The sequence below is a fragment of the Anguilla anguilla genome, chromosome 4, assembly GCF_013347855.1.
Source record: "Anguilla anguilla isolate fAngAng1 chromosome 4, fAngAng1.pri, whole genome shotgun sequence".
Classification (NCBI taxonomy): Eukaryota; Metazoa; Chordata; class Actinopteri; order Anguilliformes; family Anguillidae; genus Anguilla; species Anguilla anguilla.
The window spans coordinates 42469620-42613798 of NC_049204.1; the positions used below are offsets into that span (position 1 = coordinate 42469620).

Consider the following 144179-nt stretch of genomic DNA (forward strand, 5'->3'; position numbering starts at 1 on the left):
TTTAATAAAAGGAATACATTTGCCGTCATGCGATGCATATGGATGGCCATGCGTGAGTTTTGGTAAAGCAAATATAAGCGTAAGAAAACGTTAGTGTAAAAAAGGAAATTATCTGCCTGAGGGCGAGGCGGGATTCAATCCTTCAACCAGTTTACCAGTCTGTGACTTTGTTAGTGCAGCACCATAACATAGCTATGCAATGTGTGAAATATCATTAGCAAACCTGTCCGTGGTTTTAAAGAAGAACACAGGCCAGTAAGCACAGAAGTTGAATCCATATGGCTTTGCAATATTGTAGCCGGTTAATAACTGAACGCGCAGACGGTACGTCATAATGCAGTGTATACGTTCGGTGAACGGCGGGTAGATATGGTGCAAAAGCAATAATTGAGAAGTAGTAGACAATTACTAGTGAGGGTAAAAGCAGGTTAAAGAAACGTGTTCCTAGCTGGGCTTGAACCTAGGACCCCATGTTCCCAAGAGTGTAACCTTGCCCCCTCCCCCCCCCCACCATTATTTCAGCTATAAGATCAGTAGTTTCATTTTTCCTACTTGACTTCATTATTGGTTTTCACGTCCCGTTCGTTGGCTTGTCCGTACATAATAACACTTCTAAGTGAGAATATTGCAGGTAAATGGGACATGTGTATATGTGCACGTTTGTGTCTCAATACATCAGCTATTATTAACATGGCCCTGCAATCATATTAGGGTTTAGTTTACAATATGTTTCATTTCCCCCTCACTATATTATTGCTGGTATCATCATCATTATTGGTATTGCCCCCTTTACATGTGTCTTGTGTAACACGTCACGGTCTAGACATACATTTTTTAAATTATTATTACTTATTACACTATTGCTGTCAAGGCAATAAGTAATGCCATCTCTAATTGTTCATTGTCAGTACTGTCATTCAGCCATCTTAACAAACGCTTTCCTATCTATATGTTTCTATACTTACCATTATTATTATTATTATTATTATTATTATTATTATTATTAGTCAGTTTAACTATTAAATATACAATAGGACACAGTACAAATATTGCTGCCTCCACCTTCAGACAATACAGAATTGGTGTAATGCAATTCATATTAACTACCCCTCCCACCCTATCCCCTGAATTGACAGCACACAAAAAAGGGAGATCAGTGGAAAATCATGTTGAGAATTTGATAATACTGGGAGATAGAGCTACACAAGGTTGTGTATCAAAATAGCAAAACATAAGGTCAAGGGCATAAAGAACCTACCATTTATACAGCATCATGATGTACAGTTCCCATGAAAATATAAACCCTCCCCAAATTTTACTGTCCAGGTCTCTGTTTTAGAGTTAATGTTATTTCATTATAGCGAGAATTCTTTGGTCATCAACTTTATAGGTCCACCTTGGCCTACCAGGCCCTTTATGATTACTGAGCTCACCAGTGCTCTCGTTCTTAATGATGTTCCAAGCGTTGACTTTGGTAAGCTTAAGGTTTGGCCTTTGTCTCTGACTGTTTTTTTCATATATCCCAGCCTCATAATGGCTTCCTTCCATTGGCATACCTTATAATTGTACTGAAGAAGCAATTGAACACACCTGACTAATCAGAAACACATGTGAAACCATTTGTCCTGAACATTATGGCACCCTGAAAATATGTATGTACATCCCCAATTCTAAAAAAGTCGAGACGGTAAATGAAATGCAAATAAAACAGAAAGCAGTAATTTTTAAATTTGCTTTGACTTGAAAAATATTGCCCAAATTTAATAAGCGTTATTAAAAGAAATGGTGATGTTACACAGTGGTAAACACTCGACTGTCCCAACTTTTTTGGAGCGTGTTGCAGTCAACAGATTTGAAATGAGTGTATATTTTCAAAAAACAATTAAATTCACAAGGTAAAACATCAAATAATGTGCTGTTGTAGTGTTTTAAATATAGTACAGGGTAAATAAAATTTACAATATTTAACATTATCACTCCCTTTTGTTTTTATTAGCATTTTCCATACTGTCTCAGCTTTTTTAGAATTGGGGTTGTATGTATGTGTAGAGAGTGCTGTTATTTCTAGAGGGTGAAATCAAAATGTATTAAAATAACCTTTCATAAGAGCTGAGAGCTGATAGCTGCACTTTAACCACATGCGAATTGTTTGATTACAAATCTAAAATTATGAAGTACAGAACCAAGTAAAGAAAATACAGCTTTGTCCCTAACGTTATGGAGCTCACTGTATATAAAAATATAATTTCTGCTTCAGAAGTGGCCCATGAAGTACTTGGCAAAAGCAGACCAATGCCAGTACTTCTCTTAACACCCAAGCTCCGAGGAGCTTCAGGAGACCCAGCAGCCGTGGCAGCATGTGACTGCAGGGAGTCTGACTGCATGTGTGCCAGTTGTTACCTTGCAGCCTTGGTAAATCCACCTGCTCCAGTCCCAGCCCCAATCCCATTTCATGCTTGTGCATATCAACCCTGCTAATACTGTTACGAACAAAAATACAAATATAGCTTTACATCTGTACTTGGCTGTTGTTGTGCTTATATATTTATTAAAAATTGTAATATGTAATGTTGTAATCCTATTTGTACTGTTGCAATAATTGATCTGATGTAAATACTTTGATAACTTTATGTGTATTGATTTGGCAGAAAAGATTTCCTGATCCTCTCCATAATAAAATGGAGGTGGAGAACAAATATCATGTTAATATCAAACCTAAAAAAGAAGAAGCGATATCTGAGACACTTCTGTGAAAAACAAATCAATTTTAAACGATTATTTATTTGCCCATGGGTGGATTCGAACCTTTGTTCTTATGTAAGCGTGTTACACCTATACACGGCTGGCGCCCGCGGGCCACAGGCAGACTAGCTGTTTAAACTGGAAATGTTTCAGAGTAAAAAGGTATGGGTATTTTGCGTGTGTATGCAAGTTTTTGATTGGGTCGTGTAGATGAAGATTTGGTTGATGTCGGTGAAATGTCCAATGGGAAGACATGTTGTTAGTGGGATAGGCGGCAGGAAAAATAAGAATGAGAAGAGGAAGAAGAAGAAGAAGAAGAAGAAGAAGAGGAAAGAGAAGAAGGAGGAGAAAACGCAAAACCCCCCTTAGTTTGGGGCTTTATTGTGTGGACATGTGAAGTTGTTTATGAAATCTGTCTGTTGAAATGGGGTCAGAATGTACAGAATTTAATGTTTTTAAGGGCTGAGTGTCTGTGGCTGTTGTGGTTATTTCTGTGGGGAACCCTGAAAAGTGCCAAACTCTCAGTGCTGTATAGGTATGGGGCATGCCCCCGCCAAGGCGTAACTTGGCGGGATGGCATACCTGCCATCCCAATGTCTATGGAAGGAACCTTTTAGTTCCTTGAAAAGTAGTTCCTGGGACTAAAAGTTCCGGGTACTTTGGGTGGAAACGCGGCTTAAGTAATCCGACAGCGTCTCTTAGCACAAAATTGGCCGTAAGTCATCAATATTTTATACAATCTTCATGATATTCAGTAGATATGTTGGGTGAAGGTATATGATCACGAGGACAAAACCATTTTAAAATCGCTCTATAGGGGGCGCAATAGTGCCAATGCTGGGACCCCTCCCAATGCCGCTTGTGGCTTTAATTTAAATTGTTCCTATCAGTTTGTTCGTAGGAAGCAAGCGGATTTCATGAGTGCCCTAAACTGTTTGTATTGTGTGCATAAATGAAAAGAAAAAAAAAACACGGTTGTAAAGCTTGTTTTGCGTGTTTGTGCTTTTATTATTCCATTCATTCATCTTTTGATTTTGAAATAATGAAATTATTTGACTAAATAAAAAGTCAACTCAGTGTTATAATTGTTCAAATATTATATTTATATAAATATTATGCATTTATTTATATAATAGTATACGAAGATTACAATAGGGTTCAACATTAAAACACATCACTTGCGTAATCCTGATCTGATGAAAAACACGTTTTCGACGTACAAAAATGCCAAGTTACTCACACATACAAAGCACTATCATTAATTCAAATTAATTCAAATATATACCTTCCATTAAAAGTATTGATATCGTAACGCTGTGGCTAGGAATGTTGACTGTGGGACTGAGGGTGGGTAAGAAAATGTGTTGTTGTTGGGGGTTTATGAGGGAGATGTCGCTGCAAGGGTAGTGGGAGGGTCACTTTTGAGATTCAGTTTCGTATCATAAACCGGAAAGACGTAAGCCCTCGCAGCACCTTGACTACTGTGTGACGAATGAAAAAGGCTACGTACATTAGACGTGCGAAATATATTTTCTAATTGTGGACTTGTTTAAAGGTTGTGGGCTTTTATTGTTGTACAATAACAGTTTTTGTATGATTTTACAAACAAACGTAAGAACCTGGAAGTGTTTATTTTGTTTATATGTTATCGCTTTGCCTGTTTGTACCCCATAAAGATTATGGACTCTTCCGGTTGTTCAAAGTGGAAAGCGGGAGGAAGTTAAGTTGTTCGGAATGAGAGCATTGTACTGCTATATCGTAGGTCAACAATTTTATATGCATTTGATAACATATACGATTCATTTTGACATCATCAAACAATTGTCGTAGTATCGCTGTTATGCAGAGGTGAGTCGATTCGCAAAACGAGATCAGACAGTTTAATTAACGTCGTTAAGCTTTGCTTTGTTAAGATTGCTTACCAACTACCTAGTTAGCTCTCTCCTTCCGATTCGATTATATAGCTGAACTAGATCTATAGTTACGGATGCATATCATAAATATAGGCTACAACAAGCATTGACGTGAGCCTGCTAGTTGGTAAGACAATGGAATTGCTACTGAATAGCATTAGCCAGTTTGTTAGCGATGTGCGTTCAACCAGCTACATCACTGGTAATGTTCACCTCTTGCATTTTGTAGGATGGACGCAACTACGTGTCTGAAGTCACTGTTGCTGGCCATCAGTCAGTACAGAAACAGCAGATCGGCGACCAATGCTTCACAGCTCAAGACACAGATCGACGTGAGGCGGAGATTTTTTTTAACTTATTGGAGATGGCCTGTCAATTTTATTTTCGCGTTAACGTGTTACTCGTAGACTACTTTACCTGGCTGTCTGTATGACCGCGTATATCGTAGTATTTTTTTTTTTAGCTAACTTACATGCTTGGTTGCCCGCTATGTTGCCCTCCAACCGTCTGTCAGCCAGATTTAGTTTTTATTCATCAAATAAACATGTTGCAGCAGAGGGACAACATGTTTCGGTCTGATAGGTAACTTAAGTGTCATTATTTACACGTCCTCACTGCACATTATATACGGATAATGTAAACTTCAAGGTGAACCAATGTCGGCCCTCTTACTAAATGTAACGCACTGACAGGTCATTATCTCACCAAAGTGTGGCTGAGCTTGTTAAGAGTGACTATCCTTACCTTTGCTGCTGTATGGTATTGTGGCTATAGCACACATTATATACGTCTGCGTCTGATTTTGAAAACCTACGGTAGAGAATTGACACTTCATTTTTTTGTGTACTAAATTAAGCACTTTGATGGTTTCTGGTCTTAATGTAAGCATACGTTGCATGTTTTGTTCATTTATATTGTAATTTTTTTATCTGTTGTTTTGTTATTTATTTATGAGTTTTGTATTGTTTGTTGAATTGTGGTTTGACAGCCCCAATGTTTCTTTCTTGTGCAGCTCTCAGACTGGGTTTGTCTTGTGTCCTGTGCTGGTTGTGTAGGACTTGTCTGGTGTGAAGTGTGGCAGGTTGCTGGTGTCTGGCCAGGTTCTGCCCAGTGAGTGCCTGAGTGGATTGGTGGAGCTGGTGGGGGACCCCAACACCTGCCCTGCCCTCACTGGAACCATCATCTCTCTGCTGGCCCAGCTTGGTATTAGCCTGGCTGTCTGGCTGTCTGTCAGTCAGTCTCCATGTTTTTCCTGGCTGTCTCTTGTGTTTGTATGTCTGCTCTCTCTGTATGTACCGGTCTTCTGCATCCTGAGTGTTTTTGCCTTATTTACTCTCATAATTTGTCTGTCATTAGTGTCTGAGTCAAAGTGTGTATGTGTATATATAAAATGTGTATCTCATGTATCTTGATTCTTTCTCAACTTCACCAGTGTCTTGATGGCGTTCTAGAGTAGCTTCTTACCTTTCCATCATGTTTTACTATTGTAATTAAAACATTTTTTTTGAAGCAGCTGCTGACAATGAGAGGAGAGAAGCCCTCCACAGCAGATATAACCTCACTGGCACTTTGGCCTCTGTTATCCACTGCAACAGTGCCACCCCCAGGGAGCCTGTTGTACTGCAGGTAACACGCACAGGAAAAGCCCCGACTCATATAATGCCACACAAGCACTTTTTTTGACACATCGCTCTCTCATTTGGTCATATTATTTATTTATAAATCCCAGATTTTATGACCATGTTTCTGTAGTTGCTCGAAAGTTTGAGGGCGGCAGTGTAGTATAATGGGTATGGTACAGGTCGTGTGACCAGATGGTCACAGATTTGATTCCCGGGTAGGACGCTGCCAGGTAGGACGCTACGAGGTACTTAACCTGCATTGGTTCAGTATATATCCAGCTGTATAAATACATGCAATGTAAATGCTATGTAAAAAAAAGTTGTGTAAGTCACTCTGGATAAGAGCGTTGGATAAGAATGTCTGCTAAGTGACTGTAATGTATTGTTTGACTGCTACGTTCACACAGGTGCTAGAAATACTTGAATTTTTTAAATGGCATATTCAGGGTCCTGAAGGCACTTGCATTTTGAATAAAATGCTTGAAAATGCTTGGATTTCTTTGCTTTCAATTGTAGTATGATCACAACTTGGCAATCTGTTGAAACAGTTTAAATATTTCAACCATTAATAGCCATGAGGTGCTAAAAGATTCATGATTATTATCTTTAAAAACGCCTGAAAAGTCCTTGAATTTTACTTCTGAAAAGGTGTGGAAATTCTGATATTGTTGCACCCCTCCCCCTCAGTGTCTCTCTCCATCTCAGTGCCTGCAGGTCTTACAGAAGCTCACCTACAGCATGAGGATACCCCACTGTACCCCTTACATGGATGAGCTCATAGCCTTCCTCATACAGCATGTGTAAGCATATCTCATTTCCCGTCTTCAGCCTCTCTTCTAGAAAAACTGCCTCTTACCTGCAGCCCTGCCTCTCTTTGAGACCCGACTCCCACACCCAGCTCCTCCAGCTCCATCTCTCTCAGATGCCCTGCCTTCTACCTTCTGCACCTCCTGTCTGAGAAACACTGACTCTTGCCTACCACTCATCCTCTTTTAGAAACCCTGTCTTCCGCCTGCATCCTCTCTCCCCCTTCCTTCATTGAGCTAATTTAAGCCTTTCTCTGTCCCTTTGGTCTTTCAGCCAGTCTCCCAATGAAGACATCACAATGCCCTGCCTGGGTGTGCTGGCAAACCTGTGTCGGAGTAATCTGTTTGTGCAGACCCACGTCAAGTCTTTGGTGAGAGATATACTGGGCCAGTAGTACTGCTGGTTTTCTTCTCTACCTGGTAGTTAATTGAGTGGTTTTTGCCACTGATGACCAGAGATTTAATTCACCTGGTGTCCCGGGCTTAAATCCTGCTCTAGACCATGCTGCTGCTGTGTCAGTGGAGGCTACGGTGGGTTACAAGTATAGTTGAGGCCAAAAGTTTACATACACCTAGGCTAACGACATTCAAACTCAGTTTTTCACAACTCCACACGTTTCATGTTACCATACAGTTCTTGTGCCAAGTCAATTAGGGTATCTACTTTATTTCCATGTGAGGTCATTTCAAAATAATATCTCAGACAGATTTATTTCAGTTTTTATGTACTATATCAGATTTTCAGTGGGTAAAAAGTTTACATCCACTTTTTTAGTGTTTGGTAGCATTGCTTTTTAATTACTTAACTTGAATCAAAAGCTTGGGGTAGCCTTCCACAAGCTTCTCACAATACTTTTCCGGAATTTTTGCCCATTCCTCCTAACAGAACTGGTATAACTCAGTCAGGTTTCCTGCTGGAAGATGCGGTTGTGACCAAGTTTTAACTTTCTAGCTGATATCTTGAGGTGTTGCTTCAGTATTTCTAGATCCTCTTTCCTCATGATGCCATCTATTTTCTGACGTGCACCAGTCCCTTTTCCAGCAAAACACCCCCACAACATGATGCTGCCACTCCCATGCTTCACAGTTGGAATGGTGTTCTACGTATTAAAAGCCTCACCCTTTTCCCTTCATTCATAGTGCTGATCATGATTAAACAGTTCAATTTTTGTTCATAATTCATCTGACCAGAGAACACTCCTCCAAAAAGCTAGATCTTCATCCTGGTGATCACCTTCAAACCTCATTCTGGCTTTTTTATGCCGGTCTTGGAATAGGAGCTTCTTCCTTGCGCGACAGCCTTTCAGGCCATGGCAATGTAGGATTCTCTTAATGGTGGATATAGATACTTTGGTACCTGATGCCTCCAACCTTTTCACCAATTCCTTTGTTATCTTGGGGTTCAGTTGAATCTTTCGGACCAAAGTTCATTCAGCCCTGGGAGTTAATTTGTGCCTCCTTCCTGAACAATGCAATGTCTGTGTGGTCCCAAGACTTTTATATTTGCATACAATTGTTTGTACAGATGCTTGTGGTACCTTCAGTTGTTTGGAAATTGCTCCTAAGGAGGAACCGAAGTTGTGGAGGTCCACAAATTTTTTTCTGATGTAGTTTGTTCGATTTCAACGTTAAGTTAACTGAATGTTTTGCTTCGCTTCTTCTCGATTTTGCCATGAAACAAAATCGAAGATGAAAAAATTTGGAAACCGTACTACTATGTGGACTTGCGTTAAAAAAAATAGGTCTTTGTTTCTAACGTTAGACATTTAAAATGAAATAACTAATCGAAAAATGAAGGGTGACACATCCATTAGAAGGACAGTATCAGTCATGAGAAGCATGGACGTCTGTTTACAATGAGTCTAATGTGGAGTTTGATGTTGAATGGGCTTATATTGGATGGGGGGGGGGGGGGGTTTGCTCACACGGGTATCACATATCTAAATATTGAAGCAAGGAACCTAAAAACTGTCTGGGTGCACACTAAAGCCCAGGTAGGTGTGAAAATGACCCCAGAAGTGTTAGAAAGTGAAATTCCCCTTTAACTCCCAATTAACTCCTAATTATGACAGCTGGCCAATCAGAAGCTTCAAAAAAGTCATTACATCAATTTCTGGAATCTTCCAGACTGTTTAAAGAGACAGTCAACTTGGTGTATGTAAACTTTTGACCCACTGGAATTCTGACATAGTGAAGTAAAGCTGAAATAAATCTGTCTCTGATCGATTGTTTTAAAATGACCTCTGATGTGAACAAAGTAGATGCCCTAATTGCCTTCCAAAAGAAATGTATGGTAACATGAAATGTGCGTAGTTGTGAAAAACTGAGTTTGAATATCTTTAGTCTAGGTGCATGTAAACTTTTGGCCTCAACTGTATGAAGGCTGTGTATGTGTATTTGTCGTTTATGGCAGGTGTAGGCAATTTTTTGGCCTAGTAGACCAGTTCTCTTTTAGCAGGGCTGTACAGTGTGACTGATTTCCTTGCATTTTTAACACATACTCTTTGTGAATGTGTAAATACAATCACGCTTGTCCGCCAACAGTAAATTTGCAGGTGTTGTGGAAAATCACCATTGTTTGTAACTTAGTTTTATAATATAGGCCTATATTTGCACACTTCTTGACTGGACTACCTATCAGAGCCTTATTCCATTTGATATTAGTCCACAATGTTGAAAAACTTATGCAGTGAATTGTGTGTGCTTGAATGCTGGTCTGACCACTGTGCAGCCACCGCAGGACCAGGGATATCTGTAATTTAAAAAAGTTTCCTTAAGATCCCAAATTGATAAAAATATGGGAGAACCTATGCAAGTCTGTGAAGTTAATGTCAATGACAACATTTACTGTCATTTATTGTTTGGTTTAAAATATAATTTAAAAAGTAAGTTGAATTTTAATGGTTTCAGCTAGTTTTAGCTGACTCTGTTTCTCATTAAATGCTGTAAGCTACTTCAATTTTGAGCCCCATGGGCTCTGAGCTGTAACAAGTTACTTTTGCACAGAATTTAAAATTCAAAATTTCAGAATTCATAGGAAGCGCAACAAAGCACTAGGATACCAAACTGTTTCAGTGTTCTGTCACCTGGCAGGAGTCTCCTATGTTAAGGATGTAGTGTCATGTTACAGATTTCTACAGGAACCTCATAAACTTACTGATTTAATTATGATCTTGTCTGGGATTCTGCTTTCTCTTGTAGAGCCATGTTAAAGCTTTCTACAGGACGCTCATTAACTTTCTGGCTCATAGCAGCCTGACAGTGGTGGTGTTTGCGCTGTCCATATTGGCCAGCCTCACCCTGAATGAAGGAGTTGGGGAAAAGGTAAGACCAGCATGCCACAATACATCACTCCCCCATTCACAGCCTTACTGCCATCAGGAATAATAAAATTGGCAAAGGAATCACATGTAATCACTTTTGGTGGAACTCCACCAGTCACAGTGTGCATTGCTAATAAACTGAAAGATGCCAGTTGTGTTTGGTTGATGCTGCCTGGGAATACTTTCTGGATCCCCTATGGTATTGAGGGAGTATGATCAAAAAGTTTACACTAGTTATGCTGGATGTTGTTCTAGTTGTTAATTTGTTTTGTGATTGGTTGAGTACTCCATACGGGTTTATACGTAAAAAGGGGTAGCACGTTGTTTGTATTCCTATTTTATTATCTCTGATTGTCTTACAGCTTAGTGGAGCGATTTCATTAACCCAACAATGTGTGGACCTACAATGACTTTCCATTCATTGATTTGCATGGAAAAATTATATTGTGCTCTCCACAGGAAAGCTCACAGATTGGTTCAAAATATAGGGTGTCATTGATAGTATATGGTGGCCCCTCCCATTTTTGATTTCATTAAACCTCACTCTCCCATCATTGACTTTTCCTTTAATGTTGAGTTACTCAGACTTAAAATCAGCATAAAAAAATATCTTAAATCAATGTGAGAACATGACAACTCAGCATGTTGTTCAACAACTGATACGATGTTGATAACAAGCATGTATGTGTACACTCACCAGCCACTTCATTCGGTGACAGGAGTGGCACCCGGTGTGGTCTTCTGCTGCTGTAGCCCATCTGCTTCAAGGTTTGACGTGGTGTGCGTTCAGAGATGCTCTTCTGCATACCTCGGTTGTAACAAGTGGTTATTGGAGTTACTGTTGCCTTTCTATCAGCTCAAACCAGTCTGGCCATTCTCCTCTGACCTCTGCCAACAACAAGGCATTTTCGCCCAGAGAATTGCCACTCACTGGATATTTTCTCTTTTTCGGACCATTCTCTGTAAACCCTAGAGGTGGTTGTGCGTGAAAATCCCAGTAGATCAGCAGTTTCTGAAATACTCAAACCAGCCTGTCTGGCACCAACAACCATGCCACGTTCAAAGTCACTTAAATCACCTTTCTTCCCCATTCTGATGATTGGTTTGAACTTCAGCAGATCGTCTTGACCATGTTTACATGCCTAATTGCATTGAGTTGCTGCCACGTGATTGGCTGATTAGATATTTGCGTTAACGGGTACAGTTTGCAGTTGAACCTAATGACCTAATGAAGTGGCCGGTGAGTGTATATGAACTTACAGTTTGCACTACACCACTAATTTCTTGTTACCATACTTTTACTGTGTTAAGTCAATTCGGGTATCTACTTTATTCCCATACGGCGTAATTTCAAAATAATAGCTAATTATTTCAGCTTTTATGTACTATATCTGATTTTCAGTGGGTCCAAAGTTTACATGCGCTGTTAGTATTTAGTGGCATTGCCTTTTAATTGCTTAACTTGAATCAAACACTTGGGGTAGCCTTCCCCAATAATTTGGCAGAATCTTTGCCCATTCCTCCTGACAGATCTGGTGTAACTCGGTCAGGTTTGTGGGCCTCCTTGCTCGGACGTGCTTTTTCAGTTCAGTCGACAAATTTTCTATGGGATTCAGGTCAGGGCTTTGTGATGGCCACTCCAATACTTTCACTTTGTTGTCTTTAAGCCATTTTGTTACAACTTTGGAGGTATTCTTAGGATCATTGTCCTGCTGGAAGACCCAGTTGTGACCAAGTTTTAGCATTCTAGCTGATGTCTTGAGCTGTTGCTTGAGTATTTCTAGATAATCCTCCTTCCTCATAATGCCATCTATTTTCTGGAGTGCACCGGTCCCTTTTCCAGGAAAACACCCCCACAACATTATGCTGCCACCTCCATTCTTCACAGTTTGGATGCTGTTCTTCGGATTAAAAGCCTCACCCTTTTTCCTCCATAGATAGCGCTGATCATTAGCCAAACCGTTCAATTTTTGTTTCATCTGGCCAGAGAACACTCCTCCAAAAGGCTAGGTTTTTGTCCTGGTGATCACCTGCAAACTTCATTTTGGCCTTTTTATGCTGGTTGTGAAGTGGGGGCTTCTTCTTTGCACAACAGCCTTTCAGGCCATGGTGATGTATGATTCTCTTAATGGTGGATGTAGATACTTTGGTACCTGATGCCTCCAACTCCTTCACCAGTTCCTTTGTTGTTGTCTTGGGGTTCAGTTGAACCTTTCTGACCAAAGTTCATTCAGCCCTGGCAGTTAATTTGTGCATCCTTCCTGAATGAATGTCGGTGTGGTCCCAAGATTTTTATATTTGCATACAATTGTTTGTACAGATGCTTGTGGTACCTTCAGTTGTTTGGAAATTGCTCCTAAGGAGGAACCAGACTTTTCTTTCCTGAGTTGCTTGGATTTTCCTATGGTATCAAGGGCAAAAAGGCAGTGGCTCTAAAGGTAGGCCCTTAAATACAGCCACAGGTGCCAATTAACTCCTAATTATGATAATTGGCCAATCATAAGCTTCTAAAAATTCATTACATCAATTTCTGAAATCTTCCAGACTGTTTAAAGAGACAGTCAACTTGGTGCATGTAAACTTTTGACCCACTGGAATTCTGACATAGTGAATTAAAGCTGAAATAAATATGTCTCTAATCAATTCTTTTAAAATTACCTCTGATGTGAAATAGATGCCCTAATTGACTTGCCAAAAGAAATGTATGGTAACATGAAATGTGCGTAGTTGTGAAAAACTGAGTTTGAATATCTTTGAACTAGGTGTATGTAGACTTTTGGCCTCAACTGCATATACCTATGTGCGATTTATGGAAAATCTACTTGCACCCTGGATACGTGTAAATGCAGTGTGCTGTATGGGGCTAAATAGTCAACAGTGTATGACGAAAAGAGTGCAGTGAACAGTTTTGTGTTGAATAGTGAGCAGTGTAGTGAGGGGCTGAATAGCATTCAGTTTTGCAGTGGGTGTCTCAATTGGAGATCTGTTTCTTCAGCTGTTTCATGCAAAGAACATACACCAGACCTTCCAGCTCATATTCAACATCATTGTCAATGGTGATGGAACTTTGACCTGCAAGTATGCTGTGGATCTCCTAGTGGATCTGCTGAAGAATCCCAAGATCGCAGATTACCTCACCAGGTGAGACCTGCACGCATGACACACACCTCACTGCGCATAACCCAAGCACACCTTACCCCTGTGAGGTTAACACCATAATGATGGTATTTGAGGTTGCCACACAGCATCGACTTTGCTAACTGGTTTGGTGCTCTGTAGAGTGATTGGAATTGGCTGTACCGATGATATAGATACAGTATCAGTGCATCTGCACAAACTTTGCAGACTGTGATGCCCTGTAACAAGATTAATGTGCCTCAGAGTTGGTGGTCAATGCTGTTAGCCAATTGTCACAAACTGTGGCATGAAAGCTTCAGTGGTGTGTGTTTTTTCTGCAGGTACGAACACTTCTCGCTCTGTCTGTCCCAGGTGCTTGGCCTGCTGCAGGGCAAGGACCCAGACTCTGCCGCCATGGTAAGCTGCTCATGATACATGCTGGGAAGGGTTTTCAGAGTTGTAATGCAGTACATTGTGTGGGTTATTATTACTATCTATCAATATAAGTGAAGTTATTACATCAGTGGGACATTCTGCCCTCATTAAAATTTTTTTGCTTTATTCAGACGGGTAAAAAGCAGAGAGGGTAATGGATAGAGAAGGGCCAGTAGCTATGAACGTGCCATGCTGGTGATCAAACCCCTGCCTGCGGGAAGAATCGTGTATGGCCAAGATTCAGCACCGCATGTATCACCAGTACATCAGGTTTCTGTGTTCAGGAAGATTGGTCCCTCTAATCAACGAGTCTGTCTTTATTTTCGTATAGTACCATTTTAAACAAAATTGTCACACAGCATTTCACAGACTTGACCAATTTTCTTGACTGGCCAGCTTGAAATTATAAATTGCTGTCTACTTGATACTGCCAACTTCTTTTATGCTCTCAATGGGATAGTTCACTTTCCGGGATTTTAATATTATTTCAGTTTTTGTGTGCAATGGAGGATATTTTAGACGTTTACAAATGTTTGTGACAACCTTCCAGCTTTACAACGCCTGGTATTGGGAATTCAGGGGTTTGAGGGGCAATGCAAGAAAATGCACTTTGAGTCAATCTAAATCAGTTTAAACAGCCAGGTTTTGTCCCCAGATGTGTGTGTACTACCTGATATTTCTCTTAAGATAAAATGTTCTTTTTTTTATTTTTATTTTTTATTTTCTTTGGAACAATTTCCTTGGCACACGCAACCTGACACTGTTACACTCAGGAAAATTGGTGCACCCCTTGAGAACTGAGAAGGAAGGAAGGAAGAAGTACTGGCACATTTTAAAAACAAATTCTTGTGCTTCTAACATAACGTAACGTAAGACGAGAACAGGCCATTCAGCCCAACACTGCTCGTCTATTCCTACCACTAAACTGTACTTAATGCTTAGTTTACCTGAAAGCTAGATAGTATCTAACACTGTATCAAGCCAGGCCTTGAATACCCCCAGTGTTTCTGCCTCCACTACATGTCCAGGCAAGCTGTTCCACACATTGACCACTCTCTGTGTGAAAAAATATTTCCTAATGTCTGTGAAATTTACCCTTTGCCAGTTTCCATTTACTCCCCCTCGTTCTGCTAACCGAACTCAACTTGAATAATTTACTGTAGTTCACTTTGTTAATCCCTTTAATAAATTTAAAAGTCTCAATCATATCACCCCTAAGTCTCCTTTTACTAAGCTTGAAAAGTCCAAGCATCTCAAGCTTTTCCTCATAACACTTATCTTTTGTACATCGGAATGGTTGCCCGTCTTTGGACCTTTTCCAGCGCCTCTCTCTTTCTTGTGGTACGGTCCCCAGAACTGCACACAATACTCTAAGTGTGGTTTGACAGGGTATTGTATAGGGTGAGTATGATCTCCTTAGATTTATACTCAATACTCCTAGCTATGTATCCCAGCATCCTGTTGGCTTTTTTTTACTGCTACAGCACATTGACCAGACCCTGATAGACTTTGATCAACTATTACTCCCAAGTCTTTTTCTACATGTGCACGTTCTAATTTAGTACCACCCATAAAGTAATCCTGCCCTATGTTTTTATTCCCCACATGTAGAACTTTACATTTAGTTATATTGAATTTCATTTGCCAGGTTTCTGCCCACTTCTGAATTCTGTTTAAATCTTCTTGGATTACTTTAGTAGATTCCAAACTGTTGGCTAAACCTCCCAGTTTTGTATCATCTGCAAATTTAACCTCTTAAGGCACAAGCCAAATTTTGCCAATCCTTGCCCATTTAGGGGGTACCCTATTTAAAGCTTTATAACTCCAGACGTGAACACCACAGAGACTTGAAAAATGGCTTAAATGAAGCAAGACATTTGTACAATTTACAATACTAACACAGATTAGTTTATATTCATAATTTTGGAAGAAATAAAGTGCCACAAATGCAATTGTTTTGACAAAAAATCCTAAATAAATTAGCACTTTTTAAGTTTGCAATGAAATACTGCGAGATTGAATATATGCAGGAGGTTAAACTATACATGTGCTAGGTCAAAAACTTCTTGACCACAAGTTCATAAAATCTAAGGGTGGATATGTAGAACTACTATAGATGTATGAAGCAAAAACTAAGCAGTGTACCCAGCATCTCCAAATCTATCCAAAATGTCTAAATTATGCATTGCTGTAAATCATAACATATCCATGTATTTCACTACAAATCAACTGTTTTGACTCAAGAAAATCACTGTTGCATAATTTTCAAATGGGAATTACAAGCTTTCAGTCAGTACAGTGGTCTAAAATAGCTAGGTGTCCAGAAACATATCCAAAATCTCTCCAAAATTGAATAAAATGCTTTTTGTCCATTATAAAGCATATAAATGAGCCCCTTATGAGGGTTTAAGATGAAACATTGCTATCAGATTAAAAAAATAATGCAAAAACATTGTCACACAATGCGGTACAGTACCTAAATGTGTAATAATTAACTCGTGTGTATTTCTATACTCTGTACTCTCGTATGTTTTCTTGTATGGGGATGAGACAACATGAAAACAATTTTTACCTGTCCACCACGTTTTGGCAATGTTCCAGCTCTGACGTCATCACTGTTGCATGCTTCACAAAAACTATTACACTTCCGTCTAACGCTTACATTACAGTGTGAAATATTTACATTATATAACACCACTAACCTATTTAAAGATACTCAATTTCAAAAATAACGTATATAACCGAAATATTTTGAACGGTAATACTTACATAGCAATGATGAAATCTCCTCTATGTTCAGTAGATAGAGACAGAGACAGTATCAATGATATTGTTCTATTCGCTTCTGTTTTGCTCCAGAAAACGATGTCAGCTAGGTCTATCAGCAAACGTATGGCTTAGCTATGTTCAGAAGTCCTCAATAATAATAGTATTTTCCAAGAAATTACGAAATATCCTTGAACACGTTTCGTTAGGTGCATCGTATTTGTCTGCTAACAGGGTGAATGCGTAAGTGAATATGATGCTAAGAATATTTTCTGTTACGCTGACCTATAAAACGCTATTCCAAAAGCAGAATTAGACATGTTATACATCGTTAGAAAGCTTATACTCTCGCCTACTGAATAAATGAATTGTCAATCAAGTCAGACTGTACTAAAAAGGGCGACGACGCCGTAAACAACAGGTGTGGTGTTACGCACAGCTATTTTGGAAGATACCCAGGCGTCACAGATGCGCCTATATTTCCCATTGTCCAAGACGATATATGACCACGCAGTCTCAAAAGGGACATCTCTACACGTAAAACCAACGGTAAGCTTTTATATTTATTCAATATTTAGTCCCAGATATTGACTGTAGAATGACATGGTATCCTTTTTAAAAACCTTTTCTCGTTTATTTCGTTATTCAGTGAGCAGCGTTTTCACTGCTGTATGAAACTCCGTTTTCGGCATAGTTGTCATGTATCGTCTACTAATGAAACTGAAACAACGCATTTCTGTTTTCATCTCACACGTTGGTTGCAGTAGCACCGAATGTTTGACTTTAGTAATCTAGGCACGCGGGCGTGCCCACCACTAGGGGCTGTGCGCTAAGAGGTTAACTAGTGTACTTTCAATGTTCGTGTCACGGTCATTTATGTAAATGAGGAAGAGCAGTGAACCCAGCACAGATCCCTGTGGAACTCCACTTCCCACAATACCTGCTCAGATAATATCCCTCCTACTACTACCCCTTGTGTTCTATCCTGTAACCACTTCTGAACCCACTCTGAAATGCCTCCTGTAATTCCTACTGTCCTCATTTTGATAATGAGTTTGTCATGTGGTACCTTAGCAAATGCTTTTTGGAAATCTAAGTATATAATATCATAAGCCCTGCTCCCTTCCAGACACTTGGCAGCTTCCTCAAAGAATGTCAAAAGGTTTGTCAGGCATGACCTTCCCTTGCAAAAACCATGTTGGCTATAATTGTGGAAAGAATATATAATATATAAAATTAATGTTCCTTGTTAAAGTCTGTGGAAGCATAATATTGTTCTCCAAACTGTTTTTGAGTTCTTTAGGCCATAATGAATGTGCAGAGTTGTGAAAAACTGACCCTGAATGGCCTTATACCAGCCATTGGAAAACTTGCTAGTCATCAGAATTTTTTTTTAAGAATGTAAAACATCCTTTGTGGTATTTATCTGTGTATGCTAATCATGTACTTGCACAAAAGTTGAAATCGTACTAAAGAACCTCAGAAAGTGAACTATCATTTTAAGACAATTCTCGGTGAACCTAGGGCTCCATTATTATTATTATTATTAGGTGTGTTCCTTTTAAACGTGTAACCACTAAAAGTTAAGATACCTGCTAAACCCAAAGGAAAATCTTTATAATGATTAAATGAGAAGAAAATATAGGATGTATTAAAATGTGCCGTTGCGAGACATTTTCCATCAGTGTTTTAATCCTGTTAAACGTGTTTTGAACAAAGGAACGAACAAACAAACATGATATTGATATTGGCCTAATGGTCTATACCATTACTCTTGCACATTAAGCATAATGTTGTTCGTACTACTGCCATTAACATTTTAGGAATATTGTATAGCCTAAACTTCCCTTTTCATGTATATTCCTTGCATACAGTAAGAAGTCCAAAGTCAACTTTCTGCAGAGCCTTTATTGCTTTTCCTGTACCTTTGCCCTGTGCTCATTTGTGGCCCTGAATCTATGCTCAGGGTCTGATCCTGTTTGCTGTGCCACTGCAGGTTTTGGAGCTGCTGGTGGCTCTGTGCTCAGTGCCAGGCCTGCGCAGGCAGCTGTGCCAGACGGTGTTGCGTGCCCAAGGCCCCCGTCTGCAGGCTTTGGCCAAGAAGGAGGGGCGGGGGCAGTGGGTGGAGCCAGACCCCGGGCTGGCATTGCTGCAGTGGGCCAGCCTGCCCTTGGATGGACCCGAGGCCTGCTACCTGCAGGCTCTGTCGCTGTTTGCAGAGCTGTTTGAGGTGCGTCATCAGGCTGGAGAGCACGTTTCATAGGACACCCTTGTGTATTCGACTGTACTTGCTCTCCACTTCATTCTTCACTCCTCCCTTTTTCACCCCCCAGGAGGTGACTGTCTCTGTCCCATCTGGGTCAGCTCAAGCCTTCCTGGATCTCCTGCTGCCGGTGCTGCTTGGCCTGCTTCAGGGTCCGAGCATACCACTCAGTGAACTGCAGCTGAAGAAACATTGTGTTAGGGCTGCCCGTGTGATGGACCTGCTGCTTGATATCCTACCTTTGGTTTAGGGCCATCTGTATTAGACTGAGATGATGGTATCTTAGTGTTGCTCTAGCATTACCTGTGTGCAAGTTAATTCTGCATTAGCGTTACACAGGGGCATTAGATAGGGGCGACATTGCTCAGGAGGTAAATGCGGTTGTCTGGCAGGCAGAGAGTTGCTGGTTCGATCCCCCGCCCTGGGCATGTCAAAGTGTCCCTGAGCAAGACACCTAACCCCTAATTGCTCCCAACGAGCTGATAACTTACATGGCAGCCTTTCACCGTTGGTGAGTGAGTGTATATGTGAATGGGTAAATGAGAGGCATCAATTGTAAAGCGCTTTGGATAAAAGTGCAATATAAAATGCAGTCCATATTACCTGTGTGCAAGTTGGTGCTGCATTAGCATTACCTGTGCAAGTTAGTGCCTCACTAGCATTACCTGTGTGCAAGTTAATTCTGCATTAGCATTGCCTGTGTGCAAGTTAGTGCCTCTCTAGCATTACCTGTGTGCAAGTTAGTGCCTCTCTAGCATTACATGTATTCAAGTTAGTGCCTCTCTAGCATTACATGTATTCAAGTTAGTGCCTCTCTAGCATTACCTGTGCAAGTTAGTGCCTCTCTAGCATTACCTGTGTGCAAGTTAATGCCTCTCTAGCATTACCTGTGCAAGTTAATGCCTCACTAGCATTACCTGTGTGCAAGTTAGTGCAGCATTAGCATTACCTGTGCAAGTTAGTGCCTCTCTAGCATTACCTGTGTGCAAGTTAGTGCCTCTCTAGCATTACCTGTGTGCAAGTTAGTGCTTCTCTAGCATTACCTGTGTGCAAGTTAGTGCCTCTCTAGCATTACATGTATTCAAGTTAGTGCCTCTCTAGCATTACATGTATTCAAGTTAGTGCCTCTCTAGCATTACCTGTGCAAGTTAGTGCCTCTCTAGCATTACATGTATTCAAGTTAGTGCCTCTCTAGCATTACATGTATTCAAGTTAGTGCCTCTCTAGCATTACATGTATGCAAGCTAGTGCCTCTCTAGCATTACCTGTGCAAGTTAGTGCCTCTCTAGCATTACCTGTGCAAGTGAGTGCCTTTCTAACATTACCTGTGTACAGATTAGTGCCTCTCTAGCATCTGCTGTGTCTAAGTTAGTGCTGCGCTCGTATTAGCTGTGTGCAACTTTGAAATAAACATGGTGGTGTGTATGGTCCTTGATGTGCTAACTGCTCAGCTCAGATGATGCGATGAAGATGCAGGTGTCCCAGCAGCTCAGTTCCCAGCTCTGCGTGTTGCAGGTGGAACTCCTGCTCTCCAGCAGCCATATGGACATGGGCTTCAGCTGCCCAGCCACCAGCTCTGACCTCAGGTGAGACTCGGGGTGAGGGAGAGGGCAGAGATGGTACTCTTCATGAGAAAAGAATTGAGATACTGGAAATGCTGGTGAGATGGAAATGAATGTAAGGCAGAAATCCATGTGAGACATCAGAGAGAGGTACTCCAGGTGAGATAGACCTGAGACAGGTATTCCTGGTGTGAGACACATGCGACAGGTATTCCAGGTGAGCTACACCCGAGACAGGTATTCACAGGTGAGCTACACCCGAGACAGGTATTCCAGGTGAGCTACACCTGAGACAGGTATTCACAGGTGAGCTACACCCGAGACAGGTATTCCCAGGTGAGCTACACCCGAGACAGTTATTCACAGGTGAGCTACACCCGAGACAGGTATTCCCAGGTGAGCTACACTCGAGTCAGTTATTCCAGGTGAGCTACACCCGAGACAGGTATTCCCAGTTGAGCTACACCCGAAACAGGTATTCCCAGGTTAGCTATACCCGGGACAGGTATTCCAGGTGAGCTACACCTGAGACAGGTATTCCAGGTGAGATGCACATAAAATACATGCCCTCTAGGTGAGATGCATATGGGAGACAGGTACTGCAGGTAAGACACAGGCAGCTGAGAGTTGGGAACATTCGTTATGTTTATGTCACACATGATGTAAGAATTTTATTTTCCCAGAAAATTGCCACCCTGCAACTTTGCTAGCAAAATTGAACTTACAGGTGCCACTTGCATTGGCCTAATAGCATCATTGAGTTTACAGTAGGGCTGTCACTTTTTCCCCAAAATGACATTCGAATGAATTCCAATTAAGATGGAATTCGTTCTAATAAATTCAAATCTTTATGTAATCTGATACTCTAGCGGAACGGATGCGAATAATACCCTAAATGAACATGCCTTGGCTCCCTCTCCTTTTGCAATCTCATCCCATTTCACAATCGCAAACAAACATTCATTAACAATTTATTTATTCAGTAGGTGAGAGTATAAGCTATCTAACAATGTATAACATGTCTAATTTTGCTTTTGGAATAGCGTTTTATATCTCAGCATAACCAAAAGTTTTCTCATCATCGCATTCACTTACGCATTCACTCTATGGTAGCAGTGAAAGGCACTGCACGTGACGAAACGTTGTAAACGATTTTTCGTAAATTCTTGGAAAATACTATTATTATTGAGGACTTGTGAGCATAGCTAAGCCATATGTTTGCTGATGGACTTACTGACATCATTTGACATCTGGATGAGAAACACCTACAGGTTGTTGGACAGAAAAACAAGTCTGTCAACTTGATCTGAATGTAGTGCGGCTCGCTTTTTATTTACAATATTGCCGGCAGACAACACTTTTTCGGATCGCACAGTTCCAGGCACGTGCATGTATTTGTGAGAGAGCGAGCAGTGAGAGCCGAGCGTATCGGACGCAAAATACTTCTTCTGAGAACATCGCTTCTGAGGTGCGCTGATGTTGTAATTGTTCTCATGGACTCGCTCGGCTAGCTCTGAGTAGGCTCGCTAGATTCCGCCATCTTGAATGAATGAAACATCCGCCGTTGGTTGTGCATGGCAGCGGAATGCCACTTTTCAGAAGACAAGGCTCATTACATCAATCCACGACATGAGAAAAAATAGAACCAGGCAGTTACATTAATTGCATTCCCCAATTTAGAATTTGAATGCATTATTACAGTTCAAACTTTTCATATTTCACCAGATTCGAACAAGAATTAGAATTTTGAATAAAAAGTGACAGCGCTAGGTTACAGGCTTCCTGATTTGCAGTATTCAGTGTTATCACAGGTAAAATCATAGCTGTTAATTACTATGACCCAAAGCCAGGTGGGTGCAGAGGTGATCCTGAAAGTACTGCAGCTGATGAGCCGGTTAAAACAGCTGGTCCGGGACATGGAGACCAGCTTCTACAGGATTTTGCAGGTATGGCTCGTTTTAACCGCAAGGTGATGGTTTATGTCAGGATCCATAGGCAGCCAGTGTAGAGTTTTTAAGTTTATGGTCTGAAACTGAACAGCTAGCACCCTTCTTCATAGTCATTGCTCCGATGTTTACGTTAAAGAGTGGGTAGTCCCCACTTGTGCAGGGGTGGGGATATTAAATTAGTAGGTAAAAGGATGGTTGGTTGACTCAAGCAAAGTCAGTTTTCTATGTTGAAAACCTCGTTGTTTAGCTTTGGTAATTTCAAGAGAGAAATTGCTTAAAATCTCTGCTATACCTAAAATCTCTCATCAAATAAATTCCCAAATCTCACGATATTACAGTACCACAGCTGAGTCTACAACCCTTGAAAAACATTGAAATGTGTGAATTTCTTGATATGTCCACTTAAAAACAAACGTCCAAAACATATGGGTTTGTTAAACCTGAACATGTTTGTTGGTTTCCATGGCTTGATATAGAAAGCTTTTGAGTTTAATATGAAAAGCTTTTGAGTTTTTATGCTGAATTACTGTTGGAACCCTGCCATGGCTCAATGGCTGGTCAAATTTGGGGTTCAGTGGCTTTTTTTTAATTGGCTGGGCCTTCTCTCTCACCCCTCCAGGACCAGCGGATGGTGACACCCCTGTCCCTGGCCCTGGCATCAGACCACAGGGAACATGTGCAAACTGCACTGCGGATCCTACTGGAAGCTGCACCCCTCCCTGATTTCCCTGCCGTCATGTAACTGTCCCTGCCGCCATGGAATGCTCTCCCGCTGCCCCGTCTCTCCTCCTTGCTTAATTTTCCTCTGTCATTTCCCCCTGTCATTGGATAAATGTGGTTCCATTTTAGCACATTCCCCTCCCTTGCTCTCTTTGGATCCAAATTCAGCCAGTCTCTGCTCTTGCACCCTCCCCAAATTTCCCTTGCAGTGGTGTTAAAAGGTATTTTCCCTCTTCCCGATTTCCTCTATTATTGCCTATTTTTCACACTGTATGGTTGCAGATTTTTAGACATAATATAATATTAGACCAAAGTAAGGGAACCAAAGTAAACACAAAGCACATTCTTAAAATTGTTTCATTTATTTAATGATAAAAGTTATCAAACACCCATGTGAAAAAATAATTGCCCCCTCAAACGTAACAAGTGGTTGCACCACCTATAGCAGCGATAACTGCAAACCAACACTTCCTGTAGTTTGATGTCAGTCTTTCACATTGCTGTGGAGTAATTTTAGCCCACTCTTTGCAGAACTGCTTTAATTTGTAGATTTTTGAGCATACTTGTTTCAGGTCCTGCCACAGAATCTCTGTTGGGTTCAATTCAGGACTTTGACTAGGCCACTCCAAAACTTTAATTTAGTTTTTTCATCCAGTGAGATGTGAACTTGCTTTTGTGTTTTGGATCATTGTCTTGTTGCATAACCCAATTATGCTTCAGCTTTGGTTCCTAGACTGATAACCGGACATTCTCCTTAAATATTTTCTGGTACAGAACTGAATTCATGGCTCCTACAATAATGGAAAGTCGTTCAGCTCCCGAGACAGCAAAGCATCCCTGCACCATCGGACTACCACCACAATGTTTTGCTGTTGGTCGTACTGTGAAATGCTGTATTTGCTTTATGCTTGACAAAAAGTTCCGCTTTTGACTCATTTGTCCATAGAACATTATCCCAAATGGCTTGGAAATCATCCAGGGGCTTTTTTGCAAATATGAGAGGAGAACTGATGTTTTTCTTTTTTTAGCAGTGGTTTACTCCTTGATACTCTCGCATGAATCCCATTTTTGCCTTGTCTCTTTCTTACTGTAAAGTCATGAACACTGGCCTTAGCATAGGCTAGAGAGGCTTTGATGTTTTTTGAATGTTCTTCTGGCAGGTTTTTTGACTTCCTGGACGAGTGGTCGTTGTGCCCTTGGAGAAATTGGCCCCTCCTGGGAAGATTCAACACTGTTCCGAGTGTTCTCCATTTGGAGTTAATGGCTCTTACTGTAGTTTGGTGGACTCCCTGAGCCTTAAAAATGGCTTTGCAAACCTTTCCAGGCTGACATATTTCAACAGCTTTCTTCTCATCTATTTTGGAATTTCCTTTGATTGTGGCATAGTGTGCTTATAGAAACGTTGTGGTGACTTCTTTAATCTGATGGTACGGTTCAATATGAGTAGCTTTAGATTCAAAAGGGCTGGCTGCAATCAAGCCTGACCATGTTCAATTAGCTGAATCTAATTATCATTTTGGTTAATTGGTTGATTGAGAAGCTAAAGCTGGAAGTATACTCCGTACGAAGAAAGAACATCAGGATTGAGAACCACCGGCGAACATGTCCACGAGCATTGTTGTCGGTATACTCAGTGAGAACACAGCACCGTTTAAAGTCACTCCAAGCCGCTGGGGCGCGAATAATTACGAGGCAGCTATTAACCGGGGCTGGAATCTCGCCCAGACCTCCGTCTTGCGGCTACGCCATGGATGTATAAAGAGAAGGGCTACGCGAGATCACAACACAAAACAAAAAGTTTAAAGTGTTTAAAGTGGCTTTAGTTTATCTAGCTATGCTAAAGAAGAAAAAAAGGCGAAGGAGATGGTACGTTCGCCCTCAAATCAGAGTAGGACGGAGAATGGAGAGTTTTGTCTGTACATTCGGCAAATGCGGAGTTTAGACGAGGGGGTCCACTTTCTCTTATTTCCGAATGTGTGCTAGCGGTTTTGATAACTTGCTGAAACAGGTAGCACCATTCATCAAACATGCGGGAACTCACAGAATTCCCATCTCTACAGAAGAGAGATTGGCATTGACTCTCCGTACATTAGCATGTGAAGTCTGCCCTCTGAACTCTCAACCGTGACGTAACCAACCATGTGATATTTGGACCAATAGCTGAGAGGGGGAGGTCAGAGAACAAGGAAGACATTTTCTAAAAGTTCTCCCTGGAGGCTGTCGCACACTGCACCGTGAGAACACACAACACCGCGTCTTTTTGTTCTTCAGTTCTCATTGCGTCTTTTTGCTCAAAAAGTTCTACTTCTTACAAAGTATACTGCCTACTTAAGGGGGCAATTACGTTGTCACATGGGTGATTCGGATGTTTAATGACTTCATTAAATAAATGAAATGATAATTTTAAAAATGTATTTTGTGTTTACTCAGTTGACCTTTGTCTAATATTGTATTTGTGTCAAATCTAAATAGTACATTTTGTCTACATTTTGTCAAATACTTTTTCCCGACACTGTACTTCCCCCTCCCCCTTTTTTCAACTTTTGCGTCTTTATTGCTTTGTCTCCAAAACATAAATTGGTGCCAAAACAAGATTATGATTATGAAATATCCCTGCTCTGCCTCTCCTTTTTCTTGCTCTTTTTCCCTCTATTTGGCTCTTTCAACTTTATCACTTTTTCTCAGCCTGGGAGAATGTATTGCCGCCAACAACGCATACCGACATCGGGAGATGGAGCTGTCCATGCAGTCCCCACCCAATTTAGGGAGGAGCTTAGCCCCCCTGACTGCTCACCCTCCCACCTCCTCACAGAGCATACACAACCTCATCGAGAAGCTTCAGAGCAGCATGGAGGTGTGTTTTAGCTGAAGGCACAGAGGAAGGATGTATGTATTTTTTTTTGTGCGTGCATGTGTGTTTTTGTTTTGGGTGGGGGGGGTGGGTTGTTACAGAATGTAACAGGTAAAGGTAAAGAATGTGTGTATATGGAAGTTAACACTGAATGACGTTTTAGTTACAGGAACAGGTGAAGGACGTGCGAGTGTCTGAGATCATGGATGTGTACGAGCAGAAGATCTGTGCCCTGGCGGTATCTACCTGTCTCATGCTTAGTACTGCTTCACTGGTGTTTTACAGTGTACACTCACTGCTTCACTGCTGTCCTACAGTGTACACTCACTGCTTCACTGGTGTTTTACATTGCAGACTCACTGCATCACTGCTGTCCTACAGTGTACACTCACTGCTTCACTGCTGTTTTACAGTGCACGCTCACTGCATCACTGCTGTCCTACCGTACACACTCTCTGCTGGAGTGTGCTCTCACTCAGTCAATGCCTCTGTTAGTGTATGCATACCGACCACTCTGCACTTCTCTCTGTCTTAGTCTAAGGAGGGCCGTCTGCAGGACCTGCTGGAGGCCAAAGCTCTGGCGCTGTCTCAGGCTGACCGACTCATTGCCCAGTACCGCTGCCAGAGAGCACAGGCTGAGGCCGAGGTGAGGAATTGCATTCACACACGTGTACACACACACTTACACCTTCACATAAACATACACATGCACACCGACACATAAATACACACGCAAACATGTATATACATGCACATCAACACATGTACACACAGGCATGTACATGTATGCACATTCACTAATAAGTTCTTTGCAGCCTGAATGGATAAGATGGTAGCCTTAAAACTCTTGGGTCTGACAGTCAACACTGACACTTGATTAACAATAAATTAAGTGTCTACTTGGGCACGTTTACTGCTTGAGCCACTTAAGAAAAATACTAATCACAGTTTGGGCACCACAGCCAGGAACACTATCCACCCAAAATTAACAATTGATTAAAGGTTTACTATGTAGGATTTAGTGGCCCTTGTAGACTCTGTTTGTAAACCCGACCCACACCTCCGTTGAGGACACACCCTTGAGCGCTACAAGCAAAATGTCAAGCGAAGAGGTGCAGTAATCAAAGATATTGAAAATAGCATTTTTAGCAACATGAATCATTCCATATAGATGGTAACAGTAATTAGACAGTGTTATAACGATTTTTACACTGAGTGCACACGTTAGCGTGTGGGAATGTTGTACGGTAGCTACTTCGTAGTGCCGGTGCAGCTATTTTGTGTTTTTCTTCGTTTGGTGTTTAGCTATTCTAAGCCCTGTTTCATGAAGCACGATAACTGAGTTAGCTGGATAACTGCACTGTGTAAAACTGGGAACCCCCCCAAATCTGGAACATGGATAGAAAAAAAGCTGTTCTGGGTGTTACTCCATTCAATTATCTCGCTACCTCTGTAATCCTGCTTCCTGAAATACCCCCCTGGTCATTTAGTTAAAATTAGGATGTAAAAACAGAATCGCATGTGGAATATGTAACATTGGCAGGCCATAGGTCTATTATAGCTAGCTTATATACTTGTAAAGTGAATGATTTTTTATTAAGTTATTTGTAGCCTTTTCAAAGTTGTTAGCTTTGTAAGTGATGTTAGCTACACATTAACATACATGCGGTATCAAATTCATGTCCCTTGATTGAAATAATAAATGCTAGTGAATTATCAAGCTAGCTCAGTTGCTATTATAAACAGTGACAGTAGTTCCCAAAGGGAGTGGGGGGAGCCATCTAGATACAAGAACAGAATGCAGTACGAAAACTACCAAACCTTGGCATCTAGCTGCATAAGGTAACTAGCTCAAATGAATGTTACTTACAGTGGTCACTGGTTTCAGATGACGCTTCTGCCGCAAGATATTTTCCCGGCAGCGGCAAATTTGCATATATTTTCTTTAGCCGCGTTTCCACCGCAGGAACTATACCCCGGAACTAGGAACCTTTTGAGGAACTCAGTGCGTTTCCACCGCAGGAACTAGGGTCTAAATTTAGTTCTGGGGGCTTTGTTTTACCCCCCAAAACGTTCCTGCTCGGGGGGTAGTACTTTCCGAAAGTACAGGAACCTTTTGGGAGGAGCTTGCAGCGCTGAACATTTCTGATTGGTCGAGTACTCGTAGCATTTGTGTTGTATTTATTTTCCGACATTACCCGCCATGTTTGAAAATATGCAGCGGCAAACCAATTTATTTTCATAATAACTTCAAATCAAACTTGTATGTTATGCGGCGCAGTAGCCTACTTTTGGTTATAGCCTGTCAACGTCTTGGAATTATAACGTGTGCTCTTCTGTTCTTTTCTTGCTTTAGTATTCGTTTTATAAAATGGTAAGCATTCGTGCTGGGACAGCATATTACGTAGGCTACCAAAACATTCAAACGGATTAATTCGGTTGCTGAATATTTTCTTCCGGATTTTCTTTGTTAGCCCGTTGTAATTGACTCAAAACGTTTGATACAGTTATGTGAGGTATGCGGTAGTTCTGCATAATTAACATTGGTGATACAGTACAAGCAAACTGGAAATCACCTTCCGCACTTTTTATCCGGGTAAAATAACAGGTTAATTCTAGTAATCTTCCCTTTAGCTTTTTCAGACTGCCGTAATTTTACTCAATTTTACGTGCCATTTTTCAATTCCACGAAAAGACCAGGCAGACTATGGACTCATTTATGGTTCATGGTTCGCATCTGGAGGGCACACTTCGCTGCTCGGCTAGCAGTAACTTCGAAGGAAAGCAAACGGTGGCTGTACCACTACTAATTTACATTTTCACGCAAGTCCGAGTTTTTGTTCTATTCTTGTCATTTTGCGATTAGCCTATATGGAATTGACGACGAGAAAGTAATAAAACAGCAAATTGTTTACAACGTGTGCATGTTTTCTGCTGTTAATGAATGTGTTTGAAAGGATATATGAAAATCAATAAATACAAAAGTAACCATATATAGTCATTGTTGGTAACCCCTCCGGGCTGTCCCGGTTATTAGAAAATAATGTAGGCTACTTCGGTGGTAGTATGGGGTTACAGAAGAAATCATATGACAGATGGACCGACGACAACGTCAGTGGGCTAATTTGCCTAATCTTCGCGGTACTTTAGACCCCGGTGGAAACGCAGACAACCATTGGCTGAAGGAACCTTTTAGTTCCTGGTAAAGTAGTTCCTGGGACTGAAAGTTCCGGGTAATTTTGGTGGAAACGCGGCTTTTGTATTTCTACAGGAACTACTTTTGTTTGCAAAACCACCACCAGGTGGCAAATGTGAGCACTCAAAACTGTGACACTCACGAGCAAATTAGAACAGTGTTCTCGCCGCTCTTATTTTAATGGGAAATGAGTGGAAAAGATAATACATTTTAAAGATAAGCTGAAAATGGGGACATGCTTGTTACCCATTACATTTTTGTGTGTATTTGAGTGACATTTACGTCTATAAACGGTTATTCAACGAACTTCGTGGTCAGACTGTGAAACTTAATAATAGTCAGATAATTTTGAGCACAGTCTAAAGTCATCCATGTTAGTTTCACTTAGGATATAGGGTAGAGTTTGTGTAAATGTAACGCATCATAAATGTAACACGGTAAATAACTTTTTGTTCACTGCTGCTAGTTGTCATTTGAGAATTGTATATGCACAATTCAGTCCTGTACCAAATGATTAATGGAAAAGAAACAGCATTTATCACACATTTATTATAAGCACACACCAAATTGGTCTGTTTTGGCTATTTGGTTTTGTGTTAATTGTTTTAAATTAGAATGTATTCAAGGCAAATTTCCCGTAGTCGTTTCTCTCCTGCCAGCGTCTAGTTCCTCGTTTACTGAATAGGAGAATGGACAATTATTGAAATTACTGAATCATTTAAATAAACCAATATTGTTTAACATTTGAGTATTTGCTCACGATTAAAGGGGAAATGAAGGAAGCAAGTGTAGATAATGTCAGTTCATTAACACTGTCTCTACCTCGGCATTCCCGTGATTTGTTTTGTCTGATGTTTTTTTTTTTTTTCTTGAGAGAGAGAACGGCGAAGATGTGTGCAGACCACCATTATAAATTCCATTATGTGCAGCAGTTTCTGAAACCATGGTTGTTGTGGTCTAGAAGTCTTGGGAAAATGTATTGTCAATTTATCCTCGGTAGCACTGCATCCTACAGTAGCTTAAAGTGTGGATGTAAATGGTAAATGGACTGCATTTATATAGCGCTTTTATCCAAAGCGCTTTAAAATTGATGCCTCTCATTCACCAGAGAAGTTAGGGGTGAGGTGTCTAGGGACACTTCGACACGCCCAGGGCGGGGATCGAACCGGCAACCCTCTGACTGCCAGACAACCGCTCTTACCTCCTGAGCTATGTCGCCCACAAACATTATCAGTGGAATATAGTTTATTCCACTGATAATGTTTGATGTTGGATCGTTCAGACACATTCGCACATCCGCATTCCCTATCAACACACAGAGCTCTGCAACAGATACATTGATCATCTGAGCGTGTGTTGTGCCAAGTTGTGGAATTGCAAGGTGGACCAACTGGAATGTAGCCTAGCAATTTCATTGGAGCAAATTTCATCCCACTATCTGTGGTCTGGTGTTGCTGTTTCAATATCATTGAAATCATTTTTCCTCAAATATATTGGCTTGTGCAAATTTATCGTCAGTTTATCCTCGGTAGCATCCTACAGTAGCCTACAGTGTGAATATAGTTTATTCCACTGATAATGTTTGATGTTTGATCGTTCAGTTGCTAAATAGCCTGCCAGAGGAGAGACAGACACATTTGCACATCCGCATTCCGCATCAACACCTGGCTATTGTCAGGAAATGGGGGTGTGAAGACAAGCCAAACTTCAGTAAACTGCCCTCAAATTTAAAGTCATCCTGTCAGACTTGGCTTATATTATTGAGTTTGTTTAACACCCATACGTTCACCCAACTCCTTAAAAAATGAAAACGTTTTAATTAGTAGGCTAGCTGGCAAGTATTAACGATCACAAACAAGTATTAACTATGAAGTCTCCGTTTTCACTGTAGCCTGCCTTGTTCCTGATATAGCCTTGCAGCGCGATTGCTGTGGTCATAGCCTTTGAGTTAGATTTCTGTAACAAAGTGTGTTGTGCCAATACGCGCCTGTCCTAATATCCAAGCTCTGCCACTGGGCAGTGGTTAAAGAAAACATGTTTTCACGTGTGGAGTGATTTTAAAAGGATAATACCTGCCTTATCGCCTATATAACAAAAACGCTATATTTCAGAAATACAACTATTGTAATTGATCCAGCTGTCTACTTTATTTCAAGAAAATAGTTTTGCAACATTGACTATTGTTTTATAATATGCATGAACTTGTTGTGGGAAGTAACCTAAGTAATAAAAACACAGCCTTTTAAATGTTTAACAAACACATATTTATGTAAAAACCTATAGAAACATTTTTTATGTTCTATTTGCTCGAAGATTTGTAAGAAAGCAAGTTAAATCTCTATTCATCCGGCAGGTTCCTTCTGTTTCGCAAATGAGTAATTAGAGGCGTGAATCGGACAGTCTGTCATCAAAGAAATTGATGAAGAGTTACATTAGGCCATCTATCGGTCATGGTCATTACGTAGGCTTAAGATCATGTCTGCAGTGTAAAGCATTTTAGTTTTACAAATGGGTGTTTTTTATTTTTATTTTTTAATTACGGTGAAAAGGAGACGCGTATTTTCGTTCCCCAGTTCCCAACCAGCTGCCAGTGTGAGATGATGCATACCCCTAGGGAGGTCAAACTGATTTTTCAGAAAACAGAGTTTGACAGTTTATTTTTAATCCATAATAGCATAAATGCTACAGTATAATCAAATAATAATATATAAATCGCTGACTTTTCAGAACATAAGAAAATAGTTGTTTCCTTTAATACGATGTTAAAAAATTAGCTGCTTCCCTTGGCAAGTAATAACTATCATTGGAGAGAAAGGATCTGTGTGGTTTTTGGCCAATCGTTTTCTGTTTCAGGAACAGAAATTAAAAAGCAAGAAATTAATGGGTGTTCGATATTCATTTTATAACTTAAATCGAAAAACGAGAATCAATTGGTTATTTGTGTTTCTGACCGATATTAAACATACAATTACATAAACTGAACTAGCTCTCGATTTTAAAGTTTATGGTATTATGTTCGGTTTTTATTATAACAAAAAGGTTCGATTTTTTTATAATTACCCAGTTGACTTCAGTTCGCATTAAATCGTATTAAAGAAAACAGCTGTTATCATTTTCTGATAAGTTAGGTATTTATATGTTGCTATTTGAGTAGCATTTATGAACTTGTGAAATATAAACGGTTTGTTTGCTGAAAAATCGCCAAAATGGATTTGATGTCCCTGTTAGGGTCTTACGAGTTTTAAATGTTGCGAACTGTTGCAATAATTTAAAAAAAAAAGAGTTAGCAGATCCATAAAAATATTTGAATGCCTTCTATGCTGATACCAGCACAATATCAGCTGGTATTAGGGCTTTATTTTTCCCAAGTTTCCCAGGTTATTTTAAAATCACAGAGCTAAACTCATTTTAAGATTGTGAATCACCCCAAAATGCAACGCGGTGTGACGTCAAGTACAATGCAGGATAGTGGAAGCTGTCCTTATGAGGAAATATTACGCTCTGCTGCCCTCTACTGTCAGAACCCCATAACCATTTCCTTCTGGCTGGCAGAACTGCTGCCGTGGCAGCAAATGCATCATCTGAAACCAGTGACCACTGTACAGGCCAACTCAAAGTCACTTTTCAACCTTTTGGGGAACTTTGTTAACGCCATTGAAGAAAAGTAATTCAAGGTTGACTCTAGTTTTTGAACGAGCCCTGTCAGATTGTCTTTTTGCTTCACTGTATCTAGGCTTCTTAGCATCTGCCACTGCAGTAAACTAGCAACAAACACTTAGCCTGTAGTTTGGGATCAGATTCCAACTATGTAACCACGTCCACCCTTCCCCACACAGAAAAGAGCACCACACCCAGAAACGTCCCGAATACATTTTAGAATAACTAATACAGGTAAAAGGTATGCGAATTCAGCAAAACTAAGTAAGGACATAGATTGCCAGTGCACCGTAGATATGCCTTAGCATGGCATGGTTATTTTAGAATATTTTCAAGTAAAAAATCTTGCATAGTCTGCCTCGTTAGTACGGGTGTAAAGTGCAGCCATGCCAAAATAGTTTTCAACTGCAGTTCACAAGTACAATAATGTCACGTTTTTAGTTGTGAAAGATGTTTCAGCCGTCCGATCAGCTTTCATTATTTTTTTGTGCAAGAGTCATGCCAAGAGTCTTCAGCTGTGCTGAATTACTTTTGATTTGAGACTGCACTTCAGTTTCAGTTGTCTGAGCTCAGTTTTTTTTTTTTTTAACTCAAAAACAAGTCTTTATCAAATAAAAGCCTGGTTTTGAACACACCTATTTTTTCCTGTAATTTTAGAAGGGATTAACTTAAATTTGAGCACAAAAATAATTGTGCCAGAACTGCTGAGCCACAGGTAAGACTAGTTTAATGATCAAAAGATGGTATTTCTTGGAACAGTTTGCTATTTAAGCTTTTCAACTGCCAGTCAAACTGGTAGTACTGCAGATGTATTTCAGACCCACGCATACTTCTACCTGTACTCCACTAAAGACACGCAAACAGGTTGTGTTTCCCTGCAGATGCATCCTTTAGAACAGCAACAAAAAATTGCAATAAATGAATGCAAATAAGTGAACCTTTCCTTAACGTTTATAAGTAAGAACACAAGCAAATACATTTATCAAAAAATTAATTGAAATTTTACTCAACTTTGTGTGTGTGTGAGGAGTACCTGGGTCAAGTCTCGTATGCAGTGGCCTTGCTAGCGGAGTCTGTGGGTTAACCATGGACAAGTTCAAGTGACAGCCAACCTATGGTTGGCTTCTGCAAAATGGTGACAATTGCACAGTCCCTATTTTTCCTGTGCGTAGCCCTCTTGTTTTTTTAAGTTTGAAGGCTCTTTTTGTTTGAACAATGTAAATCCTGGAGCAGATACATTTCAATATGTAAACATCATGATTGGTGTTGCAGTTCATTAAATATTTTATTAAATACTTCTGACCAGTACGCAGTTCTCAGTACCAGTACTTTTCACCAGCATTTGAATTTTGGCCAAAAAGCTCTTGATATTGCTGATCGGTGCACCTTTACTCAGCTACTGAACTCTTTCAATGGCCCATGCAATTGTGTCCTTGTAAGGGTAATTTCTTTTCATGTGTGAACTTGGAGCTTTGCGAGCACAGGGGTTCAATACTTTGAGTAGTTCTTTATTTTTCTATAAAAATATTTTTTAACATATACTTAATGCTACATTAAAATCATTTGAGTTTCAGTGTTTTTATGAAGATATCACACAGAACAAAATTTCAGTGTGTGATTTGTAATTCAGTAGGACACTTCAAGGGGCTCAATACATTTGCAAGGCAGTATACTGTATGTTAAGTGCTGAAGAGATCCCAGTTCTGCCAGTCTGCTCTACATCTGCAACTCTGTCAGTGTTGTAGCTGGCCTCCTGGTCACTCTGAGTTGGCCTTCTTGTCTGGACACTCAGTTTGGTAGAATGGCCTGATTTTTGTTGCGTCAGAGTTGTGCCATATTCCGTTTTCCCAAGAATGTAATTTTGAAGATCCTTGTGCAATTCCTTGGTCTTCATTACAGCGCAACTGATCTGATCTGCTGTGTAGTGAGACCTCAGGAAGTTGGTGATATTCAGCGAGCATGCAGCTGAATGGATGTTGTTAATATATTTGGTGTTCTCCTCAAGAAAAGAGAATGCTAAATCTCCCAATCTCTCAAGAAAATATAATTCACCTGGACCAATTTAATTGATAAGTATTCACCCCCTTTGTATTATCAACTTACGTGGCTTTCCAGTTTTTAATTACATATAGTCATATTGTATGGTATATTATATAATCTAAAATATATAATAAAGATAATTCTCGTGTTATCTAAACACTTTGTTTCAATTTGATATATTGGATTAGGAAAAAACTATTCATATTATTTTTTAATCTTACTTTGCAACAGCACAAAGCTAGAAATGGGGGGTGAAAACATTATGAAGGCACTGTATATGCACACGCACATGATTATATCCATACACAACACACATTCACAAGCATCTATAGAGTCAGATGCAGACACATGTACAGAAGGCCAGGTGGCAGCACGTGAGTATGGTTATTGACAGGCGCGGAAGCTGGCATCACTGCTGAAGGAGGCGGAGAGGAGGAAGGAAGAGCTGCAGGGGGAGCTAAGCACTCAGATGCTGGAGGCGGAGCGAGCCAAGGCTGACATCCAGCAGCTGCTGCAGCACAACACCCGTCTGCAGGCTGAATCCCAGGAGCACCAGAGTCTAAAGGGCTCCTACAATGAGCTTCTGCACAGGTACCCATACACCTGCATCTGCAGAGACACCCTGTACCTGCACAGGTGCACTGCGTTTTAATCTGCACAGGCACCCTGCATCTGCACAGATACCTTTCACCTGCACGGGTTCCCTATGTTTGCACCTGCATAGGCACCCTGCACATGTACAGGTACATGTACCATACAGTAGTATTACTTCGATCTGGCCCTTGAGGCCCACAGTACTGTTGGTTTCTTTTCTACCTGATGGTTATCTGATTGGTTCATGCCACTGATTGGCCTGAAAGTTAACTCACATGGTCTCAAATTTAAATCAGTTCTGATTAGAGGGGACAAATTAAAACCAGCAGTACTACTGGCCTTGAGTATATCTACCCTATAGCTTCATCTGTACAAGTACCCTGCTCCTGCACCTGGACAAGTACCTTACACCTCCATCTGTATGTGTACCATAAACAACCACACCTGTATCTGTACAAGTTTCCTGCCCAGGTAAGTGGAAGCTCACACCTCAAGGTAACAGATTTTGGTCCCTCATACCAGAAACCAACTGGTTTCCAAAGGGACTGCATCCCTGCTGTTCAGAGAAATGAAAACAAGTACAAAATAAACAAATTTTTTTTTTTTGACGTGGCCGTCATGTAAAGCTCTCGTAAAGGAATACAACTGGAATGTGTGTGCTTGAGCACAGGGTATCGCCACTGTGTCAGTACTCTACACCCCTCTGTGCTCTCTTTCTGTGTCCTGTAGGTATAATGAGTGTGAGAGGATGCTGAAGGAGCTGCAGGCTGCCCACATCTCCCTGAACAAACAGACCGATACTCTGAGGAAGCAGAACGAGAGTCTAAAAGTACATCAGGACAGGTGAGTCAGCAGATTATTTTGGGGGGGGGGGGGGGGGGGATGGAGTCAGGAGTCAGGACGGGTGAAACTAATGATTTGGGTGGTTAGGACAGGTGAGACTGCAGATTGGGGGGTCAGGACAGAGGAGACTCACGGCTGAGTTGGGGGGTCGGGACAGAGGAGACTCACAGCAGAGAGGGGGCGTCAGGATCGGTGAGGGTCACAGCAGAGTAGGGGGGTCAGGACAGGTCAGGGTCACAGCACAGTGGGGGGTCAGGACCGGTGAGGGTCACAGCAGAGTGGGGAGGGGTCAGGACAGAGGACACTCATGGGTAAAATAAGGCATTGTGAGATTGACAAGGAGGGGCTGTTGTCTTGATCTTTTGCGTTTGGGGTGATGACAGTTCTATCTCTCCCTCAGACTTCTTACCCAGCTGGCAGAACAGGAAGAGCAGATCAAAGGCCTGGATTCAGGCCTTCAGGAGAGAAGGGCAGAGATCTTGGGTAAACGCACATCTCACGCTGTTTGTTCAGGATACTGTTGATACATGCTTGCATGCGCACAAGAGTTTAGTATTTCTCTGTTTAGGTTTTCCCCTCTGCTTGTCTGAGGGTTAGAGTACCTGTGTGTTTGCTGAGGGCAGCAATGCTTGAGTCTGTGAGAGTGAATCTCGTCTCTTTGTGCTGGCTCAGACCTGCAGCAGGAGCTTAAACGGCAGGATGAACACTCCAGGGAGAGGGAGACGGAGAGGAAAGACATGGAGGACACCATCGACATGCTGAGGAAGGACCTCAGCAAGACTGAGCTGGCCAAGAAAGATGCCAGCATCAAGGTGAGACCTCACACCAGCAGGGCACCATCTCTACCACGCTCACACCAGCAGGGCACCATCTCTACTGCCCTCACACCAGCAGGGCACCATCTCTACCACCCTCACACCAGCAGGGCACCATCTCTACCACCCTCACACCAGCAAGGCACCATCTCTACCGCCCTCACACCAGCAGGGCACCATCTCTACCGCCCTCACACCAGCAGGGCACCATCTCTACTAAACACCAGCAGAGGACCACCTCCTCAAACTACTCTTTTGTCAGTGACAATACATTTTTGAAAATAATAATGAAAATAAACTCATCAATGGGAAATTATTTTTCATGAAGCATTTGACAGGTAATGGAGTGTTGCTAAAGTCAAGTTTGTTTATTTATTATTTATTCCTAAATTATGAAATTATATTTAATATAAGATAGTATCTTGGTAACAGGCTACCAAGTGAGTTAGAATTATAGCCGTAGTGTTTGTTGCCATTATTCTGAGCTGTAGTTATCTGGGTTGTTTAGTCCAAAACCTCTGTAATCCAGTATTGCGGGATGACTGGGTTTTTAGCTAGCAACCCCCATACCATGAAAATGATTTGCAGATTATTCATTATTTAAAAGTATTATTAATTGTACACATACTGCCTAAAAACAACCTTTGTTACTGCCCTGTGCAGCAGCTTACACGATGGGAATGAGTGAGTGAGCTGTGTTTGGGGTAATGGACCATGGCAGAGCCATTAGCCACAGACTGAACCTGGGTGTTTCCTGCCACTGTGTCTGCTTCACAGGCCTCTTCCCTGGAGCTGCAGAAGTCGCAGCTGGAGGCCAAGCTGCAGAAGAAGGAAGAGGAGCTGAGTAAACACACTCAGATGATTGCTATGATCCACAGCTTGAGCAGTGGCAAGCTGAAGAATGAAACCGTCAACCTGTCCCTGTAACACGCACACGCATACGCATGTACATATGCAGACGCATGCTCATACGATCAGCTTGTCCCAATGAGTAACCCCACAAAACATAACACACAGTCAAGCTATCCTGGTGTAGGTGCACATAGTGTTTTTGTCATGAGCAAACTTGTTTGCAAAACATTTTTAGAAATAGTTTTTACAAGCAAAAAGCTACTTTTATATAAAATTAATTAAATTATTGTAGCATCCTTTCTTTCAGCAAGATGGTTGAATAGTTAAAAATACTTGGCATTGTGAAAGCATTGCCTGTGGTGATATGCAGATTTTAAATGTTCATGATTATTATATGACAGATATTTAAAAAAAAGAATTATATATAATCTGAATTCACTTCAATATCTGTGCGCTTTATATTTTTTATTTTTGTTGTTTCCTTTAATAAATGATTTGGCTTAGAATTGATGTTTGACTGATGTGATATGTTAATCAAAACATGGATTTTGCCCTCAGTTGAAGAACACAAAGTAAAGAACAGAAAGGGAGATTTGACCGCAGCAAACGTCACCAAAAGTGAGTGGGAGTCTGTGTGCTGGATATAGCACCAAAGAGCCGATGAAAATGGTATCAAATGTGACATTTATTTGGGAATTCAAAGAACTAGATGTATAGATATTAGTTAATAGTGTAGGTAAAATGATTTGAGCCTGTTTACTGGCTGCAAATATAGCAGCCTGCTAGTGAACTGTATACTATCGGTTTAAAATATTGTTAAAATCTCAGTGAAAACAATGGCAGCACTTTCATTGTCTTGATATCTTTAAGATATGGAAATACGAAGATATGCTAAATTGGATAACTAATTGGCTATAAAAGCTAACAAATGGCTAACATTAGCTAGCTACTTTTCCTTTGTATGGAAAACTTTTACCTCAGGTTTTTCCTTTTGGTCTATGAGTATTTATTAATTACTGAGACAGCATCCAAAAGATGAACTTTTGGTCAGTGGGTGAGATATTACTAAAGAGCAGTGAGAGAAAGGACAATTTCCCATTTGTAAAATTCTGTGATATTCTGCCCCCCTTATTTACTGTTAGTGTTACTAAGTTGTTATCTACTGCAATTTATAAGTGCATTAAATTATGCATAATCATCCTGGATCGTCCTGACGCCAACAGCAGGGTATGTGATACGCTGTCAATTATGCTTTATCTTTTGGGGCTACTGGTAACAGCTGGCACAAATACAGTGCAGTTTGTAAGTATGTGAAAGGTGAAATGGGGGGACTGTATAAAAACGCTGTAATTCCTACATGGATAACTGGATATGGATCTAAATATGCTGACAATCTGCACTTTAAACAATTTAAATGTTTTTTGTAATATACAGTGCAGTTAGTATACATTTGGACAATGACACAATTTCTGTTGGTTTGGTTCAGTAGTCCAGCACATTGGTTTTAAAACGAAACAATGAAAGAGTTTAAAGGAAAAAATACGATGAACAAACCATTTCAAAAAGCAATGTTACAAACATAAAAGGCAATGCTGCAAGATACTACAGTACCATCAAACGTGTAAGGATTTTAATGATGGCCACATGATGTTTGGATCATCGTCCCCCATGTGCGCATTCCTCCCTGTCAGATGGTGTCCGAGGATTCCAGCATGTCCCTCCTCTCATCCTCCAACTCTCCTCTTCCTTCAGTCTCTCCTCCACCTGTTCTGTATCCCTGAAGCTGTATTTCAGTTGGATTGTCAGCTGTGAAGAAGGGAACATTAAAGACAGAATGCATACGTAACACCCAGAGCTCTATGGAAAAGCAATGATGTTGTTCAGCCTGTAATCTGGAGTGGCTTGCTGCCCTCATTTTTATAAGTTGGTATGAGAAAATACTGTAAGAGAATCCCCAGTACCCAATTATTCATTTACCAATCATATATACAGATATCTGCCTGGTATACAAGGCTTCATTCCAAACTAATTAACCATATGTCCAACCCAGATGAGTTAGAATTATATGCAAAAGTATTGTGACAGTGACACAATTTTTATTGTTTTGACTGTAGTCCAACACTTTGGATTTGAAATAGTGAATATTAGGTCAGTACAGCTTTAATTTGAGGGTATTTACATCCATATTGGGTGATCTGTGCAGGAATTACAGTGCTTTTTTATACGGTCCACCCATTTTAAGGGAGCAAATGTAATTGGACAAATGAACATCATTTAAAATGTGTTTTAAATTTTAATAATTTATTTTCAATGACTGCCTGAAGTCTGTGAGCCATATTCATCACCAGCTGGATATCGTCTCTGGTGATGCTTGGACAGGCCTGTACTGCAGTCATCTTCAGTTCCAGTTTGTTTCTGGCACGTTTAGCCTTCAGTCTTGTCTTCAGCAAGTCAAACTCATGTTGAGTTGGATTCATGTCGGGTGATTAACTTGGACAGTCAATAACTCTTTTTGGCCCTGAAAAACTCCTTGGTTGCCTTTAAGATCATTGTCCTGCTGCAAGGTGAAGCACTGCCCAATGAGTTCTGAGGCATTTGGTTGGATCTGAGCAGAAGTTTCTGTACACTTCAGAATTCATCCTGCATCATCAGTGAAGACAAATGAGCCAGTTTCTGTGGCAGCCATAACACTAAACCATAGCACTACCTCCACCATGTTTCACAGATGAGGGTGGGGGTGCTTTGGATCATGAGCAGTTCCTTTATTTCTCTACCCTTTTGTCTTGCCTCACACCAGCACGGCACCATCTCTACCACCCTCATCCATTACAGTGGCCTTCCAAGGTCTAGCAGGTTGTTTACAATTGCTGTGGTCACCTGTGCGTTCTTGCTTCCTAACAATGTATCAAACAGTTGATTTTGACATGCCCAGTGTTTGGCTATGTCTGATCCATTTATTCTGATTTTTCAGCCTGATGAAGCCTACTTTATTGACACTTTGTCCTTATGTTGGAAAAACTCCAGATGCTCCTAGAATCAACTATTAACCATCAACTAATGATACAGCACCACAAAGCTGGCCAATAAACAGCTCAGCAGCCAATTGTCCAATTATTTTTGCACCTCTAAAATGGTGGAATATGTATTTTAAAAAAAAGAAAGAAAGGATGCAATTCCTACATGGATCACCCAATATGGATGTAAATACCCTCTAATTAAAGCTGTGTAAGGACTGGGTGCCATTTTGGTGCAATGATGTCATGTCAGGATCACAGACACTGATCACATGGACTGGGCTGTAAAATGTGTGTTCCTGTCTCTTGTCATCCCTTCTGCTCTTTGCTGCTCAACTGAAGAGACATGCACAAGGCATTCTCTAAGGACACAGGCCTCAGTAAAGGTAAGGCCTGCCTGTACAGGATCATGTGGAGAGATGCACTTTCTCTCTTGGGTTATAGCCACGACCGGCGTTTATAACTCAAAGCAAATGTGTTAGCTATACTGCAGGTAAACTAAAGAAACGGATCCATCAAGGGATCAATTTGCTTACTAAACTTTATTCTTGCAATCGTTCTGCAACATAGCAACAAGTTTAAATGCGTGTAACCCATGTCCTTTTCTGCGACGGCAAGCAAAGTAACTTCCAGCTCCTGGACAAAGAGAACCAAGACGAGGACCGGCTTTTCTACTGACAGTGCCAATGCCCAAGTAAGAGTTCCTTTGGACAAGCCAGCACCACGTGGAACCATCTGCGTGCAAACATCCAGGCATCAACTAGCTTAGAAAACTTTTTGTTCTTTGTTTTTAAGGGATTGTATCATTGATTGTATGTAATGTTGGGTTTAGATTGTGTCTCTACCAACCTTAGCTTACAGTCCGCCTTCCTTCTAACCGAGATCTGTGCATATGATCTCTCATGCACTAACATACTCAATCGGTATATGGTCTCATATATTTAGAATTCAAAGGTACGCTGAAATTAGCTAGACGTAGCTGACTTCAGTAGCCCTTTTGTCCACGCCGTTCCCCTGAACTCCAGGCCAGCTTTTAGCAGCATGAAAGCAGCATAAAAGCTGATTCATAAGTTTGAATCCAACAGAGGAGCTTTTGTTTCCTGTCCCACGTGTGCTGGCGAACACACACATGACTAGACACATGCAGAACCGTATAGTTCTGCTTTTATTTCACTTTCTGTTTAACCTTTAATGATTTTAGTTTAGATGTTTGTGGCTTGTTTAATAAATTGTATTTTATTAAACCATCGGTCTGATTATTATTCATATAAATGCTTGAGCCTCCCACCTCAAAGAACTTATGCAAGTTCATTGGTTATTGCTTTAATTATTTAATATTGAAATTCATAATCATGATTTCATAAATTTCATGAGACTGATTAATTATAATACTCATTATACTTTTGCACCATTTTGATCATCACACAAGGTAATATATTTATACCTTGTGCATTCCGTGGTGCTTGTGAGGTTTGTTAAAACGGACATGTTTTAATTACTTATCCTCACTGTTCTACAATTCGTAGATGTGTATTTCCCTACAGCTGATAGTGGCACATTTTTTATTGATTTGAAATAAAACAATAAATATGAGGTTAAAATGCAGACTGTTAACTGTATGTATTAAATATGCTTGATTTTACCTTTACTATGTTATTTTATCATAAATTATTTCTTCATTCATATCATGGTGAGAATTTACTTTTGTGTTTGTACAATGAGAATGTGCTAGTCAGTTGTGCTACAAAATGTTACCATTATGGGGTTGGCGGCATCTCTGTAGCAGTCCTGTGGAATAGAGAGCTCAGGGTCAAATCCAGTGGTCATCTGCATGTAAGAGGTTGAATATTTCCCTGTAACTTTAAAAAGCACTGCACAAATAAAATAGAATTGTATTTAATGAATGACATAGTTAAGACTCAAAACTAGTGGGGGCAACTGCAAAAAACCTTAAACCACTTGTTGTGGTTTGGCATGAGGTCATCTGCTGCTCAGTCTCCATTTACATTTTGTGCCTTGAACTGCAAGCAAGATTTGACTGGTTTTGTTAGCATGAAAAACCTGTGATTCTCAGGATATTTTTATGGTTTAGGTTATTTTGTATTTATATTTTCTCTTCTTAGTGCTTATTATGGATATAATATGTGTGTATTTTGAATTTGCACTTTTGTTCTTGGTTAGCACAGTTGACTTGCACTAATACTTTATTGATGTTGCATCTTGCTGGTCTGGGTATGTTGTTAGCCAGGTCTTGCACTATTGCTCATATTAATCAGGTGAATACACTTCTGTTTCTCCTATATTGCAAGTCGCCCTAGATAAGAGTGTCTGCTATATTCATATAACGTAATGTTAAAGGGACAGTTCACTTTCTGTGGTTTTTTGACGTTATTTCAGTTTTAGTTAGGGTTGCAAAGGGTTGGAAAATTGCCAGTAAATTCCTGGAAACTTTCTATGGGAAGTTATGCTTGGGAATTTTTTAACTTTTGTCCAATTTTAATGTAAAATGTTAGCTTAGAATGGTGAATAAATTTTTTACGGAAAATATATATAAAAAGGTCATTCTAGACATTGCCATATTTTAGTTAATACATGGAAATTCAGAAATTAATGGAAACTGAATTCTTCTAGTCCAGTACACTCTGATCTCGTGCAGTTAATTGTCAGCATCTTGTTTAATGGCAATTCAGTAGAAATGCAACATACAGTGCATTCTCCCATCAGAAGGAATTGGGATGGCAGGTATGCCATCCCGCCAAGTTACACCTATACAGCACCAAGAGTTTGGCACTTTCCCCTTTTATTCCAGTTAATTCCAATATATTCCTGTTACAGTATATTCCCATTAAGTCCCATGGAAACTTTCCACCCCTGAATATTCCCAAAATTGGAAACACCCATTGTTTTAGTGCGTGTTTCCAATTGACTCAAACAGGTTTTATGTGAAATTAATTATATTTTTTGATATTTTGAGAAGCTTCTGAAATCTCCCGGCTTTACAATGGCAGGCAGGGGCATAGTGCACCCAAATCTTCAGAGGGGGCACAAACTCAAACTAAATGTGGAATATTTAAATCCACAATACAAACATTTTCATTTGTTTCCCCCTGTTTCATTCCTTAGAGTGACAGTATTCATCTTCTAACAGTAACATCACACTGCCTTAAACACCCTAAATATTTCAGTATATAGTATTAGCCCCAAGCTAGTAAACCACCTGGCCGAATGGACAGTAGAAGCCACCAGAAAGCTAATTTACTAACTAAATATTTTGCAAAAGGAACCAAAAGATAATAAAATGTGTTTTTTATTGTATAAATTTTATCTGAAACATTTGTGAATCCATTGTACAGATTTCTGAAACTATTTAGAGATTTTTTCAATTCGTTCTACAGATTTCTGAAGTCATTCTACAGATTTCTAAATTTGAGGCCAAAAGTTTACATACACCTAGGCTGAAGATATTCAAACTCAGTTTTTCACATCTCTGCACATTTCATGTTACCATACATTTATTTTGGCAGATCAATTAGGGCATTTACTTTGTTCGCATCAGAGGTAATATTAAAACAATCGATTGGAGACAGAGCTTTATAAGAGCTTTAATTCACTATATCAATTCCAGTGGGTCAAAAGTTTACATACACCAAGTTGACTGTCTCTTTAAACAGTCTGGAGGATTCCAGAAATTGATTTAATGACTTTAGAAGCTTCTGATTGGCCCATTGTCATAATTAGTTCATTGGGAGTTAATTGGTACCTGTGGCTGCATTTAGGGGTCTACCTTTAGAGCCACTGCCTTTTTGCCCTTGATACCATGGGAAAATCTGAGCAACTAAGCTAAGACCTCAGAAAAAAATTGTGGACCTCCACAAGTCTAGTTCCTCCTTAGGAGCAACTTCTAAACTGAAGGTACCACAAGCACCTGTACAAACAACTGTATGCAAATATAAAGATCTTGGGACCACGCAGACACTGCATCATTCAGGAAAGAGGCACAAATGAACTCCCAGGGCTGAACGAACTTTGGTCCGAAAGGTTCGATTGAACCCCAAAACAAAGGACCTGGTGAAGGAGTTGGAGGCATCAGATACCAAAATATCTACATCCACCATTAAGAGAATCCTACATCGCCATGGTCAGAAAGGCTGTCGGGCAAGGAAGAAGCCCCTACTTCAAGACCGGCATAAAAAATCCAGAATGAAGTTTGCAGGTGATCACCAGGACGAAGACCTAGCCTTTAGGAGGCGTGTTCTCTGGTCAGATTAAACAAATTGAACTGTTTGGCTATTATCAAACATGGGAGTGGCAACATCATGTTGTGGGTGTGTTGCTGGAAAAGGGACTTGTGCACATCAGAAAATGGATGGCATCATGAGGAAGGAGGATTATCTAGAAATACTGAAGCAACACCAAGGCATCAGCTAGAAAGTTAAAACTTGGTCGCAAGTGGGTCTTCCAGCAAAACAATGATCAAGCATAAACAAAGTTGTAACAAAATGGCTTAAAGACAACAAAGTGAAAGTATTGGAGTGGCTATCAGAAAGCCCTGACCTGAATCCCATTGAAAATTTGTGGACTGAACTGAAAAAGCATGTTCGAGCAATGGAGGCCCACAAACCTGACTGAGTTACACCAGCTCTGTCACAAGTCGAAGTTTGGTGAACCCAAATGCAGACTCAGACAGCGGAGTGGCAAAACTCCCGTAAGAGAGGTTTAATGCAACAGCACACAATACAGCAGGCAGTCTCATAGTCTGTTCGTGCAAAAGATCAAAACCAGAAAAATTCACCGGGGCAAAAATACAAAACTGTAGGCAAAATCAAAATCGAAAAACAAGCGAAGGTCAAAAACAGGAAATCAACAAAGCAAAGACAGCAGGCAGAAAACAGTGGTCGGGAAACAGGCAAGATCAAGCACAAGACAAACTGACAGGCGTAAACACTGGAAAGGCACTGTAAACAGAGGCACAATCTGACACTAAAGAGTAGGAGAACAGAGAATATATACTATGTGAACCAGGTGAGTGAATTGAGAGATAATTGAACAGAGCGTGAGAATGCAAACAGGGAACAGGTGAATGAAATGCGAGTGATCAACCAGTGCGTGAGAATGTGACCAGAACAGGTGAAAATGATCAGCTGAGGGGAGAGAGAGTTAGTGGAAACCACGCCTTACTGCAAACCGAAGCAAAGATTGTGCAGGAGAGAAACAGATAACCAACTAGAAAGTAAAGTGACAGCAGGAACATAACACTATCAGGAGGAATGGACAATAATTCTCGCAAAGTATTGTGAGAAGCTTGTGGAAGGCTACCCTAAGTGTTTGATTCAAGTGTATGTAAACTTTTGACCCACTGAAAATCTGATATAGTACATAAAAGCTGAAATAAATCTGTCTCTTAGCTATTATTTTGAAATTGCCTCTTATGGAAATAAAGTAGATACCCTAATTGACTTAACACAGGAAATGTATGATAACATGAAATGTGTGAAAAAGTTGTGAAAAATAGAGTTCGCATGTTTTTAGCCTAGGTAAACTTTTGCCTCAACTGTTGCAAGACAGGGGAAAGCGGATTAGGTTTTACCATAGTATGTTCAGTGCATTATTTAGAAGAATACTTTTGACTCATATATTCCCGAAGTCATCATAAATATTACAAATGACTAATTCAAAAAAATATTAAAATATATTTATTTTATATTTGAGAAAGGCCAAAATTCAAAAATCTCAGGGGGCATGCGGCCCCTTCATGTTGAACGGGCAAGGTGCCACTAATGGCAGGTATATGGCATTTGGTGATCTGTGGTCTAAGGCAAGAATATAGGCTTCAAAACCAGTTGTTCCATAATGTTATATTTTTAGAGGCTGTACTTCTGAATAGATACATTTTAAAGTTCATTTTCAGCATTTTATTACAGCTTTTTGCCAGATACTATTATGCAGAGCAGCCTACACAGATGGCATTTTGGCATTTGAGTTACAAGACTAGTTCCCTAATCATTATGCTTTGTTGCCACCCATTCATGCTTATCAACACATATCAGAAATATTGGAAATACTTTGAAAAATGAAAACATGTGTTCATGAGCACACAACTTGATCAATAAAAAAGCTTCACAACTTCACGAAGCGATTTCAGAAGCAGTTTTGCAACACACTCACTATTTGTAAGTGTTATTCAGCTAGCGACACTACTGTCCAACTACATAATTAGTTCCCAACACTGCCCAGTTCCTTGGCATCAGCAAAGAGCGGTGCAGTCATTTTTTGGTGTGTGTCCATTGTGATTTCATTGGGAAAGACAAAATAGCTTGAAGTAAGCCGGTCATTAGTCTGATTTATTTTCAAAACAGCTGTGCACCATTGCCAGTTTCCTTTGTTGTTTAAGTTTAGAAAGCTGCTTTCAAGTTTTAATGCTCTCTGCATTCTGTAGTTAGTGTGGTGCAATTATTTTTTAAAGATCTTTTTTTGATTCACTGTCAACTTTACTTCCTCAGATCCATGCTTTGTACACCCTTTCCAAAAAAGAAAATCTGCTTCTGTCTACTTTCACCCTCCTTTGTTGTGATTTCTATTATTCTTCCTGACATCAAGTGTTTCTGGGTAGAAAAGATGAAATGTATACTGAACAAAAATATAAATGCAACATCAATTTTGAAGATTTTATTGAGTTCAAAGGTACTAAAAGTAAATCATTCAACTGAAATAGATTCATTAAGCACATATCTATTGATTTAATGCGATTGGGGATACATTTGTTAGTCACAGATTCCCCAAAAATAAAGATACCATGAAATGGACAGAATACAGATCAGTATCTTGTGTGACCACCATTTACCTCATGCAATGCAACACATCTCCTTCGCATTGAATTAATCAAATTGTTGATTGTAACCTGTGGAAAAGTGTCCCACTCCTCTTCAATAACTGTACGAAGTTGTTGGATATTGGTGGGAACTGGAACACGCTGTCGTATGTGCCGGTCCAGAGCATCCCAAACATGCTCAATGGGTGACATGTCTGGTAAGTATGCAGGCCATGGAAGAACTGGGACATTTTCAGCTTTGAGGAATTGTGTACAGATCCTTGCAACATGGGGCTGTGCATTGTCATGCTGAAACATGAGGTGATGGCGGTGGATCAATGGCACAGCAATGGACCTCAGGATATCTCCATGCATTCAAATTGCCATGGATAAAATGCACTTGAGTTCTCTGTCCATAGAATATGCCTACCCATACCAACACCTCACCACCACCATGGGCCACTCTGTTCACAACGTTGACATCAGCAAACCGCTCACCCACCTGACGCCATACACGCTGCCTGTCATCTGCTCTGTACAGCTGAAACCGTGATTCATCAGTGAAGAGGACCATTCTCCAGCATGCCAGTGGCCATCGAAGGAAGGTGAGCACCTGCCCACTTACATCGATTGTGACGCTGAACTGCAGACAAATCAAGACCCCGGTGAGGACGTCAAGCATGCAGATGAGCTTCCCTGAGGTGATTTCTGACAGTTTGTGCAGAAATTATACGGTTGTGTAAACCAACTGTTTCAGTAGCTGTCCGTGTGGCTGGCCTCAGACGATCCTGCAGGTGAAGAAGTCGGATGTTGCGGTCCTGGGCTGGCGTGGTTACACGTGGTCATCGGTTGTGAGGCCTGTTGGACAAACTTCCAAAATCTCTGAAACGGTCCTGGAGGCAGTTTATGGAGGAGCACCCATTACTCTGCCAACAGCTCTACAGGACATTCCTGCAGTCAGCATGCTAATTGCATGATCTCTTAACTCTTGAGGCATCTGTGACATGGTGTTGAACAACGAAAAACATTTTAGGGTGACCCCATCATAAGGAACACCTGTGTAGTGATCATGGCTTTTAATCAGCATCTTGATGTGCCAAACTGTGCAGGAGATTGATTATTTTGACAAAGGAGAAATGCTAGCTAACAGTGATATAAACAAATTTGTGAGCAAAATTTGAGAAAAAAGATATTTGTGCACATAGAGCAAATCTTTGAGGTATTATTTAAACACATTAAAAATGGCTGCAAAAATAAAAGTGTTGCATTTATATTTTTTTCAGTGTACATGTGTTCATGATGAGATGTAAATTTATCGCATTATAAAAAATAGTTTTTTTAATCTTTGGCTTAAAATTGTCAAATGAGTGAAAATTTAAATTTACCTCTTTTCCATGCCACAATAATAACAGCAATAATGGCCACAATAATTGCCGGAGTGATGATAATGTTCAAGAGTGAGGAGGTTTTCCCAGATCCTGCAAATAAAGATGTGGTTCTTTAGGGGATGCTGACAGCAGCAGTCTTTTAAACAAAGGAAATCATGCCTGAATCACTACTGATGGAACTACCAGGAACTATTGGAGGGGTGAATTCCAATTTGAACAGTCTTTATGTGTGAGAGGCCATTTAGGCCATAAATCATACTTCCTCTCACACACACACCATTATACTCTCTCACACATTATACTCTCTCACATCATGCTCTCTTACATGCATCACTATTCTCTTTCACACACACCATTGTGCTCTCACACACACCATCATACTCTCTCACATACACCATTATACTCTCACACATGCCATCATAGAGAATAGTAGTATGTGTGACAGAGTATGATTGTCTGAATGCAAAAGAATAGTAGTATGTGTGAGAGAGTTTGACTGAGAAACGGAGGGTAGTTTGATTGAAATGGAAGGCAGTTTAAATGATCACTTCCTGATTGGCTTACAGGCTTTTCACAGACAAGGCCCTCCCCCACTCAGCAGCACCTCAAGCATTCAAATTGAAAGGGAGCATCTATATCAAGTTAGTTTTAATAACAGATAGTTTACATAACACTTAAATTCAAGTAGATTTGTGAATACAATAGCAAGGTGTATGACACCATACACAAGGTGTATGCCAAAAATGTCATCAAGCTACTGAAAAGCCAGCAGTGATTTTGAATAGGGGAGAACCGGCAGAATTGACACTTTTCACTTTTTACTGAATTACTTAGAAGTAATGTGATACAAACCTGTGAAATTTCACTACAAAGAGGGTACACTTATCGGCAACATTAAGTTTGAGGTGATCATTAAATGGTTTGTGTACAATTTAAACAAATGCTAACGCAGTCCAAAGTTACAACTGTGAAGTATGTATGGGACAGTTGTAATACAGGTGCAGTACTATTGTAACGATCAAAAATGACTGCACAAATCAATAATATCTGTAGAATTTATTGCACAGTTGGTTCGAAAGAGCATATTTGTGCATGGGTGTTTAAACCAGATACCAATTAGGAATGTCATGTTTTTTTTGTTTAATGCCAAAAATGGTACATATTTGGGATTAGATGAGTTGTGGTTTTGTTATGTTACATATACACTTATTTTGTCTATGAAGTCATGTCAATAGGGGAAAGTAAAGAAACCTTTTTCAGCCAATCTTGATTTTCTGTAGGCTGTGCAGCATTTGTTGGCAATTTTTCTTGTGTAAGGTCACGTGTAAGGTGGAAACCTGGAGTTATGTTCGTAGGTCAGGAATGACGAGTACTAGAAACATTTTATTCAGCAGGGCATCATCCCAACACGGTAACATTAACCCGGAAGCAGTAACCATCTCTCATATACATCCTGCATATTGTACATATTTATACATACATTCGTACATATTTTTAATATCTACACTTCCTGTAGTTCAATAGTAATATTGCATTAATCCATTGAACACAACATTTTCCCCTTTTTAGAAAAGAAACGGTTCTCTTATACAACACAACGTATTCATGGGATTGAAAATAAGCGTAATTCTTTGGTAAAAGAATAATCCAACACTATTAGTAGAGGAACAAAGGCCCCTAAAAGTTACCACTACCCGAGGTAGAACAAAGCACAACCATGTTTTTTCATAAATTTAATATGTCTAGTTTTTGAAATGGATGGTTGTATAAAAATATTTTACTGCAAAATTTGTTTTTTTGGTTGATGTTTGGATCCTCCCCAAAACCGAAAATAGTCAACATTAAATGTAGGAATGATAAATAGTAGGCTAAATGTCATCTTTATATCACTGATTTGAATAGAAAAACAACATTAGGCTATATATAATATGGATGACCCCAGTATTTCTATACTGTATATAATTTATTATTAATTGATGATTCAATTCATGATTAATCTTTGATTTTTTCCAATTCAGTCAGTCAAAATTTTCAATTAAATCATGTGAAAATGTTGTGTCATGCAGCCTGATGGCTCATAGTATCTTCATATCATATGTTATTCAAAGATAACATAAAATATAAAGAAAGAATGTATTTAGAATGATAAAGAAATGCTTATTATTATACATATTCTAATATATAGTTATATTATATCTTGTTTTTTGGCATAATCTGTGGTTTGTGTCCTTTTCTTCACACATTCACACCAATAGGGCCCCATTGTATTTGTCTGTTTGAAGTTCTGGCTGCACTAGTTACCTGTTAGGGGCTGGTGACATCAGAGGGTAAAGTGAATAGTCAAATAACCTACTTTTATGATAAGATAATAGTCTTTGGTACATATAAATGACATTTTTGGTGATTGGTCTCCTTACTTTAATAATGACAGACATATATACAGATTTTTAATTTCCTATTAAATTTCTGCCTATAATTGATGTGTGTTTAAGTGTATAAATTTCAAAGATGGACAAAGGTATTGATGAAATGCTTTGCTTTATTGTATGCAATAACTGTCTGTGAACATCCAGTCCAAATTTGGTGACATTCTGCACATTATTTCCAGAGATACATGTGATAAGGCAGACACTGTCCCTTTAAGACATAAGACATACAACTTTTATTTGCCATTTGCTCAGTTACAGGTGTACAAGGGCATTGGAATTCTTGTGCGGATCTTTCAGTAAATTATGCATACAAAACAACAATAGAATAATAATAGTAGTAGTAAAAGATACACATAGTAATAAATATATCTTTTTTTAAAAGTATAAATATAAAAAGTATAAATAGACTCTGCTAATGTGTGTTGTGGCGCCCCGATCCCTTATCGGTGCTCCCCACGAGACCACCAGGACGGCCGAGCACATTGACACCGGCGGCCGCTAGGAAAAGTGGTGAGTGGGCGGTACCTGGCAAACCACAGTCTAGAGACATTTAGGACCCTGGACAGCCCCAGGCAGACTAACTGAGGTGACACCCGGCAGCACCATGGACAGGGCTGCAGCAGAGGGAAGGTAGGTGGAATTTTCCACTCTGCGCACACCTGAAGCTGCTTGCTGGATTGGCTGCCGGCGCCCACCTGAACCTGCTTGCACTGATGAGCATGCAGGCTTTTAAAGACCAGCACAATCCAAGGAATGGGAGAGTTGCTGGGGCTTCCGTCGCAGCTACGCCGGACGACTCTCCACCCCGGGAAGAGACTGTAAGCGGCCGTGGGCCAACTCTCTTGAAACTGAGGAATACTTGTGATAATCTGTGATAAAGAGTAAAGGATACAGAGTAATCGTGATTCCTGTAGACCGTGTGGCAGGGGGCAACGACAGGAACAGCCGAGAACTTAAGCTGGAGAAGAGGGGAGTGCTACCGCATTGGGAGGGAGGCCTTCTCCCCCACACCCTTGGAACCGGAGGATCACCAGCCGGCGGCCGGAGCAAGGAACCGGATCCGGATCGGGCTAAAACGCCCTGTCCCCCCCCCTTAACCCACTTTTTCGTTTCTCTCCAGAAGAGTGTGTGAAGACCTGGAGCGGAGCACTGATACCCCAACCGGGAAGACTTAGTTGTTTTTGGCACCCCCTACCCCTACCCCCACTCATTACAATTATTAAAGACCTTTTTTGTTAACCACTACCTCTGTCTCACCGTGCTGGTTCTTCTGGGCATCCGCCACTCAACCCCCTGTTGGCTGAGAGAGTTCACAGTGTATGTGTGTGTGGAGGAGGGGGGTGAGTGTGTGTGTGTAGGAAAGGGGGTGTGCTTTCAGTCTGTTATCAGTGTCAGAGGAGTTTTAACTGGGAGCAGGGTATTTGCATTCCAGCCTGAATGTCTCTTGCAAGTAATGTGACAGCCGCTGGGAAGAAACTGTTGTGAAAGCGCTTCCTGTTTGTTTTGATACTCTCTGGTCGGTGGTATCTTAGCTGGTGTCTGGAGCTTCTCAACCTAAACAGAGAGTGTCCAGGGTGATGTGGGTCTCTGAGAATGGCCCGCAGTTTGTTCCTGCAGCGTTGGTTGAACAAAGTGTCCATGGAGGGGAGCTGTGTTCCAATGATCCTCTCTGCAGTTTTAATGGTCCTCTGGAGGGCCTTCCTCTCCCTTTAGTGTGGTGTTGCCATACCACACAATGATGCCTCTGGTGAGGACACTCTCCACAAGGCCTCTGTAGGCCTGGGTGAGAGGCTGACGACTCAGGCCAGCTTTCTTCAGTGACCTGAAGAAATAGAGCCGCTGCTGTGCCTTCTTGACAGTGGCTGAGGTGTTTTTTTTTTGTCCAACTCAGGTTGTTGGAGATGTGCAAGCCCAGAAACCTGATGCTGTCGACACGTTCCACCTCAGTACCTTTAATCCACAGAGGTTGCAGAGGGGGAGCTTTCTTCCTGAAATCCAGGATTAACTCCTTAGTCTTGTCGATGTTGAGTTGAGTACAAGACTGTTTTCCTCCCCATAGGCAAGTGTCTCATCCACCAGCTGCCTGTAGTGTAATTCATTATTTCCCTTGATAAGTCCTAGGATGGTTGTGTCATCTGCAAATTTGAAAATGTAGCTGAGTTTATGGGAAGACAAGCAGTCATGGGTATAAAGGGAAGAGTCTAGGGCTGAGGCAGCAGCCCTGGGGGATTCCAGTGCTGATGTTCAGCGCTGCTGATATCATATTCCCCACCCTAACCACCTGAGGTCTTTCTGTCAAATACTGTAGGTCTTCAAAAGTCTTTTTTTACTGTTTCTGCATAAGAGTAGATGACTGTCATCTGCATAAAAATGAAAACTGACATTTGACACGTGTTTGCCAATATTGTTTAACCCTCTTTCTATTTGGATGATTAACTTCACGAGCTGTTATCATACAGACGCCCTTTTAAATTTTTAGTTGTGGTTGATACAAAGTAGTCAGATTTTAGCTTCCTAACTAAAAATGTACACTTATTCCTCAGAAACCTAAATATTAGCCAATCTGACTCTGAACCTGTTCTCCTAGCAGTAGCCCAAGCTTGGTTTCTCATGTGTAATTGCTTAGACAACTGGTCAGAAAACCAAGGATTTTCCCTACCTTTAATCCTATAAATTCTAAAAGGAGCATGTTTGTTTGAGATTTTCAAGAAATTGTCCCTAAAGAAAGTGTTGTAGTCTGTATTTCCGGTCACTTGTCTCCCCAGTACTGTCTCTGTGTCTGTGTTCCCTGAGCTGCTTCACTCCCCTGTACTTGTGTGATTTCACTATTCGGGTGGTTCCGGGTTTTCGTGGTTTCCCCCCTTCTTTCCAGTCTCGCTTTACTTCCTGCTTATTTCTAGTTTTACTAATTTCTACTAATCCCTACTAACTTATAGATTGTAAAGTACTAACCTCACTAATATACTAACATGTGAATATTACTAATGGACTAACACACACTAGTTTTGGGTTTTTGATAGTTTAGATCACTATACTAATACATTAACCAGTCTCCCCTTTTCCATGCTGCGCTGTAGCTCCGCCCCTTTTCTTTCTAGCCTGCTCTAACGCTGAGTTCTGCAATTGCCTGCACCTGTCTCTTGCTCTAACTGCACCTCTCTCTCTCTCTGCACGTGTTTACCTGCTTCACCCAGGCCGTCTATTATCATTGTTGTCTATGTGATTCCAGTCCGCGTTTTGTCAGTCCCCTGTCATTGAATTAGTTTTCCTAATGTTCTTCACCTGGATGTTGTTTGTTACTCCTCCCTCACTCACTTAACCCCTCCTTGATTGTTACCTTCCCCAGTGTATAAATGTCAGTCTTTTCCACCAGCTCAGAGTCAGAACGTTGATCGTTTTCATTGTGCTGATTATTTGTAAGCTTTTGTCTATCGAGATTCCTGCGACACCCCTTTGCCCGACTTCGAGTTTGCCTGCCCCTTTTGGTTTTGTTTGCTTCTGGTTCGACCTTCGCTTCGCCTTGACTTCTCTTTTGCCTGTCCCTTTGTACCTTCGCCATTCTGATCTCCTGGTTTTTGATTTTTTGCCTGTCTTTTCACTATTCTTTTGGAAACTCGATTCGGCACCGTCCTCTCTCTGATTACCTGGCTTCGAACCTCGGACTGATTAAAGGCAACGTTTTTTGGATTTCCCTGGTCTGCGTGTGGGTCCTTACTCAGAACATAACAGAAAGTCCAAGCCATTTCAACATCTGGAATAAGACTGATCCTGCTCCAATCACAATAGTGCAGGTCGTGTAAAAACGATTGTTCCGAAAAATGTTTAAAATTACGTTTTTGAAGAAAACGGGGGTTGGTTTTAGGGATCTTAGTGTTGCGTATAGCTGCAATGGCACAGTGGTCACTCAGATCATTAACAAAAATAACAGTTGCAATATATTTGTGCGGAACATTTGTCAGGAAAATATCAATAAGGGTCGATTTCTCTGGACATTTCTGATTTGGACGTGTTGGGCCACTTACTAATTGCGTTAAATTCATAGAGTTGCAGTAAGCCTTTTAAATCATCAGAGATCGGTTTTAACCAATCTCAATTTAGATCTCCGACAATGACAACCTCACTGTAGTTCAGTTTCACCATGCATTTCGTGAAAGAAGACAGCATATTACATGGAGCAGATGGAGGTCTGTAACAACCAACCACAGTAATGAAGACGTCTTTCGACACCTCTACTCTTAGAGCAAGCTTTTCAAATTGTTTGCACGCGGACTCTGACAGCAGTACACTCGTACGGAAATTGCTTTTGGAATAAATAGCTACACCACCTCCCCTTTTGGGTCCGTCAGTGCGGAACACGTTGTAGCCATTTATATGAATATCTTTATCAGGAACTGACTTGCTCAACCAAGTTTCAGATATCACAATTATTACATTACATTACATTACAGGCATTTAGCAGACGCTCTTATCCAGAGCAACTTACACAACTTTTACATAGCATTTTACATTGTATCCATTTATACAGCTGGATATATACTGAAGCAATGCAGGTTAAGTACCTTGCTCAAGGGTACAACAGTACCCGGGAATCGAACCTGCGACCTTTCGGTTACAAGTCTAGTTCCTTACCCACTGTGCCACACTCCGTCCCTATTATATCAGCATCCGTTGATTCAACCCAAATCCTTATCAGGTCTATTTTCGGAACTAAACTACGAACATTAAAATGTACTATACCCAGACCCGATGTACTTTTAAAATCTGACGAAGTTTCCAAACATTTTAGACTTAAGTCTGGGCCAGGGTTTGGTTGAACATTTTCGGATAAAAGCAACGATAGAACAATTAAGCTTCTCAGTTTAGTGTGCTTAAACATCACTTTTTCGGCATTTAATTTGTCCACAAAATCCAAAACGGAGTCTTTCGATACAGCAAAGTAGTCATTCAAAAGCAACAAACTATGAAGATGATGTAGGATTTCCGAATTTTTTGTTGGCTACAGACAGGGCATGATCAAAATGAAATACTGAGTCTGTGGCAGTCAAAGGGAAGATCATCCGTGAAAAACGCTTGTGATTGGAATTACTCACCACATTCTGCTCGCTACGGATGATGAGTAGATAGTATATTATTACCAGGAGAGCTTTCATCTTGACTGTACTTCGACCCACTGATTTGTGTTGTGAGCTCAAACACCAGGATTGCCAGATGCGCTCAAAGCGGATTTCCAGGCTGTGGTGTGCACTATACGGGCTGCCAGATAGGCATAGTCTTTGATCACAGAGAGACACTGTGTGGGTTGCCAGGTGCACGAGGACAGGATTGCTTGTTGCTCACAAATAGCTGTGAAGTACAGGTAGAAAGAAGATTCAGCTGACCAGGAAAAAAAACTTCTACTGATGTGCAGGCCAGCTTCCTTCATAGACAACATCAGTAGGCAGCCATGGAGAATGTTGACCATGGAACAGGGGCTGGGAGATGGTGGTCTAGCTGATCAGAACAACTCCAGGGAGAGGCGCTGAAGCCACTCTTATGCCACTTACGCTGGCATTTTGAATCATATAATCCACGAACTTTTCTTTTGCAGACTTTGTCGCACTTCAAGGGCCCTTTTGCTAGGCCTTGTTTGGTGGTCCTGTTTTCAAGTTTGGGCAGCAAGCCAAAAATAATGGATCAAGACGAACTTTTCAACATATTAAAAATAAAATAAAATAAAACCTATTCTTCCGCCTATAATTAAAAAATAATTGGTGTGAAAAATGAGTACAATTAACTTACAAACTTACAAAACACTTACGAACACTGGGCTGCAAACTCAGACAAAGACTGATATGCTGCCATCTTGGATTCGATAATATGATAATATGCATCTTGAGGAAAATGTTGCAGGTATGAGTGGGCAGCCCCAGATCTGCCAGTTTTGCTACTAACTTAGTGGGCTGGACAGTGTTAAAAGCTGAACTGTAGTCCAGAAAGAGCATGCTGGTGTAGGTGTTGGGGTTGTCCAGATGTTCAAGAGCTGAGTGAAGAGCGAGGGCCACAGCATCATCCACCGATCTGTTTGCCCGGTAGGCAAACTGAAGGGGGTCGGTGGTCACAGGTATGATAGAGTCCATGAATCTCAACACCAGTTTCTAAAAACACTTCATGGCGACTGATGTGAGCACCACCGGACAGAAGTCATTCATGCAGGTTGTATGTGGATTTTTGGGAACTGGTACAATGACTGAGTGTTGAAAGTTGCGTGGGACAACAGCCTGAGACAGCAAGGTGTTAAAGATGTCTTCTCCCTTTTGGAGAAGCCTAAACTATTTTCGGTTTTGGGGAGGATCCAAACATCAACCAAAAAAACAAATTTTGCAGTAAAATATTTTTATACAACCATCCATTTAAAAAACTAGACATATTAAAGTTATGAAAAAACATGGTTGTGCTTTGTTCTACCTTGGGTAGGGGTATCTCAAAAACTAAAGCCTTTTTTGGAGATTTGTTCCTCTACTATAAGGTATGGTCACATGAGACGGAAAAGGACTTTTCACCATACAGTGTGAGAAAAACAGAACTGAATGTCCAGGACGGCTGTGTGTTATGGGGGGAGCGTGTCATTATTCCCTCACCAGGGCGGCAGGCTGTATTGGCTCAGCTACACCAAGGTCATCCCGGGGTGTCACGCATGAAGGCACTAGCTCATAGTTATCTCTGGTGGCAAAAACTAGATGAAACCATTGAAACCCTGGTCAAAAACATGTGGTACATGTCAGGAACACACAAAGTCTCCAGCAGTGGCTCCACTCCACCCCTGGGAGTGGCCCGCGTAACCCTGGCAAAGGCTGCATCTGGACTATGCAGGTCCATTCATGGGTAAGATGTTCCTGATAGTCATTGATGCCCATTCTAAATGGATGGACGTTTATCCGGTACGCTCCCCTACCTCCGCAGTCACCATTGATTGCCTGCGCACCAGTTTTAGCAATCAAGGTTTACCTGAAATTTGTGCGTCAGACAATGCACAGTGTTTCATGAGCACAGAATTCCAGGAATTCCTAAGTGAAAATGGAATTAAACATGTCACATCGGCTCCATATCATGCTTCCTCAAACGGGCTAGCAGAGAGAGCAGTCCAAATTTTCAAAGAAATGATGAAGAAAAGTGCAGACGGTAGTATAGAGACCAAGATAGCCAAAGTGTTGTTCAACTAGGATTGCACCACAATCTGTAACAGCACTCTCACCGGCTGAAATGTTGTTAGGGTGAAAGCTTAGGTCCACACTGGACCTAGTGCATCCAGATCTAAAAGGAAGGATTGAACAGGACAGGACAAACAAAAAGAAAAACATGACAAGTGTGCACGTGGCTGTCAGTTTAGAGTAGGAGACTAGGGTTGCAAAGGGTCGAAATATTTCCGGTAAATTTCCGGAAATTTTGGAAGGAAGGTTAAACTCGGGAATTTTGGAAATTTTGCACAATTTCAATATAAAAATCTTACCTTTTAACAGTAAACTTATTTGGAGAGGAATACACATAAAAAAAGCAATACTAGGTGTTATGGCATGTTTTGGTTAAAAGGATTCCCATTTAATTGAATTGTAACCATGCACTGCATTCAGCAGCGCACTCTTTCATCACATGCACTGATAATTTGTCAGCATCCCTTTAAAGGTGCAGTGTGTAGAATTTAGTGGCATCTAGCAAAACAGACTTGGCAGAAATGGAATATAATATTCATAAGTATGTTTTAATTAGTGTATAATCCCATGAAAATAAGAACGTTGTGTTTTCATTACCTTAGAATGAGCCCTTTATATCTATATAGGGAGCGGGTCCTCTTCCACGGAGGCTGCCATGTTGCACCGCCATGTTTCTACAGTAGCCCTGAATGGACAAACGGCTCTAGAGGGGGTGCTTTTGCCTGGGTACCTTCCAAAATAGCTGTGCGTAATACCACACGTGTTGTTTACGGCGTTGTCGCCCTTTTTAATACAGTCTGGCTTGATTGACAATCCATTTATTCAGTAGGTGAGAGTATAAGCTTTCTAACGATGTATAACATGTCTAATTTTGCTTTTGGAATAGCGTTTCATTGGTCAGCGTAATCAAAGGTTTGTTATCATCGCATTCACTTACGCATTCACTCTGTGGTAGCAGTAAAATGCGCTACACCTAACGAAATGTTGTTAAGGATTTTTCGTAATTTCTCAGAAAATACTATTATTATTGAGGACTTCTGGGCATAGCTAAGCCATATTGTTTTGTGGTGTAAGACAGAAGCGGATAGAAATTTATCATTGATTTACTCTGTCTCTGTCTATTGAAACAGATAAGATTTCATCATTGCTATGTAAGTATTAGGCCTACTGCTCAAAATATTTTGGTCATATACATTGTTTTTGAAATTGAGTGTCTTTAAATAGGTTAGTGGTATTTTATAATGAAGATATTTCACACTGTAATGTAAGCGTTAGTTGGTTGTGTAATAGTTTTTGTGACGCATCATGTCTTTCTATGATTTATCATGCAAAGCAGCTAACGTTAAAGCAATAAAACGCTACCACAATGCGGAACAATTAACAATCACAATCGCTATCTTACATGTAAGTTATGGCCTATAGTTTTACAGACTAAATAACTAAATACAATTTATAAATCTATCAAGGAACCTCATCACTTGACACTTGGCTACTTGATGCTGTCGTAGACGATGATATCATTTTTGGAACTTACAGGCCACCGTAGCTTGTCCTACGTATTTGGAAAGGGAGGGGTGAGGGGGGGTATTCAGTTGGTTGCAATCTGCAACCTCACTGCTAGATGCCACTAAATTCTACACACTGCACCTTTAAATAGGAATTCAGTAAAATTACAACCCTCTGCATGCACAGTGCATTCTCCCATCATGTGTCTGAGCCAAATGACTACATGCTTTCAGGTAAGCTTTGATTATATTACTGGAGTGAATATATTTTATATTTTTTATATTTCAGTTAACCGGCAGATAGTGGCCTAATGCAAAGTACACAGTTTATACCTTGTTAATACCTTCTGCTAGCTGTTACCATGTGATGTAGCTTGATTGAGCATACTAATTGAGGAGTTTTAATTAATCTATTTCCATTCATTCTTTATTGTAAAACATTTTATAAATGAGTTGTTCACTTTAAACCCTAAGGCCTATTCTGAATTGTTCTTTTCGTTCTGGAAAAAGAGGTCGTAACAAATATTTTTCGTTGACGAAATTAATGCCGTCTGATAAGTAGGATATTTTTATGGCTGTGAAGCGGCATGGAGACGTCTTATAAATATTGGTAATTTTGGACAAGCAGCTAGCTTCTCTTCAAAACTTTCCGTCTTTGGTCACGTTGTGTGCTGCCAACGTCACTTGGCACTCCTCAGGTATACTACTCGTCACTAGAACCGCGGGTTCAACTGACCCCTTGCGCAGTAAAATGGGATGTATTTTGTTAATGTTTATTCCACATGTCTGTCATTCCTTGACTTTTTCTAAAAACTTGCGCTTCAACTCTCTATGTAAATAGAATTCTAAAACAACACTCGGAAGACTGTTTTTAGGGGGGGGGGTTTAGGTGTTAAGAAAAATGGTTTTTTTTTGGAGGGGGGGCATAGAGAATGTTTGCAATTATGTCTGCTTATGATATGGTAAAAGGTTTGTTTCTATCTGCATATGACATGGTAAATGCAGCCTGAGCAAATAGGGCTATATTTCCATTTTATTCCCGTTATTTCCCGTTAATTCCCATAAATTCCCGTTAATTCCCATGGAAAGTTTCCATCCTTGAATATTCCCGGAATTTTGCAACCCTATAGGAGACACGATTCTGACTAAAAATTTGGTTATGGACCAAAGATGGATTCCAGGAGTAATAGAAAAACCGACAGGACCTGTTTCCTACAGGATAATTCTGGGGGGACAGAAGGGTGGTCCGCAGACATGTGGATCAAATACTCCAAAGAAAAGCAACAGTGGTTCCAGAAGAGGTTGCCGAGGACGCAGTGAGTTCTACTTCTCCAGTTAGCACCCAGGGACTAACACCAATGGCTGACACGGCACAGGAGGACACTTTTCCCGGCACTGAGGACATAGCCTCAGGGGCAAGGGCAACCAATGAGACAGGGCAGGGAGAGACTACACCTCTGGCAAAAAAAGAGACACCAAACAGTGCACCGGTGGTTCGCTCCTCCACAAGAGTGACAAAGTTACCCAGTTGTTTTTCAGATGTAACTGAGTGGACAATGTGAGCGCAGTTTTTTTTTAGGAGTTTGGGAAATAGGTTTGGGTTAAAAGAAATGTAATGCTTGTATATATATATATTTGTGTGTGTGTGTGTGTGTGTGTGTTATTTACATTCTTCCAAAGCATTTCAGATTTTTGTTTTTGGTTAGTTGGAATCTTAAGGGGGGAGGGATGTTGTGAATGGAAACAATGTTATTTGGAGGTTCATCAGTAGATGGTGCCTAGTCTTCAATACTTACCTGGTATTGGTATTTGGGGTTCTGTGGTATCGTCTCCTGTAAGAAAGAGAGAAGAAGAAGGCACGTTATGGTGATGTCATGCTTTGCGGTTGCTCAGCAAAATATTGCAGACTAAAATGGACTGCATTTATATAGCACTCTTATCCAAAGCACTTTACAATTGATGCCTCTCATTCGCCAGAGCAGTTAGGGATTAGATGTCCTGCTCAAGGACACTTTGACACGCCCAGGGTGGGGTTTGAACCGGCAACCCTCCGACTGCCAGACAATCGGTCTCTCCTGAGCTATGTCGCCCCGTCTCTGTCATCGGTGAGTCGATTCCAAGTTACTACAACTGCTTCACGCCTTCATTATCAATACAGTCAAGTATGAGAAAATCCCATTAATCAGCGTATTATTGGTCCAGGCAATGGAAAGATCATTTAGGCTGACATAATATACAAGATGGATATACAGAACAAACCAAACCCCTCTGACAGAAACAGTACATTAACAGTTAACCTCCAGTACAACCCAATATTACCGTAATTTCCGGACTATAAAACGCACCTGAATATAAGCCGCACCAGCTAAATTTAGGGAAAAAAACAAATGTGTACATATACAAGCCGCACTAGACTATAAGCCGCAGGTGTTTAAATGTTTAATTACCATATGTAAGGGTTCGTGCACAGAGGGGATTGTCAGGAAAGAGATGGCTGTTTGGGGAAGCTTCCATCTTATTAACATTTCCTACAAACAAGTTGCATATTTGCATAACTTATTCAAGTGTTACCATTTAGTGCAATAGTACGGAACATGTACCGTGCTGTGTAAACTGTACTGTATCACATAGCGTTTCAGACACACAAACTTTCACAGCATTCGAAACGTATTTACTGTGCAAAAATAATAAACGGTGCGCTCCCAGCGCACGTACCATAAACAAAGCTTACAGCGCTTGACGAGGCAATATCAATGGCTAAATTAAATGTGTTTTTTAAAAGTGCTAAATTAAAAGTGCCTGTAACACGGCAGTAGGCCTAAAGGTGCAGTAACACGGCTGCTTAAAATATAACCAGCCTCCCAGAAAAGTCCAGTCCATTAATCCATTAATCCATTAATCCAGTAACACGGCTGTAACAAGAAAAGTCAGTCATTCATCCTCATCTTCGTCTTCTTCCTGCGTACTAAAACCACCAAAGTCCTCTTCTTCAGTGTCGGAAACGAACAGCCTCAGGGTGGCTTCGTCAGCCACTCTCCCAGTCTCTCCTTCGTCGCTCTCAAAACCAAAGAACTCCTTTTCGTCAGTGTCGGAATCGAATATCCTCTTAAGGGCCTCAGCCGTGGCGGCGTCCTCCTCTTCATCACGCAGCAGTCCAGCCTTTCGAAACCCGTTGGTGATCGTGGATATTTTGACACTTCTCCACGCTGTCAGGATCCACTGGCAGACTTGAGCAAAAGTTGCTTTTCGCATGCGACCAGTTTTGGTGAATGATTTCTCGCCGCTAGTCATCCACGCCTCCCACTGAACGCGTAGTGCCACTTTGAACGCACGATTCACACTGATGTCGAGTGGCTGCAGATGCTTCGTTGTGCCCCCAGGAATCACAGCTGGAATTGAGTTTGTGCCCTTGATGGCTGCTTTCACAGAATCTGTTATATGGGCCCTCATGCTGTCCAAAACGAGCAATGCTTTTTTTTGGCGAAAGAATCCTCCAGGTCGCTTCCCGTAGCACTCATTCAGCCACTCCTTCATTACGCTTTCCATCATCCACCCTTTCTTGTTGACTTTAACGGAGATGCCGTTCGGGATCTTTTCTTTTGGCATAGTCATCCGCTTAAAAATCACCATTGGCGGAAGCTTTTTTCCGGATGCTGTGCAGCCCAGAACACAAGTGAAATTCGTTCTCTCATGGCCAGTGGTTCTCAACATGATGGTCGATTCACCTGTCTTGTTAACAGTCCTAGTGAGAGGCAGGTCAAACGTCAAAGGCACTTCATCCATATTTATGATCTCGTCCGGTCCGATGGAATATTCGTCTATCTTTCTTTGTGTGAATTCGCGGAAGTTTGTTATTTTTTCCTCGTAGTCGGGAGGGAGTTGCTGACACACAGTCGTCTGCGCCCTGATGGACAGTCCTTTTCGTTTCATAAATCTGAAACACCAGGATGGTCCACCTCTAAAATCTTCAATCTTCATTTCGGTGGCGACTGTTTTGGCTTTCAGTCGGATCTGCACGGTGGAAACACCGCGGCCGTCTGCTCTCTGTGTGTTCAGCCAATCTTCAAGAAAGTCTTCAAGTTCGGGCCATCTGCTTTTGTTACCTCTGAAAGCTTTTTTCGTCTTTTTGCATTGAGCCAGTTCTTCACGCTGGCGTCTCCAACGTCTCACCATTGATTCATTGATGCCAAGGGTACGTGCAGCAGCTCTATTTCCTTCTTTGACAGCCAGATCGACTGCCTTTAACTTAAAAGCTGCATCATATGCAATTCTTCGTTTCTTTTCCATAATGAGGGTTTGTGCATGAAAACTTCCTTTGCGCAAACTGTCTTGCTCTCGTAATGTCTGTCTTGCTCTCGTTCTGTCTCTCGTACTGCATTTGGTTCCACTTTTGCTTTCGTGGTTCGCGCGAACTGCCTGTCTCACTCTTTTCCGGTCTCCAGCATTTCCTGCCATAGATTAGCCGCACCGTTGTACAAGCCGCAGGGTTCAAAGCATGGGAAAAAAGTAGCGGCTTATAGTCCGGAAATTACGGTAATCAATTCAACAAGTCATGAGGTCACTTAAGTGCAACACACAAAAATCACAGGTGTGAAACATTCTACAGTGTAACTGCATGTAACTGCATGTAGTCAAGTCAAGTAGTCCTTCAGCCAGCTAGGCTGGCGAGTATCTCGCATGGGCCTGGGTGTGCAAGTGAGATCACGTGGCTTAGTTTCCTCATTTGTGCGCGTGTGTGTAGCTATGGTGTCGGGGAATGCAGTAATGTGGGAGGCGTTCCGGGTTTTACCGTTACTCAGTATGTATGTGCCTTCACCAACCTTCTCACTTATTGTTAGAGGGTCACTGAACTTCCTGTGTCTTTTAGGGACATATAACAGGTTTCTCACTTGCACTTTGTCCCTTTTTTGGAAACAAGGAGAACGAGCACCTTGTTTGACATCCGTATACACCTTAATTTTGTGCTGGCATTGGCTGACCCTGCGGCGAACGTCCATGTTCGTCAGCAAGGATGTAGGAGCAGGTGGCAACAGAGTCAGCTTTGTGCGCATCGGTTGTCCATGGAGCAGCTCAAAGGGCGAAGTACCAGTTGTGGCGTGGGGTGTATCACGATAGACTTGCAAAAAGTCAGTTACGGCTGGTTTCCATAGCTGGTGTTGCTGAATGGCTAACTGTATGGTTTGTTTGAGCACCCTGTTTCTTTCTATGGCCCCATTGGCCGCGGGATAGTAGAGACAGGAGCGATTATGGCAGATTTGTATTTCCTCCAGGAAGGCAGCAAAGGTTGCAGAGGTGAACTGGACATCATTATCTGTTACAATGCTCAGCGGGTTGCCATGCTGACTGAACACAGATGACAGGAACGCAATCACGGTGTCAGTAGAAATGTTCTGAGTAAAGGCAACCTCAGGCCATTTGCTATAGTAGTCAGTCAGGGTGATTGCATACCTGCAGTCTGTATCAAATGGCCCAACGATATCCATGGCAACCTTCTGCTATGGCCCATCCGGAAGAGGCACTGGTTGTAGTGGAACTGGGTGTGGCTTAACGGTTTTGTCATTCGACTGGCACCAATGGCAGGAGCGGATGGCGCTGAGCACCTGAGCATCCATCTTTGGCCACCAGCAGAGGTCACGGAGTCATTGCTTGTCCGCACCACCCCCTGATGAGACTTGTGTGCAATGGAAATCAGGACAGGGCGGAGGGCAATGGGTACAATCAGCCGAGAGCCACGAAGAATGAAATTGTCTTAAACAGACAGTTCCAGGCTGAGCTTATAGTATGGCAGCAGTTCAGGATCGAGGCCTTGAGGTGAAGGAGGCCAGCCACGTGTGATCTGAGCGCAGAGTCTTGTAAGCTCAGGGCTGAAGTTCAAGAGTCAAGATCAGCAGCAGACAACATCTTGCGAGCAGTAGAGAGGAGAGCAATGAACTCTGCGTCGCTGTCGTCAGCCTGCGCAGAAGCAGCGGTACCATCAGCCGATGGAGCAGCAGGTAAGAGTACGCGGGACATGCAGTCGGCTGGAGCATTTTCAGAGCTTGGACGGTAGATGATCATAATTGAAGGACATGAGATGAGCAAACCATCTTGACACACGTAGACCAGCACACCCGATGCCCTTTGTGGTCAGCAGGGTTGTCAGCGCCTGGTGATCTGTCTGTAGGGTGAAGCGGCGGCCCGACAGGTAAGTACGCCACCTTTCAACAGCCCAAACACAAGCTAGGGCTTCTTTTTCCACTGTAGCGTATTTACTAGAGCCCGACCGATGCCAGATTTTTGGGTCCGATGCCGATCCCGATTTTGGAGAGTCCTAGCCCACCGATTACCGATGTTTTGACCAATATTTTGTCAAAAAGTGCAACATTTTCAAATCAATTTGAAACACCTATATTTTATTAAAGTTTCTATATTTAAGAACATTTAACTTATAAGCAAACAAATAAAAATAAACACACAAAGAACTTTTTAGATAAAAAAAAATGTAAAAGATGATATTAAATTAAATATATATATTAACACCATCTTTAAGTGTGTGAAATCAAAATAACTCCACATCTTGCTTTTACTCCTTTCTTTTCCAGTCATCTATAAAAAATTAATTTAAAAAAATCAGTTTTCCAGTTTCAAACATGCATTTTTATGAATATTATTATTATTGGTGTTGTTGTTATTAATTTGTTATCATTATTTGTTATCAATTTGTTATCATAGTATCTATTCTCAGTAAATTCATTATATTTTCTTATTTTATTCCTACTACATGATCTCAAAGAGTAAGACTTTATCTAGCGAGCTTCCCTGTCCATAAGAATTTGGTGGTGAAAAAAACTACAATGCGCTCTGACGCATGACTAGATGACACACTCGCTCGCAATAACACATTAGCTATTGACACAGCCTCATTACTTCTTATTATATATTCATTTATAAGTTAAATGAATTATATTTTCTTATTTTATTTCTACTACATGATCTCAAAGAGTAAGACATTATCTAGTGGAGCTAATGAGTGAATCAAGTGTAACGTTAGATAAAATTAAATTGACTGGATGAAATACGTGAAAAAAACTACAATGCGCTTTCGTGCAGGTTACCCGCGCTAACTGTTGGTTGATTCACTTCTCCAACAGCAATCCTTCTCTCATGTTATCACGGCAAAGCTAGATAACATGGCTTAAAATGATCCACGTTATAAGTGTTTTATCTGCGTTTTTACTGTCTGGTTAGCTTGCTACAATGACGCGTGACTAGATGACACACTCGCTTGCAAGTTGTCTGTTGACACAGCATCATATAGTAGCTAATATCATTATCTCAGATAAAAAAAACAAATGTGTGATGCATTCAATCACCATTTTATTTTGGCTGGTTATTTATTTGAGAATACAGCGATGTCCTCTGGAAATGTAGATCCTACGCTGCTTATGTGCTCACTGCCACTTCATAAAGGCTTGCTAGCCAGCTAGCTTGCCCAAATATGTTAGCTAGCTCGCTCGATAATGAGGATTGATAAACATAGTGGTCGTATAAACGCATCCAATTAAAAACTTTCACTAAATATACATACCTTTATTGCGGCAATCGAATATGTGCAGACAAGTCTTGCAGTGGAGAATATTGGATGAGGCACGAGTGACAAACGTCTTATTACAGAAGTAACGCGTCAGCTGCTGCAGTTCACACTTGTATTAGAGCTTCCTCTACTGGATAATTCTAGTAAATAGCAATCTCATAAAAAAAATGAGATTAAAAAAAATACAAAATACAAGACGGTGTATGTCTTGTATGTGTGAGTAACTTGGCATTTTTGTACGTTGAAAACGTGTTTTTTATGAGATATCATTTCTTTTTGCAAAGCGTTTTATTACGAGAGTGAGAAATGCGAAGTGACCCTGTAAGAAACGGTTGTGGATTATGGCTATCCTTGTGTGAATTTGTACAGTCTGATGAGCGTGTACGTTTAGCAGTTTCGGTTTGCTATATATGTAAAACAGTGGCTGTGACAATTTGTGCGGTGGCGTAATTTGACGGGCATCCAACGAGCCTTGATTGACAAAAGAATCAGCAAGCCCGTAGAATTAGAGCTGCCTAGGTCGCAACTTGTGTACCCTTCTGTCCTGCTCCGTTGTCTGTTATTTCGTGAAGATGCACTTTTAGTGTTTGTAAGGTTTATAAGGCATTTTGATAGGCTTATCTGTAGGTAGGAATCCTCTTTACTGTTTTGTTAAGCTGGAACCGGAAAAATTGATAGTGGAGAATAGGAGCAGACGCATATGTCCCAGCAAGCTTTGCATATGGGAAAATAACAACAGTGTGAGATAAATTAGGCGAAATGATGAAATTTCGTAGTTGAAACCATATGTTTTTAGCAGAATGGGCATGTAGGTGAAGGTTGACATGATCACAGACTATAGTGCGAAATAAATGAAGTGACCATGAGCGAGCTTAGTTTCCTTATCAAACGGTATATATAACAGTCTGTATTAAACATTAATTGATGAAGTGGAGGGTTAAATAACGTGTGCAATCTATTCCACTAATGTGTTTTTCTCATGTTCAGTGCTAGTAGTTATATTTATGAGTGAATCATGATATTAAATGTTATGTTTTAATGCGGAGTTGCAGAACGTACATACGTAGTAATTGTCTGTATGTGGCTAGATAGAGAACAGGGCGAGGTAACATGAATGTAGAAACGTGGCGTTTGCTGAAGAAGGTTTTGTAAGGTAGCCAAGTGAAGAAATATAGTTAGTAGAAACGGCACAGTGGTGAACTGGTGTAACTTGTTAATAAAAGGAATACATTTGCCGTCATGAAATGCATATGGGTGGCCGTGAGTGAGTTTTGGTAAAGCAAATATAAGCGTAAGAAAACGTTAGTGTAAAAGAGGAAATTATCTGCCTGAGGGCGAGGCGGGATTCAAGCCTTAAACCGGAGGTTTACCAGTCTGTGACTTCGTTAGTGCAGCACCATGCCATAGCTATGCAATTCGTGAAATATCATTAGGAAACCTGCCGGTGGTTTTAAAGAAGAACACAGGCCAGTAAGCACAGAAGAGCTCCCGTTGAATCCATATGGCTTAGCAATATTGTAGCCGGTTAATAACTGAACGTACAGACGGTACGTCATAATGCATATGGCTTAGCAATATTGTAGCCGGTTAATAACTGAACGGTGAACAGCGGTTAGATATGGTGCAAAAGCAATAATTGATAAGTAGTAGACAATTATTAGTGAGGGTCGAAGCAGGTTAAAGGAGTAACATGGTGGTTGAACGTGACACTTCCCAGTTGTCTTTAGGCAACAACAAAACAAATGTGCATATTTTTCTAAGCCTAAATTTCCCACTATAAAAGTTCACCCGAACCGTCTGGGCGTGGTAATGAGAACTGTCAGTTAGCTACGATTGACAGACCGTGCCCCGTTACCATAGCTAGCCCCATGATAAGCGGTATTTTTGGGAGACTTTTCACAAACTAGCTAGCTTAGTAGTATATCAAGTATCAATAGATAGCTAAGATAAGGATGTTGACTTATATCCAATTCAAATTTTTGCTATCTAACTAGCCAAGTTAAGATAAAAGCACAACTATGACGTCCTCATAAAAGCAAACTAGCTAGCTAACGTTATCGATAGCATTGCCTTATGAAAGCAAACGACCTAGTTAGCTAACGTTAGCTAGCTAGCTAAATGAATATAAGCAGAAATAATCTAATAGTCCTTAAAAGGCACTCTAATTTAAGTGAACCTAACGTTAGTGAAATATTTGCATTGTCTTGCCCGTAAACCAGCGGCGCGAACTACGGGTCTCGAGTTATCCATGGGTTTACGGGGCGTGGAAAGGGGAGTGGTTACTGTGTTCGTGAGGCACCAAGTTGAGAACTTTCTCAACCGGTTGAAAATAGGACGATACATTTAAAACGCATATTTCTCCAAAAATACAGAACGGACATATTTAATACTTTACCCATTGTGTTTCTTCAATGTCTCTTGTGCAAATAGCACATAAAACAGAGAAAGTGTGAAAATCACCATGGTACTCCTTTAAAAAAAGGTGTTCCTAGCTGGGTTTGAACCTATGACCCCATGTTCCCAAGACTGTAACCTTGCCCACTAGGCCACAGGCGGACTAGCTGTTTAAACTGGAAATGTTTCAGAGTAAAAAGGTATGGGTATTTTGCGTGTGTATGCGTGTTTTTGATTGGGTCGTGTAGGTGAAGATTTGGCTGGTGTCAGTGAAATGTCCAATGGGGAGACATGTTGTTAGTGGGATAGGCGGCAGGAAAAATAAGAATGAGAAGAAGAAGAAGAAAGAGAAGAAGAAGAAGAAGGAGAAAACGCAAAATCCCCTTAGTTTGGGGCTTTATTGTGTGGACATGTGAAGTTGTTTATGAAATCTGTCTGTTGAAATGGGGTCAGAATGTACAGAATTTAATGTTTTTAAGGGCTGAGTGTCTGTGGCTGTTGTGGTTATTTCTGTGGGGAACCCTGAAAAGTGCCAAACTCTCAGTGCTGTATAGGTATGGGGCATGCCCCCGCCAAGGCGTAACTTGGTGGGATGGCATACCTGCCATCCCAATTACAACATTCAATCAGAGAAGTACAGATAAATAATCAATGTTTTTTTGTTTATTATACTTATTTAAAAATTGGGACACATCGGCTGCATAACTGCCGATCCCGATGTCGTCAAAAAAGTCAAATAATGGCCGATATATCGGCCAAACCGATATATCGGTCGGGCTGTAGTATTTACCCTCAGCAACACAGAGGGTTCGAGATGCGAAGGCCACAGTCCTTTCAACCTTGTCTGGGCCCACTTGTGACAATACGCCACCTAAACCATAGTCCAACATATCCGTGGACACTACGGTGTGCAGTGTGGGGTCAAACAATGGCTATCCACCAGCATTTTCTTCACTGCTTCAAAGCTAGCCTGTGCCTCATCTGTCCACTGGAAGGCACTGTCAGGTGATCTCAGACATGCGTGCATAGGTTCTACCACAGTAGCGTGGTTTGGCAGGAACTTGGAGTACCATGAAAGCAGTCCGAGGAAGGAGCGCAGAGTAGAAGCATCAGTTGGTGCCAGAGTATTGGCAATGGCTTGTATGCATGCTGTGTCAGGAAGGAGGCCATCAGCTGAGACAATATGCCCTAGGAAAGGCAGGCTGGGCTGGCAGAAACAGCACTTCTCTTCATTAAGCTGCAGGTCGGCAGATTTCAGACGGTGTAAGACAGCTTCAAGGGCATTGTCGTGAGCAGGCATGTCACGGCCATGGATTATGATATTATCCAAGTAGTTCTCTACCCCTGGCAGGTCAGCAAGTACGATGCTCATCATCTTCTGGAATGCAGCTGGTGCTGAAGCCAGTCCGTACGGTACACCGCAGAAATGGAACAGTCCGTCATGGGTGATGAATGCTGTTAGGCCACGGCTGTTTTCATGCAGAGGCACTTGATAGTAGGCGCTGGTCAGGTCAATTGTACAGAAGACAGTGGCACCTTTGAGGCTAGACAGTAGTTCATCCATATGGGGCAATGGAAAGCCACCCACAATGACTGCTTTAATGGGCTCATGCAGGTCAACGCACATACAAATTTTGCCTGACTTTTTTTGTGACAACAATCGATGACACCCATGCTGAAGCATCAATGCGTTCAATTATACCAGCTGCGAGCAGACGACTCAGTTCCTCTGAAACTGCGTTTCTGACAGAGAGCGGCAGACGACTGAGTTTTTGGCGCACTGGTGTGATGGCATCATCGATTTTCACACAATGGACAATGTTCTTTGCACAGCTGGAAGCAGAGGTAGGTGTAGCAGCACACTCTAGCACTGGTGCAGGAGGAGAAGGGGTAGTGTCAGGAGGCAGAACCCTGTTGTGTACTGTATGCACTTGTAGTATTGTCATTAGGTCCCTCCCCAACAGTGGAGTCCTCTTGTCCACAATGAAGAAGGTACCGAGAGCGGTGCGGCCATGTAGGGACACATTTGCGGACAAGCATCCAAGGACAGGGATGTGTGTTTTAAAGTAAGTCACAAGCCTGACCTGGGGCTGCATCAGGGGAATTTGGCTCAAATAGTGAAAGTAGATGCTATGAGGCAGGATGGAAACAGAAGACCCTGTGTCAACAACCAAGTCCACCGTGCAGGGCTGTGAGTCTAGAGCAGAGATCTCCACAGTACATGTGATTTTATTGGTTGCACATGCAGCATGTTCTGTGGATAGTACTGTGACTTCGAGCAGTTCAACCTCACGTACTTCTCACGTGTGGGACTGTGGAGTGACACACTTCGGAAAAGTGACCAATCTTTTTACATTGTCTGCATGTTGCTGTTGCTGCCTGGCAGTTTGTTGCATTGGCTAAGTGCGCCTCTGATGTTTTTTTCTTCCCATGGTGAACAGGAGCAGTGGTACTGGCAGCATTTGCCTGTTTCCCTCTCCCTTTTAGTTTGTATGTATGCTGCACAGCCTGTACTGGAGCTACATGTGTCTGTAATTGATCTGCAGCAGATTCAATTTGAGTAGTCAAAGTCAAAGCTCTCTCAAGAGTAAGTTCAGGGTCTAACAACAGTCTTTCACATATACGTGGGTTGCACACATTTTCTATGAGCTGGTCACGTATCATTTCGTCCGTACGTTTGCCAAAATCACAAGTTGCAACAAGTTCACGAAGGGCTGCTACGTACTGTAGAATTGTCTCATGTGGTGCTTGGAATCGTTTACGGAAAGCATGACATTCTGCTACTACATTAGCCTTTGGAGTAATGTATGTCTTCAGTGCATTCAAAGCAGTATCATAAGTAGAACCTGTGTTGGGAAATGAATAGAAGACCCTTTGTCCCTCCGTTCCGAGGCATAATTCCCGAAGATTCGCAGCCATGTTTTAAACGGCACAGTAGGCTCACCGAGACACGGGAGAAAAAACTTGTAAAAGGCACGTTTGTAGCCGTCATCTCTGCGAAAGAAGGCGATCAGGGATCTCGTCGCCAATTTTGTTATGTTCGTAGGTCAGGAATGACGGTGTTAAAACCGAGTACTAGAAAAATTTTATTCAGCAGGGCATCTTCCCAACACGGTAACATTAATACATTAATTAAGACACCTATACATTTCTAGGTGCTACGCTGGTATAATCAATCAAACTACTCCTGAAATGCAGGCCTAACTACTTAATCATTATTCTTCTTCAGAATTATTCATCCCTGCTACACAGGTATAAACAATCAAATTCCTTAAAGGGGAACTACAATATTTGCAGAATGGGTGATCTTTAACACAATGAAAGGCAATATGAGCCATTACAATTAAACTGCAATACAATGAGTTCAAAGAAAATATTTTTAAACCATTACATTACATTACATAAACCACCCAAATGGAACTCTTGATGACATCATGCTTACAGCCATACTTTTCCAAGCTTCCAAACTTTCAGTTGCAATAATCACCATGGACTGCAGCTTACTTTGCTACAGGATTTCTCAAGACCTTTACTTTGGAGATCTTGACAAACTGGAGCATGCTTGCTACAGCTGGCTCCCTTCCAAACACTTCCCTCTCCATACCAGTACCTTTAATAGTGATTTTGGTCTGGACCAGGTGCTGGGTATGAAGGCTGAGAACAGACAGTTGTAGGTTCCACAAAGTTCTGGGCGTTCTGGGTTCTGAACCAAAAGTGACCCGTCTTTTGAAACACCCTGAACTTAGTGCTCCCATGATGGCTAGATATCTGGCTTGGTCCTTCCAATGTCCTGCTGGAGGATGAGTGAGTTGTTGCCAGAACCTTTAAAGGTCCAGGACAGAGTGAAGTCCTGGAGGCTGAACTTTTGGACAGCACAAGGGATGGGTAGGGTCTGACCTGCTTCCCCAAGGATTTTCCCTGAAATAACAGCCAGCCTGAAATCAGGATATGCATCTGGTCCAAACTGGCCACACCCGCAACACAATACCAGTGTATTTCAAGGTTAGTCTTCTTCAGATTCAGATTTTTGCCCTTGTTCTGAATCTGTTTTAGCAAGCAGAAAAAGAGAGAAACACAATTTCCTAGGACTGAGTTTGAGATGCCCTGATATTATTCAAAGCAATTCTGCTAACAATCAATTGCTTGTTGAACCAATCTTTCTTCTCTGGGGCTGCTGGGTGACTCATCCTGTTCTTGGGTATGTATGGGCCGCACAGATTGGCAATAAATCTAGACTGTGCCAGTGGTGGCTGTGGCCAGCAGCCCAGCAGATGTACAATTAGCTCTAGTGTCACTCAGGAATGGGAGGATTTCACTTGGACAGGAAGACATCATCTCATTGCTAGTTGGTTGGGTGTTTACCTGATGAGCTGCATATGAAGTGTCTTTCTCTGACTCATGTCAGAACCTGATTTGCTGATTCTGGTTGATAAGAAGCAGCGGAATGCTTGTCTATGCTTTTCCAAATCAAAAGAGAGATAAAAATGAAAAAATTAAATCGGGCTTTCCAAATTGGGGAGAAAAAGGGTAAAAAGCATTACAAAAAAGAAAATACTTTCTTTTGTGCTGCAGAACATGAATACTACAGTTCACAAGCTATTGATAGCATATGATAGCTGCACCCAATTTTGATATGTAAACATCAATCTCTCATGCCACAATGAGCTTCTATGTCCAGATTATGACTGGTGATCATTTATTGAACACAGTGAAATAATAATGAAAAAACAGCTTATAAAACCAGTGCATCAGTGGAGCTTCATCATCGTAAAATCTGTATCTTTTTATGTGACTCAGTATGTTGTGTGGTCTGGAAGCACTCAGCGGCGACTTGGTGGGCCGCAAAACTTTCCTTTAAACTAATCATTGATCTCAAACTGTTTTAATTAATTTTCAGTGATTAACAAGTGATTAACAAGCAAATGATCTGACTAATCAATTGGAAAGTGACACAGCTTCTACGCATTGTGCTAGGGAGATTAAATGAAAAATGCGATTTAGATTAAGCAGTGGTGGAAACTTCCCCTGATTTTCCTTGAGTATCAATACAATTAATCCACAAAATAGGCTACTCAATACTGTGGTGGATCTCCCACCAGTTTGGATGGAGTGACGTCATTCACTCAATTAGACAATTGCGTACACCTGTTCCAGGGACTCGGAATGGACTCTGGTACGAACTCTATAAGGTGGAGAGACAGAGCCAGGAGCAAGGAGAAAAAAACAGCGGAATGTGCGGTGGCAATTCTTGGGAATGCTATTTGGTCTCTCGAGGGCAACAGGCATTCCGGAGACAAAGATAAACTAGTGGGGGGAGTTAGAATAGAATTGTGCTTTAACTTTAGTGCTGCCGCGCTCTTCACCCGTCACTTACGGCTCACGCTCGGCTTGGCGTGGCCGTTCGGAGCTCCGGGTGAATTACTTGACCAGCCCTGTGATCCAGGCGCCTATGTGCAAAGCCAAATTGGCATGAGATTGCACGACGTCTGCGAATCGCGCTGTGATCCTGCCCAGTCCCGAGCCGAGGGGAGTGTGCACCCTCCTCAGCCCCACGGGAGATTCTTGTTGCCTGGGAAGCCAGGGAAGTGTTTTAACGTTACCCACTAACTGTATGTGTTGTATTTGTATTGTGTACGCTGCGCGTCTATGGTATATTTATTTAGGGGAGCGCCTAGCCAGTTTTGCCGGTATCTTGGGTAGAACGTGTTGATCGCCTACGGAATCCTAATTACACCGTGTGTACCTGGTGTGACCATGTAATCTGATTGATTGTGTGCAGTGATTTTGACTTGGCTACCTTAACTGAGTTGTATGTAGTGGTTTTCATTCCTGCTGTGTATTGCACGTTTTTCAATATTGTCGGACAACAAGGATTAATTAAGAATATGTTTATCTTCTGAATCCAGCGGTTCCAACAATCAATGTCCTTGTTAATATGTTCAGCACTCTGAACCAAGTGATATTGCATGCTAGAACCCCTCACTTAACCTACATGTAAAATATATTTTATTAGATTTAATTTAATAATTATGTTTAAAATAAGAATTATCAATGAAATCACCAAATTCTTTGATAGGTCAGTCTACAGAAAACTGGTGGAATCAACCAACAAGTCAAAACAAGCTGTATATCAGGTTTTCAGATTAAATAACTGAATTCAACAAGAAGCAGTCAATTATATTAATGAATTGAAAACATACATTCTTTATTGAATGCAGGCACACTACTTCTAAATTACACAACAGAAGACATACTGTCACGGGTTGTCGAGGGAATGGACCCAAATGCAGAGTAAAGAAAACCCCAAGAACTCCAAAACGGAAATACAGACTTTAATTACACAAAAAACTAAAAAAAAAAACAGAAAACAGAGAATGCAACAAGAAGTTAAACGGGCAGGACAGAAACAGGTGGACAAAAACAGGCACGGGAAAACGCGGGCAAACGCTCAGGCAAGACACATGGAAACACAAGCGAAAACACAAGGAACCAGCACCCGAGTCAGGGAAGAAGAAGACTTAAATAGACAAGACACTGACGAGACACAGCAGGGTACAATGCAAAATCAGGCCACAGAGAGGGAAGGATAAACGAGACAACCAAAAAACTATAATTGAACAATTGAAACCAATAATACAATTAGACAGGGGGAGCAGGACACAAAACAGAAGTGCCACCATCTGGCGGCCAAACAAGGGAAACACAGACCGGAACACAGAACCATGACACATACAGCAAAACATTAAACAACTAACCTAGAAATACCAGAAAATAGAGAGAGAGAGAGATGGATAAGAGAGAGAGACAGAGAAACGGATCAGCCAGACCTTGCCAAAGTATCACCCACTTCCAGTATAAGCGCCACAAGGAAACCAGCTAAAAGCACACAACTAAGGAACCACCACCAAAATAAAAAGAGGAAAACGTCTTCAAGGCTCCGACACCAACGCAACACAAATTTTTCCTGTGGCAATCTTAAATACCTTACCCAGCATGACTTGAGGATGTTTGCCCTGATTGGGTGATGCCGGGTTAAGGTTTAGGAGAGTAGGGAAGGGGGGTCAGACTAATTTATGGCAAGGACTAGCCTACCTAAAGACTGCATTCAAACTAAAAGTAATTGGAAATGTTAGGCATGCGGGGTCTCCAACCCCCGATATGGTGTCCTGTGTCATATGGTTTGTCTCTTCTGAGGAGGTGAGACCCATAAGCCGCGTTTCGACCGCAGGAACTAGGGTCTAAATTTAGTTCCGGGGGCTTTATTTTACCCCCAAAAAAGTTCCTGCTCGGGAGGTAGTACTTTCCAAAAGTACCAGAACCTTTGGGGTGGGGCGCAAGCGCTGAAAATTTCTGATTGGTCGACTACTTGCAGTGTTTTATTTCAACCGCCATGTTTAAAAATCAGCCGCAAACCGATTTATTTTCATAATAACTTCAAATCAAACTTGTATGTTATGCAGCGCAGTAGGCTAGTTTTGGTTATAGCCTGCCAACGTCCTGGAATTATAATGTGTGCTCTTCTGTTCTTTTCTTGCTTTAGTATTCGTTTTATAAAATGCTAAGCATTCGTGTTGGGACAGCATATTACGTACCAAAACATTAAAACGGATTAATTCGGTTGCTGAATATTTTCTTCCGGATTTTCTTTGTTAGCCCGTTGTAATTGACTCAAAACGTTTGATACAGTTATGTGAGGTATGCGGTAGTTCTGCGTAATTCACATTGGTGATACAGTAAAAGCAAATTGGAAATCACCTTCCGCACTTTTTGTCAGGGTAAAATAACAGGTTAATTCTAGTAATCGTCCCTTTAGCTTTTTCAGACTGCCGTAATTTCACTCTGCCATTCTTCAGTTCCACAAAAAGACCAGGAAGACTATGAACTAATTTATGGTGCATGGTTCGCATCTGGAGGGCACACTTCGCTGCTCGGCTAGCAGTAACTTCGAAGGAAAGCAAACGGTGGCTGTACCACTGCTAATTTAAATTTTCACGCAAGTCCGAGTTTTCGTTCTATTCTTGTCATTTTGCGATTAGCCTATATGGAATTGACGATGAGAAAGTAATCAAACAGCAAATTGTTTACAAACGTGTGCATGTTTTCTGCTGTTGTTGCCAGTTATATTGGAAATGTGAATGCATTCTGTCACCTCGGATGTCAAGACATGAAAGTGAATGTTCGCATAAAAACATAATGAATGTGTTTGAGAGGATATATAAAACAGTTACAATCTGATTATTGGCCTGTTATATCCTATTTGTTGCATAACAACGGTCCAAGTTCAACTACCAATGACAGTTTTGCTTGACAACGGTAAAATACGCCCAAACGACTGCAGAAGAATATTTCAATTCCAGGTGATTAAATCGATAAAAATCAATAAATACAAAAGTGGGGGGTTACAGAAGAAGTGGGCTAATTTGCCTAATCTTCGCGGGACTTTAGACCGTGGTGGAAACGCAGACAACAATGGGCTGAAGGAACCTTTTAGTTCCTTGAAAAGTAGTTCCTGGGACTTTTGGTGGAAACGCGGCTATAGATTGTCAGCCTAGATTAGGGTATCAGTGGAATGTAAAATTGCCCCAATCACATTTGGTTTGATGCTTGTGATAGGGAGGCCAGGCCACATTCTTATTTACTGTTTCCCTCTCTAAGGCCAAAATCTAAACACTACATATCCTACAATATTGTGAATTCTATATTTCCGTCCGCATATACACATCTACTCTAGGCCTATAAATGCAGTACCCATGCGTATCTTTTTATGCTATGAATTATAATCAATAAACAGACTTATTTTTCTATACTGTTGTTCGTGGTGTACTACTTTCTCTGGGCTCTGACTTGTTAATGAAATCCAGTTGTTGATTATTTTATCTTGGTAGATCTAGGTTTATTACACTGGTGGTAGCGGTGGGATTTTTTCCCCTTACTATAAACCTAGATTGATTTAAAAATAAAATGTCAGAGACAGAGAATGCACCCCGAACAGAAGATCCGTCCGTCGGCACTGCATGCTGCACTCAACGCAATGTAGATGGTCAACCTGGACCTAGCGGAATAGCAAGTAATCCTCTCCCACGTCCCGTATTCATGCCGGAGACTTTTACTTGTGTAGGCAGAGAATGGTCTGATTGGTTAGAGCAGTTTGAAATGGCGGCTGAAGTTAATAACTGGAATGATGATCTCAAATAAATTCTCCGGCCGCGCACGCAATTTATTTGGTGGTTTACCCCTAGAGGCTAGGACTAACACTATTAAAAGACTCAATGACTAAGTGCTTAGAACCATGTGAAAGCGCTGATTGGCAACGTGTTAGCTTTTCCACCCGTCGGAGGTTGCCCAATGAAACAGCGCATGAATTTGGTAATAGCTTAAGACGTTTGATCACCAAAGCATACCCAACTGTAGGTAATGACACAAGATTTACTTGCACGCAATCATTTTATTGCACATGTAGGGACGGGAGAAACCCGAATTCAACTGCGGAGTGCAAAACCGGCCACTTTAGAGAGCGCAATTAATTTGGCATCCGAGCTAAAACTGATCAGGGGTCAATACAGCCCCGATAAATGGAGACTTTGCTTGGTGTGGTAGAAGGGTTAAGACAGGTTAAATCAAGTTAAATCCTTACAAGTCGCGGTAAAAACCCTCCAAAATCCAACTGCAAATGTGTTGCTTCCCAGTAATTATAACCTGCCAGAACCTAGTGGGCCCAGGCAAGATAGACCTAATAATAACCAGGGAAATCAAGGGGATGGTTGTTGGGAGTGTGGGTCTCACTGGCATTTAAAGAAGGATCGTCCACATCTCCACACAGCGGGAAACTCCAGGGGTGGGCACGGTAGGCCAGATGTCCACCCCCTTTCTTAATGATCCTGCATCGGCCTCCCCTTTCAATAATCATAGCCCAGGAGTTTACATGCTAGCTAAAGTAGGTGGGGTAGAAACTCGTATTTTGCTGGATACAGGCGCTCAGGTTTCAGTTGTCCCAAAACAATTCTGGTTGAGTGCCACAAATGGGAGCTCGGACTTCATTGATTACCATGGCATGGTTTCTGTGGCTGATGGGGGTGAGATGGAAGTTATGGGACGCTGGCAAACTGTGTGTCAATTTGAATCCTTATGTCTTGTTACTGAGTTTCTTGTGGCAAACATCACCCCTCAGGATGTTCTACTGCGCTGTGATTTTCTTTTGAAGTTTGGGGCAGTAATAGACTTGGGAGAACGATGTTGCCGCTTAATGGGGAAGAAGCTCCCTCTGCAGCTTGATGCTGATGAAGTGGCCCCCTGTAAATGTGTTACAGTACGCAGGGACACAAAGGTGCCCCCCAATAGCGAAACCATTATTTTGGGTACGGTTGAAGGCATCTCTCTTAGGCATATTGTAGGGATGTTGGAGCCGTCCCCCTCCTTGTCACAGCATTGTGATGTGCTGGTGGCTCGTGTTGTCGGTCACATAGAGTGTGGTGTCATGCCAGTACGCATAATTAATGTCACAGAGGACACCCACACCCTGAGGCAGGGCATGAAAATTGGCACAGTGTTCACTGATATTGAAGTTAGTCAGGGGGCTGAAGATCAAGAGCAGCTCAGTGAGGCTGAGCCACCTCTACCCTGGTCTACAGAAGACCTGTTCCTGCGATTTAAGCTGGGGGAGAAGGGTTTCAATAACAGCGAAATGTGTTCTATACGTGATCTTTTGCAACGACATACATCAGTCTTCAGCTCTGGAGACACCGATCTGGGCCGGACTCACCTGACCTGTCATCAAATCAACACTGCTTCTGCTAGGCCCATTAAAATGGCCCCTCGCCGTGTTCCCATACATTTACAACAAGAGGTGGGCAATCATGTGAAACAAATGCTGGATAATGGCATAATACAACCTTCGTGTAGCCCGTGGGCAGCCCCTGTGGTGCCGGTCCGCAAAAGGGATGGCAGTTTGCAGTTTTGTGTTGATTACAGAAAATTAAATGATGTAACAGAAAAAGATGCATATCCCATCCCTAGAATCTATGATGCCCTGGACAGTTTGTCGCATGCTTGCTGGTTTTCCACCCTCAATCTGGCCAGTGGCTACTGGCAGGTTGAGGTTGATCCTAAAGATAAACCTGAGACTGCTTTCATCACACGCCAAGGCCTTTTTGAATTTAATGTTCTAAGTTTTGGTCTCTGTAACTCTCCATCTACATTCCAGAGGTTGATGGATTTGGTGTTGGCCGATTTGCAGTGGACCGCCTGCCTAGTTTACCTGGATGATATAATCACCTTTGGCAAAACGTTTGAGGAACACCCGGCTAGATCAGGTCCTTTCGAAATTACATTCTGCTAATCTTAAGGTTAAACCCTCCAAATGTGATCTTTTCTCCACTAAGGTAGGCTATTTGGGCCATGTGATTTCAACTCAAGGAGTGATGGCAGACCCCGCAAAAGTGGAGGTCATAAGAGGCTGGCCAGCCCCCAAGAGGCTGGCCTCCTACTATAGACGCTTTGTGAAGTGGTTTGCTGAAATAGCACGTCCATTACACCAGCTTACAGAGAAGGGCAAGAAGTTTAGTTGGGGGGAAGAATGCCAGCAAGCCTTTTTACAGCTTAAGTCATGTCTAATATCTGCCCCAGTTTTGGCGTATCCTGATCCTCAGAAACTCTTCATTCTAGATACAGACGCTAGTGATACAGGTATCGGGGCTGTGCTGTCCCAGGGTCACGGTGGCGTGTAGCAGGTAGTGGCATATGCCTTGGCACTCACCAAGCAAGAACGCAAATATGCTACCACCAAGAAGGAATTGCTGAGTATGGTTACCTTTACAAAATATTTTAAGCATTATCTTCTGGGTAAAGAATTTGTGTTGCAGACTGACCACAACTCCTTGAGATGGCTGAATAATTTTCAAGGGCTTGAGGGGCAACTTACTCGTTGGGTGGAGCAAGCTTTCAGTACCAAATTGTTCATAGGCCGGGTAAGCCGCATGCCAACGCCAATGCAATTTCCAGACTGCCAGCATACAGTTGAAGTCGGAAGTTTACATACACTTAGGATGAAGTCATTAAAACTTATTTCTAACCACTCCACAGATTTCATGTTGGCAAACTATAGTGTTGGCAGGTCAGTTAGGACATCTACTTTGTGCATGACACAAGTAATTTTTCCAACAATTGTTTACAGACAAATTATTTCACTTTTAATTCACTATATCACAATTCCAATGGGTCAGAAGTTTACATGCACTAAGTTGACTGTGCCATATATATATGGCATGCAGTTTCTGTCAAAAAGTTTGATGGATTGAAACCCTGCCCCTTGTCCCGCCCCCTGTGGTTTATAATTTTTTATAATCATGGTTAAATTTTTTTAAAATTAATTAATTTTTTTAATAGTCATCGTTTAATATCGTTTTATTTAGGGTTTTGGTTTTTAGTGTAGCACATGCGTGATTTGGCTTATTTTATTTTAATGGAAATGTTCATTTTTAAAAGTAAAATAATCCATGAGGGAAAGTGGTGATTATCTTTGTGCTTTTTAAACGTGTTTGAAAAGGGTAGTTTTGTGTAAAAATGCTTTAGCAACTTAAAACATTTTATTGTTTTGAAACACCAACCGCCACCAAATACACAACAAATTAATGCGTTAATAGGGTTACATGTGTTAAAATGTTTAAAACAAGTAGAAATTATGTTAGAAAAGTTTGGTAGAAGTAGATTAGTTTATTTGTTAGACGAGGAGACAGCGTTGTGTGTATGAGCGTTAGTTTTGTGTCAAATAGAATTTAAGAAAAGCGAAAGCGTGTTAAAATTGTAAAACAATGAAAATAGCAAATAGTTACATCTTAGAAGTTTTAAAGAGTTAAAAGGTTTTAAGAAAGCTAAAGTAGAATAAGTACACATGTTAGTCACTTCTCCTGCGACAAGGTTATGATTGCCTACAGACGTCAGACTATTTGTTAAACAAAGCTACTCTATGTTTATGTATCAATCCCTATTTAAATAAATAATTCTTATCTCCATAAGTCATCGAAATAATAGGTCAAACCATTAACAAAGCAACGTTGTGGGACAACGGCCTCTTTGAATTGCTCAAAATTAACTGCATAAAGCCAGAAAATTGTTGGTGTGGGGTGTCGGGGCGCAGAGTTACTCATTAATCCCATCCACAGGGGATAAATTAGGCCAGCCAATCCCATCAAGACAACATTATAACTTAATTCCACTGAAAACCCATGATCTATGGACAGGAACCCCCCGAAGAACTGGGCAGCCTATCAGGTATGTAACTTGCTAGGCCTATAGTTTAATTTTGCATCTATAACTACGTGTATAAGAAAATTATTAAGGCTTAATGTCTTGACTTATTTTTCAGATTTAGAAGAGTTCCTGCTCACGACAGATGCACCCGATTCGATGCTTCACGTGTTTGACCCGTCAAACTTTCAGCTTGCGTACAGCCAAAAAGGGTCTATTCGGCAGAGTATGTTTGTCAATTCTCTCGCTCTCTCTCTTTGTGGGTGTGTGTGTGTGTGTATACTTTTAAAATGTTTATTTATTTATCCGCTTTTAGCTGACAATCAGACAGAATCTTGCGCATTTGGAACGGCCGACGCAATTGGTAGAAGCATAAGTGGATGCCGAAATATAACTTTCTACAGAGTATGAAACTTTAAAATTTATGTTCACTTTTTAACATTTATTTTTCTGTCATCTGAGTTGTGTTATTTATTTATTTATAAAAGCCCCTGAAAGTCAACCAGAAGGGGGTCACTGAGGCACCGTGAAGAGAAAACACAGTGAGATTTTATTTGTGATTTTGCAATTTGTGACCCTGCAGAAACAAATGTGTTCAAACCATAATTAATTATGAATTTATTTCTTTCTTTCTTTATGTGGCAGAGGATAGCATTTCAGACAGCGACATGGATTTGACGTGGAATTGGATCGAGAAGCACTGCTTCAACCATCGTAGGCTACACGGAGCCCCAGATCCGCAACACCATCAGAGGGAGCAATGCCCCCGATAAACGTAAACGTCTAAGAAACCAAAAAATCAGAACTGTGTATGAAAATTTTGTCGCTGTTGAACCGTGAGTTGGACGCTTCCAGACAAAGTCTGAATATTTTAGAAAAAATATTAAATGGCACCGAAACACCCGCGAGATACACGCTCTGAATCTCAGAGTAATAAAAGACCCAATGATGAAAACCGGATGTTGATGCTAATCATGATACTAACCATGACACTAACAGTTTAAACTTGCAACAGCAGCAAGCAGCGGTTAACCCTAACCTGCTACACATTATTAATGATCTTAATCGAGGCACAATTAACACACATGCAGAGGCTGAACCTGTAGAGCATGGGGGTGATGATGTGTTTGGGGGGCTGCTAAGCGTTTTGGACACTGTAAACCGTGCGATAGGTAGTTACGTAGAACCAGAGATAAGACCTAACATTGTCGACAATAACGTGCATGCGGCTACAGATAGTACTAATGATGACCAAAATGGTCTTAACGATATAAAGATGCGGGTGATACGCAGACCACGTTTCAACAATACAGAAATTAGGTTACGGTTTAACTTTAAATCTTTGTACGATGTGGACAACTACGCAGAGTATTATGTTCATGTTTTAAACACCCTAGAACATTTAATAAACAAAGTTCACGAGCTGGCGTCCCCCGACAATGTTGTACAGTTAGAGTTGCGGGGGGATTCTCTGTCTGAGGGTGTAACTGTGCAGTTAACCGGGGATGAAATTGATTTGGATGTTTTTTTAAGCATGATTGAAAATCTGGTTCAGAGCAATTTTGAGGTGCTGTCTGATGATACTTTGGAGCTGGTGGCTCACATTATTAAAAACACTAACAGTGGTGTTGGAACCCGTCAAAAATTGTCAACGTGTCTCAAAAATCTAATAATTTGCAAGAAATTACGCCATTAAATTGTCAGCTACAATAGGAGCAATAACCTCTGTTTTGCCACTTGTTTAGCGCATCTTTTAAATCCGACATTTACAATGTGCGAGCTTGAGAGAGAGGCCGAACATTTACAGCGGTCTGTAGGTCGGAGTGTCCACTATAAGGTCAACTTTTCGGACATTGAAATGTTTGAGCGACTGTTAAGCGTCAAGTTAGTTGTGTGGAGCCATGGTGCCGCTAATGGTGTCTTTACAAAGTTTCAAACATCCTCCAGACCACACCCCAAGACGTTGTTTCGTTACCTCGACGGTGACCATTATTATGGCATAAAGCCCTTCTTGGGCAGTGCATATGTTTGCGACTATTGCTATACGCCCTTTAGTGCAAAGAAAGACCATAGCTGTCAGTACCACTGCAACGTGTGTTACAGCGCCGAATATTTTATGAACAGCGCAAGATCAATGCAGTGTAAGGATTGTTTGCACATCTGTCTGAGAGTTTTGCTACAAAGAGCATAAAGTTGTGAAACCACAGGGTGTCAGTGGCAAAATGCGCAGCTCATGCGATACTACCAAGTTTTGTCCCAAATGTTGTACAAAGTATGTTGTCAGCAGCAGTGACGGGGCCCCTAAACCACGCAGTTGTAGTCCACATCGTTGCAACACCTGCAAGGGGGCGTTGACTCCTGAGAGTAGTGTAGTAGCCCCAACCAGCGTTACGTTTTATGATTTTGAGTGTTGGCAAGACCAAGGCCAACATATAGCAAATTTCATATCCTGTATTGATTTTAATGGCGAGCATTGGGTGGCGTCTGGCAATAAATGCGTAGAGGCTTTTTATCAAAGGTATCGGACTCCAAAGTACAAGGGTTACACATTCATCGCACACAATTCAAAGGGGTAGTACGGCTACTTGCTGATGCAGTATTTAATTGACCAAGGTGTAACACTGCACCTAATTGTACAGGGCAGTAAACTCAGGTGCATTACTGACGAGGCTCTTGACTAGAGGGATGTTGACTCCCTTTGTTTTCTAACAATGAAACTGAGTGCAATGCTCTAGGTTTTGAAAATTCAAAAAAAGGCTACTTTCCCCATTTCTGGAATACAATCGGTAACCAGAATTACATTGGCCCGTACCCACCACCCTTATACTATGAGGTTGATACAATGATGGAAAAGGAGAGGGAGGAATTTATGCAGTGGTATAATAACGTGTCTGGAGGGGTGTTTGACTTTAGAAAAGAAATGGCTGAATACTGTCAGAACGACATTGTCATTTTGCGTGAAGCGTGTTTAAGGTTCCGTAGCGAGGTTTAGTGGTTAGCATATCTGAGGTCACCATGACAATGTATTCATTCAGCATGCTCTGAACCGGGGTGAGGTTAAGATGGGTGCTTATTATCTAGATGGGTATTCAGAGTCAGAAGGGGTGCGTACAGCATATGAAATAGCCGGCTGTTTTTTTCACGGGTGTCCGGAATGCTTTGACCCAAACATTGTTAACCCTCTGACAAAAATGGATTTTGGTGCAATGTATAACAAATTTCAAGAAAAAGTTGATACTCTGCGTAACACCTACAATCTGCATGTGGTTGTAATGTGGGAGCACGAATGGGTAAGACTTAACCCCTTAGCACAAGCCAAATCTTGCCAATCCTTGCCCATTTAGGGGGTACCCTATTTAAAGCTTTATAACTCCAGATGTGAACACCACAGAGACTTGCAAAATGGCTTAAATAAAGCAAGACATTTGTACAATTTACTATACTAACGCAGATTAGTTTATATTCATAATCTTGGAAGAAATAAAGTGCCACAAATGCAATTGTTTTTCATAAATAAATTTGCACTTTTTAAGTTTGCAATGAAATACTGAGAGATTGCACATATACAGGAGGTTAAACTATACATGTGCTAGATCAAAAACTTCTTGACCACAAGTTCATAAAATCTACGGGTGGATATGTAGAACTACTATAGATGTATGAAGCAAAAACTAAGCAGTGTACCCAGCGCCTCCAAATCTATCCAAAATGTCTAAATTATGCATTGCTGTAAATCACAACATTCATGTATTTCACTACAAATCAACTGTTTTGACTCAAGAAAATCACTGTTGCATAACTTTCAAGTGGGAATTACAAGCTTTCAGTCAGTACAGTGGTCTAAAATAGCGAGGGGTCCAGAAACATATCCAAAATCTCTCCAAAATTGAATAAAATGTTTTTTGTCCATTATAAAGCATATCAATGAGCCCCTTATTAAGGTTTAAGATGAAACATTGCTATCAGATTTAAAAAATAATGCAAAAATATTGTCACACAATGCGGTACAGTACCTAAATGTGTAATAATTAACTTGTGTGTATTTCTATACTCTGTACTCTCGTATGTTTTCTTGCATGGGGATGGGACAACATGAAAACAATTTTCAACCGTCCACCACGTTTTGGCAATGTTCCAACTCTCACGTCATCACTGTTGCATGCTTCACAAACTGTTACACTACCATCTAACGCTTACATTGCAGTGTAAAATATTCACATTATATAACACCACTAACCTATTTAAAGATACTCAATTTCAAAAATAACGTATATAACCGAAATATTTTGAGCAGTAATACTTACATAGCAATGATGAAATCTCATCTATGTTCAGTAGATGGAGACAGAGACAGTATTAATGATAGGGGAGACCGGGGGCAATTTTAACAATTTTTGGTTTTGATGTCATTACTCAAAAACCTCTGGAACTATTCGGATACAATTTTTATGTAGGTAACTTGTATCTGTGTTCTACTTGTTAACAGTCATCAAATGTTTTTACAAGCAATGTTAGACTCACAATATTGATTGAAACACTAGAAGTCAAATGTTACATCTGCCCCCACGTGCGGGGGCGATTGTAACAGCATATGGGGGCAATTGTAACAACACACATACTACCTTCATGTAAATACCAAGGACCACAATAAACTCCCAAGAATATTGATATAGTTAAAACAATTTTATATTCATTGAACAATTAATTTCAGTTTAATTAAAACAGTATAATCATATAATTATACAAATATAAAACCTATAACCTACAGTTATAAAAAAAAACAACAACTGGAAAACGGACAACTGACAAAATGGGAACACAATCACATGGGAGTTAAAACAAATGGAGGAACTCTAATTCTTTTCTGAAGTGAGGTTGGCAGTGGGTAGTGTAGAGGTATAAGCACTCGCCTACCACCGCAGATGGGTTCAATCCCCAGCAGCGGTACCTCCGGCTTGGTCAGATGTTCCTACGAACACAATTGGCAGTGTTCGCGGGTGGGAAGCCAGTGAGGGTATGAGTCCTGATTGTTGCATTAGCGACTCCTACTGGTTGGTTGAGGTGAGTTGCTATACTACAATTACAAAATAATAGTTGAAAAATGTTAATTTTCAGCCAATATGGCAGTATTTGACTTCTGATTCATAGACATTGAAGATTTTGACAGCATAAGAAATTGGCTTTTGGCAGGAATTTAACCTGGGTCTCCAGATTGAGAGGCAAAAGACTTAACCACTGGACTATGCCACAAAATATATAATAAATAGAGTATACATAGACATTTAAACTGAACACAAAACACTTTTCTTAAATTATTAGAAAACAAAACTATTATTTTGATGTCATTACTAAGCCGGACACCATTTTGATGGTGCCGGGGTCAATAGTAACACAGCGTTACAATTGCCCCCAGCTGTGCCACCCGTGACACAAGCTACCCTGCTGGCTAGAAACAACGAAGCTAACATTTGACAAAGATATCAAATGTTAGACAACAGAATGGTCATCAAAACTAGACAGATTTAAATTTATAGACATTAAAGGTTAAAACAGTATGAGGAAAATACTGTAGATGAAAAAAATTACTTTCATACCTCAAAAATTAGTCTTGGCAGAAAAACTTATGAAGTATGAGACATCAGTTTGTCCTTTGGCAGGCAGAGAGGGATCATCACAGACCATGTGCATAATGAGTTTCATGGTTCTGTCTCGTTTCTGATTGGTGCAATTTGAGATGTTACAATTGCCCCCGGTCTCCCCTACTGTACTATTCGCTTCTGTTTTGCTCCAGAAAACGATGTCAGCTAGGTCTATCAGCAAACATATGGCTTAGCTATGTTCAGAAGTCCTCAATAATTATAGTATTTTCCAAGAAATTACGAAATATCGTTGACCACGTTTCGTTAGGTGCAGCGTATTTTTCCGCTAACAGAGTGAATGTGTAAGTGAATGCGATGGTAAGAATATTTTCTGTTACGCTGACCTATAAAACTCTATTCAAAAAGCAGAATTAGACATTTTATACATCGTTAGAAAGCTTATACTCTCACCTACTGAATAAATTAATTGTCAATCAAGCCCGACTGTACTAAAAAGGGCGACAACGTCGTAAACAACAGGTGTGGTATTATGCACAGCTATTTTGGAAGATACCCAGGTGTGACAAATGCGCGTATATTTCCCAAACGATTCTCCAAGACAATATGACCACGCAGTCTCAAAAGGGACATCTCTACATGTAAAACCAACAGTAAGGATGTATATTTATTCAATATTTAGTCCCAGATATTGACTGTAGAATGACATGGTATCATTTAAAAAAACTTTTTCTTGTTTATTTCGTTATTCAGTGAGCAGCGTTTTCACTGCGTAATAGGCACATCTTAGGGCTATTGTCAGGTTTATCTCGTTGCTATGACGGAATGTGATTTTTTAGTGGTGAAAGAATATTTTTATGAATGCCAAGATAGACAATATTGTCCATTATGTCGAGGGTGGGGGGTGTTTTGTAGATGAGACTGCAGGGAGGGTGTGCGTGTTAAATGAACGACCAGAGCGACAATGGTGGGGCTGCGAAACTCCGTTTTCGGCATAGTTGTCATGTATCATCTAGTAATTAAACTAAAATAACACGTTTCTGTTTTTATCTCACACTTTGGTTGCAGTAGCACCGAATGTTTGAGTTTAGTAATCTCGGCACGCCGTGTGCCGACCACTAGGGGCTGTGCGCTAAGAGGTTAAGCAGGAGAGCGCGGAGGTACAGACGTTCCTACGATATCTTGATTATCTGGAACGTCTGGAACCGCGTGATGTTTGGCGGTCGAACTAATGAATTAAACCTTCATTACAAAACTCAGGAAGATGAGAAAATACATTACTTTTATTTCACCAGTCTATACCCTTTTGTGAACAAGACTAAAGTTTACCCTACAGGTCACCCCACCATCATTTTCCGTGACTTTGACCAAATTGAAGACTATTTTGGTCTGGTCAAAGCCAGGGTGCACCCCCCTAGACAGCTTTACCTACCAGTGTTACCGTACATGGTTTTGGGGAAATTAATGTTTCCACTTTGCAGGACTTGTGCGGAATCTGACCATCTGGGTCGGTGTGAACATTCTGATGAGTTGCGTTCTCTCACAGGTGTATGGTATACTGTCGAATTGGCTATGGCTGTCGAGAAAGGCTACAAAATTTAAAAAAGTTTTGAAGTTTGGCATTTTCCAGAAATGTCTGATTCTCTCTTTAATGACTAAATTAAGATGCATTTAAAGGGGAAACAAGAAGCTTCTGGGTACCCATCTTGGGTGTCTAATGACACTGACAAGGCAGAATATGTCCAAAGTTACTGGGAGAAGGAGGGCATCCGCTTAGATCCAAACAATATTTCGGTCAACAAAGCCAAAAAACAGATATCAAAACTGTTTTTAAATAGTCTTTGGGGTAAATTCGGACAGAGAACCAATCAGCTAAACACAACCTTGACCCGGGACCCCGAACAGTTCCTGCAATACATCTTTTCAAATGAGAATGATGTCTCACATTTTTCATTTCTTACAGAAGATGTGGCTCTGGTCAAGTGGAAACATGCAGAGGGTTTACCAAAACTGCCCAAATACAGCAATGTGTTCATAGCGGCATTCACCACTGCTTATGCCCGGTTCAAGCTTTCTTCCGTCATGGATAAATTGCCTGACAGGGTTCTGTACCACGATACAGATTCTGTCATTTTTGTGAGTCGGCCGGGTGACTGGGTACCTCCTCTCGGGGACTTTTTGGGGGAGCTGACAAGCGAACTGGACCCAGGTGACCTCATGTTGAATTTGTGTCGGGGGCCCCAAGACATACAGCTATAGAACACTGCTAGGTAAATCATGCATGAAAGCTAAAGGTATAACACTGCATTGTACTAACACACAGGTTGTCAGTCTTTCATCCCTCACAGATTTGGTGCGTCAACATGTACGTAATCCAAAAGCTCCAGCCCGCAAAATTGTTAGGTGTAAGAAAGGCTTCTCACTCAGCAACCGTTTAGTTTCTAAAAAATTCAGAGTCGTGTACAACAAAAGGGTCCTGCTCCCCGATTTCACAACATTACCATATGGCTTCTAAATCAGTATTTGGGGATGAGGGTTTTGACAGCCGTCTTCAACATCCGTTTTCATACATCATCTCAGGACCATCAAATTGTGGTAGAAGTGTCTTTGTGAAAATGATACTGGAAAACGCATCTCATGTTTTGTCCACCGTACCACAGAATATTGTCTGGTTTTATTCATGCTGGAAACCAATGTACGATGAATTGCTTTGTAAACTAAAGAATGTACAATTTGTAGAAGGACTTCCTGAATCTTTGACCGATGAAACGTTGCTTCCTTTACACAAAACCAATTTGATCATCGTTGACGACCTAATGGAAGCAGCCAGTGAGAGCTCAGAGGTGGAAAAAGCTTTTACCAAGTATACGCACCACAGAAATTTGAGCATTATATATTTAGTACAAAACCTTTTTTTCAGGGTAAAAAGAGTCGCACAATAAATCTTAACGCAAACTATATTGTTCTGTTCAAAAATCTTTGAGATAAAATGCAAGTTAATGTTTTAGCTCGGCAAATGTATCCTAGACATTCAAAGTTTTTCCTTGAAGCTTTTGAAGATGCGACCAGAAACCCTTACGGTTATCTTTTGCTGGACTTAAAAGCACAGACACCAGAAGAGTTTCGCCTAAGAAGTGGCTTGTACCCTCCAGAGTAGCCCGTGGCTTATGTGCTAAAGAAAAGGTAATGTCGGCACGTATTAAACGGTACTGGCTGCTTTTAAAAGCTCTATTTGAAGGCAATGCACAGCAAAGACATGCCATTTTACAGTCGGCTTCTCTGGAACTTATAAACACAAGTTGTGAAATAGCTCTCAATGTTTTACGTGGTAATATACCCCTAACGGATACTCAGCTGAAAAAATTAAGGAAACAACGATCGGGGATTAAACTACTTTCTAACCAAAAAAACTCAATCAAAAAGAAGAAGAAAGGCATTAATCAAAAGGGGGGATTCCTTTTACCTCTGCTGAGTGTTGCAGTACCCTTTCTAACAAGCTTGATAACGTGGTTAAACCATGGAGCATGCTCAAAAGATGCATCTAGTACCTCAAAAACAACTGGATATATTAAAGAATCTCACTTATACCCCAGAGCCAATCTGTCAAACTGTTGAAAATGAATCGGATCAAACCATACACAACATCTTAGCAAGGACAGATGTAGGGCCTCATGAGAAGGCAAAGCTGTACACGGCTGTTTTACAAAGATTCATAGCTCTTGTCAAGCAGGTGAAAAAGAAACAAATCAATTAACATTATCATTTTCCACTGATGGGGGTTCAGAATCTGAAGCCAAAGATGGTCAAACACCCTCTAGCGGTGTTACCGACCCCTGGGGTGGCAAACATTTACTGAGGCTTTAGCTACAATTAATATGCCTCTTTCTGTCATACCTAATCATGGTGTACGCCGCACGATAAGCTCACACAAAAAATTACCAAAGGCCTCCATAGCAAGCAGGATGCTGTTGAAAGCTCAAGAAAGAAGACACAGTCTATAAGACTATGAAATCCCAGAGCCTGTTTATTCATCCCCAGTTTTAGACCGTTCAACATGGTTAGATTTTTAACATGTTTAGCATAAATGATACGCTGTGACAAAAATTTTTAATTTTGATTAATGTTTATTTGTTTTAATAAAATTACATTAAATTTTACATTGGATATTTTGTCTCTTTACTTACAAGCATTACATTTTTTAAAGGTTTTAAAAGAGTTTACAGTCTATATACATGATAGCATATTTTTCACGCATTTATCCAGGTATATTTTATCAACATATTTTGAAACCATTGCATCATTCATTTTTAAATTATCCGGGTATAATGACATAATTCTGCTAAAAGGGATTCCTTTGGCCCTGTGGTGTAAGTAAAACACACAATGCTGGCCACACGTCACGCTGAGCGGGTCTTGCACTTGTACAGTATTGTAAATAATCCGATCGCAGTTCTTTTGCAGAAACATATTGATACTGTCTTGGAAATAACCATAGTCTGGAGGGTTTCCGTAGGAGTCAAAGAATTCACCCGTTTTATCCACACACATATACAGAGCCAGTGTTCTCCAGGTTTATTTCGGGGGTGTGTATTCACAATGTACAAAGCGGGGAAATTATGCAGTTTATTATCCGGTAGCTTGTCGCAGGCCACCACCCCTTTAAAGTCCTTTCCTGTATATAGGTTGTTACTCAAAACCGCGGCAAGTTCTCTGGGGTTCATGATTAATAATAGTCATACAACACGTTCCTCCTCTGGTTCACTTCAATGATATTGTCGAGACACGCATAAACTACCATATTTCCGGTTCTGGGTAGCACGTTTCTGACTCTCATTTCCAATCGCATGTTTCCCGTCTTGATCAGGGATAGATGCTGACTGCAGCCTTCATCAGGGGACAGATTGAAAGCATAAAGCGTGTAACCGTTTGTATATTCTTGACGATTTATTAACAAGGGCTGGTCCTTCAAATGTCTATCGGTAGCGAGGATCAGGCTATAATACTCTCGAATAGCGTTACTGTTGTGATAATCAGGTTGAAATGGCTTGGCCAGAAACTGCTGCCCATCAGCATACATTGCCACAATCTCTGCATTATAGTGTTGGAAATTAAACGGGTTCTTGTTGTAAACCCCTGTAAAGGCATCATTATCAACCAAACCTATAATGACCGTTTTTGGTAGCTGCCCCAAAAGAAAATTCTCCTGATTACAAACTTGACTACCTGCAGCTAATGAGAAAGTTTTCAAGCTGACCCGATCAATAGGATATTTTATATTAGTGGTCAATAGCGCCTGCGCATGTCCACGCATGTTCACAGCGGGGGAGATGCTGACCTTTTTTACAAATAGTGATGCCGACACCATTTTAAGCTTGTATTGATTGGCGTCTGCGGTCATTAGACAGAACTCGTCCTTACCCCGACCCATTTTAATTTTAATATCGACACCATTTATCAGCAACCTCTCCTGAAAAAACATGTCCGCGTGTATGTGTCCAAGCATTTCAAAATTTTTTCTCTCTGCGGTATATAGGGCTCTATTTTTCAGACCCTTGTTGTTTCCCCCGTGTTTGTATCCTCCATATCTCCACTGGTATCTTTATAAAAGAGGCCGGCTGTGAACTGGTTAGGCAGTGTTTCATTTCCATAATTCAGTAGACATTCCATAACAGCTCGGTAGGGGTAAGTATTGCTAGACTGACTCATCAGTCGGTCCCCCAGTGAAACATCCACTTGGGAAAAAATGGTCGCTAGGGGGTAATTAATAAGCCCGACATTGTTAGCTTGCGCGAGGTTACTACCATCTGCGCGGGTGATCTTACAGTGAAGGTATAAAAGTGTACTGTTCAAGTCAATGTAATCTTCACCATTACCAGCAATAAAGAACTCTAGAGGTCCTGTGTCTGAAATGACTGAAAGTGGGGGCACCTCCACATAGATGTTCTTCTCAATGCTTGTTTGTGTATATGGAACTGCAAAAAGATCCAGTTCCGACTTCATGCATTCCTCTGACATGTTGTGTACGTAGGCCATTAAAAAAAAAATGTATCTACTTTTCCTTGTAACCTTCTTCTTCTCTGTGTGCTTTTTCACCTTCCTCTTGCTTTTACCAACTGTGCACCGAATGCTTGACACTCTCCGTTTTTTAGACTTAGGTCTGTTTGAGACACGCCCCCCTGGAGGTCTTTTCTGTCTACGTCTGGTCATCACCATGAGCCCTGATCCGGAAGACCATCCGTGCTCAAACGACTTGTCACAACATTAGTGATCACATCCTTGGCTATGTTCTTAGCTGCTGAGGCCAAATGGGGCTTGGCTATATTGAATCCTTTCTTTAGTAGCGGTAAAGCCATTCGGAATAAGCCTCGAAAAATACTGCCAAGACCCCCACCATACATAACACTCCCACCACTAAACCCCGGCAACCCATTACCTGCTTGCGCCGTATAATAATCAACGTGTCTCTGTGGATCTATGTGCAGGCCCGACCTAGCCATCTTTTACTCGTGATAATGGTGTATCACCGGCCTGAAGTGCAGCTTTGCTATGACTTTCCCGTAACGGAAATTTACGTTCTGGTTCTGATCCGTTTTCAGTTCAGTTGTAATGTTGTCAATGTGCTTCTTGCTCATAGGTACGTAGTGTGGCTTCTCATACGAGATTGTGATGATGTTGTTGTTTGCTCCAGATATATGTACATTTCGTAGCAGTGGTACAAAGCTGTCACCAACACGTTGGTAGTCGATAACGTCCGTGTAGACGTACATTGTGTAGAGGCCAGAGCTGATATCGACAGGGTGTGATGCCACCGATTTCACGGCTGTCAAGTCGACTCCAGGTTCAAGACCGAGCATCCTAGCTAGTTTTCCTGCAGCCACCATTGTGATGTGTGGCTCGCTTACGATGTAAATTTTGTTTTTTATATGCCCGTATGCAATTTCAAGTCCTTCCAGCATGGGTACCGCATTGTGGTTCATTTCATTCAGTAGACTAGTGATACTCTTGTAATACCCGGTACTAATTGCATGAGCTCTTCTGATTTTTTAAATATGATCGTATGTATAAAAAATGTTGTCATCACCTGTTATTGAACACCAAGTATGTGGATACTGTATTTTGGCTAAGCCAACCACCCACGTCCCGTGCAGTTCAATAGGTCTGGCAAACTTGGTTGTATAGCTTGAAATTTTGTTGTCAGGGTAAATGCTCAAAGATGCATTGCTCGGGAGAGAAACGTAGAAACCTGTATCCTGCATGGTTACCTAATGCGTTTGTAGGGTCATGTAAGCTTTTTGACTCATTTATGGCCTATATGGCCTAGATGTCAACCACATGGCTTGCTGGTATCCAACTGTTGAACTTTTCAGGCCAGCCGACCCAAAACCAGCTTTTTACCCTTCTGCTTTTGTCTTTTGAACCGCCGGGTACCTCCTCGTAGCATCTTCTAAAATCACCCCAGTCACAAGCCTCGCACATGACTCCGAAACCGGTGATAGGGCTGTACTTCTCATCACCATGCAGGTTGAAAAAACTCCATTTTTGGAGCATCTCCAGCCATGTGAAAATGATAACCGCTGCAAATACCCTCCGGCATCGGCCCCCACTCACGGTGTAGAGGCCCTGCATGGACTCATGGCAAAAGGCTTCTTCTTAGGGAGCCTCGCTGTCTGCGCCCCGGTCTTCACGTCTTCAGAGGTAGGTGTCGAAATTTCAGCGGTAGACATGTTTTGTAGGCTAAGGAGCAACCAAATTTTGTATAGGTTGCACAGAGCTGATGTCCGATTCTGACATCTGTGTAGATGACCCCCATTTTATGCAAATCGTGAAGGCTGGATTTGCGTACGGAGGAGGCGTACACCCCACACGATTCTGCTTTTTTCTGTACACTTGTGCTATCAAAGATTGCGTTGGCCTGCAACGTTGCTTTGCGGGCCAAATCCCCCACATCCTGCCCCCCCCTCTTAAAGCAAACCTCCTCCTCACAAGACAAACCACTGCCTGTGCTCATCACGTGGCATAAACAAGGCACAATACATACCACAGTCTATGCTGTCACATGAAAAAACCCGTCACAGCCTACACCACACCCACAACACTTTCGCTGAGCCTATCGGTCTGATGGTGATTCCAGTCGGACTTAGACATCGGACATAGCTGCTCTTTTTGCGCTCTCTCTCGACAATTATGGACATCAATCTGAAGAAGGCTTTCCGCAGAGAAAATAACCTACGTTTTGCTCGTTTTTGTCTGTAAATATCTTCTGTCTCTAAATGTCTCTTCTGTCAGTTTTTTAAAAAGAAACTCTTTTCACACATAGCCTGATAACTTACAACTGTCACGCTTTGTCTTTGCTTTACAAACAATTCTAAGATGTAACTGTTTGCTATTTTCATTGTTTTACAATTTTAACACGCTTTGACTTTTCTTAAATTCTATTTGACACAAAAACTAATGCTCGTACACACAACGCTGTCTCCTCATCTAACAAATAAACTAATCTACTTTAAGAACCAACTACCAAACGTTTCTAACATAATTTCCACTTGTTTTAAACATTTTAACGCATGTAACCCTATTAACGCATTAATTTGCCTTTTTGGGTATTTGGTGGCAGTTGGTGTTTCAAAACAATAAAATGTTTTAAGTTGCTAAAGCATTTTTACACAAAACTACCCTTTTCAAACATGTTTAAAAAGCACAAAGATAATCACCACTTTCCCTCATGGATTATTTTACTTTTAAAAACGAACATTTCCATTAAAATAAAATATAAGCCAAATCACGCATTTGCTACGTTAAAAACCAACAAACCTAAATAAAACAATATTAAACAATGACTATAAAAAATTATAAACCACGGGGCGGGACAAGGGGCGGAGTTTCAAACCATCAAACTTTTTGACAGAAACCGCATGCCATATATATATTGTGCCTTTAAACAGCTTGGAAAAATTCCAGAAAATGATGTCATGGCTTTAGAAATTTCTGATAGGCTAATTGACATTATTTGAGTCAATTGGAGGTGTACCTGTGGATGTATTTTAAGGCCTACCTTTAAACTCATTGCCTGTTTGCTTGACATCATGGGAAAATCAAAAGAAATCAGCCAAGACCTCAGACAGAAAATTGTGGACCTCCACAAGTCTGGTTCATCCATGGGAGCAATTTCCAAACACCTGAAGGTACCACGTTTGTCTGTACAAACAATAGTACGCAAGTATAAACACCATGGGACCACGCAGCCGTCATACTGCTCAGGAAGGAGACGCGTTCTGTCTCCTAGAGATGAACGTGCTTTGGTGTGAAAAGTGCATATCAATCCCAGAACAACAGCAAAGGACCTTGTGAAGATGCTGGAGGGAACAGATAGAAAAGTATCTATATCCACAGTAAAACAAGTCCTATATCGACATAACCTGAAAGGCTGCTCAGCAAGGAAGAAGCCACTACTCCAAAACCGCCATAAAAAAGCCAGACTACAGTTTGCAACTGCACATGGGGACAAAGATTACTTACTTACTTTTTGGAGAAATGTCCTCTGGTCTGATGAAACAAAAATTGAACTGTTTGGCCATCCCGACCGTGAAGCACGGGGGTGGCAGCATCATGTTGTGGGGGTGCTTTGCTGCAGGAGGGACTGGTGCACTTCATAAAATAGATAGCATCAGGAAAATTATGTGGATATATTGAAGCAACATCTCAAGACATCAGCCAGGAAGTTAAAGCTTGGTCACAAATGGCTCTTCCAAATAGACAATGACCCAAAGCATACTTCCAAAGTTGTGGCAAAATGGCTTAAGGACAACAAAGTCAAGGTATTGGAGTGGCCATCACAAAGTCCTGACCTCAATCCAATCGAAAATTTGTGGGCAGAACTGAAAAAGCGTGTGCGAGCAAGGAGGCCTACAGACCTGACTGAGTTACACCAGTTCTGTCAGGAGGAATGGACAAAAAATCTGGCAAAGTATTGTGAGAAGCTTGTGGAAGGCTACCCCAAGCATTTGATTCAAGTTAAGCAATGAAAAGGCAATGCCGCCAAATACTAACAAAGTGTATGTAAGCTTTTGAGACCCTTAAATACAGCCATAGGTGCCAAATAACCCCCAATTAACTCCTAATTATGACAATTGGCCAATCAGAAGCTTCTAAAAAGTCATAACATCAATTTCTGGAATCTTCCAGACTGTTTAATAAGACAGTCAACTTGGTGTATATAAACTTTTGACCCACCGAAAATCTTATATAGTACATAAAACCTGAAATAAATCTGTCTCTTAGCTATTATTTTGAAATTACCTCTTATGGAAATAAAGTATATACCCTAATTGGCTTAACACAGGAAATGTATGGTGTGTTTTAATGTCTTTAGCCTAGGTGTATGAAAATGTTTGGCCTCAACTGTAGGTCATTGTTTGTTAAATAAAGCTAATTACCCATTGTTAAACTGTCATTCATGTCAATAAGAAAGAGACTGCACACAGATGGGATTCATGGGAGAGTAGCAAGGCAGAAACCACAGCACGAGAAACATCAATGCTCATTTCACATTTGCAAAAAAGCACCCCAAGCCTTTTTGGATAATGTTCTATGGACAGATTAATCAAAAGCTGAACTTTTTGGATGACATTATGTATGGTGTAAAGAAAATACAGCATTTCACAGTGATTGTCATACCAACAGTCAAACGTGGTGGTAGTGTGAAGGTGTGGGGCTGCTTTGTTGACTCTGGACCTGTATGGCTTGCCATTATTGAAGGAACCATGAATTCTGCTCTGTACAGAATGTCTGGTCCTCTGTCCGTGAGCTGAAGCTGAAGCCTAATTTGATTATGCAGCAAGACAATAATCCAAAACACAAAAGCAAGTCCACATCTGAATGGCTGAAAAGAAGCAAAATTAAGGTTTTGGAGTGGCCTAGTCCTGACTTAAACCCAACAGAGAGCCTGTGGCAAGACCTGAAACAAGCGGTCCATGCTCAAAAACCTAGCAATTTGAATTAAAGCAGATCTTCAAAGAAGTGTGAGCTAAAATCTCTGCACAGCAATGTGAGAGACTGATATCAAATTATAGTAAGTCTTTGGTTGCAGTTATTCTTGCTAATGGTGGTACAATCAGTTGTTAGGTTTAAGGGGACAATTATTTTTTCACATGGGTAATATGGGTGTTTGAAAACCTTTTTCATTAAATAAATTAAATAATAATTTAAAAAATGTGTTTTGGGTTCATTCAGGTTCCCTTTGTGTGATATAACATTTTCTCTAAAGACCTAAATCTATTCAGTATGATAAATATGCAATAATAGAGGAAATCAGGAAGGGGGCAAATACTTTTTCACTGTATATGTTTCACGAATATAGGCTACACTGCTAGTCTACTTGCTAAACGCTGTCTTGCTTCTCATTCAACACTCACATGCAGAGACACACACAACCTAGAAAGCTGTATTCCTCACTGGAATAATTGAGAACAGTGGTAATATCTGTCCAGCTCTGCTCGTTGTCATCCCTGTTGCAGTAGCTCTTGCATTAGAGTACATACAGACATTTGTTCTGCTGCCACAACTCCACCAGCCTCTCTCTCATTTCTGAAGTCCATCTAAAATTCAGAGAAGCCTACTGCTGATTTTACCACTTGTTTTATTTGACATCTTTTAGTCTATAGCCTACTGCTAGCCAACTATTCTTGTGTATGCCAAGTTAAAACTTCACAGAACCACTTTCTTTAAAAACCCAAAATTTTCCATCTTTGCAAACTGAGCTTACATTGGCTATTGCTTGTCTCAATTTTTAAAATGTTATTGTCCATCTCATGCTATATGTGAGGGTGGGGAAGTGTTGACGACCACACAACTACAGTAAATTCAAAAGGGTGTTTCTTTAACCTCTTAAGGCACAAGCCAAATTTTGCCAATCCTTGCCCATTTAGGGGGTACCCTATTTAAAGCTTTATAACTCCAGACGTGAACACCACAGAGACTTGAAAAATGGCTTAAATGAAGCAAGACATTTGTACAATTTACAATACTAACAGATTAGTTTATATTCATAATTTTGGAAGAAATAAAGTGCCACAAATGCAATTGTTTTGACAAAAAATCCAAAATAAATTTGCACTTTTTAAGTTTGCAATGAAATACTGCGAGATTGAATATATGCAGGAGGTTAAACTATACATGTGCTAGGTCAAAAACTTCTTGACCACAAGTTCATAAAATCTAAGGGTGGATATGTAGAACTACTATAGATGTATGAAGCAAAAACTAAGCAGTGTACCCAGCATCTCCAAATCTATCCAAAATGTCTAAATTATGCATTGCTGTAAATCATAACATATCCATGTATTTCACTACAAATCAACTGTTTTGACTCAAGAAAATCACTGTTGCATAATTTTCAAATGGGAATTACAAGCTTTCAGTCAGTACAGTGGTCTAAAATAGCTAGGTGTCCAGAAACATATCCAAAATCTCTCCAAAATTGAATAAAATGCTTTTTGTCCATTATAAAGCATATAAATGAGCCCCTTATGAGGGTTTAAGATGAAACATTGCTATCAGATTAAAAAAATAATGCAAAAACATTGTCACACAATGCGGTACAGTACCTAAATGTGTAATAATTAACTCGTGTGTATTTCTATACTCTGTACTCTCGTATGTTTTCTTGTATGAGGATGAGAAAACATGAAAACAATTTTCACCCGTCCACCACGTTTTGGCAATGTTCCAGCTCTGACGTCATCACTGTTGCATGCTTCACAAAAACTATTACACTTCCGTCTAACGCTTACATTACAGTGTGAAATATTTACATTATATAACACCACTAACCTATTTAAAGATACTCAATTTCAAAAATAACGTATATAACCGAAATATTTTGAGCGGTAATACTTACATAGCAATGATGAAATCTCCTCTATGTTCAGTAGATGGAGACAGAGACAGTATCAATTATATTGTTCTATTCGCTTCTGTTTTGCTCCAGAAAACGATGTCAGCTAGGTCTTTCAGCAAACATATGGCTTAGCTATGTTCAGAAGTCCTCAATAATAATAGTGTTTTCCAAGAAATTACGAAATATCCTTGAACACGTTTCGTTAGGTGCATCGTATTTGTCTGCTAACAGAGTGATTGCGTAAGTGAATGCTATGCTAAGAATATTTTCTGTTACGCTGACCTATAAAACGCTATTCCAAAAGCAGAATTAGACATGTTATACATCGTTAGAAAGCTTATACTCTCGCCTACCGAATAAATGAATTGTAAATCAAGTCAGACTGTACTAAAAAGGGCGACGACGCCGTAAACAACAGGTGTGGTGTTACGCACAGCTATTTTGGAAGATACCCAGGCGTCACAGATGCGCCTATATTTCCCAAACGGATTGTCCAAGACAATATATGACCACGCAGTCTCAAAAGGGACATCTCTACATGTAAAACCAACAGTAAGGTTTTATATTTATTCAATATTTAGTCCCAGATATTGACTGTAGAATGACATGGTCTCATTTTTAAAAACTTTTTCTCGTTTATTTCGTTATTCAGTGAGCAGCGTTTTCACTGCTGTATAGGCATATCTTAGGGCTATTGTCAGGTTTATCTTGTTGCTATGACGGAATACGATTTTTTAGTGGTGAAAGAATTTTTTTATGAATGCCAAGATAGACAATATTGTCCATTATGTCAAGGGTGGGGGGTGTTTTTTAGATGAGACTGCAGGGAGGGGGTTAAATGAACGACGGGAGCAACAATGGTGGGGCTGCGAAACTCCGTTTTCGGCATAGTTGTCATCTATCGTCTACTAATGAAACTGAAACAACGCGTTTCTGTTTTCATCTCACACTTTGGTTGCAGTAGCACCGAATGTTTGAGTTTAGTAATTTAGGCATGCGGGCGTGCCCACCACTAGGGGTTGTGCGCTAAGAGGTTAAGTTACCACCGAAATGGAAACCTCTAGGTCTCAGTAAGAGACTTGAGGAAGGGGTAATGAACAGAAAAGAATCAACACCTAAGGAAGAATATCCCAACACAAAGTAATAGTCTCAGCGGAAGAACGAACTAAGACGTAAGGAGTGAGTAGAATTTTAGTAAGACTGCAGTGCAGTTGGAAGAAAAGTAAAGAGAAGGTTTCTCGTAACGAGGAAGGCAAAAATGGCGTTTAAAGGAAAATAAAGAATGCAGCTAAGTGATTAGTAGGACCGAAATCTTACTACTAATGAAAACAAAAAGCTATATTCAAAAATCCTAAAACCTTTTTCCTTACCACACTTTTCTCTAAGAGAGCTTTTCTCTGTACTGGCTATCGTGTACGCAAGTAGACACTAAAGCGAAGAACAGATCTCCCGTGAGCGTATATAAGCTCTCTAAATCAGGTGCAAAAAATCGGTCGTAATCAAAAGCAATCACGGAGCGCCCTCAGGCGGTCCTGAAGATTACCACACTCAGTTCCCTGAAACAGCATTCAGTTTCCACAACAGGGATACCGAGAAGCTGATTAGCACGAAATGGCGTCGATAAGCACAACCCACGCATAGCAAACGGAATAAGGAACCATGACACTATAAGATTCCTGCAGAATTCTTCAGATAAAATCTAATTTTTGAAATGATTGGGGCCTCTCCGATCTGGTGCTTTCCAATTCCACGTCTGGTGGCTTCCAATTGAGTCACTGTCCTGCTCACATGACAAGATTATCCGTACCAACCAAATGACCCGATCAAGCTTCTGGTGGAGCAATTTTCTGCCCAATTGTAAAAATTTGTGTGCGACAGTTAAATCGGGCTTGGAACTGTGTAGTGTGAGCCCGACTTTACAATTGCTGGAGGTAAATTAGTCAAATGAAGTTTCTTAGTTCCAGTTGGATATCCATCCGTCCATTCATTATCTGTAACCGCTTATCCTGGGTAGGGTCGCTGGAGCCTATGCCAGCGTGCATTGAGCAAGAGGCAGGATTACACCCTGGGCAGGCCACCAATCTTTCACATCTGCATGTCTTTGGACTGTGGGAGGAAACCGGAGTACCTGGAGGAAACCCACACGGACATGGGGAAAACATGCAAACTCCACACAGAAAGGCCCAAGCCGAGATTCAAACCTATGACCTTCTTCCTGTGAAGCGGCGGTGGTACGCACAACACCACCGTACCACCTGCCCAGTTTAGATATGTAGGATCTATTTTATTTTAACCCTGTACATAATGAGATTCATTCCGATAGACTACATCCAAAAACCCTGGTCCTGGAAAACTGGAGATTATGCTGGTTTCTGTTGATCAGCTTGCTTAATTGATCAATTAAAGCAGTCAGTTACCTCACCTGATAGCTGGTGCCTTGTCTATATGGAGTTTGTTATTTTAATATGAAAACAAAAACCAGCATAGGCAACTCTGCGACTATGCGTAGCTGCATAGATTAGTAGTACAGTGAAAACTGGTCCCAGTTACACAGGAAACCATGCTGTTGACCAGTGGAAAAGCTTTGTCATAAATTTGTTAGCAGGAGCAGTGACTAACCTTTCATTTGTACACTGATGAAGACCACCCTTGCTCCCAGTGTTGTGCTGGTGTAGCAGCTGTACTGTCCCTCGTCTGAAATTTTGGTCCTTTGCAGCAGGAGTGAAGCATTTCCCTGGATGATGAGGTCTTGGAAGAGAGACGTCCGCCCTATGTAGCGACTGTCCTGGATTTGGAGCTGGTTCTGGCCATAGTAGAAGCTGTGGACATGCACTTTTTGCCTCTTCCAGTGAATGACCTCCTCCCCTGAGGGTCTAAAACTACAGGGCAGCAGGCAGTCCTCAGAGAACAGACAAGTCACCTGCAAGTCTGGAGAAGGTTGATACATAGGCAGAAGAGGTGGTCAGGGGTTCTCAAACCTTTACTCCTCAAACCCCCCTAAAATTATTGTCTTGCAGGTGATACCTCTATAAAATGGTTAATATTTCATGCTTTTGGACAACACCCACAGCAAGTTATAATTCAGTGGCTATTTAACACACTGAAACATGCACACATATAAATCCCATGTCATTATATCATCAATCTACTAAAGCTTGGTGCTATTTTATGTAAAGCTTGTTGCTATGTATTACATAAATATTAAATGAGCATTTATTTTGTTTGCAATTATAAAATATATAACTGTAGAAAAACATAAAGCAGAAACATATACAAAATGTATTCCTTAAATAGAAATGTGCTTTTACTGTTTGCTATTGTACATTTTGATAAGTGCTTTATGTTTGCTCATAAACAAAAAGTGTCTGCACATTTATCTGTAAATAGATTCAACTTCATCTCTATCCCTGCAAACCTTGTTTTTTTTAAAAACTGACATTAAACTTATGCAAATACAAATGAATGGATGAATGAAACAACTAGGAGTGAACACAGAGTGAACCTGTATAATAAGCATGCTTATGAAAATGTATGATTTTAAGGCTTACATAACTATGCTGACCACATAAATCTTTTATCACATTCAGAGAATGGGCCAGTGTGCAGGCAGTAGGCCTTAACCTCTGTTAGGAATATGGAAAATGTATCAGTATTCCAGAACCAATCTGGTAGAAACAGACAGTCTATGTATTCCACATCTACTCCACTTACCTTGACATCCAGCCAACATTAGTATCATAAAGTGGATGGTGGCAGCCAGTGCTTGGATCCTTGCCATGACTGTGAAGCTCCACTGCTGGTAAAAGTCAATAAAACATAAATGTTACTCACTCTCTGTCATTAGAGATGAAGTCTTCATATCTTGGTCTTGGTCTTGGTCTCGACCCTCAAAGTCTCAGTCTGGGTCTTAGCATACAGTATGGTCTTGGGACAAGTTCTCTCTCCGGCGTACTCAAGACAATAATCACTCCAGTAGTCTCCAGTTGTCAAACATTCTCTTAATGTAAGCAAAATGTACCTGCACATGAGTATTCTCTCCTCTTCATTTAGTTTTGACAGTCGAGGGCTTTCTGCATTTAAATTTCACTGGTTACTGCCCATGCCTGGAACTGGTACTCTGCATCAATTTCAATTCAAGATTATGATATCCAGTGTCTTGAACGTAACCACACAGGCTAACTACTGCTATATAGTAACTAACGTGTATGCCTATTTGGCTGAACCTTTGTTTTCTCCACTAAATACCGGTACACAGATATAAGGCTTCTGTAATACAGGTAATTTAGCTGGGTCATAAATCCATTTACAGGATGGACCAGGGGTCTGACATAAATTAATTGCTCAGAAGTTTCCTTGTATAACTTTGTCTGTCCTGTGGTGGTAACAAGACAAGCTATGATAATCTGACCAACTGTCATTGGGAGCAATTTGATTATTTCCATGTATTATGAACTAACATAATAGTAGACAGTTTATGCTGTCTAATTCATAAAAGGAATGTCACCACTTTGTGACACAACAAGGTGTGGTGGACTAGATCTGTCCACCTGCTGATACAGTACATCTAATCAAGTAAAGCCTATCCTACCAATGTAGTAGCAGTATATTTCACCAATGGAGATTGAGCTATTCACAGAAATACTTCACTGGAAGTAACAGTTAGAGTATATAAATCCAAAGCTGGAGGGAGGAACTTCCCTTTAGTTTCCACTTGAGGCAAGCTATCTTAAAGCAGTCCTTGCATTATGTTTTTATACCAGGACTAGATTAAGGAGATGAAGTAATGTCAGTCAGGGCATCTTATGTATTTTCATTAAATATTTCAATGAATATGCAATGTAATTATTTAGGTTTGCCACTGAATGGATCTGCTTTAGGTTGTCAGCAAGGTGAGGTTGAATTGAAATATGTTTCATTTTCCAAACCAAGCATTTTAAACTATTGACACCATTGTTTGACGTCTGGCACTCTGAATACCGAACACAGGCGCATCAACAGTTAAAACACCTCACTTATTTAATGTAAATACATTTATTATATTTAATTTGGTAATTATTATCAAAGATATGAGTTTTCAATTAAATCACCAAATTTGTTGATGGGCAGAGCAAACTGTTGGATCGACCTTTATCAAAATGTACAAATCACAACCGGATGAAAATTAAAAAATGTATTAAGTTACAACAAATACTAATGTCTGTAGGGCAGTTGTAAGCTGTTTCTCTGTAGTCCTCTCTCTGAGGGCTCAAATGCTTTATGTCTGCATAATGCCTGTGTCTGTTACTTTCAACATTCCAACAATACGTTCCACTTCCCTTCAGACACCTCATGCCAGATACTCATAATTCTAAAATGACACTGGGGGGGATTAACAACTTTCTTGCATGTAGTGGAGGCATAGTAATGAACGTTCATTCGCTGTTAGGCTGCATTCAGACCAGATCAGGCAATGTGGCACCCATGGGAGGACTTTGCCGCATTGCAGCTGCATTCAGACCAGATCAGGCAATGTGGGAAAAATGGCCGTCCTCCCATTCATTTGAATAGGGGTAGTGCGCTTAGGCTGCAGGAGTGGGCACCGCATGGGGTGCAGAAAAAAACCACAGCGGCCGTGCGAGAAGAAGTAAAACCAGAATCAACTTTTGCCATAGTGCAACCCGACGTCACGCTGCAGTGGCCAATCATGTAAGCAGAAGATACCCACGGGAAGCAGAGCCTTGTTTAAATTACCATGTAGCTGTAATATTCTTTGAGATTCTGGTTTGCCATCTTTCCAAAAATACACCTTATTCTGTTTGTAGTCTTCAGTGTCTCGTGCAACCTTGTTTAAGGTTTGGATTTTGCTAGAGCAGTCGGCTCGATAGCGTTCCAGATCTCTCTTGATTTCAGCCAGTTTCTTTTTGTCAGGAAGTTCTTTGGTCAGCTGAGTCTCTGTTAGTTTTGCCTCTTTGCGTGTCTGTTCCATTTGTTCAGTAATTTAATTTATGACAAGGGCCATCAGATCAAAGGAACACTTGTTTAGTATTTCACACCATTGTTTACAAAAGGCAGGGTTATCTAAGCCCAAGGCAGGTGCATTCTTTCGTCTGAGACCACAAGGAATAATTTTATTTCTGAGATAATCACTAAGTCACAGCATGAAGGTGTTGCCTTATTTCACGCCCTTGTAGGTTATGTAGTTTTTGGGGGAGCGCATCAATGTCTCTGAGGTCTGGAGCTTTCACCTCATCAAAAATGGAATCCTTCAGCATAATGCAGGTATAGTCATCCTCGCTGAATTCAAAGGTCCCACTTTGGCTTGTGAGGAGGCAGGCTTCTTCTGTCATTGTGGTAGGGTGGGCGTGGTTTTGCGTTGGCTGCAGAGAGAGAGGGGGCGGGGCGGCTCTCGGAACTCTGCGCCACGGCTGTTGGGGTTTATTAATCAGCACGGAGGGTTAATTGTGTGATTGATTGACAATGTGCTGATTACCTCAACAGTGAGCCTGGACGTTTAAAACCTGCTCGACAGAGAGAGAAGCGGGTGAACGGGAGAAGGAAGGAGAGCTGACGGGCTGTCAGCAGCGAATTGAGAAACAAACCCTTGGTTATTGTGTATTGTAACCAGAAAGCCGCGTGGCGGCCGAAAATAAAAACAAGACGCAGTCGCGTCCGGAAAGAATTAACGTGTCTGTCTCCTCTCTCAAACGAGCGGTAGCACTCGACTTGCTACAGTGGTGGCCCGTACGGGGAGTGGCAGAAAGAGAGAGAGAGAGAGAAGGTCAAAATGGACCCAAACCGGAGCGAGGCGGCGCAGCCTCTCGTAGCGCTGGCGCGGATGCTGGAGGGGATGGCCCAAATGCAGGAGAGGCAGGCGGCCGTACACGCAGAGCAGATGGAGGCTCTGCGTGCACAAGCCTCCCTCCAGACCCAGGCGCTGCGACAGCTGGCTGCCGCCGGGGAAACCAGCTCCCGGGACCCGCCGTCCCGATCCCCTCTCCGGATCCACATACCCAAGATGACAGCCGACGATGACATCCAGGCATTTGTGGAGAGTTTTGAGGTGGCAGCGGAGGCGTGCCAGTGGCCCCACGAGGAGTGGGTTGTACACCTCCTGCCCCTTTTAACTGGGGAAGCCCAACAGGCGGCGCATGGTCTGCCGCCCGGAGCCCGGGCGGATTACAAGACGGTGAAGAGGGCGATACTGGACCGACTGGGCTGCAGCCCGGAGGATTATCGGCGCCGGTTCCGGACGGCGAAACTGGGGGCGGAGGACCGTCCCTTCGCATACGCCCAAAGGCTAACCCACATGGCCCGGCGTTGGCTACAACCGGAGATCCGGTCCGCGGGGGGCGTAGTGGAGCAGGTCGTACTGGAACAGTTCCTGGAAGGGTTGCCGGAGGGAACGGCGAATTGGGTGCGCTGCCATCGCCCGACCAACTTAGAGGGGGCGGTTACCCTGGCGGAAGACCACCTCGTGCTATACCCCAGCGTCCAGCAGCAAGCACGGCCGGAACCGGCGCCCAGGAGGAGACCCCCTCCTCGTACTGGCCCCTCCCCTGTCCCCAGGGCTCTGCCCCCTCCCTTTCCTCAAACTAATCCCCCCTTTTTTTCCGATTCCCTCTCCAGGTCCAGGCTCAGTGGCGGGGGGCTCCGGCTCGCAGAGGGCGCCTCAGACGCTCGGACCGGGGTGTTGGCGGTGCGGGCAGCTGGGTCACCTGCGCCGCGATTGTCCACTTATGGAAGTGGGGCAGGTGGTCCGGGTGGTCGGGCCGCCCACTTCCGCTCCCGATCAGGAGGGAGCGTACTGCATCCCGGTAAGGGTGCAAGGGAGTGAACACCGGGCGCTGTTGGATTCGGGGGCTATGCAGTCCCTGATCCAGCAAAACCTGGTTCGAACCGAGGCATTGGTAAAGGCACCCTGGGTTTCCATTCGGTGTGTGCATGGAGATGTGCACAAGTATCCGGTAGTACCCGTGGAAATTTGTTACCAGGGAAAAACGCATATTGTGAAGGCTGCGGTTAGCTCCTGGCTTGCGCATCCCCTAATCTTGGGTACTGATTGGGCGGGGTTTAGGGAGATTTCTAGAAACATGCTGGGGTTGCGATCACGACCGATAGGGAAGTGTGACGTGTGTGCTGTTGACGGTGGTGACGCAGGGCCGTCCGACACGGCCGGGGCGGGGAGGGACCCAGGCGAGCCTCTGGTTGAGACTCCCTGTATTCTGTATTCCTACCCGCGGAGGATTTCCCACTCGAGCAGTCTCGGGACGACACCTTACGCTTTGCCTATGACCAAGTGATGCGGATTGATGGTCAGCAGGTGCGCCCCGATGCAGTACTCTCTCACCCTTATTTTTCTATTATTAGGGACAGGTTGTATCGAGTGTGTCGTGACGCTCAGACCGGTGAAGAAACGACCCAGTTGTTGGTACCCAGAAACCGCCGGGAAATGGTTTTCCAGGCGGCTCATTACAACCCCATGGCGGGACACTTAGGGTATGATAAGTCACTACACCGAATAATGGCTCGGTTTTACTGGCCGGGCATTTGGGCGGACGTACGTCGGTGGTGTGCGTCCTGTCCCGAATGTCAATTAGTGAACCCCCCGGCCACCCCAAAAGCGCCTTTGCGCCCACTACCCTTAATAGAGGTTCCCTTTGACCGAATTGCTATGGACCTCATCGGGCCATTTGAACGGAGCACCCAGGGATACCGTTTCGTGTTGGTCTTGGTGGATTATGCGACCCGGTATCCCGAAGCAGTGCCGTTGCGCAATATTTCAGCTAAGAGTGTTGCACAAGCTCTGTTTCAAATTATCTCCCGGGTCGGAATCCCGAAAGAGATTCTGACTGATCAGGGCACTTCGTTTATGTCACGTACACTAAATGAGCTATACGGATTACTGGGCGTCCGCTCTATTAGAACCAGTGTATACCATCCCCAAACAGATGGGCTTGTGGAGCGGTTTAATAGAACTCTGAAGTCCATGATTCGAAAGTTCATTCACGACGATAGCCGAAATTGGGATAAGTGGTTAGTCCCTCTATTATTTGCAGTGCGGGAGGTTCCCCAGGCCTCCACGGGATTTTCTCCCTTTGAACTGTTATTCGGTAGAAAACCTCGGGGAATATTGGACCTAGTTAAAGAAAGCTGGGAGGACGGTCCAAGCCCCAGCAAAAATGAGTTACAATACGTTATGGACCTGCGAGCAAAACTCCATACACTGGATCTGACTAAGGGCTATTGGCAGATTCCCTTGTCTGCAAAGTCCAAAGAGAAATCGGCTTTCTCCGCTCCGGACGGTTTGTACCAATTCCGAACACTTCCGTTTGGGTTATTCGGGGCCCCAGCCACCTTCCAGCGCCTGATGGATCGGCTGCTGCGTCCGCATGCTGCGTATGCTGCTGCCTATCTGGATGATGTTATCATCCACAGTAGCAGCTGGGCACAGCATATGCGGCATGTGGGGGCGGTGCTCGAGTCCTTGAGGCAGGCGGGGCTCACGGCTAACCCAAAGAAGTGTGCGATTGGCCGAGCGGAGGTACGGTATTTGGGGTACCACTTGGGAAGTGGACAGGTGCGACCTCTGGTGGATAAAACCGCGGCAATTGCGACCTGTCCACGACCCAAGACGAAAAAAGAGGTAAGGAGGTTCTTGGGGTTGGCCGGCTACTATAGGCGGTTTATTCCGGCGTTTTCACAGCTGACCAGCCCCTTGACTGATTTAACTCGCAAAGGTGCCTCAGATCCGGTCCAGTGGACGGAGCCGTGCCAGCGAGCGTTTGAGAGGGTAAAGGAAGCCCTCTGCGGGGAGCCGCTCTTGTTCACCCCTAATTTCTCTCTTCCTTTTATCCTGCAGACCGACGCATCGGACAGAGGGCTGGGGGCTGTTTTGACCCAGCAGGTGGAGGGAGTCGACCGCCCGGTGCTGTACCTCAGCCGTAAACTATCCCAGCGGGAGGCGAGGTACAGCACGGTAGAAAAGGAGTGCCTCGCCATCCGGTGGGCGGTCGGGTCCCTGCGCTACTACCTGCTGGGTCGCCCATTCACCCTCTGTTCGGACCACGCTCCCCTCCAATGGCTCCACCGCATGAAGGATACCAACCCGCGAATCACCCGGTGGTATCTGGCTCTACAGCCCTTTAATTTTAAGGTGGTTCATAGGCCAGGGGCGCAGATGGTGGTGGCGGACTTCCTCTCTCGCCCCGAAGGGGGTGGGGGGGGGGGGGTCGGTCATCGGCCGGATGGCTCCCCGGCCTAAGTCGGGCGGTGGGGGTATGTGGTAGGGTGGGCGTGGTTTTGCGTTGGCTGCAGAGAGAGAGGGGGCGGGGCGGCTCTCGGAACTCTGCGCCACGGCTGTTGGGGTTTATTAATCAGCACGGAGGGTTAATTGTGTGATTGATTGACAATGTGCTGATTACCTCAACAGTGAGCCTGGACGTTTAAAACCTGCTCGACAGAGAGAGAAGCGGGTGAACGGGAGAAGGAAGGAGAGCTGACGGGCTGTCAGCAGCGAATTGAGAAACAAACCCTTGGTTATTGTGTATTGTAACCAGAAAGCCGCGTGGCGGCCGAAAATAAAAACAAGACGCAGTCGCGTCCGGAAAGAATTAACGTGTCTGTCTCCTCTCTCAAACGAGCGGTAGCACTCGACTTGCTACAGTCATATTGCCAAAGATAGTCAAACACGGCAGTCAAAAGGAGTGCTACACAAAATAAGGTACGAAGCACAGTCCAACCTGTTTTTAGGCCAGGTGCAGGATAAAAGTACATGTGAAGATTGAAGGAAAATGGATATCCGCACACTGGATTACAGCTCCCAATACTGTATTGACTAAAAAGCAACGTTTCAAGCAACAGGGTCTTCATCAGGCAAATGACTCACATGACAGGTAAAAGGGTATATATAGGCAGTAAGCCAATGTCATCACACTGACATCACTGTCAGCCAATTAAGTAGGCTATAGCACATTGGCCATTCAATAATATAGTAAAAATAGTGCAAATACATACAAACATACAAAAAAAGTAGCAAAGGGCATACCAACAAGCAACAAGTAAAATGTTTTATATATCATATAAGAATAATAGTTAAAAGACCTCATGGTATAATAAGCAAAAAAAAACAAAAAACAATTACAACATGGTTTTTTTAGCCACTAGCATACTAGGGTACTGGAAAAGAAGTAAAAAAAAAAGAAGAAAATCACAAAAAAGGTTTAATATCAAATTCCTCATTTATGGTAATTCTAATAAGTTCTGTCAATACTTCTTACCTGTAGTCGGCGCTCTCCACCTAGAGATGGGTCTGGGGATATAACCTGCAAGATACGAAAAACAACAGAGTTCAATAAACGTAATGGTCACGTTAACCTCGTGTCTCCGACTCCGTGAGTTATTAAATTATCATCAGTGTTAGTCCATACAACGATTACATGGTGTCAGACGCAAAGCATTGAGCAGTTAAAGCCTCCGAACAGTTTGTGCTTAGAGGGAAATATGGCAGAAAACTGGCGAACATGGACTCAAAAGTTTAGCATATATTTAATTGCAACTGGCATTGCAGAGAAGAGAGAGAAAGTGAAATGCGCGACATTCCTTCACGTAGCCAGGGTTTCCGCCAGTGTATTGCAATCCCGGCGGAAAAAACTTGGGAAAAAATACTTTGCCAATCATGAAGTATGGAGGTGAATCTATAATGCTTTGGGTTTGTGTGGCAGCCAGTGGCACAGGAAATATTCTACAGGTGGATGGAAAAATCAATTAAATTAGATATTGTGGCGATTTCGCGAAGAAGCAGAGACGGAGACTGGCTTGGCTGTTTTCGAATCGCTCCCGGGGAGCTTCGCTTTATTTGTGACATCTCTTCAAAACGGTAATTCGTAGACTGACCATCATAGCTGGGCGAAGCCTGCTTTTGTCAAACCCCGTTCGCCGTGATTGGCTGCCCCGGCGCAACGGGACTAACCAATCACACAGCCTTAACGTCACATCACACAAAGGTTGGATAATTTACATACAGCGGGAAACAGCAGCACGAGACACGCAAAACAGAGACAGGCAGGGAATACAACGACAATATTGGCTAGTTGACTAATGACAGAAACATGACGGTGCAAATCATAAACCCGAGGGGCTGCTAGCGCTACGTAAGCGATTCCTAGCAGGCTACACACATTTAAAATAACGAGTATTTACACGATCGCAGAGCGGGACAAGTTAACCGCTAACAAGCTAACAATTATTTAGTTACACACAGGCAAGATCGCCACAATATCAACAAATTGAAGAAGCTAATGTCCCAGAGTCAGTGAAGGAATTGAAGCTGAAAAGTGTTTATGGAAGGCAAACCATACCTAAAAATCGACCATGAACTACTGTACGTAAAGGAATGACAGCAGGGTTTCCGCCAGTGTATTGCACTGGCCTAAGTTGACCCCCCGCCGGGCCTAAGCCTCGGAGAATTAAAAAAAAATTGAATGTATGTTTTTTAAACTACAGTTACAGCTCGGTTGAAAAGCTCACCAGCGACATCTGTTGGTTAAAACGTGAACGCACTGTAGGAAAGCAGGTCTGAGATCAGTGTTCTTTACCGTCACTGTGCGTAGAGTGACGTTCAACACTTGACGCTTCCAACTATCACAAGCTAACGTTACCTAGCAAGCCACCATTTCTTATTTAGTAGGCTAACTAACCTCGTCACAAACTGCGTTATCACTTCATCTCGTTGGTAAGTACATTATTTTTATATTAACTTAAGCAGTGTGTAGGTAACGTTAAAATAGTAGCATGAATGTAACGTTCGATATATTGTAGCATTACATGACTTATTAATCGCCATCGAAATAACAACTTCACTTGTTCATTAATAACGTTGGCTTGATGACACTGATGTGCACGACAACGTTGTCATAAAAGTTTTCCCGACCGTGAAAACTGCCTGACTTGTTTACACTTTGGACAGATGTGGCTACAGAGTAAATCCATCCTTGTTTCCATCGCAGCACTTTCGACACAAGTAATATTGTAAAAATCCTAAAATTTCTTCTTATGGTGAAGAGTGCCTGACCGGCAACCGTATGTGTTAACACAGCGGCAAAATTAGGCTATATCTAGAAATACCATCTTTGGGGAAAAAACGCTACGGTTAAGGGTCAGGCACTCTTCACGATAAGAAGAATTTTCAGGATTTTTTCTATATTGCTTGTGTCTAAAGTGCTGCGACGGAAACGACGATAGTCGTTTACTGAGGAGCCACATCTGTCCAAAATCTAAACAAGTCAGGCAGTTTTCACGGTTGGGAAAAACTTTACGACAACGCGGTCATGTAGCTAACTTAGCTAGCTAGCCAAACAGGCAGTAACACAGATACTTGCTTTGTGCCATTTAGGGATCATGTCAAGGAGGAAAGGTAGCCTACTGTAAAAGCCAAAAAACCTCAGACAGTTTTTTAAATGTTTAAATGTGCCCAGCATTCCAAGGGTTGTTGTAAGATTCAGTAGCCAATCAGGACTTGAATACACGTTTTTTGTAGAGTGCAAAAACCTTGATATTATTTATTAGGGGTCCTACGAAGTAGGAACCCTATTGTTTTTGTTAGTATTATTAGGGGTCCTACGAAGTAGGAACCCTATTGTTTTGTTTTTTTTGTGTTATTATTATTATTATTATTCTTTTCCTGGAAATGGTCAAATAACTCAAAAAGTCCTTGACCAAAAATGATATAAATTACTAGGTCGAAACTAGAGACCATAAGTAACTATGCCAAAAAGAATGACCATGATTCGTCCATAGGTGGCGCTATAGTAACCGATTCAAAAAGCAAATTTAAAAATGCTGGCATTTCCACCCCGTTTAATGAAAATTCATGAAACCAGGTGTACTTGTGTCATTCCTCATGAGGAACAAATATGCCTCAAGAACCCATAAAGTCCGCCGTGATGGATTTTTCTGCAGATTGAAAATTGGGCAAAACCTTTAAAACGTTTCTACTAAAAAACCGTAAGTTCGATTGGTACGAAATTGCCCATGCACGTGTATGGTGCATGTCTCCCTATAGGGTGTTAATAGCTAAGCGATCCATTCCAAGATGGCGGAGAAACTGGTATTTTAAAAATACACAATTTGGCCACAAATTTCAAATGCTTATAACTTTTTAGAACAACAATCTAGGGACTGAAACAGACTGGGCATGAAGAGAGAACTACCATGTTGTACCATGTCGAAGCAGTTGCAGATATCTCAAAAAACAAGGAAATGACAGGCATTTGAAATTTTGGCAGGAAGCTAATGCTAATGCTAATATAATGCAAATTTCAAGTGCTTATAAATTTTAAAACAATAATCTAGGGACTTGAAACGGACTGGGCATGAAGAGGATACTACCATTTTGTACCACGTCGACGCAGTTGCAGATATCTCAAAAAACAAGGAAATTACAGGCATTTAAAATTTTGGCAGGAACCTAATGCTAATGCTAATATAATGCAAATTTCAAGTGCTTATAACTTTTTACAACATGATCTAGGGACTTGAAACGGACTGGGCATGAATAGGACACTACCATGTTGTACAATGTCGGCGCAGTTGCAGATATCTCAAAAAACAAGGAAATTACAGGTATTTGAAATTTTGGCAGGAAGCTAATGCTAATATAATGATTTAAAACTCATCTTCTCATGAACGTTTTACCTGATTCCATCACCTTCGCACAAGTGTACTCTTGGGTATTTCTCTCGATCACGGGTGAGAAGGACAAGTCGTTTCGTTAAAAATTGTGTGATTTGTGGTGTGACAAAGTTGGCACTCCATGCTAATGTACATTCATATTTCGAAGTAATGTTTCTCATGAACCGGAAGTTAGATCGTCTCACGCACGGGTATGTAGATTGTCCAAATCCTGAAATCTATGCCGCTTGGGCTCTTTCTCCTTCGCCTAGTATCTACCCAGCTTGGACGTGTTCATAGGACCCCGCATTGCTGCTTGCAGCTATATTTTTAATTTAATTTCTTTTTGTTGTTGTTGAAATGTGCCCAGCATTCCAAGGCTGTAAGAATTAGTAGCCAATCAGGACTTTTTCAAGTTTTCTGTAGAGTGCAAAAACTTTGATATTATTTATTTAAATTTAATTTCTTTTGTTGTTGTTGAAACCACAGCATTCCAAGACTGTACATTGTTGTCAGATTATTTGTAGGCCTCTGCTATGCTGTAAATAGTTTGTAGATTTTTTTTAAATGTGTGTTGAATAAATTACTTATTTATAACAACATTCACATTACGTAGTCATATTTTCAAATCTCCAGTCAGCTTTTAGCACTGACTTAATGTAGGGCGCTATGGAATCTGTTATAGCTTTTTTAAATTCTCAATTCTGCGATTCCGTCCATGATTCTGTTATCACAGAAACTATAGGGCCCTACCTTAATGCTGCCATCAGTCTGTTGATGGCCTGCGCCGTGCCCCCATCAAAAAAGACACTTGGCCGCCGGGCCGCGCCGGGCCGCTGGGCCCTGTCAAAAGATACTTGCCACCGGGCCTAACAACTTTTCTGGGGGTAACCCTGAATACCATGGACTTTGATGATGATGTGGATGATTTGGATGTGCTAAAAAAAGTTTAGAGAGTAGAGGAGGGCGGGGCCGTTGGACTGCGGGGGCACATTGAAACACCGGCTTTTTAGGAGATACGCTGCAGCAACTCAACATATTTTTGTGAACACATCTCTCTACGTGACTTCCACCTATCCTGAAGACGGCGGGGTTATTTGAAACCATCAAGACTATTTATTCACAATCGTCTATTTTTACCCCATGTAAGTAATTTTTTTTTTAACTGAAGTGTTTTTTTACTTCCACTTTTTGTATACATGTCACAAAATCCAAACTTATATAATTTTTATCACTATTGTAGTAGCTGCAAGATTAATGTTTGTGTTTCATGTTACATAGCACTGAGTGACAGCTAGCCAAATATGTGGTCTCCAGTAGGCGGGGCACGTTGGAACGCTGTGTACCAATGTGCCCGGCCTTTAATGAACAAGAGCGAATAGCAATATTTCTTTACTTTTATTCACAGTATGAGAAATAGGCAACGTAAAACTGACAGAGGAGTGGCCAGGGAGGTACTTGAGCTAGCAGCCAGAGATGTGGAGAAAGGGATGTCAGTTAGTGGAGTTTCCAAAACATTCTCCATCAGTCCTGTTTCCCTGCGATGCTATGCCAATAAGGAGAGACATGCAGGAGGCAGGCAGCAGACAGCTCCCTAAATGTTGGCTACTCACGCCATACTCAAGTATTCAGTAAGGGACAAGAGAGGGAGTTGAGGGTCTACCTACCGACAGCATCAGCCATGTATTATGGGCAAAGCCCAAAACAGGTAGCCTAATTCAGGAGTTAGTCATAGTTCATTTATTTATAAGTTAAATAAATACATTCATAAAAATCATCCCCAAATTAATCAAAAAAGTTAATAAATAATTTAAATGAATATGACAATACAACTATATACATACAGTGGCGATTTTAGCATGGCATTTCTGGTGGGGCAGTTTTGTATGACGTCAAACAAAAAAATAAAGGTAGCCAAATAGTCTACGGTAGGCCTATGCTATTATATGAGCTGCACTGTAAGTGCCAGGGAGCAGACAGATTCCGAACTGAATAATAAAATAAAGCTAGCTAGAATGAAAGCACCTATCGACCACGGGGGGGGGGACGGGGGGGGGGCGTGTATCGACCACGTAATAAACTGTCTAAATGTTAATTAAAAAAAACAACAGCTTCATACATACACATTTAGTTATATTAATACAGCCTCATTTACAATATCAACTTTAACATAAGCAACGCGCTCGGAATTATCTCATCCCGACCCATTAAATGCAATGGCGCAGAGGTTGCTTCATAATTTCAAACTGCTTTCCTATTTTGCGTCCTGAGGCTTGGGTTACAACAGTGAATATGTACCAGAGACTGTAAAAAATATGGACAAAGCTACTGTGATGTCACCCATTGACTCTCCGTGGGTCTCTAAAACACGTTTTGAAGCTCAATGGCGGGCGCGGCCATGTTGTCGATTTGGAGCCAAAACCATAGTGTTAAGCGGTCTTGTGATTTTCACAATGTGATTGACAGTCTGGTGCGGAAAAGCCCATGAACCTGAACGAACGATTGCAGAACGAACTTGAGGCTAGCTGACTGTCTGCCCTTATTTTTTAAAATATATTATCAAATGTTTACAGAGTTTAATTTCCATCCGTGACTGTACTGTGTCATGTAATCACGTTATATGTATGACATTAATAATACAATTATGTTCAGTTATCTTCAATTTATGTTTCTCAGCAAAACGAATATGCTTAGCTAGCATATCAGCTTGCCAGTGAGCTTAGGTAGGCTATCCGTGGTTAGCTCACGCATTAGCAATATGAACCACAGGGGAAGAACATCGACTACACTGATGGTCAATCAACAGAGATGTGTAGGCTACTGGTGATTTGACTAGGCTAATTTTCGTATAACTCTCTGGTAGACCTGCTGTTAACCGAGCAAGTTATCGTGGTAGGTTTTCGCCACAGTCAGTTAATGAGCCAGTAATTGCTACTAGCTACTCCATTGCCGTTTGTGGTGTTCACTGGCTGGGTGACGCTAGCTGACCGATCGTTCGCAAGTCACTTTCTACTGAATAAAAATTAACACTGTCAGCGGTGATTAACAAATCTACCAAGTATTTTATTAACTGATCTGCAGGTGTGTAAATATGACAACGGACTTTGTACAGCAAGTTTTCCACCTGGTGCATGAAGACAAAAATAATGTACATTGAATTTCTAATTATTATTAGACTATTATTTTTTTCTTGTAAATCATCAAAACCAATAGAGAAAAGCCAATATACGCAAGGAGCCCCCAGGACCGATTCTGAGAACCACTGTCTTAAATGCTCTTGTCGGTCTCTTAAATGGTAAAAACATGTTCCTTTCTAAATGCCAGTCTTACAAAGATGGTTAATTTCGTTAAATTCTGTGTGTGTGGTTTCATCGTGTGTTGTATGCTATTCAGCAAATAAACCTTAATTTGCTTCTTGAAAAATTTTGCAGTGTTTATCCCAAAATCGGGATTACAGTAGCTTTGTCACATGCATGAAGCATGGCCCAGGTAGAAATTTACGGAATGTACACGACTGACAAGCAGTCAAACACGTTTGACAGATCAAATATTTGCAGCTTAGGGTTAGCTAGCTAGTCAAATGGCTTGGTAGCCGAAGTTGCAAACTGTTTTAGCATAGGCTACTGGACTACCAAATATAGCAAGCTGATTACGCTTTCTGCCAACTAATTATTTGGTTAAGTAGGCTAAAGGAAATAGTAAAAATGACTCGGCTACCGAAAAACTTAAGAGGAGGATTATTTTATGGTCGTCTAGTGCAGCTGTAAATAGCACACACCATAATGAAATCACTACAAAATGGGATGCCTGCATTTTCTGACTTCGCACAGGTGGACCGTGGTCGGAGCCGCAATGTCAAGGCCAAGAGGCGCCACCTCCCACCCCAGTGACCATAGACTGTAGCCCCTACTGCAGTTTAGTGCTCCGCAGTAATCAGGAAGTGACGCAAACTATACCTCATTGGTCCACAACAAATATTATAACAGTGCCCAAATGACACAATAAATCATGAAATCGACCCATGGACAGTCATAAAACGAATAAAATACACATATTGTGACTATTTGTTCTCATGAGAAAAAATTATTGACTTTGTATTTTGACCGCATTTGTACCGTAGACTTACATGGAAACCGGATATGAAAACACCTATAATGGAGCCAACCGTAGTGGCGCTAGTGAGCAACCAGGAACAACAAGACCAGGAAATGAGCTTCAAAAACGAAGTCTGGTTTTGGCTGCTTGATATGTACGGATATCTAGACGTGCTGATAGCGACCACCCTTTCTCAAGTTAACCTCAATACGCAAGATAGGACATATACAGTATGCTAACAAATTTATGTCAAGTTTCGTTCATTTATATGGGGTGGTCGATACACGTCCTCTTAGCAACCAAAAGCTAGCGCAGGACCACCTCTTACTTATTTTCCGGCACAGAAAAAAATCACGAAAGTACTGAAAAAATAACCACTGGAGAATAACGAACATTTTTTCTTACATAACTAGGTACAGGTTGTTACTGATATTTTGCCTATTTTATATATAGTTGCAAATCTGTTTGCGTTTTCTTGTCTGTTGAATGAAGGTGGTAGCTAATAGGTGCTCTCACTCTAGCATTAGCGATAGATGCACATCAACCGATTAACGGTTACGTTTATTATTTTTTCGTCACCTCAGGTGGCCCACCTGTTGCGAGGCAGAATTTGTAGGGGCAGAAACATTTCTGCCCCTCCGCCCAACATAATTTGCGGGAGGTTTTCCCTGCTTACGCAGATCGCGCTGACATTGTTCTCCTAGCAATGATGGGGCAGAGTGCTCCGCTGCCCCACAACAGAGAGATAGGACAGGGAGCGCAGTCCGCAGCAGGAGCACACACATACACAAAGGAAATTACTCAAAAATAGCACTATAAGGATTGTGAGTCAAGTGTATTATATTTATACACGCCAACGTTCAGATGTGGCGACATAGCTCAGGAGGTATGAGCGCTTGTCTGGCAGTCGGAGGGTTGCCGGTTCGATCCCCCGCCCTGGGCATGTCGAAGTGTCCCTGAGCAAGACACCTGACCCCTAATTGCTCTGGTGAATGCGAGGCATCAACTGTAAAGTGCTTTGGATAAAAGCGCTACATAAATGCAGTCCATTCCATGTTACGATAATTTTTCACCACAGCGCCACCTTTGGTGGGGCACTGCCCCACGTGCCCCTAATGTAAAAATGCCCCTGTTATACATTATAATAAATAACATCTAAAAGGTGAATAAATAGTTGAAATGAATGTGACAATACAACTATATACATACATTATAATAAACATCTAATAAGTGAATAAATATGTCAATACAACTATATACATACACTAGACAATTCCTGCAGAAATTGTGAAGTGTGGTTGCCGCCAACGCAAAGTCGACTTTGTGCTGAACGGAGTGAACAGTGATAGGTAGTTGCTATGATGTCTGAGGCAGTTGCTAGGGTGTTGCTAGGTGGTTCTATGGAGTTCTAAGTGGTTTCATGGAATTCTAGGCGGTCGCTAGGGTGGTGCTAGGTGGTTGCTCTGGAGTTTCAGGTGGTTGCTATTGAGCTCCAGGGGGTTGCTAGGGCATTGCTAGGTGGTTGCTAGGGTATGCTCAGTGGTTGCTAGGATGTTGCTAGGTGGTTGCTATGGAGTTCTAGGCGGTTGCTAGGGTGTAGCTAGGCAGTTGTTATGGTGTTCCAGGTGGTTGCTAGGGTGTTGCTAGGTGGTTGCTATGGAGTTATAGCTGGTTGCTAGGGTGTTGCTAGGCATTTGCTATGGAGTTATAGGCAGTTGCTAGGGTGTTGCAAGGGTATTCTAGGTGGCTGCTAGGATGTTGCTAGGTGGTTGCTATGGAGTTATAGGCAGTTGCTAGGGTGTTGCTAGGTGGTTGCTATGGTGTTGCTAGGTGGTTGCTATGGTGTTCCAGGTGGTTGCTAGTGTGTTGTTAGGTGGTTACTATGGAGTTCCAGGTGGTTGCTAGGGGGTTGCTAGGGTATTCTAAGTGGTTGCTAGGATGTTGCTAGGTGGTTGCTATGGAGTTATAGGTGGTTGCTAGGGTGTTGCTAGGCAGTTGTTATGGTGTTCCAAGTGGTTGCTAGGGTGTTGCTAGGTGGTTGCTATGGTGTTCCAGGTGGTTGCTAGGGTGTTGCTAGGTGGTTGCTATTGAGTTCTAGGCAGTTGCTATGGTGTTGCTAGGTGGTTGCTATGGAATTCTAGGCGGTTGCTATGGTGTTGCTAGGTGGTTGCTATGGAGTTCTAGGCCGTTGCTAGGGTGTTGCTAGGTGGTTGCTATGGAGTTCTAGGTGGTTGCTAGGGTGTTGCTAGGTGGTTGCTATGGAGTTCTAGGCGGTTGCTATGGTGTTGCTAGGTGGTTGCTATGGAGTTCTAGGTGGTTGCTAGGGTGTTGCTAGGTGGTTGCTATGGAGTTCTAGGTGGTTGCTAGGGTGTTGCTAGGGGGTTGCTAGGGTATTCGAAGTGGTTGCTAGGATGTTGCTAGGTGGTTGCTATGGAGTTCTAGGTGGTTGCTATGGTGTTGCTAGGTGGTTGCTATGGAGTTCTAGGCCGTTGCTAGGGTGTTGATAGGTGGTTGCTATGGAGTTCTAGGTGGTTGCTAGGGTGTTGCTAGGTGGTCGCTATGGAGTTCTAGGCGGTTGCTATGGTGTTGCTAGGTGGTTGCTATGGAGTTCTAGGTGGTTGCTATGGAGTTCTAGGTGGTTGCTAGGGTGTTGCTAGGGGGTTGCTATGGAGTTCTAGGCGGTTGCTATGGTGTTGCTAGGTGGTTGCTATGGAGTTCTAGGTGGTTGCTAGGGTGTTGCTAGGTGGTTGCTATGGAGTTCTAGGTGGTTGCTAGGGTGTTGCTAGGGGGTTGCTAGGGTATTCGAAGTGGTTGCTAGGATGTTGCTAGGTGGTTGCTATGGAGTTCTAGGTGGTTGCTATGGTGTTGCTAGGTGGTTGCTATGGAGTTCTAGGCCATTGCTAGGGTGTTGATAGGTGGTTGCTATGGAGTTCTAGGTGGTTGCTAGGGTGTTGCTAGGTGGTCGCTATGGAGTTCTAGGCGGTTGCTATGGTGTTGCTAGGTGGTTGCTATGGAGTTCTAGGCGGTTGCTAGGGTGTTGCTAGGTGGTTGCTATGGAGTTCTAGGTGGTTGCTAGGGTGTTGCTAGGGGGTTGCTAGGGTATTCGAAGTGGTTGCTAGGATGTTGCTAGGTGGTTGCTATGGAGTTCTAGGTGGTTGCTATGGTGTTGCTAGGTGGTTGCTATGGAGTTCTAGGCGGTTGCTAGGGTGTTGCTAGGTGGTGGGTATGGAGTTCTAGGTGGTTGCTAGGGTGTTGCTAGGGGGTTGCTAGGGTATTCGAAGTGGTTGCTAGGATGTTGCTAGGTGGTTGCTATGGAGTTCTAGGTGGTTGCTATGGTGTTGCTAGGTGGTTGCTATGGAGTTCTAGGCCGTTGCTAGTGTGTTGCTAGGTGGTTGCTATGGAGTTCTAGGTGGTTGCTAGGGTGTTACTAGGGTGTTGCTAGGTGGTTGCTAGGGTGTTGCTAGGTGGTTGCTATGGAGTTCTAGGTGGTTGCTAGGGTGTTGCTAGGGTATTCGAAGTGGTTGCTAGGATGTTGCTAGGTGGTTGCTATGGAGTTCTAGGTGGTTGCTATGGTGTTGCTAGGTGGTTGCTATGGAGTTCTAGGCCGTTGCTAGGGTGTTGCTAGGTGGTTGCTATGGAGTTCTAGGCCGTTGCTAGGGTGTTGCTAGGTGGTTGCTATGGAGTTCTAGGCGGTTGCTATGGTGTTGCTAGGTGGTTGCTATGGAGTTCTAGGTGGTTGCTTGGGTGTTGCTAAGTGGTTGCTATGGAGTTCTAGGTGGTTGCTAGGGTGTTGCTAGGTGGTTGCTATGGAGTTCTAGGCGGTTGCTAGGGTGTTGCTAGGCAGTTGTTATGGTGTTCCAGGTGGTTGCTAGGGTGTTGCTAGGTGGTTGCTATGGAGTTATAGCCAGTTGCTAGGGTGTTGCTAGGCATTTGCTATGGAGTTATAGGCAGTTGCTAGGGTGTTGCTAGGGTATTCTAGGTGGCTGCTAGGATGTTGCTAGGTGGTTGCTATGGAGTTATAGGCGGTTGCTAGGGTGTTGCTAGGGTGTTGCTAGGTGGTTGCTAGCATGTTGCTAGGTTGTTGCTATAGTGTTGCCAGGCAGTTTTTATGGTGTTACAGGAGGTTGCAAAGGTGTTGCTAGGTGGTTGCTATGGTGTTACAGGTGGTTGCTAGGGTGTTGCTAGGTGGTTGCTATGGTGTTCCAGGTGGTTGCTAGGGTGTTGCTAGGTGGTTGCTATGGAGTTATAGCCAGTTGCTAGGGTGTTGCTAGGCATTTGCTATGGAGTTATAGGCAGTTGCTAGGGTGTTGCTAGGGTATTCTAGGTGGCTGCTAGGGTGTTGCTAGGTGGTTGCTATGGAGTTATAGGCGGTTGCTAGGGTGTTGCTAGGGTGTTGCTAGGTGGTTGCTAGCATGTTGCTAGGTTGTTGCTATAGTGTTGCCAGGCAGTTTTTATGGTGTTACAGGAGGTTGCAAAGGTGTTGCTAGGTGGTTGCTATGGTGTTACAGGTGGTTGCTAGGGTGTTGCTAGGTGGTTGCTATGGAGTTCTAGGAGGTTGCAAAGGTGTTGCTAGGTGGTTGCTATGGTGTTACAGGTGGTTGCTAGGGTGTTGCTAGGTGGTTGCTATGGAGTTCTAGGTGGTTGCTATAGTGTTGCTAGGTGGTTGCTTTGGAGTTATAGCTGGTTGCTAGGGTGTTGCTAGGCATTTGCTATGGTGTTCCAGGTGGTTGCTAATGTGTTGTTAGGTGGTTGCTATGGAGTTCCAGGTGGTTGCTTGAGGGTTGCTAGGGTATTCTAGGTGGTTGCTATGAAGTTATAGGTGGTTGCTAGGGTGTTGCTAGGCAGTTGTTATGATGTTCCAAGTGGTTGTTAGGCAGTTGTTATGGTGTTCCAAGTGGTTGCTAGGGTGTTGCTAGGTGGTTGCTATGGAGATCTAGGCCGTTGCTAGTGTGTTGCTAGGTGGTTGCTATGATGTTCTAGGCCGTTGCTAGGGTGTTGCTAGGTGGTTGCTATGGAGTTCTAGGTGGTTGCTAGGGTGTTGCTAGGTGGTTGCTATGGAGTTCTAGGTGGTTGCTAGGGTGTTGCTAGTTGGTTGCTATGTTGTTCCAAGTGGTTGCTAGGGTGTTGCTAGGTGGTTGCTATGGTGTTGCTAAGTGGTTGCTATGGAGTTCTAGGTGGTTGCTAGGGTGTTGCTAGGTGGTTGCTATGGAGTTCTAGGCGGTTGCTAGGGTGTTGCTAGGCAGTTGTTATGGTGTTCAGGTGGTTGCTAGGGTGTTGCTAGGTGGTTGCTATGGAGTTATAGCCAGTTGCTAGGGTGTTGCTAGGCATTTGCTATGGAGTTATAGGCAGTTGCTAGGGTGTTGCTAGGGTATTCTAGGTGGCTGCTAGGATGTTGCTAGGTGGTTGCTATGGAGTTATAGGCGGTTGCTAGGGTGTTGCTAGGGTGTTGCTAGGTGGTTGCTAGCATGTTGCTAGGTTGTTGCTATAGTGTTGCCAGGCAGTTTTTATGGTGTTACAGGAGGTTGCAAAGGTGTTGCTAGGTGGTTGCTATGGTGTTACAGGTGGTTGCTATGGAGTTCTAGGTGGTTGCTATAGTGTTGCTAGGTGGTTGCTTTGGAGTTATAGCTGGTTGCTAGGGTGTTGCTAGGCATTTGCTATGGTGTTCCAGGTGGTTGCTAATGTGTTGTTAGGTGGTTGCTATGGAGTTCCAGGTGGTTGCTTGAGGGTTGCTAGGGTATTCTAGGTGGTTGCTATGAAGTTATAGGTGGTTGCTAGGGTGTTGCTAGGCAGTTGTTATGATGTTCCAAGTGGTTGTTAGGCAGTTGTTATGGTGTTCCAAGTGGTTGCTAGGGTGTTGCTAGGTGGTTGCTATGGAGTTCTAGGCAGTTGCTATGGTGTTGCTAGGTGGTTGCTATGATGTTCTAGGCCGTTGCTAGGGTGTTGCTAGGTGGTTGCTATGGAGTTCTAGGTGGTTGCTAGGGTGTTGCTAGGTGGTTGCTATGGAGTTCTAGGTGGTTGCTAGGGTGTTGCTAGTTGGTTGCTATGTTGTTCCAAGTGGTTGCTAGGGTGTTGCTAGGTGGTTGCTATGGTGTTCCAGGTGGTTGCTAGGGTGTTGCTAGGTGGTTGCTATGGGGTTCTAGGCGGTTGCTATGGTGTTGCTAGGTGGTTGCTAGGGTGTTGCTAGGTGGTTGCTATGGAGTTCTTGGCAGTTACTATGGTGTTGCTAGGTGGTTGCTATGGAGTACTAGGCCGTTGCTAGGGTGTTGCTAGGTGGTTGCTATGGAGTTCTAGGTGGTTACTAGGGTGTTGCTAGGTGGTTGCTATGGAGTTCTAGGCGGTTGCTATGGTGTTGCTAGGTGGTTGCTATGGAGTTCTAGGCGGTTGCTAGGGTGTTGCTAGGTGGTTGCTATGGAGTTCTAGGTGGTTGCTAGGGTGTTGCTAGGTCGTTGCTATGGTGTTCCATGTGGTTGCTAGGGTGTTGCTAGGCAGTTGTTATGGTGTTCCAGATTGTTGCTAGGGTGTTGCTAGGTGGTTGCTAGGGTGTTGCTAGGTGGTTGCTAGGGTATTCTAAGTGGTTGCTAGGATGTTGCTAGGTGGTTGCTATGGAGTTATAGGCGGTTGCTAGGGTGTTGCTAGGCATTTGCTATGGTGTTCCAGGTGGTTGCTATGGGATACTAGATGGTTGCTACGGTTTTCTAGCTGGTTGTTATGGGTTGCTAGGTCGTTGCTATGGAGTTAGAGCCGGTTGCTAGGATGTTGCTAGGGGGTTGCTATGGAGTTCTAGGCGGTTGCTAGGTTTTTACTGAGTCCAATGACGCGACCCATAGTTCTCTATGACAAACGGTTCAAAAGTTATGAAATATCAAACATTGGCCAATCAGGAAGGGGGGCGAGGCTGATCTCCACCAATGGACAAAGGACTCTCTACCATGTCCAATGAGGCATTGCACAATTTGTGGGCAATTTTTCCCCATAGAGATGAATGGCAGAATGTTCAAATCTAGAGAGAGACCAGAGTACTGCTGCTAGAAGACAGACCATTGTGACATCACAAGGGTGAGAAGACAGAGCATTGTGACATCACAAAGGTGAACATTCCGCCATTCATTCTCTATGGGAAAAATTGCCCACAAAAATTCAAATTTTTCAAAAACCGTTCACCCAAACTTTCTAAAAAGTAATAGCACACCATTCCCGATCAAGCCGCTCGATTTGACATATTGCACGCGTATGTGGTGTGAAAACTCTGGGAGGAGTAGCGGTCCAAAAAATGGGTGGAATAATAATAATAACTAGACAATTCCTGCAGAAATTGTGAAGTGTGGTTGCCGCCAACGCAAAGTCCACTTTGTGCTGAACAGAGTGAACAGTGGTAGGTAGTTGCTATGATGTCTGAGGCAGTTGCTAGGGTGTTGCTAGGTGGTTCTATGGAGTTCTAAGTGGTTTCATGGAATTCTAGGCGGTCGCTAGGGTGGTGCTAGGTGGTTGCTATGGAGTTTCAGGTGGTTGCTATTGAGCTCCAGGTGGTTGCTAGGGCATTGCTAGGTGGTTGCTAGGGTATGCTAAGTGGTTGCTAGGTGGTTGCTATGGAGTTCTAGGCGGTTGCTAGGGTGTTGCTAGGCAGTTGTTATGGTGTTCCAGGTGGTTGCTATGGAGTTCTAGGTGGTTGCTATGGTGTTGCTAGGTGGTTGCTATGGAGTTCTAGGCCGTTGCTAGGGTGATGATAGGTGGTTGCTATGGAGTTCTAGGTGGTTGCTAGGGTGTTGCTAGGTGGTTGCTATGGAGTTCTAGGCGGTTGCTATGGTGTTGCTAGGTGGTTGCTATGGAGTTCTAGGCGGTTGCTAGGGTGTTGCTAGGTGGTTGCTATGGAGTTCTAGGTGGTTGCTAGGGTGTTGCTAGGGGGTTGCTAGGGTATTCGAAGTGGTTGCTAGGATGTTGCTAGGTGGTTGCTATGGAGTTCTAGGTGGTTGCTATGGTGTTGCTAGGTGGTTGGTATGGAGTTCTAGGCCGTTGCTAGTGTGTTGCTAGGTGGTTGCTATGGAGTTCTAGGTGGTTGCTAGGGTGTTGCTAGGGTGATGCTAGGTGGTTGCTATGGAGTTCTAGGCGGTTGCTAGGGTGTTGCTAGGTGGTTGCTATGGAGTTCTAGGTGGTTGCTAGGCGGTTGCTATGGAGTTCTAGGCGGTTGCTAGGGTGTTGCTAGGTGGTTGCTATGGAGTTCTAGGTGGTTGCTAGGGTATTCGAAGTGGTTGCTAGGATGTTGCTAGGTGGTTGCTATGGAGTTCTAGGTGGTTGCTATGGTGTTGCTAAGTGGTTGCTATGGAGTTCTAGGCCGTTGCTAGGGTGTTGCTAGATGGTTGCTATGGAGTTCTAGGTGGTTGCTAGGGTGTTGCTAGGGTGTTGCTAGGTGGATGCTATGGAGTTCTAGGCGGTTGCTAGGGTGTTGCTAGGTGGTTGCTATGGAGTTATAGGCGGTTGCTAGGGTGTTGCTAGGGTATTCTAGGTGGTTGCTAGGATGTTGCTAGGTGGTTGCTATGGAGTTATAGGTGGTTGCTAGGGTGTTTCTAGGGGGTTGCTAGGGTATTCTAAGTGGTTGCTATGGTGTTGCTAGGTGGTTGCTATGGAGTTCTAGGTGGTTGCTAGGGTGTTGCTAGGTGGTTGCTATGGAGTTCTAGGTGGTTGCTAGGGTGTTGCTAGGGGGTTGCTAGGGTATTTGAAGTGGTTGCTAGGATGTTGCTAGGTGGTTGCTATGGAGTTCTAGGTGGTTGCTATGGTGTTGCTAGGTGGTTGCTATGGAGTTCTAGGCCGTTGCTAGTGTGTTGCTAGGTGGTTGCTATGGAGTTCTAGGTGGTTGCTAGGGTGTTGCTAGGGTGTTGCTAGGTGGTTGCTATGGAGTTCTAGGCGGTTGCTAGGGTGTTGCTAGGTGGTTGCTATGGAGTTCTAGGTGGTTGCTAGGGTGTTGCTATGTGGTTGCTATGGAGTTCTAGGTGGTTGCTAGGGTGTTGCTAGGGTATTCGAAGTGGTTGCTAGGATGTTGCTAGGTGGTTGCTATGGAGTTCTAGGTGGTTGCTATGGTGTTGCTAGGTGGTTGCTATGGAGTTCTAGGCCGTTGCTAGGGTGTTGCTAGATGGTTGCTATGGAGTTCTAGGTGGTTGCTAGGGTGTTGCTAGGGTGTTGCTAGGTGGTTGCTATGGAGTTCTAGGCGGTTGCTAGGGTGTTGCTAGGTGGTTGCTATGGAGTTATAGGCAGTTGCTAGGGTGTTGCTAGGGTATTCTAGGTGGTTGCTAGGATGTTGCTAGGTGGTTGCTATGGAGTTATAGGTGGTTGCTAGGGTGTTTTAGGGGGTTGCTAGGGTATTCTAAGTGGTTGCTATGGTGTTGCTAGGTGGTTGCTATGGAGTTCTAGGTGGTTGCTAGGGTGTTGCTAGGTGGTTGCTATGGAGTTCTAGGCCGTTGCTAGGGTGTTGCTAGGTGGTTCCTATGGAGTTCTAGGTTGTTGCTAGGGTGTTGCTAGGGTGTTGCTAGGTGGTTGCTATGGAGTTCTAGGCGGTTGCTAGGGTGTTGCTAGGTGGTTGCTATGGAGTTATAGGCGGTTGCTAGGGTGTTGCTAGGCGGTTGCTATGGAGTTATAGGTGGTTGCTAGTGTGTTGTTAGGTGGTTGCTATGGAGTTCTAGGCCGTTGCTAGGGTGTTTTAGGTGGTTGCTAGGGTGTTGCTAGGGGGTTGCTATGGAGTTCTAGGCGGTTGCTAGTCTTTACTGAGTCCAATGACGCAACCCATAGTTCTCTATGACAAACGGTTCAAAAGTTATGAAATATCAAACATCGGCCAATCAGGAAGGGGGGCGAGGCTGATCTCCACCAATGGACAATGTACTCTCTACCATGTCCAATGAGGCATTGCACAATTTGTGGGCAATTTTTCCCCATAGAGATGAATGGCCGAATGTTCAAATCTAGAGAGAGACCAGAGTACTGCTGCCAGAAGACAGGGCATTGTGACATCACAAGGGTGAGAAGACAGAGCATTGTGACATCACAAAGCTGAACATTCCGCCATTCATTCTCTATGGGAAAAATTGCCCAGAAAAATTCAAATTTTTCAAAAACCGTGCAACCAATCTTTCCACAAAGTAATAGCACACCATTCCCGATCAAGCCGCTCGATTTGACATATTGCACGTGTATGTGGTGCGAAAACTCTGGGAGGAGTAGCGGTCCAAAAAATGGGTGGAAAGATAGAATAATAATAATAATAATATGTGCAATAATAATAGTGTAGTTGCCCTAAGGCAACCACACTAATAAATATGTGCAATAATAATAGTGTAGTTGCCCTAAGGCAACCACACTAATTATAATAAATACAATTACAACAGGTAAAATGCATCATAGGTCTGTAAGTTTCATTTAAAAAATAATTAACATTACAGTACATTAAATTCTTGGCAATAAATAACAATATAAATAAATGAACTAACAATATCAATATTTGTTTTGGTCAAGAAGCTGGCATACCAACTTGCGAAATTTAATAAATGCAAGTATCCCCCATCTTGGGAAACTGCTGAGATGGCAGGAAAGGACTGTTTTACCGCTTTCCTGAGAAATGCTTGTCCTGTGGGGGATGGGCTTGGAACTCTCTTCATCCAACTGCACTGAAGGCTATAAGAACTATGTGTGCCACAATTGTGATGCCAAAAGTTAATATAATAATAAAACAACTATATTGATGGTATGAACGAATGAAAGAAAATGTCACAAATTTAGTTAAGATTCTTCACACATATATTAGAACATGGCTTCACATACCTCTAGATATCATTCAGTTTCAAGTGCTTCAATCACATTGTATATGCATGGTGTAACAGCATGTAACAACAACAACAACCTTTTCAAAATAAAATACGATCATTTTGGATAACGCTGCTCAGTTCTTTGTCTTCTCCGCATGTTCAACGCGTTTCATCAAAATGGTCATCATAATTAAAATATTCACCTTTGGCCCGGGTCACAGGTTTTACTTCTTTCATTGTTATATACATTATAAATACATAAAAGTCTATAAATAATACTTGCAGGTGGAAAAAAACATGTTTGTATCACACAACATGTAATTGTAGGAAGATAATATTGTTTGCATATGTTTTTAAGGTAATATACAACACTGTTCCAACGTGCCCCACTACTTGTTCCAACATACCCCACCCATGGGACATGTTGGAACATTTTCACATCCGCCACTTTCGGCAAAACTGTAAGAAACTGGTAAATGCTGGAAATCTAGTTTTGGTGTCTATTTGTAGCTAACAGACATATGTAGCCTATACATGTATAGCAAAATAGTACTAAAACATTTTAAAATAAATAAGCTTCATTAAAAATGTGTTCCAACGTGCCTGGCCCTCCCCTACTGTGAGCCACAGAAGAACATTACGTATCTGAGGCATATGTTATTTACGAGAGCACAGGGACCAAATGAGACGATCGATGTATACATGACAGACTTGAAGAATACGGCCAAGGACTGTGAATTTGCGCGATTGATGGACAAATTGATAAAAGACCGCATTGTCTGTGGTGTTAACAGTGACACTGTGAGAGCTAGGCTACTCAGGGAAACAGACTTGAACCTGGCAAAGGCTGTGGATATCTGTCGAGCTAGCGAGGTAACACAAAGTCTAGCCTCACGAGCCAGTCTCTTTTTTCCACTTCATTCTACAGAGCCTGGCTGATATCTTGACGTTCTAGGCATAAATGAAGGAGGCAACCTTCCCGGGATAGTTGTATTTTTTCAACCAATCAAAGTGCAGAGAGGCAGCGCTCAAAATGTGGTGACGATTTTGGCCAGACGAGATATCACTGAGATATGCAGAGTCTGCGGTTCGAGGTTCAATAATAAAAGAAACAAACACTATTTATCGGTGATACATTTATTTATTTTATTCCTTTTTAGTTCCACAATTCCACTTGCTCCTCCATTATTGATTGTAACAGGCAAACAATCAAAACCATTGCTTCTGGCCATTTTTCTGGGTATTTATTTGATAGCAGACTGCATACCGTAGGCCACACTTTAAAATTAAACTTTTGCCAAATCCTGTAGGCAAGCAAGCGAGTACATGTCTGTTCGATAACAGCATATCCAAACACACACGCTGAAGGTCCTTCAACGAAGTCACGCCATGTATTTGGCTGTGATATAACAGAATTAAAATCTTCTTTAAATTTGTCCATAATTCTGTTTTTAGCAGATAATTTGGGTTAGCTTGATGGGGGGGGGGGGGGGCGAGGGAGAACCGGCACATTGAGACAGCCACCGCTGACTCCCAGTGGCAGGCGACTCTTCCCTTTTGCCCCGGAAAGTATATGCGTTCGTCCAGACGACACAAAGTTACATGAAAGCGCTGCACGAGGAAGCAGAGGTAGCTGTGAATAAGATTGCTAAAACGAAGTCAACTGTGAGACAGGCAGTACTAAACAGACAGGGAAAGAGAAGGAAGAATGCACCAGATGTGGTTGCACTCACGAGCCAAGAAAATGTACAGGCAGCCTACTGAAAAATCTTCTATGAGTGTTCATGAAAGAACCATTTTAATCGCATGTGCAAATCACAAAAACAAAAAGGCAAGTCCAGAAAAATGGAGAGAAGGGTCCATGAGATAGAACAAGAAGAAAATGTCGAAATGTTTATGGGCAGCATTAAAATCAGGCAAAGTGAGCAAACAGGTGTAAGGCTAGCACAACTGGATACAGTTTCTACAATTGAAAATGAAAGTCAGAAATGGACTCAAGTACTCAAAATAAACAACTGCATGCTTACGTTAAGGCTAGACACAGGAGCAGAGCGCAATGTGTTGTCATACAAAGATTTTGAAAAAATTGCGAACAAGAAAGCACCACTGCTGAAGTTGAGCTGCAAGTTAGTTACTTACTCTGGCCACACGATAGAGCCAAAGGGTAAGGCAATGCTCAAGTGTGTATACAAAGAAAATGAGTTTCAGCTAGAATTCCAGATCACAGAGAGAGACTTACCAGCTATCCTAGGCAGAGAAGCATGCTCAAAACTAGGACTGATTAAAAGAGTTTAAAAAGTAGACAACAAAGACAAAATGGACATTCTGAGCGAATACCAAGATGTGTTTACTGGTCTAGGATGCCCAGGACTGCATCATATCCAGCTCAGTCCAGATGTTGCTCCAGTCATTCATGCACCACGAAAAGTACCTGTAGCACTGAAGGACAAGGTCAAAACTGAACTGAAAAGAATGGAGGATCTAGGGGTTATTATGAATGTTATGTATGTATGTTTTGTTTTACTTTGTTTCACTTTGTCTCCTCCCCCCGTGGTGGTTGTGTTTTTATGGGTGTGTTTCAGGTTGCCCATTTGAGTTTAATTGGAGATTGGGTACACCTGCTGCCTATAAAAAGACTCCAGCACCTGAGCCGCGCTCTCTCGATCATTTGCCACGCCGGGCTGGAGATGCTGCATTGCCGTTCCTTATGCTCTGAAAATGCTTTGATTTTGGTGCAGACTGGAAGCGTGTTTTTTTTTGTTATTTATTTTTCTAGTTTTGAAATGGTCAAGTGAGAGGGCCCCAGGTCCGACCTCCAATTGCTGGGGGCCTGACCCTCGCTTTTTGTTAATTTTATGATTTTCCTTACCAGTTGTCTTCCATGCCATTGATTAATTATTTAAGTATTTTCTTATTTGTGTGTTGTCTATAAATAAACACTAGCCCTGTTTGGGTTACTGACCTACACTCTGCTCTATTGCAAAGTTATTTATTTTTAAATGCGGTACTCTTGTGTTGCTGCCCTTTTGAATCAGACTGAGTCCACAGATTGGGTTAACATCATGGTAGTGAAGCCCAAGAAACCCAGAATCTGCATCGATCCACAAGATGTTAACAAAGTCATAAAGAGAGAACACTACCCATTGAGCACAGTTGAAGAGATTGTTGCTGAGATGCAGAATGCAAAAGTGTTCTCGGTAGTGGATGCCAATCATGGCTTCTGGCAAGTACAGTTGGATGAAGAGAGTTCCAAACCGTGTACTTTTAACACTCCTTTTGGAAGATATTGTTTCTTCAGACTTACATTTAGTGTGTCCTCAGCTCCAGAAGTTTTTCAAAAATGCATTGCACAAAGACTGGAAGACTTCTTGACATCTTGGTGTGGGGTGAAAACTTGGAACAGCACGACAAGAGACTGAGACAGCAGCTAGACAGAATCAGAAGCATCAATTTGAAGTTGAACAAAGAAAAATGCAAGATCAGAATGACTGAAATCAGCTACGTTGGACATGTTCTGACTGCAGATGGTTTGTAGCCAGACCAGGAGAAGGTCATAGCAATACAGAACATGCCAGAGCCAGCAGACAAAGCTGCATTGATGAGGTTCTTAGGCATGCTTCAGTATCTGGCGAAGTTTGTCCCAAACCTCTCAGACGTGAGTGCACCTCTACGGAAGCTCCTAGAGGGTGAGGTAGCTTGGCATTGGGAGTCAGAGTAACAGAAGAGCTTTGAAAGGCTGAAGTTGATTGTGAGCAACGCCTCGGTTTTAAAGAGGTAACACTGTCAGTGGATGCAAGCTCAGAAGGCCTTGGAGCAGTGTTACTGCAAGAAGGTCATCCAGTGGCGTTCGGCTCGAGGTCTCTTACTGAGTGTCAGAAAAAGTACCCTCAAATATAAAAAGAGCTTTTGGCGATTTTTGTGTATGGATGTGAAAAATGACTAGAGCCCAACCGATGCCAGATTTTTGGGTCCGATGCCGATCCCGATTTTGGAGAGTCCTAGCCCACCGATTACCGATGTTTTGACCGATATTTTGTCAAAAAGTGCAACATTTTCAAATCAATTTGAAAAACCTATATTTTATTAAAGTTTCTATATTTAAGAACATTTAACTTATAAGCAAACAAATAAAAATAAACACACAAACTTTTTAGATAAAAAAATGTAAAAGATGATATTAAATTAAATATATATATTAACACCACCTTTGTGTGAAATCAAAATAACTCCACACCTTGCTTTTACTCCTTTCTTTTCCTCTATCTATAAAAAAATAATTTAAAAAAATCAGTTTTCCAGTTTCAAACATGTATTTTTATGAATATTATTATAGTTATTGTTGTTGTTGTTATTCATTTGTTATCATTATTTCTTAGTATCTATTCTCAGTAAATTAATTATGTATTTTTATGAATATTATTATAGTTATTGTTGTTGTTGTTATTCATTTGTTATCATTATTTCTTAGTATCTATTCTCAGTAAATTAATTATATTTTCTTATTTTAATCCTACTACATGATCTCAAAGAGTAAGACTTTATCTAGCGAGCTTCCCTGTCTATAAGAATTTGGTGGTGAAAATAACTACAATGCGCTCTGGCGCGTGACTAGATGACACACTCGCTCGCAATAACGCATTAGCTATTGACACAGCCTCATTATTTCTTATTATATATTCTCAGTAAGTTAAATGAATTATATTTTCTTATTTTATTTCTACTAAATGATCTCAAAGAGTAAGACGTTATCTAGCGGAGCTAATGAGTGAATCAAGTGTTAGCTAGCTCGCACGCTTGATAATGAGGATTGATAAACATAGTGGTCATATAAATTCATTTAATTAAAAACTTTCACTAAATATACATACCTTTATTGCGGCAATCGAATCTGTGCAGACAAGTCTTGCAGTGGAGAATATTGGATGAGGCACGAGTGACAAACGTCTTATTACAGAAGTAGCGCATCAGCTGCTGCAGTTCACACTTGTATTAGAGCTCCCTCTACTGGATAATTCTAGTAAATAGCAATTACAACGTTCGAACAGACAAGTACAGATAAATAATCAATGTTTTTTTGTTTATTATACTTATTTAAAAATCGGGACACATCAGCTGCATAACTGCCAATCCCGATGTCGTCAAAAAAGTCAAATAATGGCTGATATATCGGCCAAACCGATATATCGGTCGGGCTCTAAAAATGACAGCAGTACATCTATGGTAAGACAGTACAAGTGAAGTCAGATCACAAGCCCCTTGAGACAGTGTTCAAGAAATGTCTCCAAAAAGCTCCTCCAAGACTCCAGAGGATGCTGATGAGATTGCAGTCCTACGATCTGCTTGTCAGCTACAAGCCTGGTAAAGAGATGTACATCGCAGACACGCTGAGCCGAGCCTACCTGAAAGAGCAACCTGAGCAACTCCTGGAAGACGAGTTACAAGTACATCTCTTATCAGCTCACTTACCAATCTTAAAAGAGAAGCTGAACACATTCAAAACTGCAACAGCAGCAGATGACAAATTGCAGATGGTCATGGAAGTGGTTCAGACAGGATGGCCAGCAGAAATACGACAAGTTCCAGAAAGTAAGAAAGTACTGGACTTTCAGAGAAGAACTTACCTGTTCCAACGGGCTACTCTTCAAGAACACACAACTCGTTCCACATAGCTTGAGAACAGAAATGCTTGAAAGTTCACAAAGCTCATCTAGGTGTTGTCAAATGTAAAGAGAGGGCAAGAGATGTCATGTTCTGGCCCAGCATAGCTAAGCAGATTGAAGAAGTCGTGTCGAGGTGTGCTGTCTGTAACACTTTCAGGCAGAGCAACACCAAAGGGCCACTCATCTGCCATGACGTTCCAGACAAAGCATGGGCAAAAGTGAGAGTAGATTTGTTCCACTACGACCAAGGTGAATATCTACTGTGTGTAGATTACTTTTCAGATAAGTTTCCTGAGATTGCCAAACTCACACAGACAACAAGCAGACACATTGTGACAGCCTTCAAATCAGTCTTTGCAAGACATGGGGTTCTGGATGAAGTTGTGTCAGACAATGGTCCGCAATTCACAAGTGCAGAATTCAGAACATTTACAGAGAGTTGGGAGTTTGTACATAACACATCCAGTCCTGGATTTCCACAGTCGAATGGACAAAGTGAACGGGAAATCCAGACAGTAAAGAACTTGCTAAAGAAAGCACAGGAAAGCCAAAGTGATTCTTACATTGCTCTATTGGAATACAGAAATTCACCCCTGGCTGGCGTGAAACTGTCTCCTGCACAGCTGCTCATGGGTTGAAAATTAAAAACAAAACTGCCAACATCAGCACAGCTGTTGAAACCGCAACTGTACGACCACGTGCAGAAGAGCACCAAGGACAGGTAGCTGAAACAAAAACAATACTTTGATGGAGCAAAACAGTTAACACTTCTGGTGGATGGAGAGAAGGTGAGAATAAGAGTCAAAAACAACTGGCAACACCAGCAATCATGTTGAGAAGTCACAAAAAACCCAAACCTTTGTAATCCAAACGCCTGATGGAAACACCTTCAGGAGAAATCAGCAACACCTGCTGAAGACCAGAGAAATGACTTCTCCACAACCACGCTCTCTAGACCTGGAGGACTTTCCTTCAGTCAACAGTGCACATGCAGAGAGTGACACTCACCAGTGAAAGGAACTGTGACACCAACTGTGGATAGGGGAGAACCGGTCACAGTGTGGTAGACTGATTAGACCACCAAAACTTTATTCTCCATGAAAAGCAACATTCTGTTTATGAGAAAGAAACACTTTAAGTTATAGTTTGAAATTGATTTTTTTTTAAAAAGGTTAAAAGTAACTTTTGGTTGTAGTGTAAACTGCATTTATATAGCGCTTCTATCCAAAGCGCTTTACAATTGATGCCTCTCATTCACCCATTCACACACCAACGGCGAAAGGCTGCCAAGCAAGGTACCAATCAGCTCATTGGGAGCAATTAGGGGTTAAGTTTCTTGCTCAGGGACACTTTGACACGCCCAGGCCAGGGGATTGAACCGGCAACCCTCCGACTGCCAGACAACCGCTCTTACCTCCTGGGCTATGTCGCCCCGTTATAATGTTAAACAAAAGAAAAGGACTGCAACTGTTTTGAATTGTAAAGTTAAACAACAGGAAGTTATGCCGGCTAAAGTGTTTATGGGGAATATATTTATTGAGGGGGGAGATGTATATGTGGTAATTCTAACAAGTTCTGTCAATACTCCTTACCTGTAGTTGGCGCTGTCCACCTAGAGATGGGTTCGGGGAAATAACCTGTAAGATATGAAAAACAACAGAATTCAATAAACGTAATGGTCATGTTAACCTTGTGTCTCCGACTCCGTGAGTTATAAAATTATCATCAGTATTAGTCCATACAACGATTACAGACTGCGCCAACTTGGCACCTAGATAACTGCTGCGTATCCCTATAGAGCACCACCGTCGACTAGCAGGCACCCTCAGTATTTCATGGCTGCTCCATTCACACTAGCGAATGGAGGAAAGTTATTGAAACCCGCTCCACAATGGGAAGGGCAGACGTGATATGAAGGTGTGCCCTCCAAACAGCCAATGACAGCTCTTTCTCGGCCTGGCTTTTAAGTCAATGACCACCGAGGCCGCGTCTCTTCTTTTTTCCTTTTTCAAATTGTTCCTTTTTCCTCCGTACCCAAGCCGTGGCTCACGTTGATTTTTAGGAAGCTACTCTAGCCTCGGTGTCCCCGCCGAATGTACTGTTGGACTTAAGAGTGTTCGCACCGCTTTAGAACCGTGTGTCTACGCCTTGAAGTACTGACGAGCTTGTGTTGGGAGTCTGGTGTCGCCGATCAAGCTGGCATGTCCAGAGCTGCATTTTCCGGCTTTGAACTAAGCGCATGCTGCCTCAGCTGGGTCTTGAGGATCACTTTCTCCTCCCTCTTTCCTCTTCCTTTCCTCTTCACACTCCAACTCGTAAGTAACACCATAATTCGAAGTTTAACCTACTGTTAGCTATTTATGCGTACATCCGTACAGAGCCAGCAGGAGCAAGACAGCGGCTAGACTGTAAACCTAATTGTATGGTTAAATAACTTTGTGTTATGAGTCGAGTGTAACTGATTGTTGTCTGTCTCATAGCCTACTAATCATAAGCTACGTGCGTAAATTGGTATTAGTTCATAGTGAGTTTCTGTGTAGCAGTACCCACCAACCTTGTTCAGAGAGCGTTTCACTTATGAACCATAATTTTAATACTGTAACATCTGACTCGTCACTACATTCTACATTATATGTACGGAATTGTATTGTGCTACACTGTGCCTGTATTCTATCCCATATTACAACCAAACTGCTTAACTTCCAATAACAATTATTTGTCATTGAAGCTTATATTTTTGTATATGTGCTTTTGTGTTTCCTCTCTCATACTGATGGAATGATCCACCAACAAAGAAATTTGAATTCATAAGTGCAGAGGGTCAATTCCCTCTAAATAATTTTAAGTGTTGAGGTTGATAAAGGGTGATCTCCAGTTATTCTGGGTTCAGTATTGAGAGTGCTGTGCCATTAACAGGGTAGCTGAGGGTGACCCCCTAATAATTAAATTTGAAATAATACAATAAATAAATTTAAATTGAATAACCCAGCTAAGTTGACAGTGATGTGATAGGTTGAATATGTTTACGTGTAGTGATTTGTGTGATTGATTGAGTATTGGAACATGTGGTTGCTGAAACCGACCAATGGTCGGCTGCATCAAGAGTTTCCTGACTGAAGTTACTCTCCACATTTCATATGTGTCGCTCATTTTCAGCACAGGCCTATACCGTAAAACGAAGATTTTGCAGGATTTATCCCCCAAAACACTTAAAAAGGCATGTAGAATAATTGCAATAACATAACATAAAATAACCAGATTTATACAGTTAAATATTGAAATAACAGGATTTATGCCGTTTTCCCCTTCATTGAATGTTTTTCCACTAGGCAACATTACTGCTGTTTTTACAGGACATTTTTTAGTCAGCAATCCAGTGAAAAACATTTTCATCAAGGGATAGACTGCATACATCTGTTTAAAAACTTATTTAACTATGTACAGTGAGTACCGTAATACATTTTTTATTGATCTGGCTCTGTACGCCACAATTTTAAATTTATAATCAGACAATGTGGTTGAAGTACACATTCTCAGCTTTTATTTAAGTTTTTTTTATTCCATTTTGGTATCATGTAGAAATTACAGCACAGCAGTAAAATAACCTGATCAGGTAGGCTATTAAAAGTTTTACGCTATCCTATGGTTTGATGTCAGTATTAAATAAAATGCGTTTCAATACCTAACGGCAATAAAAAGGGAGGCCAGTCCTTGATTCTGTTAGGTGATGTGTCAGCTCTTCAGCTGGTCCTGGGATCCGTGGCAGGTGCACAGAGGGGTCGTGACGGGTTCCAGTCAAGATGACGGATGTGCACAAATCTTCCACTTGGGTCTGGCTGCAAGGGAGATAAAGAGGAAATGTCTGCAGATAGGCTACTGTTTCCTCACACAGCTGTCGATTTCACGGACAGTGGCAGGCCACCTCAGGGAGGTCTCCAGCAAAGTGCAGGTTGGGAAGCACAGTGAAGTCTGACAATGTCCTTAAGGAGATTAGAGCCCGACCGATATTTTGATTTGGCCGATATATCGGCCATTATTTGACTTTTTTGACAACATCGGGATCGGCAGTTATGCAGCTGATGTGTCCCGATTTTTAAATAAGTATAATAAACAAAAAAACATTGATTATTTATCTGTACTTGTCTGTTCGAACGTTGTAATTGCTATTTACTAGAATTATCCAGTAGAGGGAGCTCTAATACAAGTGTGAACTGCAGCAGCTGACGCGCTACTTCTGTAATAAGACGTTTGTCACTCGTGCCTCATCCAATATTCTCCACTGCAAGACTTGTCTGCACATATTCGATTGCCGCAATAAAGGTATGTATATTTAGTGAAAGTTTTTAATTAAATGAATTTATACGACCACTGTGTTTATCAATCCTCATTATCAAGCGAGTGAGCTAGCTAACATATTTGGTTCACTTTAGCAAGCTAGCTGGCTAGCAAACCTTTATGAAGTGGCAGTGAGCACATAAGCGGCGTAGGATCTACATTTCCAGAGGACATCGCTGTATTCTCAAATAAATAACCAGCCAAAATAAAGTGGTGATTGAATGCATCACACATTTGTTTTTTTATCTGAGATAATGATATTAGCTACTATATGATGCTGTGTCAATTGAGCTTGTAAGTCAAATTGCCTCCAGGGGGCGTCTGGTTCGTGACGTCACAGCCCAATGTTAAAATCCTATTGACTTTTTAAAAATCATTGATTGTAAAATATCTATAGCGATTAAAAATAAAAGATTTCTCACGTTTTTTTGGGACCGTCATTCTCTGCCGTAGCATGTGCTTGGTTCTATTTATTTCAATCTCTGGAGGGAAAAATAACGGATTTATGTCGATTTACGATATGTTGGTGGTCCTGAACTACACTAAAATCAAAGTCGCACGATATACGTCACAACCAGGTGTGCTTGTAAGTCTACCCGCCAAGTGCGGTGCCTTGGCTGCCCCTAACTGTTGGTCTGGGATCAGATTTCTCTTCACAGGTCCTAACTTTAACCATTAGTAGGAGAAGAAAATAACTGACTCTGGATCAGCAGGGCCAACTGCACCCAACACGGTGGCTAGCTAGCTATACCCACGACAAATGCGGTGTCACAGGTTAGCTTAATGCATTTGTTCAATGGTCAGGACAATAATGTTAAGAAGGGAGAAAAGCATTCCAAATCCAACCATGTAGAGCAGGTCATATACAGCCAGAGTAGAATAGCGGGTCTGTTAGCGCCACCATGAAAGATATCGTTTATAAAGTTTCGGTTAGCTAACGTTAACGTTAGGAATGGCTGGATCAGCAGGTAGCTAGCTAGCTGTCAAAGTCAGGTTTATTTGTCATTACAAACCATATGCTGTACAGTACACGATGTAACAAAACTTCGTTTCGCAAGGCTTTGGTGTAACATAGACTTTCAGTCTGCTCACAGCACTTACAAAGGAATACACACATTGTGAAAATCAGAATCACAGTGCACTTAGACAAGACAGGTGCAGTAGTCAAGAGATTTATAATAAATAGTTTTATTAAAACATAGTAAGTAGTAAATATATTGTCGGTAATTTATCGAAAACCATGCTGGCTAGCTATATTGTTGTGTTGTGATAAAAATATATATGACGTTATATTCCATTTGAAATTACGTCTTAAGTTAGTTAGGTTAGCTTGTACTCTTTTATACGGTCTATGGTTGTACTTTATAGATCCCTGAAAGGAAATCATGTTGTCATCACGACCGTACAATTATGATGTGAAATAAACAATATACCTTAATAGTAACAAGTCTGTTATTTCCAGTAATTTTAAATTGAAATACGATATCGAAGTGACACTAGAAATAGAAGGGCGCAAGCGTGTTCCAGCTGAGCCGTGACGATATAAGCGTGCATCGTGAGCACAGTACCGGTATGTGTAGTTCCTAAGCGTACTAAACGTACACAACGTTGTACCTTGTACTTCTCATGGGTCAATCGTGCTGCTGATATTATATTTCATGAGTCATATATGTCATGAGTACCGCATACCAATATCTAACTGGTTCCCGACTTGTAACTAAAAATATCGCTTATTGAAAATTGCCCCATTCATTTTCCCATTGACAAATTTGCGGGAAAACGAGGGGAGTGGCTTGGTGACGTTTACTCTTACAAGCTCTATAGCTAACCAGACAGTAAAAACGCCGATAAAAAACTTATAACGTGGATCATTTTAAGCCATGTTATCTAGCTTTGTCGTGATAACATGAGAGAAGGATTGCTGTTGGAGAAGTGAATCAACCAACAGTTAGCGCGGGTAACCTGCACGAAAGCGCATTGCAGTTTTTTTCACGTATTTCATCCAGTCAATTTAATTTCATCTAACGTTACACTTGATTCACTCATTAGCTCCGCTAGATAATGTCTTACTCTTTGAGATCATGTAGTAGGAATAAAATAAGAAAATATAATTAATTTACTGAGAATAGATACTAAGAATAACAAATTAATAACAACAACAATAATAATAATATTCATAAAAATACATGTTTGAAACTGGAAAACTGATTTTTTAAATTAATTTTTATAGATGGCTGGAAAAGAAAGGAGTAAAAGCAAGGTGTGGAGTTATTTAGATTTCACACACTTAAAGATGGTGTTAATATATATATTTAATTTAATATCATCTTTTACATTTTTTTATCTAAAAAGTTCTTTGTGTGTTCATTTTTGTTTGCTTATAAGTTAAATGTTCTTAAATATAGAAACTTTAATAAAATATAGGTTTTTCAAATTGATTTGAAAATGTTGCACTTTTTGACAAAATATAGGTCAAAACATCGGTAATCGGTGGGCTAGGACTCTCCAAAATCGGGATCGGAATCGGACCCAAAAATCTGGCATCGGTCGGGCTC

General features: G+C 41.8%; 2 protein-coding genes across 9 annotated transcripts; one reads left to right on the top strand and one right to left on the bottom strand.

Annotated features, from left to right (window-relative positions):
- Positions 1–4210: 4210 nt before the first annotated feature.
- Positions 4211–38576, top strand: cip2a (cellular inhibitor of PP2A). Of its 8 annotated transcripts, XM_035414787.1 has the most exons (23): positions 4211–4297; positions 4419–4590; positions 4885–4987; positions 5711–5858; positions 6166–6281; positions 6983–7077; positions 7358–7454; positions 10285–10407; positions 13402–13547; positions 13865–13940; positions 18721–18954; positions 19058–19217; positions 20432–20573; positions 22396–22495; positions 23118–23236; positions 25904–26072; positions 26233–26307; positions 26605–26715; positions 35357–35553; positions 36286–36399; positions 36800–36882; positions 37072–37211; positions 37992–38576. In XM_035414787.1, exons 2-23 carry the CDS (start codon positions 4583–4585, stop codon positions 38139–38141), a joined length of 2706 nt encoding a protein of 901 aa, XP_035270678.1. In that variant the 5' UTR covers positions 4211–4297; positions 4419–4582; the 3' UTR covers positions 38142–38576. The 8 variants fall into 8 exon arrangements, with proteins under 8 accessions (XP_035270678.1, XP_035270681.1, XP_035270682.1 ...); XM_035414790.1 differs by lacking the exon at positions 4419–4590 and having other exon boundaries at positions 4220–4353; XM_035414791.1 differs by lacking the exon at positions 4419–4590 and having other exon boundaries at positions 4279–4297.
- Positions 38577–38788: 212 nt separating this feature from the next.
- On the bottom strand, positions 38789–113368 carry LOC118225819 (CD276 antigen-like). Its single transcript, XM_035414795.1, has 5 exons — positions 113354–113368; positions 105810–105894; positions 104718–105026; positions 62194–62229; positions 38789–39872 (listed from the first exon to the last, which is right to left on the bottom strand). The coding sequence occupies exons 2-5, from the start codon at positions 105874–105876 to the stop codon at positions 39754–39756; spliced, it is 531 nt and encodes a 176-aa protein (XP_035270686.1). The 5' UTR covers positions 105877–105894; positions 113354–113368; the 3' UTR covers positions 38789–39753.
- Positions 113369–144179: the final 30811 nt, after the last annotated feature.

Bases quoted from the DNA above. Each gene is read 5' to 3' on its own strand.
- cip2a (XM_035414787.1), top strand. The intron at 4,988-5,710 runs GTGAGGCGGAGA...CTGGTTGTGTAG, and splicing joins AGCTCAAGACACAGATCGAC to GACTTGTCTGGTGTGAAGTG. The intron at 36,883-37,071 runs GTAAACGCACAT...GTGCTGGCTCAG, and splicing joins GAGAAGGGCAGAGATCTTGG to ACCTGCAGCAGGAGCTTAAA.
- LOC118225819 (XM_035414795.1), bottom strand. From the start codon at position 105,876: ATGGCAAGGATCCAAGCACTGGCTGCCACCATCCACTTTATGATACTA. The intron at 105,027-105,809 runs GTAAGTGGAGTA...AACCTTCTCCAG, and splicing joins AATGTTGGCTGGATGTCAAG to ACTTGCAGGTGACTTGTCTG. The intron at 62,230-104,717 runs GTTAGTCACTGC...TCTTTCTTACAG, and splicing joins CATCAGTGTACAAATGAAAG to GAGACGATACCACAGAACCC.